This window comes from Lygodium microphyllum, chromosome 1 (genome assembly GCF_053477565.2).
Source record: "Lygodium microphyllum isolate KBCC chromosome 1, Lygodium_microphyllum_v1.1.10, whole genome shotgun sequence".
In the NCBI taxonomy this organism is placed as follows: Eukaryota; Viridiplantae; Streptophyta; class Polypodiopsida; order Schizaeales; family Lygodiaceae; genus Lygodium; species Lygodium microphyllum.
In genome coordinates this window covers 56416284-56560462 of record NC_141135.1, presented here as the reverse complement: position 1 = coordinate 56560462, position 144179 = coordinate 56416284, and positions in this window count along the sequence as shown.

Sequence of the window (144179 nt, the reverse complement as noted above, 5' to 3'; positions counted from 1 at the left end):
ATCATCTTCTTTAGTACAAGCTCTTGACATCAGTAGGCATATATCACTATGATTATCCATAGTCTTTCATTAGTAGCCTTTATTTTTGTAATGAATGAGGTTGGCTCTCCTTTTTCTAGGAGTCAAAGTTGATTGAGTCAAGAAGTACTAGAGGACTCATTAAGCTTACGGCTCTCAAAAGTAATCACACCATGCTCTTGCAACAATGCACCACAAATATCTCGGCCATTGGGATCACACTAAATGGTAAACTCCTTGTAGAAGGCAGGGAATATGAGGATGGGGGTTGAAGTAAGCATTTTCTTCAAATATGTAAAGTTGTGATTAGTAGTAGCCCAAAATAATGATTCATTATTTAATTGATAAGTCAAAGGTACTGCAATGGTGGCATAATGCTTGAAGAAATATCTATAAATAGATGGAGACCAAGGAAACCACATAATGAAGTAGTGGTGGATAATGTGGGCCACTCCTTTACACATTGCATCTTTTTTAGGCTCAGCATGTATGCCATTCTTACTAACAATGTGTCCCACATACTCCACTAATGTTTGCATGAACACAAACTTATGTTCCTTAGCAAAGAGCTGATGCTTCTCAAGATATCAAACACCCTTTTGACATATACCAAGTTCTCCACTTGTGATTTGCTATAAATGAGAATGTCATCACAAAAAATGAGCACAAACTTGAATAGGAAGGGGTGGAGGATTTTAGGCACCAAGCCCAACATCGGCCCTTACACGTAATAAGACTTCAACTTATTGAATTTAACTTTATTTTTAAAGTATACCCCCTACAATTCCGCTAAAAGGACTGTAGAGCCATTCTTTCCTATACATACAATTTTATATGGCCCATCCCATTTGGATTTTAATTTACAAGAAAATAGCTCATGACGAGAATCATAGTACAACACCAATTGATCCTGAAGGGGATGCAATGATAGTGGAGAAGGAGAAGAGAAAGATGCAGGAGAGAAGAGCATACACAATGTAGGTGTTGTCCAATTGAAACTGATAGCCTTGTTGCACTATCATATTATATATGAATAAAGAATGGGCAATCATAGTGTACACGGGAAGACCTAGAAGCCTTTTACCTCAACAACCTCCCACTAAAAGGCCAATGTGGCAGGGGAGTGAAAATAAAGAAAAGAAAAAAAAGATAAGGTGAGGAATCATGACATCTCACCCAACGCAATCAAAAAGCGACATGTGCAAGAAGTGTCGGGAACCTCTGCAAAAGAAGAGTCAAGCATCCCAAAGTCCATGACATCCAGGAGATAAGAGATCCCACAGCTCCATACAATGGAGAAATCCAAGAATGCTTCTCATGAAGAAAGCACAACTCATCATGCATGGCTGTAAAGCATCAGAGTCACACATAGCATGCTTCTCATGAAGCAAGCACAACTCATCATGCATGGCTGTAAAGCATCAGAGTCACACATAGCATCACCGTGGCGCATACAAGACTGCGGACAGTAGTCAAACTCTCTAGAGTCAATCACTGAAAAAGAGCCAACATCTCGAACACTTGTTCAACGGGGTCTCAAGAATACATGTGGCCTCAACGAAGTGGAAGACTGACATATGGCTAGCTGTCCAGCTTGCAAAACTACAAGAAAATGGCTCTCATGAGCCTGCAAGGGGTCTAGCAATTGATCACCAACATCCTGACTATGACTGCTATGTATGCATAGCTACATCATCTGGGTCAATAAGTGCCTCATTTTCAGCATAAACAACTTGCTGTGATGGCACTATAGTTGCTATAAAATCAACCATAAAGCATACTAAATGGTCATCAAGAGGCCTAAGAGGTGTCTGTGTCTCATAGAAGATAGTATGACAGCTGCGTATGACCTATTGGGCATCCAAATCCCATAATTTGTAGGCCTTAAAGTCACTATCTCCATAACCAAGGAGGATACATCTATGTGACATAGGCTCATGTGGCATATGCATAGATGCTTGGCAGCCAAACATCCTCAAGTAATCATAGGAGGGATGCATGCCACTCCATGCCTCATGGGGTGTAATACCATCCAAGGTCAAGCATGGCATCCCATTAACCAAATAGACTACCGTCATTAGGGCCTCAACCCAAAAGCCATAAGACAACCCAACTGTGGTAAGCATAGAAGCAACCTTTGCTTGTAAGGTTAGGCACATGCCATGAGCACCTGTAAGGTTAGGCACATGCCATGAGCAATCTCATAATACTGTGGGCACAAGAAATCAATGCCATACTGTTGAGACAAGAGGTCCAAAAGCTGGGAGGGAGAGCATGACTCTCATAATCCATCTGCAAGCACCTAGGCCTGCTACAAGCAGAATCCATAAACCTTTCAAGCATAACTGTAGCATCCTCAATCTACACCAAGGGAAAAGCCCAAACACAGTGAGTATCATGATAAAAAAAGGTCACAAAGTACAATGCTCCACCAACTGACTGGGAAGGCATAGGTCCATATACTGCACAAAGGACAAGATCTAGAGGAGCATGCATCATATGATTGCCATAAGCCAAGGGGGCTCTACAAGGACCAAGAGTACAATCAGGGCAAGCATCAAGATCTGTAAGTGACATAGGAGGCAACAATGAGTCTAAACGAGACAAGATCTCCATCTCTCTATGGGTGCATATGGCCTAGACAATAATGCCATAACAATGCATGTGGTATCCGGTTAACTGCAACCATAGAATCACCCACACAAGAGACATGCACTAGGTAATGAGAACCAACTCGAGAACCTCTGGCCAAAACCAAGCAACCATGATAGATCTTCCATGACCTATCCTGAAGAGAAAAAAAGTAACCCGCATCATGCAACTGACAGACAAAAATCAAGCTCTTATTGAGCATGGGAACATGTAAAACATCCCTAAGCATAAGAGAACTCCCATTAGGCAAAGCTAGGTATATGTTCCCTATACTAAGAATATCATAAGTCTGCTCAAGGCCCAAATAAATGCATCCATCAAACTCCCTGTAAGTAGAGAACCATGCTCTATGTGGAGTAACATGACAAGATGCTATAGAATCCAATAGCCAATTTGAGGCGTAGGCCATATCACTGAGCAAGAAAGTTGTAGGGAAACTAGATGACAGGAGTACATGCTCAACTGCATCATCATGGATAACAACATGTACCTCATCACTAGTAACAGTGGTAGTGCCTGCTGCATCTCCTGTATCTTTGACTCTCTGCTCATGTTGAGTCTGTCTCTATCTCTGTTGCTCTCTAATCCATCTGAAACATTTTCTTTTAACATGCCCAAGCTTTCCACAATGGAAAAATACAACATCTATAATTGAAGAACTTGTAGAAGACGACAAGGAATCCAAGTCATTATGAATAGGGATATCCATAGCATCCATGGAGCTCAAGGAGTCGAGGGCTCATAAAGAGAATCATCTGCAAGTACATCAGTGGTAGAAGCATGCTACAAAGGCTCATGAAACTTCAACAGACGAGAGGACATAAAGGCATGAACCAAGGATGCAAAAGCTCCCACATGAAGAAGAGTCGTAGCCAACTGCATGACATAACCAACCATAGTACGGTAAAGCATAAGACATCTATCATAAGAGCATATGGTATTCAACCATGAAATCAGCCCATAACCATAATGGCAAACATGACTCTGTAGTACATCAGACCCACATAGTAGCATCCAAGTCAATGCAAGACCAGTAAGTGGCATAAGATCCTACAATGGTCAAGCTCTAGGAGAAGCCCAAGGATCTGTACAACAACATCCAAATAATTGGCTCTGTAAAGTATATGAAAATAGACAAAGTGCATAGCCGGCTAAGCATTAAGAGCAACTGCTCTCTGACCTGTATGGGAAAAAGCAACCCAACTAGCATAGAAGCTAGACAACATAGAAGTAACAAAGCCACAACTACTAAACCCAAGCACTATCAAGAAGTCCACTGATCAAGGAGTAACCCGCAAAAGAACCAAGCATCAATGAGCAATGAAAGCTCAATAACCAATTGCCAAGACAATGAAGCAAGCACTGCTCAAACATGTATCTGCATCCAAGTAAATCCAAGTTCCATAATCGAGGCATTAAGGGACAAATAGCATCCAAACTGCATAAGTGACAAGCTGACAAACTGCTCCATAAAATTCTCAAATGCAAGTCGATTCAAGCCCAAACATCTGCCATACTACAGCCGAACCCAAAATCATCCACATCGGACATCAACCCCATAATGGGTAGCACGGGGCATAAACCTTGTCAAGTGAAATGCCAGTTCCAAAGAAAATGACACTGAACTAAGAATTGAGCTCTACTCTTTGCTCAAGAAGCATTCGGGAGCATAAACATCAAAGTGGCATCATCCAAATACATCAACATATCATCCTGAGTAGTTGGGAGCACCCGTAGACCATAGGCATAACCAAACTAGAGGTAAAATAACATGTCAACCAAGGTAGCATAAATCCCAACCAAAACAAAGTGTCCGCATCCAAATCAAGGCTCAATAGCTCTCAAATAGCATACCCGGGCATAAACCATGATGACCAAGCATAAATACATCTAATAGGACACCCGAATGTCAACAAAGGGCATTATGCATAAGTCGTCCTTGATAAAATCTTACTGCCCAAACAATGTACAATAGTAAATCCCTGCAAAAATTGAGCTATGGAAGCTCAAACCAAGTCCCAAAGCATCTCAAAACATTGGGCAAACATCCCCAAAGCAGTTGGGCATAAAATACAAGCCTCGGGAGCATCACATAAGCTAAGAGCATGACATTTTCTTGTTGTAAATCAACTCAAACCTGTTACATAAAATTTTGTGATTAGAATTTGGTAGATTTGACATCCCCATTGTGTCCGGAGCATGCCAAAACCCCAAGTTAGACTCTTACCTTGCCTAAATCGAGTTTCAGATGCCCGAGATATGAGAAAAAATGGTATTTTTGAGCTAGATTTTGAAACAGGCGCAACAAAACTTGAGCTACTACTATGGGGCCTGTTGGTTATGCTGAGGATAAGGGGGCATACAAGGTGCCCAATGAAGCTAAGGAACACCTGCAAAGAGCCTATGAGGGTTGGGGAGAGGCGGAAGATGAAATCTTACCTCGGGGGGAAAAAGCCATGGATGGCATTGAAGCTCCAAGCTCTAGGTTTTCAATCCAGGAGCCATGGGAAGGTGATGCAGTGGACTATTTATTTTCAACATACTTATTCTCAGATTAGAGCCAAATGTCATCCCAAAAGTGTCATGTTTTCTTTCAGCATAGAAGGTGGGGTAGGTGGGTATTCTGGGGTTGTTATTAGGCACAAAGGTGCCTTGGAAACCACCTCCATATGGGCTGATCTTGAAGGAATGCGGGATTGTCCAGAATCTTGCTGAAAATGTTCATTCTTACGGTACTTCCTTGCATATCTTTCAGCTAGTTCAATTGCTTCAAATAGTGTGGTAGGCTTTTGGGCCATGACATCTGCTAATAGGCTCGGTTCCAACCCATAGATATACTTGTGTAATTTAGCATCATTGCTAATGCTCTCCACATACATGGTCAAGTTCATAAACTGATTTGTATAGCATTGCGACAAATATCATCCACGCCTTTTCAATATAAGACACCCACTATAATAAAAAATCATAGTGCTTACTACTTAATCTTTCTCTTCTCAGACTTTAATAGGGCAACACCAAACTCTAATGTAGATAGATAATGCGTTATAGATGCATACTACAAAGGGATGGAAGTTGTATGGATTTTGAATAGACCTACGATATCACTTCCTTCAACCATAATTTCCTTTGGCTCCCTGAAGTCCAAAAGACATTCCAAAATACTCTACAGCTTTTCAGTTGATTACTCCTAATCTCATTATCAAACTCCTACAAAGTGATTAACCACTTTTCTAAATGGTCAAGTGGTTGCAACTTTTTCATCAACAATCTAAGCCCTTCCACCTTCGTAAAAAATACCACCTTCTCATAAAGAATATAGTGCCTAAATTTCTTTGTCGCAAAAACCATTCCAAGGCACAATTTCTCCATGTAAGTATAGTTGAATTTAGATATCCCCAATTTTCAGCTAGCAAAGGCTATTGGATGATACCATTTCTCTTCCCAAATTTGGGCTAAACAGTAGGTAATACTATGCATTATTGCTGTTGAATATATATATAAGACCTCACTTTTTTTGGGTGCCTTTAGGATTAGCGCTTTTGCTAGTTCTTCCTTCACATCCTCAAAAGATACTTGACAAGCTTCAGTCTAGTTAAATAGACAATTAAAAGATAATAATTTTTTCAATGGCAATGTTATTTCTGCTAGTGCATTGATAAATATCTGATAATGTCCCACTTATAATAGAAATATGTGTACCTCCTTTGGAGTGAAAAATAGGCTCATAGGGATTATAACCTTTATCTTTTCCAGATCAGTCTCACGATACTAGTTAAACTAACCACATGGCTCAATAACAACCCATTGGGCACCCAAAGATGCACTTTCATGGATTAAGAGCAATGTAGAACTATTTGCAATGCTCAAAACATTTCCTTAAGATGATCAGATGTCTTTTCCTTGTAGTGGTTGTCCCTAGATCATCGATAAATACTTTTAACTCCTTTGAAAAAATGCCACTAAAAGTCTTATTAGCTATTGTACATTGCCAAGAACTAGGGGGATTGCATAACCCAAAGACCATCACATGATACACATGTTGAGATGGCAAGCTCAACACATGTGGACATGGATGATGGACCGCCTGGTTAGATGGGTCCACACGTCTACACTTAGTACGTCGGTGGTCATTATGACTCTCACATGGCCACTGACTCATTACTTATTATATTCAGGTTGTTACACCTATTTACAGCTGGCATAGTTATAGTGCCAGTCGACTAGTGTAGTCGGTTATGCATTGTTTGACTTAGTAGGCCACTTTCCTTTTATGTTGTATCTTATCTATACTTTGTGTACATTGTAAAGTGGGTGGAAGAAGAAGAAGAAATCAGCAAGAAAACGTTTTGGCCTCCATCTCTCTTCTTGTCTCTTGAGTGAGCTTCTCCTTGTGCATTCTGTGTGTGTTCGGCGCAGCATCTTGAGCAATCCCCTCCACCACGCGATTCTTGACATGGTATCAGAGCCGCGCCATTGAGAGAGGCTGATTTCGAAGGTTGAAGCAAAGGAGAAGAAGCAAGGTTCGAGCAAGCAAGCTACGGGTAAGAAGCTCTCCCATCCTTTCACTCTTTCTCTTGGATAGTGCCTGTGGAGGCACCGGAAGCAGGGCAGAGCAAAAATCTCAGATTGCAGTGAGATTTGGTGTGCGCGAAGAGCGCTGTATATTCTGCAGATAAGCCCTTTAGGGCTTGCCCGCAGTTATTTAGGGCATTTGAGGCCGTTTCAGGGCCCGTTTTAGAGCCGCAAGGTTGCGGACAGCAGTTTCAGGGTACGCTGTGACTTCAGCTGTATCGATCGAAAGTGGGTGCGCAGGTTACAGATTTCAGATCTGTAAGATCAAAGGTGTTTACCAGTGAGTAAACACAAGGTTTATCTGCAAACTGGTTGCAGATTGCATGTATTGTTGAGCAGACAGTGAAAAAGGCTGTCTGGTGTATTGCTGTGCACTACAGGTCGAGGGTTGCAGAAGATTTGCTTGCTGTTTGGTATTATTCTTGTGATAATGGCAGAGAATAGTGGAAGCCCCATCATTGAGAAGCTCGACAAGAACAACTACCCTTCATGGAAGTTCCGGGTCACGAACTTTCTTATTGGAAAAGGCCTCTACGAGTTCGTTTCAGGTGAAGAAAAGGAGCCGGAGGTGAGTGATCCTCCAACTGCAGAAGAGATAAAGGCACGAAAGGAATGGAATGCAAAAGACAAGAAGGTCATGTATTGGTTGTCTGCAGTAATTGACAATAATATGTTGGGACACATTAGAAATGCAGAGAATGCATATGCAGCTTGGACCATACTTGAAAGTATGTTTTCTGTAAATACAAAGGCACGGAAGATTCAACTCAAGCAAGAGTTGAATACATTAAAGAAAGGGAAGATGTCTATAAATGAGTATGCACTGAAGGTAAGAAGCATTGCAGATGCATTGGCAGCGATTGATGCAATGCCCGATGATGATGATTTGGTGTCGTCTACCTTGGGTGGACTTAATAATGAAAAGGCTTGGAAGTCTTTTGTAACTTCCGTATATGTCAGAAAGCCATTTCCAGATTTTGATGAGTTGGTCTCCCTTATGATCACTGAAGAGATCAACATGCAGAGTGAGACATCTGAAAGAAGCGGTGAACAGGTCCAAGCTTTCTACTCCAGTTCAGGAAGGGGACGTGGCAGGTTCTCTTCAAGAGGCCGTGGTACAGGACGTGGTAGTGACAACCAGCAAAATAGATTGAATCAGCAATTTGGCGATATGCAGGTTTCAGGAGGTCGTGGTAACTTTAGAGGCAGGGGGAGCTTTAGAGGAAGAGGTGGATGGCAGAACAGAGGTTCTAACAACTCTGGTATTGTGTGCCACTACTGTGGCAAAACAGGTCATATTGCAGCCCAATGTTATGCTAAGAGAGATGATATCCGCAGTGGTAAGTTGCAGCAAGGAAACTATGCATCGTCTTCACGACAGAATGAAGACAAAAATGAACGTTTGTTTGTTATGCAGCATATGCTGAATGCTGTTACAGGAAAGGGAACACATGAAGATGTTTGGTATGTTGATTCAGGTGCATCCAATCATATGACCAGCCATGCAGAATGGTTTGGAGAGATGCAGGATTTGCAGAATGCAGGTTATGTGCAGACGGGTGATGACTCATGCCACCCAATTTCACACATTGGAAAAGTTCCCTTGTCCTTGCATGATGGTAAGACAAAGAGTCTTTCAGATGTATTACATGTACCATCTATTACAAAGAACTTGGTGTCAGTCGGTCAAATGGTAGAGCAAGGGCTGCAAGTCAGATTTAATGCAAAGGGCTGCTTTGTAGAAGACTTCAATGACAAGTGCAGGTTGGTAGCAAAGGGAAGTAGAGTTGGACGTATGTTCACTCTAGATGCTGGAATTCCTACTATGAATGCGGCTATGTATGCCAAAGGAAAAGGTGTTGTTGCAGACATTGAAATTTGGCACAAACGCATTGGATATGCAAATGTACAAAGGCTGAAATTAATGCAGTCCAAAGGGTTGGTTACAGGTTTGCCTACATTTAAAGTTGCAGAATTTCAGAAGGTATGTGAAGCATGTCAGTTTGGTAAGCAGGCAAGACAACCCTTTTCACATGACAGAGATGTAAGCAGAAATATCCTTGATGTTGTGCATACAGACATTTGGGGGCCTACACAAAATGTATCTCTTGGAGGCAGTTCATACTTTGTCACATTCATTGATGATTGTTCTAGAAAGCTGTGGGTATATTTTATGAAGGAAAAAAGTGAAGCTTTTGAGCATTTTAGAACTTTCAAGGCTGCAGTTGAAAGAGAAACAGGCTTGAAAGTAAAGTGCCTGAGGTCAGATGGAGGGGGAGAGTACCTCTCAAATGAGTTCAGTGATTTTCTAAGGTCTCATGGGATAAAGAGACAGTTCACATGCAGGTATACCCCACAGCAAAATGGGGTTGCAGAAAGGAAAAACAGGCATATTGCAGAAGTTGCACGTGCCTTGATGGCTGAAAAGAATATGCCTAAGCATTTTTGGTCTGAGGCTGTTCATACTACTGTTTATATTATGAACAGAACTCCCACAGCTGCAGTTCATGGTATGACCCCCGAAGAATGTTTTACAGGTAAGAAGCCTGATGTTTCACACTTGAAAGTGTTTGGCTGCATTGCGTATATTCATGTACCAGATGAGTTGCGGAAGAAACTGGATCCAAAGGCTGAAAAGTGTATCTTTATTGGATACTCTTTAGAGCAAAAAGGGTATCGCTGTTACAACCCTGTCACATGTAAGTTCAGAGTGAGCAGGGATGTCATCTTTGATGAAATGAGCAGTTGGTATGCATCTAGTGGTGATGCATTGGATGTTGATGATGATCATGACACTCATGTGCAGGCTGAAAGGCAAGAATCACGGACTCTTAGTGGACCAGAGACATCATCTGGTAGTCCTTGGTCTGGGAGACTAAGGAGTACCTCTACATCTTCGAGTGCATCTAGTAGCACTACAGGTAAAGACAAAGGAAAGAATAAAGTGTCAGAAGGCATTGATGCAGTTCTTGATGGAGACTCCAGTGGCTCAGAGAGCTTGGATGATGAGCTTGGCATTCCTTCAGTGAGGACTCCAGGTGTGCAGAGAGCACGTGTTAATGCAAAGACTCCATTGAGTGATCCAGTGGTACGCACGTCTAGCAGGGTGAGATAACCTGTTAAAAGATTTGGTTTTGAGGGTTATGCAGCTCACCATTATGCTTATATGGTGAAACTAGTTGAGGATGTTGAGCCCACATGTTTTGAGGAGGCTATTGGTCATGCTCATTGGGATGCAGCAATGGATGAGGAGATGGCTGCATTAGAGGCCAATAAGACTTGGGATCTAGTATCATTGCCAAAGGGAAAGAAAGCTATTGGATGTAAGTGGGTTTATAAGATTAAGCACAATGCAGATGGTTCTATTAGCAGGTACAAAGCTAGGCTGGTTGCAAAAGGCTATGCCCAAACATATGGCATAGATTATGATGAAACCTTCAGTCCAGTTGCTAGGATGGCAACTGTCAGATGTGTGATTGCTTTGGCAGCAACCAAAGGTTGGAGGTTGCAGCAAATGGATGTAAAGAATGCCTTCTTGCATGGTGATTTGCAGGAAGAAGTGTATATGGATCAGCCAGCAGGTTATGAAGATTTAGAGCATCCCACGTATGTGTGCAGGTTGAAGAAGGCACTCTATGGGCTCAAGCAAGCACCTAGAGCATGGTCTGACAAGATCAGAGAGTATCTTGTCAATATTGGCTTTTATGTTTCTGATGCTGATCACTCACTTTACGTGAGAAAGGGAGATGCAGGTTTGGTCATCATAGTCATCTATGTGGATGACTTGATTATTACAGGTGATAGTGATAGTGGAATTGCTGAAGTCAAGGGCTGTTTGAAGATGAAGTTTGAGATGAAGGATTTAGGTGAGCTAAGGTACTTCCTTGGCATTGAGGTGATCAGATGTGATGATGGTATATGGCTGTCCCAAAGACAGTATGGCTTGGATATGTTGTCCAAGTATGGTATGACTGCATGCAAACCACTTTCAGTCCCGTTGGAGCAGAATGTAAAGCTGAGTGCTGATGTTGGGGATGAGATAGAAGACCCTACTATGTTCAGGAGGATAGTGGGGAGTTTGATCTACATGACCATTACAAGGCCAGACTTGAGCTACGCTGTTGGTCTTGTGAGTCAGTTTATGCAAGTACCTAGAAAGCCACATTTGGATGCAGTGAGACGCATATTGAGATATGTGAAGTCCACATTACATTATGGGCTTTTCTATGAGGCAGGTACAGACGTACAGGTGTTTGGATACACAGATGCAGATTGGGCTGGTAGTATGTCTGATAGACGATCTACCAGCGGATACATGTTCTCTCTTGGTAGTGCAGCAGTTGCTTGGAGCAGCAAAAAGCAATCTACAGTTGCTTTGTCGAGTACAGAGGCTGAGTATAGAGGTGCTGCTGTTGCAGCATGTGAGGTAGTATGGCTGCAAAAGTTACTGGCTGATTTGGATGTGCAGGTGGAAGGTCCAGTTGTCATTTATTGTGACAACATGAGCAGTATACAGTTGGCTAGGAACCCTGTGTTCCATGCCAGGACAAAACATATTGAGGTACACTACCACTTTGTGAGAGAGAAGGTACTAGCAGGTGAGATTGACTTGGTGTATGTCAGCACACAGGATCAGATAGCTGATATCTTCACGAAGGCATTGGGTACAGAGAAGCTTCAAAAGTTTCGAAGCTTACTTGGAGTTGCAGAGATACAGTTGAGCTTGAGGGGGAGTGTTGAGATGGCAAGCTCAACACATGTGGACATGGATGATGGACCGCCTGGTTAGATGGGTCCACACGTCTACACTTAGTACGTCGGTGGTCATTATGACTCTCACATGGCCACTGACTCATTACTTATTATATTCAGGTTGTTACACCTATTTACAGCTGGCATAGTTATAGTGCCAGTCGACTAGTGTAGTCGGTTATGCATTGTTTGACTTAGTAGGCCACTTTCCTTTTATGTTGTATCTTATCTATACTTTGTGTACATTGTAAAGTGGGTGGAAGAAGAAGAAGAAATCAGCAAGAAAACGTTTTGGCCTCCATCTCTCTTCTTGTCTCTTGAGTGAGCTTCTCCTTGTGCATTCTGTGTGTGTTCGGCGCAGCATCTTGAGCAATCCCCTCCACCACGCGATTCTTGACAACACAAAGGTACCAAAGACAGTGATAAACATCGTTTTTAGCTTATCTTCCTTTGCAATAACCATTTGATTGTATCGAGTAAAGCAATCCATAAATGAATAGATTTCCCTACCCGCTCATTGATCTAAAATCTGATCAATGAATGGTAACGAATAGTAATCCTTAGCCATCTTCTTATTAAGCTATCTGAAATCTACGGAAAGCAGAATTTGATTATTACTATTATTCTTAATAACAACTAGTGAGCACCACTATGTGTGTTGTATCAAAAATATCAGGCTAGCTTTTCATAGTTTTGTCAATTCCTCGAAAATATCAGGCTAGCTACCTTCCTTTAAGGGAATGTTATGAATGAGTAGGCTCGGAGGAATACCTCTCATCTCATCACAACTCCAAGAAAAGATGTTGCGAAATTCCTGAATCAAGGACACATAGTCATTTCTTTCTTCCAAATTTAGCATTGATCCTAATTTGATTGGTTGTGAATCATTCAATGTATCTAACTCAATTACATCCACCTCTCTTATCCTCTCCTAAAACTCTATTGGCTCATTCAAAGTTATTTGATAGATATCCTTTGTAGTGGACCCCTCATTGGATTCATCAGTCGATGACATCTCATTACTAGTTGTATCCTCTAATGTATCTATCTTTGTAGAGGATAAAGTAACCCTTTCACTTTGAGGAGATTCAGGTTAGGTATCTACTACATGTCTAGCACCTTTGCCAAAGATAAACCAACCAAGGTGTATATCAACCTAACAATTTGCTTGTAAGATCCATGGCCTATCTAGCAATACTTGATAACTAGGTTGCCTTGCGAACCTAATAACCCTAAAGTCTAGAATGCATTCCACATTGGCAACAGTCACGTGGACTTTAGTAATGCACCCTTCAAGTTGTCTTAAATTGTCATCAGCTATTTGGAGAATCGTGGAGGCATATTTTTTAATTTCTAACCCTAGTGTAACGTGCTCGCCTATCGACTATCCAAGCACCTTTTAATGGTCCACCGAGAAACAAATATAAGCATCGCTGCCCGCGGCACTCCCATGGAATGTTCCAGGGTTTGTTGCCTAGGGTTTCCCGAGTCTACCTCGCAATGGAACGTTTGCGGCCGAACCCACTAGGATCGACCTAAAAATCTAGGTTCTAGTTGTCAAGGTCTCATGACAGCATTCTAGCATCGAGTTTTGAACATCCTACTTTATGCAAAGATACCCAATCTGAAGCAGACCCGTGCCACACTTGGTTCAAAGAGAATGGGAAATGAGAGGGATGCGTCGCTCAACCTCTCTGCCCGTAGGGCATAGTCCCATTCCGATCCCCTAAAATGGCATGAATCGGGTTCTAACTTAACAATACCTAAAGTAAACCAGTGATAATTTCTTGTGAGAAGCCTCCTAGTTCTCTGGGACCACCTTGCCGTAGGATGGACCCATCGGGGATTCTGCCCACCCGCTTCCCTTAATAGCTTTAGTTTTCTAATTAGGTCCTACCACATTTATGTGGGACATTTAAAATCAACTTCATTAATTAAGCCTTTTAGGAAACATGTCTTGTTGGTATAATTTATAGAAAACAAAACAAGCAGTCCTTTTGACAAACAAGTTCCTTAACTTATCTTCAAGTTAATCTTTGTCTCCTGCCCAAGCAAGAGAATTATGTATCCCTTTTGTCCAACAGAAGTACATGGTCCAAATCACATGGCACCAAAATTTCCATACTTTATCTAGAATAGGATCTTCCAACGTCCTAGATGTTGGCAATCTATTGTAGTGAAAGTGATGGTGAGAGAAAGAGAGAGATAATGAGAGAATGAGATGGAGAATGAACCACACACTTGTATTGCACACTTGCTTACACACTCATGCATTGGAATAGGTGAGAGTACACACATATATATAATAAAGGTGTGGATATGGTAGGTTCTCTTATCCACATGTTCTAGATCCATCTTATCTAGTTCTCCTAAATATCTAGATATTGTCTTCCTAGATATTCTCTGGTACATGTTCATATGAGTACATTCTAATATTCTAACATTCCCCCTCTCTAGAAAAGGTTAACAATATCTTCTAACATTCTTCCTCCCTCCTCAAAAGAAAATAGGATTTTCTTTTGCAATACAAAGACTTTTTGCCAATCATTTTGGCTACAAGAAAAGTAAGTTTACAATGATGACTATAGCACGAGATCTTGTCCTTGTTGTTGTAGAAGATATACATCAATATTTGCTTGCAATGATTTAAGGGATGTAAGTTGATGATGAAGATCTTTGGGCTTTGGTTGAAGGATACCTTGATGAATAGTTGATCACCATAGGTTGCTTCATGATAGACTTTGGGCTTATCATGTAGATAGATGATGTATTTCAATTGGAGCTTGATAGTTGTGGAGTAAAATAATAGTGAGAGCATGTTTGTAGATGGAAATACGATCCCAATGTCACAAGATACCATAGTAAGATAGAGATTGATAAGGTGCTTGTGACATGATCTTTGGGAAGGTTGTTGATGAATATGGAAGTGTAAAATAGCAGGTTATTGATGAGCAATTTCAAGCATATTGTCTATGAGAGGACTTTTCAAGAGTTGAGTGTCACATCTTCAATAATAGCATACTTAGTGTCAGTGTGCTCTTTTATCCATACAAAGTAGTTTGTGAAAATGTGCAAAGTATTTATTTGTACTTTATCCATTCTTTTTCCCTCCTTTGGAAGGCAAAAATAGTTGGCCAATTTGAGAAAGATATAATTTGTAGATGATGATTTGGGTAAGGCAAGAGATAGAGCATTTCATGATGGTACTGAGAAAAAATTGGAAGAGAGAGTACTTGTGATTGTTGATGAGGTTGTTGCCATGTAACGTAGAATAATGACTGAGATTTGGGTATACGAATAGAGCAAGATGATTCCAAGAGGAAGGTAGGATAGAAAGAAATGATGATTTGATAGATTGGGATTGATGGGGCATACATAAATATAGTGTGGATGGAATGTGATGGTAGGATAACATCATGTGTAGGGATTCAGGATTGCACATTGAGAAATAGTGATGTGAAAATGAGAAACTCAAGGAGATAGGATTTTTGTGTGCACTTGGAAACATTTTGAGAATATCGAATGTGTAGGAGGAAGCCAAGAGTGTGTGCAATTGCATTTATTCAAGAGATAGTGGCACATAGGTGAAGTGGAGTGTGTGTGTGACCATTAGGATATGAGGATATTGAGCCCATAGAGAGAGTGCGAGATAAGGAGCAAGATGTGATCTTGAGATTGAAGCAGAGTTTAGATAAAGACTAGATACTGAGTGAAAAATATAAAGAAATAGGATAGAACATAGAGATGTAAGAGAAGTAGAAGCAATGTACCTGATGAGGGAGTGATCTTGAAGGTTGGTAGAAATATCCAATAAGAATTGATGAGGAATAGTAGTCATATTTGTGTTGTTAACTGAGAGAATGACAAGGTTTTGCCATCTTTTTGCCACTAAAGTACCATAAAAAAGTCTTGAAGAACACAATTCAATAGAGAGGCCATGGACAATGCCTTCTTGGGCCTCAAGATGTTGGGTATGAAGGGCATCCCCTTCTTCAATTGTTGTTCCAACAGAGGTAGAGTCCTCTATTTTAGGATGTAAGAGGAGAGACTCACAGGGTTGACAAATATTGTATTATTGAGAGTGACTGGGAGAGCTAGAACATACTAATATTGATGAGTTGAGAGCATGAGAGCACAACATGCAAGAGTCACAGAGATATGGATGTGAGGTGCCTTCATTTGGTAGAGAAGTGGGGTTTTCCATTAGAGAATTTTCTACATATTCCACTAGTTGATAGGAGAGAGTGAACAATGGACTTAATGAGAATACAAGCAAGGAACATGTATTGCATGATGTTATCTAACAAGGATAAGATAAGAGATAAGATTTGTGGATAAGGATCAATAAAAGTGGAGGACAATGAAAATTAATATAAAGGCTCAAGATAGATAAGGAATCAGTGAAGTATATTTGGATAGCTCAAAGCCTCAAGGATAAGAGGATGAAGTTGGGTGATATTAAGGTTGTGAAATTAATATTTTGAAATATCAAAGGATGCAATTACCATGTAGAGATTGGATGTGGAGCCCGCAACATTGATGGTTTTATGGACCTTGTCACATGCTTGACATTGAAGAATTGATGGAGAGTTTTATCATTGTTGTTAACTAGTCACATTAGTCACTTTTGATGCTGATCCACGACGAGCTACTACATGGACCATGAGTTGGAGCAGCTACCGTGGAGTGGACTGGTGATGTTGTGCAATCAATGTTGATATTGCTGATGATGTAATGGCCTCTGTCTCTGCTCAGTTGAATCTGTGATGGGGTTGAGCCAGAGTTACTCCAGTTTGCGCTGTAGTCTATGTGTTGATGTAGATGTTGAAGCTCACAGAGTTAACTTGAGTTATGAGCTAAATATGCAGGCATGAAGCTCATCTTCTCCACTAGACATGTGTATCCACCAAAGTTGTGAGGTGAGTTGGCATCGATGATATGGAAGAATACAGTATTTCGCCCATGTTAACTAGGACCTTAGCTTTGCTAGAGCATGCTAAGGTGGATGGTGTGGAGTGAGATCACAAATCTGTTGCTTGGAGGGACACAGATGATTGTGCTGTACCCAAGATTTGCCTTGTGGTGCTTCACGTCACACTGGTTCTGGGAGCATTGAGTACTAAGAATTGCACCAGTTCAGATGAGGAGAGTTTGGCTTTTGTGTTGAAGTTGCTGATGAGACTGAGATCTAGGTGAAAGTCATTGGGTTGAAATAAAAAGCATTGATTTTTTTTTGAGGTGGAGCGTAGATTTAGTTATGTTGATTGCTAGATTTGCGCTAGATGGAGAGGCAGCTGGAGCATGTGATGATAGGGTAGCCTTTGATCGTGTTGGGAATTTTGATGAGTTTCTTCTCATCTTTCTTCTTCTTATAGTTATTTTTTTTAAAAATTCTCCTTCTTGAGATAGATGTAGCGAGCCAAAATGTAATAGGTAGGACCTCCACATGTAATGTCAATTGATATTGCACTTACTTTCGAGTGATGAGTTTAGGAGCAACATAAATAACCTTGTATAGAAGATAGAAGCACAGTAGAATCATAAAGAGAACTACGAATGCTCAATAATGACCAAGAAGTTATTGATGCAATAATGATAGCTCCTCAAGAGAACAACACTTTAATAGGCACAATAGATGTGTGTATGATCCAAATTCAAAGTATCAAAATGATAGGAGTGATACTTGCCTTATAATGGAGTGCCAAATGGGGCTAAATGTGGGTTCAAGTCCCGCTTTCACCCAATAGATAGATGTTAGAGATACATTTTCCCAAATAGAGTAGATTTTTCCAAGATAATCAATGGAAGAAATAGTCAACACAAATGATTGTATTACCAGTTCAATAAGATACTCCCATGTTGTTGTAGATATTGGCCTTTGTGAAACTATTCTTAAGGTAGATAATCACCAATGAATATTACCACCTTGTGATTCCAAGATAAATATAACTTGCTATCGTACCCAGTATTGATAAAACTCAATGTGAAACACCTTCTTGCTAATGTAGAAACCTTGTTTTTGCTTAATAGAAATTCCTCCTTGAAGCTCTTAATATAGAAGTAACTTTGTGATGAAGAAAACCTCTCAGTAACCTAATGCAAACTCAATGAGTGAGAAAACCAAGATGTAGACTAGTGCTTGTTTAATGAGAAGCCTATCATGAGTGAACTAAATTAGGCAATGCAACAATTACATGAGGTGAATTCTAAGATACATGCAAAACCTATTAACCTAGGGCTGGCTCTAAGGTTGCATATGATGGAGGATGCTAGGCCATCAGGAGCTTAATGTGCTCTGATACCATGTAGTAAAAGTGATGGTGAGAGAAAGAGAGAGATAATGAGACAATGAGATGGAGAATGAACACACACTTGTATTGCACACTTGCTTACACACTCATGCATTAGAGTAGGTGAGAGTAGACATATATATACAATAAATGTGTGGATATGGTAGGTTCTCTTATCCACATGTTCTAGATCCAGTTTATCTAGTTCTCCTAAATATCTAGATATTGTCTTCCTAGATATTCTCCAGTACATGTTCATATGAGTAGATTCTAATATTCTAACATCTATAGCTCCATTCTAGACTCGATAAGGGGTGTCTAGAGCTCCACTGACCCCGAACGACCTAAGAGTGAGACATAATTTCCGTGGTTGGCCTTTTCACCACTTGACCTTCGGCCCGTGAATCGAGCAGTGCCCTCTCGGGGTAATCCACGGTGCAATCTTGGAGATGATCCACCCAGGAAAAATATCATTCCTTAATTAATCCAATTAAGAATCAAGCATAATCAAGGCAATCATTCCCAATATCATCTTCTAGGAAAACATTCCTTTATTCCCCATGGCTACGTGTCAGCCCTTGCCATGCTTTTACCATCAAACACAAGCACTTGGAATATTTATCCAAATCACAATGCGACAATTAGTTGATTGTTAAAAAAAAAACATTTAGGGTGTTGTTCAATCAACCAACAAAACTAATTGTATTTTTCCCAAACAATACAAGAATAGACGTGATAATAATTCCATCGAATATTCGCTCTCCCCCTTGGGATCAAAGAGCGATTCTATGCAAAATTTACTTAATACTTGTATGCACAATTCCTAATGCTATTCTTTTTATGATTATGCTATTCATAACCCCTGACCGATTTCTCTATCAACGAATAAGTATGCAACTAAGTGCAATTAACTTCCCTTGATACATGCATTTTGCAAACTCCAACTTTTGAATATGTGAGAAGAGGCTTATTCCTTTCCCATGACCTATTCTCATACATCATAGCATGGGCCTAATGTATCTCATGTGAGAATTAAAGCAAGCATCTATAATTTAGAAATATATTACTTAGGACCGGAACCGCAGTTGGATTGACAGTGATGCCTTCGCCCGAAGCCTCATTGCTCGTTGTAGGATTGCCATCCACATGAAAAATTCTTCACTTAGAGGCCATCGTTCGCAAGTAGACTCAAGAGATTCGAGATGGGAGAGTGTAAGAGAAGATGGTTAAGTCGAGATAGAGAGAATTGTGCAACCTCTCAGGGTAACTCTTCTCTCTCTCTCTCACCCTCTCTCTCTCTCTCTCTCTCTCTCTCTCTCTCTCTCTCTCTCTCTCAAACTCTCTCTCACAATCTTTTGGAGGGGTATCCTTCTCTCTATACCTCTCTCGCAGCCTCTCGGGGTCTCCTTATGATCCCTTGTGCCTCCCCATGCCTCATATTTATAATGAATTAGAGAGGAGGGGATGAGATTGAGAACAAGAGTGGAGGGGCTCTTGGAAGAATCAATGATCTCATGCTCAGATCATAAATATGATGGTTGCATTGACTCTAAAAGGGGGGTAAAACTCCTAGACACTTGGTTGGAAAGCTCTCTGTTTACTCCTTTTCTCCGTTCGAAGTGCTATCTATTGCTTGTAGACTGCGATCGTGACGCGCGCGATTTTGCCAATCACTTTTCTGATTTTTTTCTTTTTATAAAATCTCCAAAACTAACTAAAACATCACTTGACTTTTCTTTTAAATGACATCTAATTTTATCTTTGTAGTATAATATCTAAAATATACTAGTTTTTTGCCCAAAAATCTAATGTCTTTGGACCACCCATATTATACACATTAACATTAATGATTAATATGGCTCATAACTCTCGTTCACATTGTAACTTCTGTGAAAAGTGGCTATGGTCTTTGTCAATCCGAGAAAAATATCAGATTTACGACTCTCAATTTTTTAAAATATAGTTTTAATTAAGTAAAAATTATTAGCTATTAACGTTAGTTAGTTTTTACCTTAGTTAGTCTTTAGTTGATAAACTTACTAACTTATCAATTGACTGACTAACTTTTGAACTAACCAACTAATTTTTATTGCGTGGAAATATTACATTCTCCTCCTCTTAGAGAAATCAAGATGTCCTCATCTTGAGAGAAATCGGAGGTATCATTTTGGAACCCATGGGTTATGGGCCCACTACACTCTCGCTGTGCTACTCTGATCACTCATAAGCATGCTTTCTTTTGAAACAACAACCTATTGTATTTGATATATCCGAGTCTGGTAAACTAACTTAAGTTTGGCTATTATTGCTTGATTGGTAGCAGTAGTTCATGAAGTAGAGAAATAATCATCCATTGACTCAATCCATGTCTTCGCCTCTGTTGCAATGTCTATCCCTTCTCCATCAAACTCGGGTGCCTTAATTTGCTTGAGAAGGAATTTATTCTCTTGCATGTCAGCATTCCTAGGTGTAGAAGGTGCCTCACAATCAAGCCATAGCACTTAGATTATGCTCTTTAGGATGTATCTAAGAACCATACATTAATCAATCATGTATCATTACGAAGTTTCGCTTTGATACCAACTGTAATGTGCTCGCCTATCGGTCGTCCAAGCACGTTTTAGTAGTCCATCGAGAAACAAATCTAAGCGTCACCACCCAGCACTCCCATGGAATGTTCCAGGGTTTGTTTGCCTAGGGTTTCCCGAGTCTATCTCGCAACGGAGAACCCACTGGGATCGACCTGAAAATTTGGGTTCTAGTTGTTTAGGTCTCCTGACAGCACTTTAGCGTCGGGTTTTGGACATCCTGCTTTACGTAGAGATACCCAATCCGAAGCAGACCCATGCCACACTTTCTTTTAAAGAGAATGGAAAATGAGAGGGATGCACCGCTCAACCTCTCTACCTGTAGGGCATAGTCCCATTCTAGTACCCTAAAACAGCATGAATCGGGTTCTAACTTAATAATACCTAAAGTGAACCGGCGATAAATACTTGTGAGAAGCCTCCCAGTTCTCTGGGACCACCCTCGGACCCATGCGGGGATTCCACCCACTCGCTTTTCTTAATAGCTTTAGTTCTCTAATTAGATCCTACCATATTTATGTGCGACATTTAAAATCAGCTTCATTAACCAAGCCTTTTAGGAAACATGGTTCGTTCATATAATTTACAGCACAAACACGAAAACAAAACAAGCAATCCTTTTGACAAACAAGTTCCTTAACTTAGCTTCAAGTTAATCTTTGTCTCTTGCCCATTCAAGAGAATTATGTATTCCCTTTGTCCAACAGAAGTACATGGTTCAAATCACATGGCACCAAAATTTCCATCCTTTATCTAGAATAGGATCTTCCAACATCCTAGACATTGGGCTCACGACAGTCTACAGCTCCGTTTCGGACTCGACAAGGGGTGTTCAGAGCTCCACTGACCTCGAGCGGCCTAGGAGTGAGACACACTTTCCGTGGTTGGCCCTTTCACCACTCGACCTTTGGCCCGTGAATCGAGCAGTGCCCTCTCGGGGTAATCCGTGGTGCGATCTTGGAGATGATCCACATGGGAAAAATATCATTCCTTAATTAATCCAATTAAGAATCAGGCATAATCAAGGCAATCAGCCCCAATATCATCTTCTAGGAAAACATTCATTGATTCCCCATGGCTACTTGTCATTACCGACCCTTGCCATGCTTTTACCATCAAACACAAGCACTTGGAATATATACCCAAATCACAATGCAACAATCAGTTGATTGTTAAAAAAAAACATTTAGGGTGTTGTTCAATCAACCAATAAAACTAATTGTATTTTTCCCAAACAATACAAGAATAGATGTGATAATAATTCCATCGAATATTCGCTCTCCCTCTTGGGATCAAAGAGCGATTCTATGCAAAATTTACTTAGTACTTGTATGCACAATTCCTAATGTTATTCTTTTTACGATTATGCTATTCATAACCCATGACCGATTTCTCTATCAATGAATAAGCCATATGCAACTAAGTGCAATTAACTTCCCTTGATACATGCATTTTGCAAACTCCAACTTTTGAATATGTGAGAAGAGGCTTATCCCTTTCCCATGACCTATTCTCGTACATCATAGCATGGGCCTAATGTATCTCATGCGAGAATCAAAGAAAGCATCTATCAATTTAGAAATATATTACTTAGGACCAAAACTGCAGTTTGGATTGACAGTGATGCATTCGCTTGAAGCCTCATTGCTCGTTGTAGGATTGCCATCCGCACGCGAAATTCTTTGCTTAGAGGCCATCCTTCGCAAGAAGACTCAAGAGATTCGAGATGGGAGAGTGTAAGAGAAGATGGTTAAGTCGAGATAGAGAGAATTGTGCAGTCTCTCAGGGTAACTCTTCTCTCTCTCTCTCCCTCTCTCTCTTCAGATGCCCGGCATACTCAGAGGTGGAGAGTGAGGAGCATTTTGTTCTCAGATGCCCGGCATACTCAGAGTTGAGATCTAGATACACATTGAGTAGCTCACTTCAGGGATGTATGACTGATATGGATCAGAGATCATTTGGTCATTTTCTGGGAGAGGCATGGCACATCAGAGAGTAGAGCACACAGCGGGTCCCAGTCAGAGAGGGGCCCACCCAAACGACTATTACACAGTTCTTTCAGACAGACAGAGTGAGAGCTACTGTACCAGTCTCTAGCCAGACCTCCGTGCTCACACTACAGCAGGCTGAGGACCAGCGTACCCGACACCGCACGAGGATCTGTGGGTTTCGGACCCCACAGCCACACTGACAGGAGATCCGGAGGATTCTTGATCTACATCGACAACAGACTGAGATCCGACGACACTCGACACACTGGATCTCAGATCTCCAGTTTGCTCTTTCTCCACCACCGATGTACCACATCCTGCATCCAGGAGGGATCACCTGCTATTAGCGACTTCGACGACTGCTACTACATCCCAGGATAGTATATCTCCCTGCATCTGTTACATATACACATCGCACCACTTTATCACAGCCGACAGTTGTTCCCCTATCATAGCCGACATTTGTTCCCCCTTTGTAGCCATTATCTGGAGTACTAGAGCTATATACGCACATACACATACACGACACTTATCACACTCACAGCACCATATTTTCAGTTTCCAATTTTTAGCTTTTCATTCAGCACTTTTATTTTGTATAGCTGGACCTCATCAGTTGTATCACAGTTTGTCTCATAGGCCAGATTTGGTCTTTAGAAGACGTTAATATAACTTTCTTTCTTTCTTTCTTTCTTTCTCTCTCTTTCTCTCTCTCAAACTCTCTCTCACAATCTTTTGGAGGTGTATCCTTCTCTCTATACCTCTCTCGCAGCCTCTCGGGGTCTCCTTATGATCCCTTGTGCCTCCCCATGCCTCATATTTATAATGAATTAGAGAGGAGGGGATGAGATTGAGAACAAGAGTGGAGGGGCTCTTGGAAGAATCAATGATCTCATGCTCAGATCATAAATATGATGGTTGCATTGGCTCTAAAAGGGGGGTAAAACTCCTAGACACTTGGTTGGAAAGCTCTCTGTTTACTCCTTTTCTCCGTTCAAAGTGCTATCTATTGCTTGTAGACTGCGATCGCGACACGCGCGATTTTGCCAATCACTTTTCTGATTTTTTTCTTTTTATAAAATCTCCAAAACTAGCTAAAACATCACTTGTCTTTTCTTTTAAATGACATCCAATTTTATCTTTGTAGGATAATATCTAAAATATACTAGTTTTTTGCCCAAAAATCTAATGTCTTTGGACCATCCATATTATACACATTAACATTAATGATTAATATGGCTCATAACTCTCATTCACATTGTAACTTCCGTGAAGGGTGGCTACAGTCTTTGTCAATCCGAGAAAAATATCAAATTTACGACTCTCAAAAATTTTAAATATATTTTTAATTAAGTAAAAATTATTAGCTATTAACGTTAGTTAGTTTTTACCTTAGTTAGTCTTTAGTTGATAAACTTACTAACTTATTAATTGACTGACTAACTTTTGAACTAACCAACTAATTTTTATTGTGTGGAAATATTACACCTAGCCTCTCCATCAATTCCAAACTCATAATATTGATGGAGGATCTCATATCCAGAATGGCATGATCCACTAGTATGCCATCAACATATGTTGCTACCCTTGGGCAATGCTTTTCAGGATGCTCAAACCAATCATCTCCTACTCGTGCTATTCCCAAGGGCTCCATGATATACCCAGTGTGAAGAATCTTCTTAAATTCCTTGCTTACTCCTAGTGACATCTTAAGTAACTGCAAGACATTTACATCGGCTTAACTTCGCAAAGGGAACCTACTAAATCAAATTCATGATAGCTACCAAGAGCTCTCTTTTCTTACCAAAGCATCCTCTCCTTTGGTCTTTGAATAGGCTTTGGTGTGATTCTCTCTTGGCTTTTGCCTTCTTCTTTGGCAATTCCTTATCCTTCTTGGGGTCAGTCTTACCATCAATGACTTTTAGTGGTTTGCCTTCCATGGCCAGATTAAGGACTTGCATCTCCTTATCATCTTGCTTATGGTGTCCTTTGATAGGCTTTACCTTGTCTTTTTCATCATCTTTCCCCTTTTGACCTCTTGTAATAACCCGTAGATTAGAAGCTTCTGTGCCATTGATACAAATAGCTTCAATAAGGCTCACTCCATTGCCACTAGGCAGCTCCTCTACAATAGCTTTCCCTTGTTGCAGTATTTGTTTTGGTCCCTTACCTATTGGAGATTATTCCCTTGTACTCGATGATTGGCTGTTTACTTGTTGGAGAGAACTAATCTTTCTCCAACAAGTACTAGCTACATGGTAGGACTTCCTGCATATGTCACATTCAACATTTGGATAATTCCTAGGGAAATGTTGGCCATCACACCACTTACAACAACTGAATCTTGAGGGGGCACCCTCTTTAGGGCGTTGACTCCCTATCAAATTCTGTTGCTTCTTAAGGAAATTGACATCAACAACTATTTGTCTATATTGTTCGGTGATCATGTCAGTATACCTCTTCATCATATCCTTAACTTCGCCAAGAACATTTGAGGCACTTGACTCATAGCCACGATCATCTACCTTTTGTTCCATTGGCCTAACCAGTTGATTGGGAATTGCTGACTCCTTGAAACAACATTAGGATTTATTGTTTGGCCTCCATGGAGCCATCTGACTAGCCATAGGCATGGTCACATTGGGAGGAGCTGGCAACATGGGCACATTTTGAATCGTATTTCCTCTTCCATTAGAAGTACTCATGGGCATCCCTTGATTTCCATTTGTCAATACCAAAGTATTTTCAATACCTAGACTCGGATTCCAGTTTGCCCTAGAGGTATAGGCTACTTGTAATTGCGACTCTACCTCCTAGGCTCATGTAGTAGCCATATCAATGTCAGTAAGAGCAACACTCCTCAATTACACTTGAATATTAAAGTCCATCCCATGAAAAAAATATTGCAAAACTAAGTGATTGGAATAGGAATATAGATTTGCAACTTATGAAATACTTCCTTCAGTTTCTTGGCATAGCCTTGAACATTCACGTGAGGTTCTTGACGTGTTACATTGAGAACACACAGCCAGTATTGAACTCCCCTTTCAAGGGAAAACTCTCTTTGGAAGGCCACAAAAAATACATCAATCGTAGTTATGGTTCTAGCTTTTAGGCTATGATACCATACTATAGGTCATCCTTTCAGAGTTATATTAAAGAACATCATTAAGTGTCCTTCATCTTGGATTTGATAGTTGAACATTAACTTTTTGAATTCATTAATATGAAGTTCCGCATCTTCCTCTGCCAGCCCATTAAAAATGGGTAGAGGAAATTCTAAGGCTAGCAAGTCCAACGTTCCTACTGGGATTGCAATGGGTTGTGCCATAGTAACAATCATATTTACTAAAGGGGTTTGAACGATGCGAACTGTTACTCCACTCAAAGTGGGCTGACTAATTGGAAGAGGGGAAGTACTAAAACTACCTCTTCCTAACAGTATATTTGTGGGGCTAGGGTTACTAAGACCCCTCCCTTGTAGGGATATTAGACCATTACTTTGCGGAGAATGTCTTATAATAATTTCAGCCCACCGTCTAGCCCATTTTTAGCTCTTTCTTACTTTTGAGGCTCAGCTTGAGAGTCTTTTGAATTTCTCTCATAAACTTGTCTCTATCGACTGTGTTTCAAAAATCACCACTTATTAGTGGCTCCCGGTAAATGCAACACTTGTCGTGACCTAAAATGGGCCTGACACTAGCTCTATGGCACTAGCCGGGCCTCTATTATACACCCGAACCACCCCTCATGGCCTTATAGCCAGGAATGTCTAAGGGGTATACCACCCTAACCTCTAATGTGGAACCTTGTGTTTGTATGGATTGTAATCCAATGGATAACCTTTCCCATACTACTATTTAAAGGGAGTCCCTACACATATTAATGTAATACACCACAAAACCACAAACAAAGGGAGTGCCCCTCGACTTATTACCACGGCCCCACTACGGCTCTCCTACACCTCTGTGATTGGCCCCAAGATACGCTGTGAACACATAAAGCACATATGATACATAATCCACTCTTTTAGTCGATCGATCTAGGAGATAATAGATAGTCCTCACTGAATATTTCCCAAAGAACAAACCACTAACCCTACAACTTAGTGAGAGCGGAGTTTTGAGCCCGGGATGTGCCTAAAATTTGCCAAAAAATCCGGAATTTAGGGAAAAAATATTTAACATCGAAGGCGGCAGTTGTTGCAGCTAGGACGATTTTAAGCACCAAGTGAAAGACGGTTTTTAAAAGGCGCCCGAGCGACACTTGTGGATTTTTGATAATTTTTCCGACTGCCATGCGGGATGCTAGGAGCTGCCAGTCAGTGCAAGATGCCGAGATGGAGGCGCAAGATTTTTCAAAGGCTGAAACAGAGCCCGGACGAGGAAGAGGCCAAAAATTGGCCAAGATTTGAAAAGGTGGACAAAATTTAGGACCAAAGGGGGGATGCCCTTTGGGACTTAAACCCACCCCCCTCCCCCTCTCAAATTTTGTGAAGAATTCGTGGACATGGCGTGGAGGAAGATGGCGTGAATAGGGCGGCACAAATTTCGCCCTCCCCCTCATGCAAGTACCCCATGCAACAAAGATTGGGCCTCAACTTCTCCCTCTTGGCTGACTCTATCACCGGTCTTCACGCGAGATATGGCTGTCTGGATAAAGAGATCAGAATCTAGTCTTTCTCTCTCCTCCCTCTCTTTCCCCTCTATGGGCTGTTCATGTGCACCATCTTGAAGGAGGAACCGGGAGGGAGATTGAAAGAAACAGTGATGGAGATTGATGGAGATGCTGAAGATTGAGGTACATCATTGGATTGAGAGCAATGGAGGCTCTGTCTACTGGTTATGTAATCATTCAAGGCGTCTTGGGTTTCGTAAAAACACGGTATGACCATTTTTATGAAGAAAATAAAGGATTTTTTATAGTTTATGATGATAATTATGTTCTTATTGGGTAAAAATTTGTTTGTGTGCTGGTTGCATTATGAGTAATTGCTGTTTATTAGAAAATTTTGATTTTGCAACGATTTACATGCTCTATTTAATTTCTACAAACCCGAAATGCGATTTTTAAGTGGTAAAATGGTAGTTTTTCCGTTTCGGGTGGGTAAAATGTGTTCCCATGGGAGGAAAATGGAAGATAAATTGAATTTAGTATGCTGAAGTGATTGGAATAAGAAAAAATCAGAAAATAGCATATTTTATTGCCAAATAAATCAAGAAAATGGAAAAAATAAGGATAAAAATAGAAATACATCTTACAAAAATAAGGAAAAATATAATGATTGTTTGTGGATGTGTGGTAGTGGAAAAGCATGAGGTTTAGCCTTAGTTTGCCCTATCTCCTTGTCAAAGTTTGTGATTTATTGCTTTTTATACATCAAAACATGACAAGATGAACCTCCACACCTATACAACAAAAGCAATACCTAAATGTAGGGAGTTGGGATATTTGAATGGTGTGATTTGCATGCTAATTGTTGCTGATTTTCTGGTGCATATCATGACATAGAGTTTGTTGTATTTTAATTAAAAGGATAGTAGCACGCGTGTTGTCTCGGTGCTATCCTTGCATCGCTACAACGAGTTAGTGAATGAGCATTGGAAAGCCTGGTTGTGCACAACACGTGTCTCATTGAAAATTATGTTTGAACACTTTAGGATCATTCACTTTGCATGTGCATGTTAACCATGGCATCGAAAAAAAAAAGGTTGGATGCATAGCACCTATTTTCAATGACAATTACCTACACTTGAGTGTGGAAAGGCATCCTAAGCCGTAGGATAGACGTTCGTTTTTTGGGGGATTATTTGGTAAGGACACATGGTATCTCCTGGAGTACTTTAAAAATGAAAGAGTGGAGTTTGTTCGTTTGTTTTATATGTTGAGCAGCACATCAAGGGGCCAATCCCTGCGATGTAGAAGAGCTGCAGTAGGGCCGCGGTAATTCCACCGAGAGGTTGCCTCCCATGTATGTGATTATCATGGCATTTATTGCCAATGTATATGGGTTCTCCCTTTGAGGAGTTTATAGAAAGGGAAACGTTGGACTACAAAGCTATAAACACATAGAATAGGCTTTAGGACAGTTTGTCCTTTGGCAGCAGATAGATGCTCCTGGCCTGCGAGGCCGTGAGGGTGTGTTTGTCTGTCATAAGCATGAGGTCCGGCTAGTGCCATAGCCAGTGCCGGTCCATTTGAGGTCCCAGCAGTGGTGCGTCTGCCGAGAGCTACCAACAAGTGGTGGTTCTTGAATCTAGGGTTTTTAGGGACCAAAAAAGTTAGTTTATGTCCTCTGACAAGGACCGTCAAGCCGAAATACAAAAAGTAGAACGTGCTGAGAGGGCTAGAGGACGGTTGGAGATTGTAAGTCACTATTCCCCTCAAAGGAGTAGCTTGATATGCATAAAAAGCAATGGTCTTAGTAACCCAACTGCTGCACATAGTCCTTTAGGTGCATGAGGAAGCGCAAGTTCTTCCTCTCTTCCACCAAGTCAACCCACTTCAAGTGGGGGTGTGATACCATCGGTCCAAACTCCCATTGTTAATCCGATTGTCGTCATGGCACAACCCATTGCAATTCCTGCAGGGACGTCGGATCTACCAGCTTTAGGATTTCCTTTGCCCATTTTTAATGGGTTAGCTGAAGAAGATGCGGAGTTTCACATTTGTGAATTCCAAAGACTAATGTTTAATTACTGCATCTAAGATGAGGGACATCTTATGATGTTCTTTAACATGACGTTAAAAGGAAGGGCTGTAGTATGATATCATAGCATAGAGACTAGAACCATTACTACAATTGACCAATTTTATGCAGCTTTCTGAGGAGAATATGCTCTTGAAAGAGGTGGCCAATACTGGTTGCGTGTTTTGAATATAACATGCCAAGACCCCCATGAGAATGTGAAAGCCTATGCCAAGAAGCTTAAGGAAGTATTTCGTAAGTTACAAACTTACATTCCTATTCCGCCGGCTGTCCAATTGCAATACTTCTTGCATGGATTGGATTTCAATATTTAGGTGCACTTGATCAGTGTGGCTTTGGCTGATATAGACACCGCCATCACGCGGGCAGAAGGAGTAGAGTCACGATTACAAACGGCCTACTCCTCTCAAATAAATCTTAATGCGGGTCTAGTACCTGGAGGCAATTTACCATTGATAAATGGAAGTTAAGCGATGCCTATGAATAACCCTAATGGGAGAGGAAGCATGGTTCAAAATGTACCTTTGCTGCCAGCTCCTCCCAGTGTGACTATGCCTCTATGGCTAGTTAGTTGGCTCCACCAAATGTTAGAGGCCAAGTTTCGAACCCTAATGTTGTTCCTGTGAGTCAACAACCAATGCCTAATCAAATTGTTAGACCAATGGAACGATGGATAGATGATCAAGGCTATGAGTTGAGTGCCTCTAATGTCCTTGGCGAAGTTAAGGATATAATAAAGCACTACACTGATATGATTTCTAAACAATATCAGCAAATAGCTGTTGACGTCAATTTCCTGAAGAAGCAGTAGAATCTAATAGGGATCGACGCCCTAAAGAGGGTGGACCCTCAAGATTCAGCTGTAAGTGGTGTGGCAGATAACATTTCCCTAGAAACTGTCCAAATGTGAAATGTGATATTTGTGGAAAGTCGGGCCATTTAGCCGCTACCTGTTGGAGTAAGATTAGTTCCCTCCAACAAGGGAGTAAACAGCCAGGTCCAGTTAATCATAGAGCGCAAGGTAATAACCTCCAGCAAAATGATGGACCAAGAAAAATATTCCAAAGGGAAAGACCACTATAGAGGAGTTGCCACAAGGCAATGGAGTCAGCCTTATTGAGGCTGTACGTGTCAAAGGCGCTGAAACCTCTAACCTACGAGCCGTGACAAGAGGCCAAAAGGCTAAAGAGGGTGATAGAGATAATGCAAAACCGATCGAGAAAAACCCTAAGAAAGGGGATAAGGGGACGCAAGTCCTGAATCCTGGCGTGAAAGGTGGACCTCTAAGACTTGTTGACAAAAAAGTCGATCCTAAGAAGGATGAGGAAGTGCCAAGAAAGAAGGCAAGAGCTAAAAAAGAAGCACCAAAGGCGATCCCGAGACCAAAAGAAAGAATGGTTTGGCGAGAAAAGAGAGCTTTGGCTACCTATCATGATTTTGATTTAGCAAGTTCTCTTTGCGAAGTCAAACCAGATGTAAACCTCTTATAGTTGATTAAATTATCTCCAGGAGTACGCAAGGAATTCAAGAAGATCCTGCGTATTGGGTATATTGTAGAACCTTTGGGTATAGCACGAGTAGGGGAAGATTGGTTTGATCATGCTGAAAAGAATTTCCCTAGGGTTCCAGCATACGTGGATGGAATATTAGTGGAGCATGCTATCATAGACACTGGGTCCTCCGTCAATATCATGAGTTCAGAGTTGATGGAGAGGTTGGGTCTAAGATGGCTCCACCCTTCTTAGAATGGCTGATGATAGTCTAAGGCAACTAGAAGGTTGCGTTACTAAAGTCCATGTTACAGTTGCAAGTGTAGAATGCTTCTTGAACTTTAGGGTGATAAGATTTGCGGGACATCCTAGCTATCGAGTCTTGCTAGGTAGGTCTTGGATCTTACGAACAGATTGTCAAGTCGATATACCCGCCGGTCGAGTGGTTCTCGGTAGAGGTGCTAATCGAGTAATAGTCGATGCTTACCCTGAGTCTCCTCAGAGTGAGAGAGCTCCTTTATCCTCTACTGAATTAGAGACAGCAGATGATCCATCTAGTAGTGAGACATCATCCAGCGATGAATCTAAAGATGGGTCCACTACAGAGGATATTTATCAGATAAATCTAAATGAGCCGATAGAGCCGCAAGATAGGATAAGAGATGCGGATGTGATTGAGTTGGACCTTGGCACACAGAATGATTCGCGGCCAATTAAATTAGGTTCCATGCTCAGTTCAGCAGAAAGGGAGGACTATGTGTCCTTGATCCAAGAATTCCGCGATATCTTTGCTTAGAGTTATGATGAGTTGAGAGGCATTCCTCCCAGCCTGGCTGTTCATACTATTCCTGTAAAAGAAGGCAGTCGTCCTGTGCGTCAGAAAGTAAGGCGTATGCCTTTTGAATTAAGAGATGGGCTGTTTAAGGAGTTACAGAAGTTACAGAAGCTGGTTTAATCTTCCTTATACAACACACAAAATGGTGTTCACCCATTGTTATCAGGAAGAAGAAAAACAACCAGATCCGACTATGTGTAGATTTTAGAGAGCTGAATAAGCAGACGGTTAAGGATTACTACCCGTTGCCATTTATTGACCAGATTTTGGATCAATTAGCGGGTAGGGAAATATATTCGTTTATGGATTGCTTTGCAAGATACAACTAGATGGCAATTGCAGAAGAGGACAAGTTGAAAACGACTTTTATTACTGTCTTTGGTACTTTTGCATACCATGTGATGGCCTTTGGATTGTGTAATGCAGCTGGATCATGGCAATGAACAACAGACAAGACCTTTGGCAACATCTCCCCAGATTACTACCCGTTGTCATTTATTGACCAGATTTTGGATCAATTAGCAGGTAGGGAAATATATTCGTTTATGGATTGCTTTGCAGGATACAATCAGATGGCAATTGCAGAAGAGGACAAGTTGAAAACGACTTTTATTACTGTCTTTGATACTTTTGCGTACCATGTGATGGCCTTTGGATTGTGCAATGCACCTGGATCATGGCAATGAACAGCAGACAAGGCCTTTGGCGACATCTCCCCTAATTTTGATTTTTCAATGATTTACATGCTCTATTTAATTCCCGTAAACCCAAAATGCGGTTTTTAAGCGGTAAAATGGTAGTTTTTCTGTTTCGGGTGGGCAAAAGGTGTTCCCATGGGGGAAAAATGGAAGATAAATTGAATGTTAGTATGGTGAAGTGATTGGAATAAGAAAAAGTAAAAAAATAGCATATTTTATTACCAAATAAATCAAGAAAATGAGAAAAATAAGGAAAAAAATAGAAATACGTCTTACAAAAATAAGGAAAAATATAATGATTGTTTGTGGATGTGTGGTAGTGGCAAAGCATGAGGTTTAGCCTCAATTTGCCCTATCTCCTTGTCAAAGTTTGTGATTTATTACTTTTTATACATCAAAACATGACAAAATGAACCTCTACACCTATGCAACAAAAGCAATACCTAAACATAGGGGGTTGGGATGTTTGAATGGTGTGATTTTCATGGTGATTGTTGCTGATTTTTTGGTGCATATCATGACATAGAGTTCGTTGTATTTTAATTAAAAGGATAATAGCACGAGTGTTGTCTCGGTGCTATCCTTACATCGCCGCAATGAGTTAGTGAATGAGCATTGGAAAGCCTGGTTGTGCACAACAAGTGTCTCATTGAAAATTATGTTTGAGCACTTTAGAATCATTCACTTTGCATGTGCATGTTAACCATGGTATCGGAAAAAAAAAGACTGGATGTATAGCACCTGTTTTCAATGACAATGACCCACGCTTGAGTGTGGAAAGGCATCCTAAGCCGTAGGATAGACGTTCATTTTTTGGGGGATTATTTGGTAAGGACACATGGTATCTCTTGGAGTACTTTAAAAATGAAAGAGTGGAGTTTGTTCGTTTGTTTTATATGTTGAGCAGCGCATCAAGGGGCCAATCCCTGCGATGTAGGAGAGTTGCAGTGGGGCTGCGGTGATTCCACTGAGAGGTTGCCTCCCATGCATGTGATTATCGTGGCATTTATTGCCAATGTGTATGGGTTCTCCCTCTGAGGAGTTTATAGAAAGGGAAAAGTTGGACTACAAAGCTATAAACACATAGATTAGGCTTTAGGACAGTTTGTCCTTTGGCAGTAGATAGACGCTCCTGGACCGCGAGGCCGTGAGGGTGTGTTTGTCTGTCATGAGCATGAGGTCCGGCTAGTGCCATAGCCAGTGTCGGCCCATTTGAGATCCCAGCACTTAGGATACCTCACCTCCTTAATGTAGGTCATCATTCATGAAAACAATTGATGTGCATCTAGGATGATACCATGTTGTGTATGCAATGCAATTGCGTATGATTTATAGTGATCAATCAATTTTCTTATTGGCAACCAACATTGTGAAGGTGCAAAAATAGTTCTTTTCATATCTTTACTCTAAACCAAGATTATTGCATTGCTTAGGGCTAGCATCGAGCGTGCTTATGCTACTATCCTCTAAATTTTTAAACCACATGTTTCCTATATGTTATGCATTAGAAAAACATCAGAATTTGGCATATTATTAGCATTTAACACCCCCTTCTCCCTACTGCTTATGATTGTGCATTTGGTGGTAGGTTAAGAGAGTATTTTTAATGCATTTTTCTTCATAAAAGTAATAAAAATCCACTTTAACATGGAGATAGGGTTGAACTGAGGCTAAATCTCATGCCTCAGCATTACCATACATTCACAAACACAAATGTTATTTTTTTCTATTTTTCGAATGTAAAAAATATGTTTTTTCTTTTTTACTATTTACTCTCATTCATGCTCCAGCATCATCCCATGAAAAATCTTTCATCTCAGCCTATCCCCTTCTCTCATAGAATCAAGCATGGAAACACACAATAAGAGGAGGGAGAAGAGAGGAGAGAGAATGACTGAAAATCAACATTTTGATTCCTTGCATGAAAATCTCCGTGGCCATAGTCAAATTGAAGCCCTTGAGGAGTAGATTACAGATGTGCAATCAATCCTTGATAATCTCCAGCATCCAAGAGGCATGAAATCGATAAATTTTGGGATGCAAATATTATTAGAGATGTGCAATCAATCCTTGATAATCTCTAGCATCCAAGAGGTATGAAATTGATAAATTTTGGGGCACAAAAATATTTGCGCCCCATCTCTACCCAGGATTCAGTTTTGTGTGTTTTTCAAGCCTTTAATTAAGGCTTAAGGTTAAACATTTAAAATATTTAGTTCAAATTTTCATATTTACACTATAATCAAAGTGGATTTTTGCATTTTGGAGAGGCAAATGGATTCCGATCCAAGATATGATTGGATAGCGACTCTGTGGCATTGAAATCTATCAATGTGGCCTTCGTCTCGCACTTTCTAGCTCCCGAATCACATAGCTCCTTTATAATGCCAAACCTCGGGTGTTAAATGGGGGGTCAAAGAGACTCCGAATGACAAGTTGAGACTTGCATTGCATTCCTGGCATCAAATTATTTTTAGGAAAACTCCAACTCATTAATCCACAACTCTTTCACTTTGCATGAAAAATTGGTCTTTTACACCTCTTGAGCCACTTTTTTGCTTCAAAAACAGGTCCCAAAATTTAGCTCACAAAAGGCCTACTTTAAAATACCCTTCTCTATGAATTTTGTAAAGATAAAAACACACCTTTTTTCTATTCAATCTATAAATAACCCCTTTACATGGCATTCTTTGTAAATAACAGTTTATATGGGACTATGTGCATTATCTCTATCAAGAGTTATGTTGCATCTGGAACTCTTGAAGTGCATTTTTCTACACCTCAATATCGATTTGTAGTGCAGAAAAGGCATTTAAAAAATTGGTTAGCTAGATTGCATGAATGTAAAAAAATATAAGAAATAATTATGCAAAGAAATAAAATAATTTGCCTCAATTGGGTGTGGGTCTACATCTTTGTATGTAAACCATGCTTTGAGCACATCTAGCATTGATCATTGAGAAGCCAATTGCTCTATCAAAGTGTCTCATGTTATGGAATCCTCTAGTGCCAAGGATTCCAATTAGGCTTTAATTGCCTCCATCTAGGTCCTCAACATATCTATGCCTATGGAAAATCATTGCTCGCTCATTTTGACCACTCTTGCATCCTCCAATTTCTTTTTTGAAAAATTTTTAAGGCATGTCTTGCTATCTCTACTCTCTTATCAACATAATCTATTAATGGTTTTATTTTTATTGCCTCAGCATGATGTAGCATGTGATCCACATGCACTAATTCATTCCGGCACTGGTACACACAACATGACCCCTTGCATATGTGGAGTGGCCACATGCTTCTGTATGAGTCTTTCATCCATGGTGTTAACCACATGTGCATTATTAATCTTCCACTTTAATAGGTGGCTATCAAAGCAACTAGCCTTCCTCAAATTGTTATTGTGTTCCTCCACAAATGCTGCCCATGCAAATGTTATTAATAGAGCTAAATGGGACAATGGTCGCAAGCTAAACTAGATGACATAAGCTCTTGCAAAGGAGATGTTACTCTTCATGTTGCTAGATCGTTTCTAGTAGACATTGTTTTGGAACAATATCATGTCTCAAAACATTTATGGCAAGATGCTAATGCACTTTATTTTGTATGCCTTAGGATGTTTGGTATGCTTGAAGACTAACAACTAGTTAGCTTCAGACATGTTGGTAGAGTCTTTCAGGTTCTTGAGTCTATGCCTTCAACTAAAAGGTCATAAACTTGGTCGAAGTCCTCCTTGGTGTAGTAGAATGTACTTTGTTTTGGGTGTACCTTAGGAGCCCTCCATCTTGCTATGAAGAGAAAAAATATAAGAGTAGCAAATTTAATAAAACTAGTTTTTGAAATTGCAAAGGCGCTAGCCAATATGTAGCATGCACTTATCAATTGGTGAGTCTTTCGACCTATCCTATTCTGCATTTTGCAGGATTACATGATCTCGTTGATGTTCTATCCTGGCTGGATGAATATGGCACTTTTGCTTACGTTTTATGCCTCTTTGAGCTATGTAGCTCAATTCCATCAAATACCACTAATACCTAAGGCCTTGTTTAAAGATCGCTATCATTGGTCTACATGCTGCTCAAAAACGGATTTTTCCTCTTGAATGGTGGCACCCACAATCTCCAAGCCCATGTTCATGTTTAGACATAGGATCCCACGTAGTCACATTTTTCAACTACTCATGCAAGATGTCAATATAGCCTGCTTTGCATGCTTCCAAGCTCTCATGAATCTAACATGTTTATTAGATTCCCATGATGTAATTGTAATATGAAGATTAAATTTTTCCCAAGAAGATATGTGGACTTATCCCAATGAAATAGCCACCTTTCCACTAGTTAACCAATGCTTCTCAAATGTGTTAACAAGTAAAAATACTATAGTAGGTTTGCTTGCTTACACCCCAAAGGGAAAATATTCTTTGCCATGCATGTGGATCTATAATTTTAAGGTTGTAGGTTATGCTGAATCAAAGTATAAGATAAGGTTGGTGAGGCAAAGGCTTTTTAAAAAAAAGGTGTGGACATTGATGAGATCTTTTTATCTATAGTGAGGGTGACTACTCTTTGTACTATGTTTGCCTTGGTGGCTAAGGATGACATGGACCCTGTACAATTGGATGACATGACATCATTTTTACATGATGACCTTCATGATAAAATCTACATGTAATAGGGGTTTTGTGAAATAAGGGAAAGAAAAGCTTAGAATGGTACAATGAGTTTTATGCATTTTTTTAGTCTTGTGGCTACTTATACACTAGAAAGATTAAGAATCATGGGTTAATAACGTTGATCCTTTATGTGGATGATATATTGATAGCTAGAAAAAGATATAAGATTGATGCCTTGAAGAAAAGATTAATGGAGGCATTTGAAATAGAGGATTTAGGAATGTAAATCACATTTGTGGTATGGATACAATTAGGGATAAAGTAGAGAGATTGCTCTATCTATCCCAAAATGACTATGTGAGAAAAGTATTATAGTATTTCAATGTGGAGGGAGGAAGGCAACTAATACTCACTTTCTTACCAAGATCCAATCCTCCAAAAAAGTTTGCACATTATAAGGAGTTGATGAATATTACATGAGGGTACCTCATGTATATTTACCTCACACATTATTTTACTCTTTTACTTCCCCTTGAAAGGCACATTGGTATTTAAGTGGGATGTTGTGTTGTTGGCCACCCATCTCACTAACCCTAACTATATATGTATACACTCATTCATTATTCTTTGAGTGATAAGACAATAAGGTGTTTCTCACAAGAGAGTAATGGGAGGCACCACAAATACAATGTCTTAACTCTCTCTCTCTCTCTCTCTCTCTCTCTCTCTCTCTCTCTCTCTCTCTCTCTATGTGTACTATTCATTCTCCTTGTAGCTCTATTACTATCATCATCAACATAATAAGAAGACTCATCGCAATACACAGTGGTGATATAGGCTAGACATGTAGTGTATATATGTAATGATATAGAAACCCTCATAGACCACTATAAAACTGGCTCAATAGGAGCTTTTGGTTGTCCCACCTATCTATCCTATAAAACATGAGGATGTCCACTTGCTTGTAGGACTCTACCTTAGTATTAGCAAGCTATCCAATCCTAGATTATGTGGAATAGGCCATACATATTGCTCATGTGATGGCTATCTACCCTCCTTGAACACTATCCTATAGATCTCAAGTGTTTTAATGGATTGCATGTGCATCTTATTCTGATTAAAAATGACATTATGGTTGCATATTACCTTCCATAAGTGATAGTACATTTCTCTTGATTCCCCATATCCAAGAAAGATATACTTCTTGGACTTAGGATCTTACTCTGCTTGACCTTAGGTATATGTATAAATGACACAACCAAACATATGCAAATGATCATAAAACTAGCCTCCAACCCAGAAACTATTAGTGCTACTAGCATTAGAAAGCATAGTAGCACACCTTTCTTGACTACTTCTACTCATCTTTTCAGACCTACTATTTTGATTAGGATTTTCAAGAGGTATCAACTCTCTTTTGATACATCAACAACTTTCACAAAAGTTGGTTGATGTATAAGAAGTGTATTCACCACCATTACTACTTCTTAATAATTTAAGAGAGAGAGAGAGAGAGAGAGAGAGAGAGAGAGAGAGAGAGAGAGAGAGAGAGAGAGAGAGAGAGAGAAGAGAGAGAGAGAGAGAGAGAGAGAGAGAGAGAGAGAGAGAGAGAGAGAGAGTAAGTAAGTAAGTAAGTTATATTAACGTCTTCTAAAGACCAAAACTGGCCTATGAGACAAACTGTGATACAACTTATGAGGTCCAACTATCCAAAATAAAAGTGCTGAATGAAAAGCTAAAAACTAGAAACTAAAAATACGGTGCTGTGAGTGTGATAAGTGTCGTGTATGTGTATGTGCGTATGTAGCTTATGAGGTCCAACTATCCAAAATAAAAGTGCTGAATGAAAAGCTAAAAACTAGAAACTGAAAATACGGTGCTGTGAGTGTGATAACTGTCGTGTATGTGTATGTGCGTATGTAGCTCTGGTACTCCAGATAATGGCTACAAAAGGGGAACAAATGTCGGCTGTGATAGGGGAACAACTGTCGGCTGTGATAAAGTGGTGCGATGTGTATATGTAACAGATGCAGGGAGATATACTATCCTGGGATGTAGTAGCAGTCATCGAAGTCGCTAATAGCAGGTGATCCCTCCTGGATGCAGGATGTGGTACATCGGCGGTGGAGAAAGAGAAAACTGGAGATCTGAGATCTAATGTGTCGAGTGTCGTCGGATCTCAGTCTGCTACTATCGATGTAGATCAAGAATCCTCCGGATCTCCTGTCGGTGTGCCTGTGGGGTCCGAAACCCACGGATCCTCGTGCGACGTAGGGTACGCTGGTCCTCAGCCTGCTGTAGTGTGAGCCCGGAGGTCTGGCTGGAGGCTGGTACAGTAGCTCTCACTCTGTCTGTCTGAAAGAACTGTGTAATAGTCGTCTGGGTGGGCCCCTCTCTGACTGGGACCCGCTGTGTGCTCTGCTCTCTGATGTGCCATGCCTCTCCCAGAAAACGGCCAAATGATCTCTGATCCATATCAATCATACATCCTTGAAGTGAGCTGCTCAATGTGTATCTAGATCTCAACTCTGAGTATGCCGGGCATTTGAAAACAAAATGCTCCTCACTCTCCACCTTTGATCTGCAAAGGGGGCATATCCTCTCCTCCCGCGGGATGCCACTGGCTCTGCCACTCTCAATCATAAGCTGATGTGATGATACCTTGAGCTGTCCAATAAGAACTCTCAATCAATGTGGCATATAGATCTGCATATATCTCGGAATCTCTATGAATCCCTGCTCTGATATCCTCAAGAACTGTGTATAATAATGTGCCATCTTCGATGGCAGTGGCTATGCAGGGCTGACCCATGTCCTCTGTATATAAATATGCCATATCTCCTGTCTGATGACTCTGTTCCTCTCAGAGAGAGAGAGGGTGTAAGTGGGAGCCTGAGTATCATATAGAAGAGGTGGGAGTCTATCAATGTCCAGCCCATGTCTGTCAAACCAAGCTCTAGTCTGTGCATACCATGATGTGGTATCCCCCGCTCGAGCCATCTTCTGAGATGCCATATATGCTCTATATGCAATGCGATCTCTGTCCATATCCTGAAATCTGTGTAGGAAGCAGACTGTCTGAAATAATGCCTCGACTAGCATGGGGGGTGTGGCAAGCTCTGCTCGCACAATGTCATGTGGGACTGAGGCCTTGCTGCGAATCAATCTAGATATCATGATCACCTGAGGTATCTCCATCAATGTCTATACATAATCGGCAAGGCCTGGCCCCCATATAGCTGCTCCATACATCAGTGCTGGAGTGACTAGAGTATCAAAGAGCCACCCCTTGGTGCGGAGAGAGAGAGAGAGAGAGAGAGAGAGCTTATAAGAGACTTAGAACTTCCAGCGAATCAATCGACGGCCATATGAGTTTTTTTCTTGGATGAAGTTTGTAGAAACCTTCTTGTGTATCTACCCTTGGATTCTAGAGAACCTTGCTTGTGGTGGGCATGGCCAAAAATGTTGCCATGAAGAAGCAATTTCTGTTGCAGTTGTTTGTGTGCCAACAGAATTGGATACGGTCGGTAGGGGTCCGATTCCAAGAATCGGACACTCGAAGCAACTTGACTTGTCCGATCGGACTTGGACACTTGGACATGCCAGACTTAGACACCCCAAGAATGGGACCTTGGCCATTCGACCCAGTCGGACCTGTGATCTCATCCAATTTTGGAAATCGGATGCATGGACCACACCTGTCTGATTTTTTCAATCGGATATGCTCAAATTAGACCAACCCATCATGCCCAATGGGACATATCCTGTCCAATTTCAAAACTTGGACATCCCAAAATCAATGGACATGAAAATCAGGCCATTGAGAATTAGACACTCTAAATCAGACACCTGTCAAATTGGACGTTTGATTCCTGGAATCGGACAGTGCAGAATCAGACTTTGTAGAATCAGATTAGATTTTGACACATCAAAATTGACAAATCTAGCATGTTCGAGACGACGGAGAGAATTCACCAAAATCCTTACATGCAAATCTAACCCTAGAAATTGTAGCCTAGCAGCCAGGCACAATGCTATCATCTCTCATATTAGCATATTCGATATGCTTAGAGTCGTAGGCTAACCAACAGACCCCATTTGACCCTGATCAAGCTGAAAAACATAACATCAGCCCTAGAGACTAGATAAATTGGTCACTAATTGAGTGTAAAGCCCTATTCAATCGAGAACTTAGACTAGAGTGTGAAAGCTGCACTTATTATCTTGTGTTTGCACCCATATTGTTTTTGACACTTGAAGTGCACTTGGAAAAACTAAAAGCTTGACTTTGCACGATGCATGGAAGACAACACACATACACCAAGTGAGTGCAAGTTGAGGATTATTTGTAAATAATAAGAAACTCACTTAGATTTAACAATTCGAACAAACCCACTAGTAGGAGAAGACCTTGCGGGTGATCGAGAATCCCAAGTATAGGACCAAGCAGGGATGTGACATAGGAGTTAGACACAACAAGGACCGACACCATTTGGAGGAGTGGATCTACCCTACTTGATCACCCTCATCGACACCTTGGTGGAACACAAGGCCGCGGATATGCCAAAGTCAAGCACTAACCACAAATGTGGCGAAGAGCTTGACCTAGGTGGTTTCCTTACGGAAATCCAACAGCAACTAGTCACCAATTACGATTTGGAGTCTCGGATAGACCACCACGGTAGGCCATCTGAGGATATCATAGCAGACCTTGAAGAGGAGAGGAGACTAGCGGGGGAAGCTTTGCAAGGCATAGTGGTCTACAATCAGGAATAGCATGCCAAAAGCTTGCGAGAGAGAACATAAAAATGCACGAGATTTAGTGAGTGCTAGCCCTAGCAAGCAGAAATAGACATGACCTGACACAGAGAGGGAAAGAGCTCTAAAAGGCAATCTCATGTTGAGCGAGCTTCTTATGAAGTGACTGCTAGACAACTCATCAGCAGAGAAGAGCACCGCTGCAATGGCAACCTCGTTGCTTGCAAGATTGGGAGTTAACCAGGGCTCTAAGAGCCAATCGAGAATCACTATCGTGGCTAAGTAGTTAGACAAGTACCAGCCAACTGATGACCCATACAGCTTCATAAAGCAGTTTGAGCAAGTCTGCGAGGCAAACAACCTCATTGATCTTACTTAGTGCTCACAAGCTTTTGGTCTATGCTTAGGAGATAAGGGTAGGACCTAGTACACGAGTTTGAATGCTATTGAGCAAACTAACTTCAACAACCTCAAGAGTCTCTTCATTAAGAGATTCTTTGAGCTTGGGTACTCTGATAACCTTCTAGTGTGGTTGAGAAATGTCAAGAAGAAAGACAAGGAGGACATAAGAGAATATGTCACCCACGTGTGGAGTCTCTTCAAGAGAATCCCGACTAGTGAGCAACCGACCGTAAGAGCGGTCTTCACAGTCTTCATCAGTGGATATGAAGTGAGAAACTCTACAAGGCCTTGGTAGGCAATTCAAGCTTGTAGCAAGATACATTAGCTAGGGTCCTTTGATGAGGTGATTAGAGTGGATGACCAACTCAAAGAGAGAAGCTCCAAGAGCTTTGACCCAAGAGGAGACTAATGCTAGAAACTCTGAGAGAGCTTCAACGTCAAATGAGAAATTAGGCCCAAGTACTCAGGATAAAGGAAAGGGCACGGACACAAGTCAGGATCTAGCAGAGATGAAGATGGAGCTAGCCAAATTACAAGAAATGATGAGATGACCAGCACGCTGTCGGAGGGGTTTTTGTCGAAAGGTCTAATCCACCGGGGATCAAAAGTAGAAGGAAGTCGAGATAGGAGATGGAAGAGAAGATAGAGAATACCCAAGTGGTAAACACGACAAAAAAAAATCACAATCAATTGAATCAATATGTATTGAAAGAACTTGGAATCTTTGCACTACTCAGAAGCAATCTCTAGGCATTAGTTCTCCTGGAGCTCCTTCGTAGACCAAAAACGTGGAACATAAAAATCAACTCTTTCTCTGCTACCCGGAACCCAAATTTGATGGCTCCGAAAGGGGGGTAAAACTTCAGGACACCTGCTCATAGATCTCCCAGATCACTCCTTCTTCTTTCAGTTCAATTTGCAGTTTTCAACTTGTTTACAGCGATCGCGACGTGCGTGATTTCGTCAATCTGTCCTTATTGTGAAAATCCCCTAATTGGCTGAAAAAGCAACTAGATTTTTGCATGCCATCCTAATCTAGAAGCTTTTTTAACTTTTTCAAATTTTTACAATAAATAATATCAAATATAGGCTAAAATTATCCAAAAACTAGTATTTTTGGATAATCCATGCAACTCACACTAGTACTAATGGCTTAGATCACATTGATTGTCTAGATCAATAAAGAAGTCGGATGATGATGCATTCCATACTTTTTCACATAGTGTCCTCATAACACCACGACATCCACTCCCTCTAAACTTGCACATCCTCTGGTATGTGCCAAAATCCTAGTTGTCACCAGATTCTGAGTCCTCCTCATCCTCTGCAACCATATCCTTTACTTCTTCATCTCCCATATCTTCGTGGCTAGCCCCTGTATCATGGCCACTATTTTCTTCCAATTCTAGCAACTCATAGGCAGTAGATTCCTGCCTTTTGAATAATTTGATTCTTTTCCCTGCTACCGAAAGCTTGATGGCTGTCCCATCCAGCTCATTTAAGGCATAAGTAGCATTATCAAACACCTGTCTTACCACATAGGGTCCAAACCATCTTTTGGAAAGTTTATGCATGGCACTATGCTGGTTATCTAAACTGCTATCATAAACCAATACCCAATCCCCATCTTGTATGGTTCTTGGTCTCAATCTATGTCTTTTGTCAAACCATTCCTTATTCTATATCCTTGCTGCCCTTAACTTTGCAATTGTTGCCTCTATGTCTTCTGACTTTCTTTCCAACTGTCTAATGCGTAAGGCCAACAACTCCTCTCGATTCAAATCCTCCTCCCAAGGTAACACACTCCATGTGATAGTCATCTCTTCTATCGACATGATAGGTTTTTGACCATACATCAATTCTGCATGCATATATCCTGTAATAGCACTATGAGTTGTTCTGTTAGCCCACAAAGCATAAGGGAGCAATTGTGGCCACTCTTTTATCTTCTCTCCACATGCTTTTGCCAATGCCTTCACAATAGGTGGATGACCTCTTTCACTTTTGCCATTTCCTTCAGGGTTATAGGCTGAAGTTAAAGCAAGATTTATCCCCAACCATGCAAAGGAATCATGAGCTTCATCTGCATCCAACTCACCCCTATCTACTGCAATTTTTCCCACATAGCCATATTGACAAAAGATCTCTTCTAAGAGAAAAGTACATACGGCATTTGTCGTCTTAGTACGTAGATCTCTTCCTTCCACTTGATTAGTCAAGTCTTCACGAGCAAGCACAAGATACCTCATTTGGCCAAAGACCTGTAGGCATTGTGACCAAATCCACCACCCACTTAAAATGAAGAGACAATGGATATGTGGGTTGCAATCCATCCCGATGTCTCATAGTTGAATACATTTGATATGTCATACATGTTTCCACAAAGTGAGCAACATCCTTATACATACCCTGCCACCAATATCTTTCTTTGATTTTTGTAAAAGTACCCCAAACACCTCTATGACTAGCCCAAATGCTTTCATGAAATTCTTGCATTACTTTTACTTGTGAAGCTCTATCACCCAAAACTCACAATGGCATACCTTGTTTCTTTTTAGCATGTTTCCATAAGTATCCATCTTTTAAGAAAAATCCATAGGCTTTCCTCTTGATCTTCTTAAACTCCTCATCTGACCATTCATCTCTCTTTGTTAATGTACTGAGATATTGACAAATTCTCAACCACTCTCCTGCATATTTGTCTTCCAGAAACACTTCTACACAAGATGCAAAACATATAAAGTGTCTTCTCTTTGTTTTCCAAGCTTCTGTTAATGCTATAACAACACCTTGCATTGCTAAATTGACTCTTACAACATCATTTTCAGCCATAAGAAAGTAATCTTCTTCCTCCTTATCCATCATCCCATCTTCATTCTCATAGAGTGCTCGAGATAACATGTCTACCACTAGGTTATCTCTTCCTGCAATATGCTGAAATTCAGGGTTCAAAGATTTGGTGTATACAATCCACCGGAGCATAGCAATGTCTCGGGTAGCACAACTAGTAATCATACCCAATACTAGCAAACAATCAGTCTCAATGACTACATGAGCACCCATAAAATACTCCTTATCACATTTAAGGGATGTCACAATTTCCCATAATTCTCTTTTAACCTGTGGATATCTTCTCTGTCGTTCAGTCAATACTTTAGCACCAAAGAGAATTGCATATCTTTGTCCTTCCTTATCATCTTGCCCAATTGCCCATCCAATCCCGATTGGGCTTGTATCAACAGTAATAATGATAGGCTTTCCATGTGAATAGTTAGTCTTTCTCAACGTAGGAGCAGATTTTAAGAGTTGCTTCAATTTCTTCATTGCTTTCTGATGCTTCCTTTCCCAATGAAAATTTTGACCTTTCCTTAGAAGCTGATAAAGAACATTGGCTACATGTGCAAAGTGAGAAATCCATATCAAATAGAACACACATGCACCCAAGAATCTACGCACCTCTGATACATTCGTGCATACATCTCGCATTCTATCAATCCCATATATTTTTGTTGGTGATGGCCTTCGCCCATAAGGCCCACATATATGTCCAACAATCAAAACCTCTTCAACTCCAAAGACAGACTTTTGTCTAGAAAGGGTTAAATGCACCTCTTCTAGATGTGTCAAAATCCTCTCACAATCCACAATATGATCTGCAACAAACTGTCTGCATCCATGTGCATCCATCTCTTCATTCTTTTCATCCACTGCACACCCTTTGATTGGAATATCATCCAAGAAGGGCATAGTCAATTGTGGTATAAAATCCATGAGTACCCTATTCATAGCATTTGTCATATGTGCCACTGAGTTTGTTGCACCCTATGGGAGAGTACACATCCGTACTAACCCCAAAGGAGTCTTCATGGTTGTGACATCCATACTTTCAATTGCAAGCTGAAACTTATCATAACCCGAGTAAAGATCACCCAAAGAATAGATTGCTCTGCTTGCAAAAGTCTCTGCAAATTCATCAACCACAGGACCTGCACCCACATTTCTTATGGTCACTTTATTGACTGGTTGCATGTCTTGAATAAATCTCAAAGCCCCATTCTTTTTGGGCACAGTAAACCAATGATTTGAGTATGGGACTGAAGAAGGCTCTAAGATCTTCATGTGAATCTTTTCGTTTAGTACATCCATTAGCTTTGGCAAGTAAGCTTTAGGCACTGGAATAGGCCTCAAGTTCCATGGTACATGTGGCACAGTAAATATGACCATAGGAGAGACAACATTTGGATCCACACAACCTATTTCACTTGGTTGAAATGCAAATGCATTCCCATGTCTAGCCAACATCTGCTTCTCTCAACAGGCAAAAGAAACCCTTCTGCATCAATTTTCAATTCCTGTAATGTTTCAGATGTAAATTGATGACCTATATCTTTAGGATCCCGTAAGCTTGGCTGCCTTAACACTTTTTCATACATACCCTCACTCTCTGGTGGAAGTGGCAAAGCAATTGGTTTCACCTTTTTGTCAACTGTCTTATACTTTGTCTCCACAAGTGCTTCAGCCCATTGTAATCCTTCCTGCTAAGCAAACAATGCTATAAGATCATACATATCCAAAGAACATACTGACAACACTCTGTTTTCAGCCTCATTTTCTGCATGTATAGTTGTTGAAATTTTATTCAACCCATAAAAGATGTCTGAAATGCCATCATTTTCAGCTCTAACAGCCCCAATGATCTCAGTTTCTTAATAGCCCATTTCATAGATATGCGTTCAGCCCTACACATAGCTTCCACAAGCTTAAACCAACATGAACTGTTTGTTGTAAACTGAGAATTACCAATAGTAAATACATGCTTCATTTCATCAAGAAGCGAGTACACCCTTTGAACAACAATACTGTAGCCCCGCATTACAGCAGTGCTTAATGAAAATCCAGGTCTTTGAATTCCCTTGCATTTGGAACCAAAGGAGACTCTCAAAGCGTATCACGATTTCTAGGATGATTAACACAAACAATAAGAAATTTGACTGCTTTTCTCCCATCCTTGCTTCTAACTCTTGCATAAGCAGATCCATCATCAAGCATCTTTGTTTCCATACGCACACTTGTAATATAGGGCTGTCCCAAAATCACTGCATATGAGGAATTATCTTGCACAAAGAAGTGTTGCTCTTCTTGTACATCACCAATCATCACTTTTACATTAGGACATGCAGCATAGAGCTCCCCTGATGAATTATTTGTAGCCCTCATTCGCCAAACATGATCAATGTCTACACGCATGCACCATTTTCATACAATCCATGCTCAATGACATTTATCTCAGACCCATGGTCAAGTAAAGTAACACAAGGAGTTTCGCGCTCCCCTATTTTCACTACCATTTCAGTGGTAGCTCTAGCCCAATGATTTCTTGTGCAATGACTTTGAGGAATAAATCCTAGAGTCTCTTCTCCATTTTGTTGCATTTTCCTTACTCCACCATGCATATTGCTACAAGACAATGCATTTTCAGCCACTTTCTTCTCTTTTCCACATGCTGTCCACATAGATTAGTAGCATCCTGCATAGATAATCTAGTAATTACTTCATGCTCATATTCAGCCCAAATACCCAACAAACCAGTTTCCTCTTTGAATTGCAGCAATCCACTAGTGGTATCACCAATAAACTGACGATTCCTTTAAATTATGTCAATGATCTCATCATGAAATTCTTGCTTGGCAATGCCAAGCACCTCTCCCAAGGTAAATTCCACAAGACTGTTTAAGATCCGTTCTTCAAGAACCTTCTTAAGATCTGTGGCTGTCTCAATGTCAGATTGCAACTTATATCGTGACTGCTTGTCCTTCTTTTTGTCCTCTTATCTTCATCTTTTATTCGTTTTTCTTCCACAAGTACATCCGTGTTTTGTACCTTTGCTAAATATGCATACACTGAATATGCATCTACCAGTGATTCCCAACCAGTTATGCCACGAATGTCTTGCCCTGCATGAGACATTTCACTATCAGTGACCTTTCTCTTTTTAGCTACATGTAAAGAATGTGTCCATATTTCAGCCTTTGGACCAACCAGCACTTGGCCATGCATTCTATCCAACTGTAGACCAAAAGTAGAAGCATGTATTGCCGCATAAGCATTTCGAATAGCCAAGTCTTCCAATAACTTTTGCATACCTCCCTTTCCAAAATTCAAAGCAAGAGGCAATCCCATTTCTTGTGCATGGATCTTGCCATCTTTCCAAAAGATAAGCTGTCGTGCCAAGGCCTCTTGATAGGCAGCACAATCCTTTCTCTCATGTACAAACTGTCACACCACATACATCTTTTTCCAGGCTTAGGGGCTGCTGCCCGTCCCCTTTCCTCTTGTCCTTTTTCATCCAATTTTGCAACCTTCAATTGAAGATCTCACATCCCTTTGACCAATTCATCTAAGATATCTTCCCTAACAGAAGGAACAATAGCAGGTAGATCCATAGGGTTAGCCACGGAAGTGGGTGGCTTACTAGATACTTCAACTGTCTTACCCATAATAGTGGGCAAGCTAGAGACATGCAATCTTTCTCTTCTTCTATGCTTCTTCACAAGCATAGTAACAGCTTCCTTGACATGTCTCCACTCTGTTTTCAAATCTGTCTCTGTAGTCCGATCCTCCAGCAAATCATCAAGCTTCTCTTGAAGCTCGGGATCAGCTGCCTGTAGAAACAATTCAATTTTCTGACTTGCAAGAGCTTGCTGTTCTGCAAGATCCAACTGCTCAAATCTACTTTCAAATTCTATTAACAATTCTATAGCCACAAGACCCTTATTGGGTTATATAACCCACTCCTGAAAAGTCTTGCGCATAATCAAATTGGTGTCCTCAATGTAAAATTCTTCCCTGAGTGTCTTCTTGAAGGCTACCCAGTCTACATCCTGCAAGTATAATTCAGTAATCCGTGCTTTCAATTCATGAACAGTAACACGTACAAAATACCGGCTCCATGGAGATTGAGCCACTCCAAAGAATTCCATCTTTTGAGCAAAGGTATGTACATATGCAGATACATTCTTGCCATTGAATAACTTCACCTCACGCTTAACTGCTTGCAAAGCATTCATCACAACACTTTCTGTTTGAGCTGAAGCTTGCATCACCTGTTGTTGTTGTTGTACCTACATAAGCATATTCATATTTTGCACCAACTGTTGCAAAACATCATTGGAGATTGTATCTGAAGATTCTCCCATCTTGTCTTTCCTTCTCTGTGACGACTTTTCACATTGGGTTCACCAATGTCGGAGGGGTTTTTGTCGAAAGGTCGAATCCACCGGGGATCATAAGTAGAAGGAAGTAGAGATAGGAGATGGAAGAGAAGATGGAGAATACCCAAGTGGTAAACATGACAAAAACAAATCACAATGAATTGAATCAATATGTATTGAAAGAACCTGGAATCTTTGCACTACTCAAAAGCAATCTCCAGGCATTAGTTCTCTTGGAGCTCCTTCGTAGACCAAAAATGTGGAATAGAAAAATTAGCTCTTTCTCTACTGCTCGAAACCCAAATTTGATGGCTCTGTTGGCTCTGAAAGGGGGGTAAAACCCTAGGACACTTGGTCATGGATCTCCCAGATCAATCCTTCTTTCAGTTCAATTTGCAGTTTTCAACATGTTTATAGTGATCGCAACGCGCGCGATTTTGTCAATCTGTCCTTCTTGTGAAAATCCCCTAATTGGCTGAAAAAGCAACTAGCTTTTTGCATGCCATCCTAATCTAGAAGCTTTTTTAACCGTTTCGAATTTTTACAGTAAATAATATCAAATATAGGCTAAAATTATCCAAAAATCTAGTATTTTTGGATAATCCATGCAACTCACACTAGTACTAATGGCTTAGACCACATTGACTCTCTAGATCAATAAAAAAGTTGGATGATGATGCATTCCATACTTTTTCACACTATGTCCTCATAACATTACGACAACGCCCTCATATCCAATGCATGTATTGTGGCAAAAACCACTTGCCGATTGAGTGTCAAGACTTGAGGTCCCAACCTTGCGCTAATTGCGGTAGGTTCGGTCATGATGTCATGCATTGCAAATTACTGAGGAGACTCTTATATTCACAACCATACGGACAAGCTTACCTAAGGAATAGGCCATCAAAATTTTTTGAGAGGGGAGCCCCATTGGTTCTCCAAACATCTAATGATGCCAAACCGGCCATTCCTAGGATGGAGATAAACCCCCACAGGCATATCTAGACCACATGGACCCTACATGACCCATCCAAACACCGATGAGCGATGCTCCAGTCCACTATGTGGAGGAGCTGAATGACGAAGAGCCTTACGTGCACCCCTATGTATCATATGATGAAGAGGGAAATGTAATCCTTATGGATTACCAACCTGTATCGGTGATGGCATTGGGTATGGGTAGAGGCAGAGGCTTAGGGGGGCAGACCCAAGAACCAATTTCTTATTGGAATTGCAATCACCCAAGACACATCTCCTCATGCTGCGTGAATGGGAGCAGGCTAATTGAGAAAAGGCTGATCTTAGATACCTAGAGTGTGGAATCACTCACCTGTTTGCCAAATTCCCTAGACGGAAGACACCCTCCAATAGGACAAATGAACCATTTGTACCATTGGGGCTATTTGGAGTGATCTGTACCATTGGGGACAAATGCATGTAGTCTTACCGGTCCTAGCTCTAGGAGACACCACAAGAAAGGGAATTGTAGACACAGGAGCAGGAGTTAGTGTGTTGAGCCACATAGTACTCGAGGACTTGGGTAACCCACCTATTGAGAATCCTAGGTTCAATGTCACCCTAGCCAATGGAATGAAAGTGCGGCCATTTGGATTGTTAAAGAACTCGCCATTGAAGATTGCAGAATCCAATTCTCTGTTGACTTTATAGTCATGAAGGGAGTGTACTATGACATCCTATTAGGCTGGCCCTAGATGTGCAATGCACGGGCCTTAGAAGACTAGGGTAACAATCTAATCTTCTCAGGTAATTGAATGGAGGAAGTGAAAGTAGAGATGGATATATGGGAGACCACACCAGTCGACCTAGATACCATCTTTGTCAAGAATCGCGTGGTGTACTTGAGCTGCTGCGCCAAACACACATTGTATACACAAGAGGAAGTTCACTAAAGAACACAAGAAGAGAGATGTAGACCAAAACATTTTCTTGCTGATTTCTTCTTTTTCTTTTTACTCACAATAAAATGTACACAAAGTATAGATAAGATACAACATAAAGAAAAGTGGCCTTCTAAGTCAAACAATGCATAATAGACTACACTAATCGACTGGCGCTACATCTTTGCCAGTTGTAGGTAGGTGTAATAAACTAAATATAATAAGTGATAAGTGAGTGGCCATGTGAGTATCATAATGACCACCAATGTGCTAAGTGTAGACGTGCGGACCCATCTAGCCAAGTGGTCCATTATCAATGTCCACACGTGTTGAGCTTGTCATCTCAACACTCCCCCTCAAGCTCAACTCTATCTCTACAACTCCAAGTAAGATTCTAAACTTCCAAAGCTTCTTTGCACCCAATGCCTTTGTGAAAATTTCAGTTATATGATCCTCTGTACTGACATATAGTAAGTCAATCTCTCTTGCAAGTACCTTCACTCTCACAAAGTGGTAGTGCACCTCAATGTGTTTTGTCTTAGCATGGAACACTGGATTCCTAGCTAGTTGTATGCTGCTCATGTTGTCACAATGAATGACAACTAGATCATCTCCCTGCACATCCAAATTACCTAATAACTTTTGCAACCATACCACCTCACATGCTGCCATGATGGCACCTCTATACTCAGCTTCTGTACTCGATAAAGTAATTGTAGGTTGCTTTTTGCTACTCCATGTAACTGCTACACTACTAAGGAAAAATATGAATCCACTAGTAGATCTTTTGTTTAACATGCTACCAGCCCAATATATATCTGTGTATCTCCAAAGACCTGCACATCCTTACTTACCTCATAAAAAAGTCCATAATGTAAAGTGGACTTCACAAACCTCAATATATGTCTAACTGAATCTAAAGGAGGCTTTCTAGGCATCTTCATAAATTGATTGACAAGGCCAACAACATAGCTCAAGTATGTGGCCTTGTGATAGTCATGTAAATCAAACTCTCTACTATCCGCCTAAACATAGTAGGGTCTTCTATCTCATCCCCAATGTCAACACTCAACTTTACATTTTGCTCCAATGGTATTGAAAGAGGCTTACATGCTATCATACCATACTTGGATAACATATCCAAGCCATAGTGTCTTTGGGATAGCCATATACCATCATCACATTTGATCACCTCAATACCAAGAAAGTATCTCAGCTCACCCAAATCCTTCATCTCAAATTTCTTCTTCAAAAAGTCCTTAACTTCAACAATCCCATTCTCTGTCGCCTATGATAATCAAGTCATCCACATAGATGACTATGATGACCAAACCTGCATCTCCCCTTCTCACATAAGGTGAGTGATTAGCATCAAAAATACAAAATCCAATATTGACAAGATGCTCTCCAATCTTGTCAGACCATACTCTAGGTGCTTGCTTCAGCCCATAGAGTACCTTGTTTAACTTGCACACATATGTGGGATGCTCTAATCCTTATAACTTGCTAGCTGCTCCATATACACTTCTTCTTGCAATTCACCATGAAAGAAGGCATTATTAACATCCATTTGTTGCAAACTCCAACCTTTGGCTACTGCTAAGGCAATCACATATCTAATAGTTTCCATCCTAGCAACTAGACTGAATCTCTCTTCATAATCTATGCCATATGTTTGAGCATAGCCTTTTGCAACTAGCCTAGCCTTATACCTGCAAATGGAACCATCTGCATTATTCTTGACTTTATAAATCCACTTACAGCCAATAGCTTTCTTACCCTTAGGCAAGGGTACTAAATCCCAAGTCTTATTGGCTTCTAATGCAACCATCTCCTCATCCATTGCTACATCCCAATGAGCATGACCAATAGCAAGTGGCTCAACATCCTCAACCACCTTTACCATATAAGCATAATGGTGAGTTGCATAACCTTGAAAACAAAATCTTTTAATAGGGTATCTGACCTTGCTAGACTTGTATACCACTGGATCACTCAATGGAGCGTTTACATTACTATGTGCTCTCTGTACACATGGTGTCCTGACTAAAGGAATACCAAGCTCATAATCCAAACTCTTTGAACCACTAGAATCTCCATCAAATCCCAAATGACTAGTAGATACATCATTACCACCCAACACTTTCTTATTTCCTTTGTCTTTGCCTGCAACACTTATAGATCCTCTTGAAGATGTGGGGCTACTCCTTAGTCTCCCAGACCACGGGCTCACTGTAGGTCTAGTACCAGACAATGTTTCTAGTCCATTAAGACTCCGTGTTTCTTGTTTTTCTTTCTGCACATAGCTATCATGATCATTATCATCCTAACAGGTGCATACCAACTACTCATCTCATTAAAAATAACATCCTTTCTCACTCTGAACTCACTTGTGACAAGGTTATCCTTTTTTCTCTAAAGAGTATCCAATAAAAATACATTTTTCAGCCTTTGGATCAAGCTTCATTCGAAACTCATCTGGTACCTGAATGCATGCAACATAGCCAAATACCTTCAAATGTGATGCATTGGGATTCTTGCCTATAAAGCATTCTTTGAGGGTCATCCCATGAAACTGCAATTATGGGAATTTTGTTCATAATATAGACATCAGTATATAAACAGCTTCAGAAAAAAATATTTTGGCATATTCGTTTCATCCACAATGCCCGTACAACTTCTGCAATATGCCTATTTTTTCTTTTTGCAACCCCATTTTAATGTGGAGTATACCTACAAGTAAATTGTCTCTTTATCTCTTTATCCCATGAGTCCTCAAGAAGCCACTAAACTTATTAGAGAGGTACTCTCCCCCTCCATCTGATCTCAAGCACTTAACTTTCAAGCCTGTTTTTGTTTCAACAGCTGCCTTGAAAGATTTGAAGTGCTCAAATACATCACTCTTTTCCTTTATGAAATATACCCATACCTTCATTGAACAGTCTCAATAAAGGTGACCAATTATTTGCTACCACCAAGAGTTACAATTTGTGTAGGCCCCCAAACATCTGTAGCACTACATCAAGTATATTTATGCTCACTTTTCTATCATGCGAGAAGGGATGTCTCACTTGCTTACCAAATTGGCATGCTTCATAGACTTTATGAAATTTTACAACTCTAAATGAAGGCAACCCTGTGACCAATCCTTTGGATTACATTAATTTCAGCATTTGCACATTTGCATGTTCAATATGTTTATGCCATATTTCAATGTCTACAACCACTCCTTTTCCTTTAGCATACATAGTAGCATCCATTGCAGGAATTCTCACATCTAAAGTGAACATGTGACCAACTCTACTTCCTTTTGCGACTAACTTGCACTTATCATTAAATTCTTCTACAAAACAACCTTTTGCACTGAATCAAAATTGCAACCCTTGCTCTACCATTTGGCCAACAGACACTAGATTCTTTGTGATTGATGGCACATGCAATACATATGTTGGACTCTTTTTTTGGCCTTCATGCAAGGACAAGGGAACCTTTCCAATCATGTGTGAAATTGGGTGGTATGAATCATCACCCATTTGCACATAACTTGGATTTTGTAAGTCTTGCATCTCTCCAAACCATTCAACATGACTGGTCATATGATTATATGCACCTAAATCGACATACCATACATCATCATGTGTCCCCTTTCTTGTAATTGCATTCATCATATGCTGCATAACAAACAAACGCTCATTTTTGTCTTCATTTTGTTGTGAAGATGATGTATCATTTTCTTGCTACATTTTACCATTGTGAATATCATCATTCTTAGCATAACAATGAGCTATAATATGACATGTTTTGCCACAATAATGGCAAATAATAGAAAAATTTCTAGAACCTCTATTTTGTCACCCACCTCTTTCTCTTGAGCTCTCCTTGTCTCTAAAGTTTCCTTGGCCTCCTAAAACCTGCATTTCACCATATTTCAGATTTAAGCTGTTTTGTTGGTTATCCCTAGTATGTCCCATACCACGGCCTCTCAAAGAGGAGTCCCCTTCCTGAACTTGAGTAAAATTCTTGGACTTGTTCACCATTTTTTTCAGATGAGTCACCCTGCATATTGATCTCTTCAGTAATCATGAGAGAGACCAGCTCATCAAAATCTAGAAATGGCTTTTGTATGTATATTGAAGTAACAAATGATTTCCATGCCTTATCATTATTAAGGCCACTCAAAGTGAATGAAACCAAATCATCATCATCAAGCATTGCATCAATCACTGCTAAAGCATATGCAATGCTCCTCACCTTCAAAACATACTCATTGATAGACATTTTTCCTTTCTTCAAGGTATTCAACTCTTGCTTGAGTCGAATCTTTGTGCCTTTGTATTCATTGAAAACATGTTCTCAAAAATTGTCCAAGCTGCATGTGAAGTTTATGTGTTCCTAATATATCCCAACATAGTATTATTAATGACTGCAGATAGCCTGTACATCACCCTTTTGTCTTTTGCATTTCATTCTTTCCATGCCTTTAATTGATTTGCAGTTGGAGGGATACCTAGCTCTAGCTCGTTTTCTTCACCTGAAACAAACTCATAAAGACCCTTTCCCAATGAGAAAGTTTGTCACACGGAACTTCCATGAAGCGTAGTTGTTCTTGTCAAGCTTCTCAATAATGGAATTTCCACTGTTCTCTACCATTATCACAAAAAAGGATACAACATAGCAAGCTAGTCTTTTACAACCTTTCACAACAAGTGCACAGCAATACACCAAGCAACCTTTTTCACTGATTGGTCAATAGTACATGTAATCTGCAACCTATTTGTAGATAAACCTTATGTTTGCTTCCTGGAAAATACCTAAAAAATTACAGATTTGAAATCTATAACATCTGCATTCACTTTCGGTGGTCAATACAACCGAAATCATAGTATACCCTGAAACTGATGTCTGTAACCTTGTGGCTCTAAAACGGGGCCTGAAACGGCCTCAAATGCCCAAATAAACTATGGGAGAGGCCTAAAGGGTCAATTTGCAAAATATATAGTGCTCAGATTGCACACCAAATCTCACAACAATTTGAGATTTTCACTCTACCCTGCTTTCGGTGTCTCCATAGGAACTATCCAAGAGAAAGAGTGGAAGAATGGAAGAGCTTACCTATTGCTTGCTTTCTCAAACCTTGCTTCTTTTCCTTCACTTCAGCCTTCAAAATCAACCTCTCTCAATGGCGCCACTTTGATACCATGTTAAGAATCATGTGGTGGGGGAACTTGCTTAAGCTGTTGTGCCAAACACACACTGTATACACAAGAGGAATTTCACTCAAGAACGGAAGAAGAGAGATGGAGGCCAAAACGTTTCTTGCTGATTTCTTCTTCTCCTTTTTTACTCACAATATAATGTACACAAAATATAGATAAGATACAACATAAAGGAAAGTTGCATTCTAAGTCAAACAGTGCATAACAGACTAAATCAATTGACCGGGTGCTATATCTTTGCTAGTTGTAGGTAGATGTAGCAAACTAAATATAATAAGTGATAAGTTAGTGGCCATGGGAGTATCATAATGACCACCAACATGTTAAGTGTAGATGTAAAGACCCATCTAGCCAAGTGGTCCATCATCAATGTCCGCATGTGTTGAGATTGCCATCTCAACAATCTCCACCATCTTGAAGGGTGGCGTGTAGATTAGGAAATCTTATGGGCCATTGACCAAATATATCCCTTGTCCCAAAGATGAGCGAGATTGGATGCACGTGCTTGCCACGATAGATCTACTACTCTCAGATAGGGAGAAGTACAAGCAAGGTCCTAAGATAGCTAATAAGCCCAGAAACACACTCTCAGTGCCAATCTGCATGATGGCCAAAAGCTCAAATGGATGATCCAATGCCGTCGAACTCCACATCCTAAGTAATAAGTGAGAAACCCTAGAGATCCTAGAATATTTGACAAACAAGCTAGCTGGTAATCTAGCCACTACTAACTGTTGAGATATTTGCAATTAGACCTATTGTAGCCTCTTTGTATGAGGCAGTTCTGGGCTTAAGACATGCAGGTAGACTGAATCCCATATGCACAAAAATGGGAAATTACTACCATCCAACAACTATAAAGCATTGTACTTGACTACCACTTTTTATATGGAATGAATACAATGTCATTATGCTTTGTACTTTCAATTAAGTGTCTTGTCTTTGTCAATCCTACACAAAATTGTGTTTATAAGTCAAAACTTCCACCTTGGAACCTAATTCACTTGTGTAATAGTTTGTCTCTACTTGTCTATGTCATCATGAGTTTGGTCTTCATCTTCCATTTGCCATAGCTTTTGCCATGCTCTAGATCCGCACCTTTTGACATGGTATCAGAGCCCAGTCGAGCATGGCACTAATTTTTTAGATCTCTTTCACTATCATGTAGCTTGGCTTGAGCTCAATCCCTAGGTTAGGACCTCATCTCCCACTTTTTCTCCTCACTTTACCTACTTGGCAGCCATAGCCAAGTAGCTTGGAGCTTTCATATCTCTCTCCACAGTTAATTATTTTTTATACCTTCTTCTAGGCATATCTTTTGTGACTCAAGGTGCCTCTCTTTGTTATGTTACAATAGGACATTGCTCATCGCATAGCTTAGCATTGTCAACTCTTACAACTTCTGCCCTGTGTGTGTCTGCCATAGCTAGATCCTACAAGCTTTGAGGAGCTAGATCTTGTAATAGAGGGCATAACTCTTCATGCTTTCTTCTACATAACTGTTCTTCTACTCAAGGCGCTTCAGTGTGGCACAAAAATCAACCTGATTAATGTAGAATAAGCCTAGCATTGTGACTGTATCAGAATCAGGGGCATTTTCGTTACAATAGTAGGTCATACAATAACACCATCATTTTGAGATGAATTTCATGCTATAGCCCTAGGGATTTTCAAGGTCATGACCTAAGCTTCCTCCCCATGAAATTTTATGGCAAATGGTTGAGTATAGGAGCTACTACAATCATTTTATCAGGCCCCTGTCAAGCCCTAACAGAAGGAAGCCATAGCCATTTCACATCAAGATTTTCTCTCACTTCATTTTCTCTCTTCTAACACTCAAACCAACCTACTACCACTTTGATTCATTGACTCACTCAGTGAAAAATATCAATGAGAAGACATTTTTGAAGTATTTGGAAGACTTGGAATATTCAATGAAATATCATCATCAAGCTCCTCTTACATCTCACTCTTCTCACTCCATTGGAAGGTTTTGCCACTCTGATCTGAGCTCCCAACTCAATTTAAAGCAAGGATTCAAGTGTTTTACCAAAAATATTTGTTCGTGAAGTAGAAGTATAGGATCAAAATGAGCAAGCTGGACTACATCGACAAGAATACCTACAATAAATTGAAGATCCATGTGAAAATAAATGTTGAAAACTGCAAGGGCCTCACGGTTGTTGATCCTATTTTTTACTACTATTTTAGCATTGTATTGCCTAGCCCAAATTTCTTTATTATAAGCTTGTAAACTCCTCATGTAGACTTGTACTACAACCTTTGTACACTTTGTGAGACCCCTGTTACAGCCTTTAGATGACCATCATGTTTTTGGTACCCACAGTTAGCCTTTCGTGCGACAGTCCCTGGTGTTTTGCCATGTTTATGGCGTGCCCACCCTTTGCATGTGCTACTTTCACTAAAGCCTCTACACACTTTGTACTTTTTGGTTGTGATTGAGGACATGCAAGTAGATTGAATCCCATATGCACAGAAAGGGAAAATTACTACCATCCAACAACTATAACGCATTGCATTTGACTATCACTTTTTATATGGAATGAATACAATGTCATGATGATTTTTACTTTCAACTAAGTGTCTTGTCTTTGTCAATCCTACACAAAATTGTGTTTATGAGTCCAAGCTGCCATCTTAGAACCCAATTCACTTGTTTAATAGTTTGTCTCTACTTGTCTATGTCATCATGAGTTTGGTCTTCATCTTCCATTCGCCATAGCTTTTTCCATGCTCTAGATTTGCGTCTTTTGACACTAACCTCAAACCTCTCCAATATCTCTTGGATGAACCTAAGTGGCAATGGACCAAAGTGCATAACTTAAACTTAATGTACAATTGGGCCTTCACCGTGATGAGAAGGAAAAGCCCTATCAAGACATAGGAGACGATGAGCTATCGGAGGAGGACGATTCTAGCAAAGAATACAAGGACTGCTATTCCTTCAGTGATGGAAGTGAAGGCTGAAGAGCAAAGGAAACCACAAGACTTGCCAAAGTGATTTACTAAGTTTAAGAAAGGTGATATGGTAGTGATTTACTAAGTCAAGGAGGTTAATCTAGCTAAGGAAGGGGAGACACCCCAACCTGTCTTTATTGCCGACCAAGGAAGAGGAGGCAAGTCTCATTGCTTTCTTGCGAGAGTACATGGACGTCTTTTCTTGGTCCCTCAATAAGCTGAAAGGGGTAGATTTGAGTGTCATAACTCATAATATCCCCATGACCCCTGATGCAATGCTGGTCAAGCAATGACCATACCCTATGAATCCCAAGCATACTCATGCTGTCTTCATGACTCATAATATGCCCATGACCCCTAATGCAATGTTGGTCAAGCAACGACCATACCCTATGAATCCCAAGCATACTCATGCTGTCTTCAAGGAAGAAATTGACAAGATACTAAGGGCATGATTCATTTACAAGATTCAGCACTCGGACTAGGTCTCATCCATAGTGATCGTATTAAAGAAGAATGGAAAGATCAGAGTGTGTGTCAACTACAAAAAGGTAAACACTACTACCAAGAGGGACAATTATCCATTGCCATACACTGAATACATGCTCAAGAGAGTAGCAGGAAAAGAGGGCTACATGTTTCTAGACGGCTTCTCAGGATACTATCAGGTGCAAGTGCACCCACCATGATGATAGGGCACAAGACCGTGCCTTTGCCACCATTGAGCGGGGTGTCTTCGCCTACATAGTCATACCATTTGGGTTGACTAATGCACATGCTACTTTTCAGAGGCTCATGTGTGCAATATTCAAGGACATGGTTAGGAAAGAGTTAGAGGTCTTCATTGATGACTTGTATGTTCACTCCAACCTGGAAGGAACACTTTGACAAACTCTGAGCAGTCTTAGAACAATGCAGACTATATCATCTCTCATTGAACCCCTTAAAGTGCCAGTTTTGTATAAAGCACGGATGCATCCTAGGGCATGTGGTGTCCAAGAACGTCATTGCAACCCACTTTTCAAAATTCAGGGTTATTTTTGATCTTACACCCCCAATCGATTAAAAAGGAGTTCAGTGCTGCCTCTGCCATACAGGGTACTATTGACAGTTTGTGCTAAACTATGCATTGATTGCTAGACCTTGTATAAGCTACTAATAATATTCAAATGGACCCAAGAATGCTAGCATGCATATGAGGAATTGAAGAAGGCTCTAACCATGCACCAACCTTAAGGCCCCCAGATTGAAACATAACCTTTCATGTTCATATTGATGCTTTGAAATTTGCAGTGGGAGCTGTGTTGTGCTAGCATGGTGGCCACAATCTAGACTATATCCAGTGAGCTTTGCAGTAGACAAATCATGGATATAGAAATGAATTAATCCACAACCGAATGAGAGGGGTTATCCATAGTGTTTTGCGTAAAGATATTTTGGCATTATCTTTTGGCTATGCCCTTTGTATTCTTTGTTGACTATCAAGCCTTGATGTATCTAGTAATAAACAAACCCTGTGCTATAGGACGCATAGCTCGATGGTTACTTCTGCTTCTCGAATTTGACTTCTCCATCATCATATGCAAGAGAAAGCAACACTATATGGCTGATCATATGTTTCGCATACCCTTAAGAGAAGCCGTTGGATAGAGCATTGGAGACGAATTGCTAGACCCACATCTATTCACCCTATCTAGCGAAAGAGGTCTGTTTAGAGCCGACTTGATGCCATACTGGTTAGACAACATAGTCTAAGTTTTTGAGCATGGATTACTTGACCAACCCATAGGAAAGGCCCGATTTTGACCTCAGCACAAGAAGAAAGTGAAAAAGCGTAAGTCAATACCTAAAAGAGGTGGCCTAGGAGAAAATTAGACATAATGGAAGAGGCAGGATGGAGAACGACTAAAAGTGTAGGGGCGCTCTCAAAAATCAAGTCAAAGGAAAAAGTACATTTTTAAATGCAAGTTGTCCTTAAAACTGTCGTAAAAGAGCACCCTCATGTGCAAATCATAAAAGGTAGATGGGCATAGGTAAGAGAGAAGGAAAATAGAAGGTAGATAGAAGGAAATGGAAAAAGGACCTTGCCATAATGGCTGGTCATGGAAAAAAGGGATTACCACCCAAAAGGGATTTAGGGTTATGTATAAAAGCCAAAAAGTGAATGGAAGGCTCATCCTTTAGTGTGTGGTAAAAGTGGACTCTTCTTCTTCTCTCATTCTCTTCTCTTTGCTTGCTTGTGTGCTTGAGGGAGGGAGTGTGAGTGAGTGAGGGAGTGAGTGTGTGCAGGTGAGGGATCTTGGGAGTGAAGCTCTCCATCATTTCCTCTCTTCTTCTTCTATTCTCTTCTCTTCTCTAGTATCGTGTGTGGCTATGGAGGATGGAGCTTGGAGGAGGAGGATTGAGGATGCTTGAGCTTGCATCACAAATCATGGAGCTACCACAATTCTTGAGGGAGGAGGCAACTCATTTGGGCATCAAGGTAAGCTCACTACACCTCGGTAGCATCGAAGGTGCGTTGACTAAGTGAGAGATATCCATAGGTACTCACTTGAAACACTTGAAGAAACAAGCGGTTCATGGGTCTTGGCAGTTGAATGTGAGCTCCCTCTACATTTTGGTTACATTATCAAGACCAACAAATTCAAGCTTGAGTGCTTGCGCACCTCAAATCAAGCATCAAAGTAAGGGTTTCATTCGCAAACTAGAGATTAAGTTAGATAGGAGGTTTTGGGTTTTTAATCTGTGCTACAAGTAAGTATTTTTGGTTTTTGATGATTAGTTGAGTGGAACAAAACATTTTAGTACTTTGCTTTTGATTTTTGTTGAATTTGGAGTAGGTTAGGATATCGAGAAATCGAAGTGGAAAGCTTAAGGTTTGTTCCAGTAAAACAGGTCCAAACATGGCATAAACAAGGAAAAAAAGGGAAAAATGAGTACTTAGATGTGTTGGAATCACAAGGGGAGTGAACAAGAAGATTAGGGTTGTGCCCAAAAAGGGATTAAGACCTAGGGAGGCAAGGAAAAGCCTCATTTGCAATCTTAGCTTTGTGAGAGAGAGAGAGAGAGAGAGAGAGAGAGAGAGAGAGAGAGAGAGAGAGAGAGAGAGAGCTTGGAGGCCACAAACTTACGTCGGATCAATCGGAGTGTGTCAAAGTCTTTTGCAAGATTCAGGTATATGATGTTATACCCACATTTGATTTTTGGAAAGTCTTGCCCAACAATCATAGCTTGAACTTGTAGATTTTGATCAAATCGTAGTTGAGAATGCGCATTTCAACTATCGGAATTGGATGGGTTTCGATTCCATGGAATCGAACGCTCGGACCAAATACATTGTTTGATTTTGAAAATCAGGCCCTGCTACATCACCACTCAGACCACCTCATCCTATCTAAATTTGAGAATCAAATAGGTGAGAATCAGATCCACTCTCTGGCCGATCTGTTCGATCCCAAAAATTGGACACATCCAAATCAGATCAATCACCTTGGCCGATCGGACACACCCGTCCGATTTTGACAATTGAACATACTTAAATCGGATATAATTAAATTGGACCACATACCAAATCGAATCACTGGTAAATCGGATGTCCAATTTTCAGATATGGACCCTGCACAATCAGACACACATTGATAGAAAAAGTTGAAAATTTTACACATTCCAAACAACGTAGAGCGCAACCTGCACCAGGAGAATTCACCAAATGCCTTAGAGATAGTTTCAGATCTAGAAATCGTAGCTAAATAGCCAGGAACAATGCTAATGCACTTAGCATTAAATTCGACACACTTAAAGTTGTAGGGTGACCAATAGACCCCAAATTGACCGTGAACAAACTGAATGACATAGTGCACACCCTAGCAAGTAGCAAGAAAGGCTAGGAACCAAGATTAGAGCCCGATTAGGAAACGAGCACAAGCGAGAGTGCAGAAGCTGAATAGACATCTTGTCTTAGCACTCATACTATTTTCCAGTACTTGAAGTACACTTAAGAAAAGGTGAAAGCTTAATTGCTCATAGTGAATGGAAAAGAGTACTCGCATGCACGCACGCGCGCGCGCGCGCACACACACACACACACACACACACACACAGTGGCTATAATTTGAAAATTTCTTTAATTAACAAGAAACTCACTTAGACGTAATAACTTGAAGGAACCCACTAGTAGGAGAAGACCCGAAGACATAGTTGGGTGATTGAAACCCCAAGAATAGGACCAAGCTGAAAACATAATAGAGAAGCTAGGCGTAGTAGGGGCAGTCTCCATCGGACAAGTGAATCTACCCAACCTAATCAATCTCATTGACAATCTGGTGGAGCACGAGACCACAGATATGGTAGAGACTAGCTCAGATGGTAGAGCAACGAGGTGCTTAATCTAGGAGGTTTCCTAGAGAAGATTTAGCAAATGGTGAACGAATATGACACTCAAACTCGGCTAGACCACCATGGCAGACCTGTGGAGGCTGTCATAGTAGATCTTTAAGAGAAAAGAAAGCTAGCATGCAAGGCTTTGGAAGGCATAATGGCTTATAATTTGGATCAATAAACTAGAAGCTTATGCCAGAACATGGAAATGCGAGAGATCTAGTGAGCGCTAACCCTAACAAGCAGAAATCGGATAGGAGCCGACACAGAGAGAGAGCTAGAAGGAGACCTCACACTTAGCGAGCTTCTGATGAAGCGATTGCTAGATAACATGATAGTAGAGCAGAGTGATGCGGCACTAGCAACATCGCTACTTATAGGACTAGTAGTTAACCAAGGATCCAAGAGCCAATAAAAAATCCCCATTGTCGTGAAACAGGTGAGTCGAATGACAACCTGTACAGATTCATGGAGCGATTTGAGCAGGTTTGTGAGGCCAACAGCCTCACCGACCTCACTCAACACTTGTAAGCATTTGGTCTATGCTTAGGGGATAAGGGAAGGATTTGGTACACAAGTGTAGATGCTACTGAGCGAGCCAACTTCAATAGCCTTAAAAATCTCTTCATTAAGAGATTCTCCGAGCGAGAAAAATCCAATAACTTGCTAGTGCGAATGATAAATATCAAACAGAGGGATAAGGAAGATATCTGAGATTATGTGACCCATGTGAGAAGTCTCTTCAAGAGAATCCCAATTGGTGAGCGACCAATCGAAAGAGCAGTGTTTTCCATAGTATTCATTAATGGAATACAAAGCAAAGAGCTCTATAAAGCCTCGGTAAGCAACTCAAGCTTACAGCAAGATGCTCTTGGCTAGGTTATTTGAAGAGGCCATTAGAGTGGACGACTAGCTCAAGGAGAGAAGCTCCAAGAGCTTAAATTGAGAGGAGACTACAACTAGGAATTCCAAGAGAGTTTCTATGACAAGAAAAAGATCATCCCTAAGTACTCAGGATAAAGGAAAGGGCACTGACTCAAGCCAAGAGCTAGTAGAGATGAACATGGAGCTAGCTAGATTACAAGAGATGATGAGATGACCAACATGCCCTCACGTCCAATACGTGTATTGTGGCAGAAACCACATGTAGCTAAGTGTCAGGACCTTTAGTCCTGACCTTGTGCTAATTGGTAGGTTCAGCCATGATGCCAGGCATTGTAGACAGCTGAAGAGACTCCCATACTCACATCCATACAATCAACCTTACCTAGCAAATAGGCTGCCAAACTTCTTTGGAAGGGGAGCCCCATTGGCTCTCCCAGCATGCAATGACGCCAAGCCAGATATTTCTAGGATGGAGATAAATCCTACAGGCATATGTAGACCACCTGGACCCTATGTGACCCATCCAATCCACTACTACATGGAGGAGTTGAATGACGAAGAGCCTTATGTGCACCCTTACATCTCATATGACAAAGAGAGAAATGTAGTCCTTATAGACTACTGACCAATACCAGTGATGGCATTAGGTAAAGGAAGAGGTAGAGGCATAGGAGGGTAGAACCAAGAGCCAATCATGTGCACGACTGGCCGTCTCTTCGCACTGCCCTGAAAGGGAGCAAGTAAATCGAGACTAGGGTGATCTAAGATGCTCTGAATGTGTAATCACACATCTCTTTGTTGATTGCCCTAGATGATGAGAGCTATTCTCTAATTCGAAAAATGAGCCATCATCCCCATTGGGGTTATTCAGTGTCGAGACCCTTGATAGAAAGGCCACGCCTATCCCATTGCATGTTACGACCTATGCACATGCAAAGTATGCTAGCATATTATTGCCAAGGCCTAGCAACTTAGACGCAACCTCAATCAAAAAGAAAAGCTACACAAGAAGAAAGAAGAAACCGGATGCAAAGGTCACGCTGAAAACGAAGAGTGCCACAATGCTACGTGCTGGAAAGAAAGTGATAGATACAACAGAAAAAACATCAACTCTAAGGAAGGACAGCTGAGAAGGGAAGTGCGAAGGTCGGGGAGTACCCCAACCCAAAGTGCCAACTCGAAGCCATTGAAAAAGTGAAGGAGTGGGTGAAAGAAGCCCAAGAATACTTAAAAGATGCCAAGCCTATATTGGAAGATGAGATTGATGATCCCTCAACCATAAGCATGCCAGTGTCGCCTCCTCCACAACCAAAATTGAGAGATGCGACTACACCACAAGCAGTGCCGCTTAGACAAAGCCTAAATATAGACCAGCGAATAGATCAATGCCATTGGCCAGGAAATGAGAGGATAGGAGAGTGCCAAGCAGCTAGCAACCGCCTCAATGCTCTAGTGACCACCCTAGTGACTCTAAGCCTAGGAGATCTGCTTAGGTAGCATTTGCCGTTGTGGCCAGAGCTGAAACAATGGGTTGAAGGGTCAATGGAGTAAGTTGACACTAACTTGCATGAGAATGACACATAAATGCAAATACCGAGTCTAACACTACATTTAGTGCCAAAATCCTTACATGTCAATGCTTTTTAGGAGGGCAATGAAATGCACACTAATGTCTTGCCAGTCTTAGCTCTAGGCGATACCATAAGGAAAGGAATTGTAGACACGAGAGCAAGAGTCAATGTGCTAAGCCATGTAGTACTCCAAGACTTGGGGTCATCCATCGGCCAAGATGGCCAGGTTTAACCTCACATTGACTAACGGGATGAAAGTGAAGCCATTTGATCTATTAAAAAATTGACATGTAAAAATCGTAGGAGTCCAATTCGTGGTTGAGTTTATAGTCATGAAGAGAGTGGACTATGACATCCTGCTAGGCCGACCTTGGATGCGCAATGCGAGAGTCATAGAAGACTAGGGCAATGATCTAATCTTCATGGGAAATCAAACAGAAGCTGTAAGAGTGGAGATGGACACCTAGAAGACCACACCAGTCAACCTAGATGCCATATCCACTATGTTGAAGGGTGACGGTCAGAATAGAAAATCTTATGGGCCATTGACTAGGTATATCCCTTGTCCTGAGGATGAGGAGGACTGGATGCATGCCCTTGCTGCAATCAACTTGCCATTCTTGGACAACAAAGAATGCGAGCAGGCTGCTAAGGTATTTAGCAAGACTAAGAAGAGTCCTCATTGCCAATCTACATGATGGCTAGGAGCACGTATAGAAGACCCAATCCTATCATATTCCAAGTACCAAATAACAAGCAAGGGCTCCATGAGATCTTAAAGCACCTGACCGACAAGTTAGTTGGTAACCCATCAACAACCCATGCCATGTATACAAACTCTTATTAGAGTCCAAGATTATGAGAAGCAAGATTTCAAATGCTCACAATTGACAACAGTTTCAGCCTGTTTCACTCTGAGTTGCATCCATGCTGCCTACACACATTTCTATTGGGTCTTAATGAATTCTTCTACACCTCTTGGAAGTCTCTTTATAAAGAAGTCTTTAGGGAAGACTTCAGTGACCTTCCTCACCACTATTTTAAACTTCACAGCCTTAGCTTTAGTGTGCCTTTGCCTGTGAGCATTGTTGTGTCCATACCCTTTGGAGAAGGATATTACTGCACTGTTGTACTGATTTCAATTGTAAGTGGGATCTAACTTGGGCTATGAAGTTTCTTTCCATATCTAGCTCACTGCACTCGAAGATCTCTTGGAAAAACCTAAGTGGTGATGGACCAAAGTGCACGACTTAAACTTGACATACAATTGGGCCTTAGTCACCGACGAGAAAGACGAGAAATATCAAGACTTAGGAGACGGCGAGTAGTCAGGATGAAGATAGCTCTAACCATGAATATTATGACTACTGTTCCTTTAGTTGATGAGAGTGAAGGGAAAATTGATATGATAGAATATAACACTGAGGGACAGGTGATAGAGAAAATACGAGCAGAAAATGCCTTTAGAATCGAAAGAGAAGTCATGTACATGGATTCCAATCACACCTGGTTGGAGTACATAGGTGCAATAGACTTTGAGCAAGCAAACCTAGCCCAACCAAGTACCATGCCATTGCTTAGGGCGGATTCCCCATTGGAGCTACAACCACTAGGAAAGATTCCCTCTTCTAGTGAAGATAGAGAGTTCGATTCCAAATCAAAAGTAAGCTTAGATAGCGATCACGAAGTATCTCAACTTTCTAAGGCTAGACACACCAAAGGGGACTTACCCGTCCACCTCAGGCGCCAAAGGTGAAAAGACGAAACAACCTAAGGATGGGTAGGGAAAGGAGAAAAGAACACTAAGTTCAAGAATGGCGATAGGGTAGTGATCTTGCTGGGTGCCAAACGCCAGGGGCAAGCAAGCAAACCAATAGAAGGACCCACCAACTTAGGTCAAGGAGGTAAATTTAGCTAAGGAGGAGGAGATGTGCCGACCTATCTTTATAGCTGATGACTTGACCAAGAAAGAGGAAACAAGTCTCATTTCTCTCTTGTGAGAGTATATAGACATCTTTGCTTGGTCCTTAAAGGAGCTCAAAAGGGTAGATTTGAGTGTAGTGACTCACAATATATCCATGACACCCGACGCAATGCCGGTCAAGCATCGACCGTATCCCATGAATCCAAAGCATGCTTATGTTATCAAGGAAGAAATTGACTTAGCTAATGAGAGTACGATTCATCTATGAGATTGAGCACATGGACTAGGTTTCACCCAAAATTATCGTACTAAAGAGGAACATGAAGATCAGAGTATGCATCAACTATACAAAGGTAAATGATGCTACAAAGAGAGATAATTATCCATTGTCGTACACTGAGCACATGCTCGAGAGAGTGGATGGTAAAGAGGCCTAAATTTTCCTTGATGGCTTCTCAGGGTACAATCAAGTGCAAGTGCACCCTGACGATAGGCATAAGACCACCTTTGCCACTGAGTGGGAAGTCCTTGCCTACATAGTCATGCCCTTTAGGTTGACTAACACACCAACTACCTTCCAGAGGTTCATGTGTGCTATATTCAAGGATATGCTTAGGAAGGAGTTAGAGGTTTTCGTTGACAATCTGTGTGTTTACTCTACTTGGAAGGAACACTTAGGCAAACTCTGAGTTGTCTTTGAATGGTGTCAATTATATCGTCTCTTGTTGAACCTTTTAAAGTGCAAGTTCTAGGTGAAGCATAGATGCATCCTAGGGCACGTGGTGTCAAAGAATGGAATTGCCACACTGACTTCTCAAAAGTTAAGATTATTGTCGATCTTCCATCACCATTTGATTACAAGGGAGTTTAGTGCTTCCTAGGCCATATAGGGTATTATCGGTGGTTTGTGTCCACACATTGATTGCCAGACCTCTACACAAGTTGTTGATTATATTTGAGTAGACCAAGGAATGCCAACGTGCATATGAGGAGTTGAAAAAGGCTCTAACCACTGCACCAATTCTATGAGCCCTAGAATGGATAATCACTTTTAATGTTCACATTGACACTTCTAAATTTGATGTAGGAGTTGTGTTGTGCTAGTGCTTGGTGAACACAACTTAGACTATCCTATGAGCTTTGTTATAGCAGACAACTCACATATACGGAAATGAATTATTTGACAACACAGAGAGAGGGTTTAGCCATGTTGTTTACTGTAAAGAAGTTTATGTATTATCTTTTGGCTATGCCCTTTACCTTCTTTGTTGACCATCAAGCCTTGCTTTACCTTGTTAATAAACCGTGCCCTACAGGACACACAGCTTTTGCTTTTAGAATTCCACTTCTCCATGGCTGTATGTAAAGGAAAGTAGCATTATATGGTTGACCATATGTCTTGCATCCCCATGAGAGAAGTTTCTAGACAAGGCATTGCAGATGAAATACTTGATGCCCATCTATTCAGGTTATCCAGCTCGAAAGATATTTTTTTTGAGCTGATTTGATGCCTTATTGGGCAGATGACATAGTTCAAGTGCTTGAGCATGGACTGCCTAAATGAACAATATAAAAATCCCGACTTAGGCCACTCATTCTTAAAGTCCAACCTTATCAATTGATAGCAGGCCAACTCTATTGGCTAGGGCAAGATGGATTGCTGTGCTGATGTGTGTGCAAGCATGAAATGCACGATGCACTTGTAGAGGCACACAACGGAATAGCAGGAGGGCATTTCAACGGAGGCACAAAAGACTGCAAGGTGCTGTAGTTGTTGAGATGTTTGCAATCACACCTACTTCACTCTCTTTGTAAGGAGCAGTGAGGGCTCAGTATTAGAATCCCATATGCACAGTAGGAGAAGTGCTACCATCCAGTTTTTTATAAAGCATTGTACTTGCTCTCTTTTCTAATGCAATGTCATAGTACTTTTTTCCTTCAGTAAAGTCTCTATGTCATTTCTAGTCAATACACAAGATTGTGTTTATGAGTCCAAGCTTCTATCTTGGAACCTAATTTACTTATGTAACAGTCAATCATGTCAGTGTCTTCATGAACTCACTCTTTCTCTTCGAACCTCCATAGCTTTTGCATCTTCCATGCTCTAGATCCTGCATATTTAACATGATATCAGAGCACAACTGAGCATGGCTTAGCTCTCCTTTGCTCTCTCTCAGCTCATTTTAACCTCTAGTCAACTCAGTTCCAGCCCATGACTTCATCTCTCAACTCTCCCTTCACTTGAGCTCCCATGGTAGCCATAGCCAACAACAACCTATCAGCTTGAAGCTCCTGTATCTCACTCCACATACTAAATCTCTCTCAGCTTCCTTTTTGTAAAAGTGTTCCCTAGCTTACAAATCTTCCATGTATCACATCAATCCATGATATTTGGCTATCTGGAGCTCAAGATTGTCACTTCTATCAGTTGTTGTTATAACTTCAATCTGTGGCCTATAGGACATACCCTTCATGGAGTACTTGGATCTCTCTCCAGAGGCAATATCTTTACAAGATTCCTTCTATAGATATATTTCTAACTTCAAGTGATCCCTCTTGTAGCCCTAAAACCTGACATTGCTCATCATCCAGTCCAGCATTATCAAATTTCATCATTACTGTCTGAAATTGCACTTGCTTGCATTTGTTTACTTTGCACATGATGACTCTGCATCGCTCTAAATGATGATCATAGGGATTTTATAGAGCACAAAGATAGATTCATTTCCATGAAAAAGGTTTTCAAAATGATCTACTATAGCTCCTACAATCAGTGAAAAACCAGGCCTAGATCAAAAACCTAATCTAGGAAGCCATAGCCAACAAACTTCACTAAATCTCAAAAATCTCATTATTTTCTCTCTCCTGCCACCTGAAGCAACCCACTACCACTCAAAAATCCTCATGAGGTCTATACCGGTAATAAACCATCCATCTTGCACTTTAGAACTTTTGAATGTGAATTTTATTCACATGTTCTAAAGGATAAGAGGAACAAGTTAGAGCCAAAAGGCACCAAATGTATATCCTTGGATTATAGTGATGAGAAAAAGTCTTACAAATTGTATGACCAAGAGGCAAAGAATATCATAGCAAACCATGATGTGATGTTCAAGGAGCAACCATATCCAATGGAGGAGAATACAAGTTCTTTTGCTTTATCATCATATAAAGAAGTGGTCCACTATGGATCAATCCCAAGACCTATGTCTACCCTAAAGAAGAAGGAAGCATTGTCTTTTAATGATGATGAGAAAGCTCACCAATATGTAATCATGCCACTAGAAAAGCCATTGGCACATTGGGTGAAGTAGCTTTATGATCACAGTAATCCTATGCCTACAACTATTGGGGAATAGACAAATGTAATAAGAAGATCTGAGAGAGTAGAGGAGCAAAGGAAGCCTTATGATCACATAGTCAATATGGCCTTCATGGACGAGAATATTATGAGAGAAGTAAAGAAGCCAGTAGACTTGAAAGAAGCACTTACTACTTTAGCGTGGAGGGCAACTATGTATGACAACATAATGAAGAATGACACTTGGGAGCTAGTGGATTGGCCAAAAAAGAGAAAGACTATTGGCACCAAGTGGTTCTAGAAGGTAAAGTACAAGGCTGGTGGTAGCTTAAAAAGGTATAAATCTAGATTAGTTGCATAAGGATTTTCACAGGTTAAAGGATTTTATTTTTAAGAATCATTTTCTCCAACTACTAAAATGACTACTATTCACATAGAACTTGCTATGGCCACTTGCAAGAAGTGGCTGACTTACCAAATGGATGTTAAATGAGTGTTCTTGAATGGTGAGCTCAAGGAGGATTTATATGTGGCTTGGCCATTGAGTTTTGAGGACATGATCCATTATGAGAACTAAGTTTGTAAGCGAAAAAAGAAATTACATGTCTAAAACAAGCCCCTAGAGCATGGTAGCAATGGATAGATAAATTCTTTTTAGGCCTAAATTTAAAAGTTGTCTCAAAGGCTAACTTGTATGTCTAGAGGGATAGTAATGAAAAGTCTATAGTGATTTTGTCCTATATGTGAAAGACCTTATTATTATAGGTGAATATGAAGATATGATTCATTAGACTCCGAAATCTTTGAGCCGTGAGTTTGAAGTGGCAAAATTGAGCTTGTTGCACTATTGTTTACGGATTGAAGTCTGCTAGCAAAGTCTTTATCTCTTAGAATAAGTCTTGAAAGCATTTGATATGACCGAGTATAAGGAGATAGCTACACCTATGGAGGTCAATGTAAAGCGGGAAGGCACTTGAACTTTGTAACTGTACAATGCTTCAAAATGAGACATTTCAATACTCAAGTGATTCCATGTATTTTGTATATAATGGCAACAAAAGTATCATAAATAGACCTCTAGCCATTTATTGACCCTTTCAGTTTGGTCATTCGTTTGTGGATGATAAATGGTGCTAAAAGTGAAAATAGTCCCCATAGAAGAGAACAAAATATGCTAAAAGTTGCCCATAAATTTAGTACCATGGTCAGACACAATCTTCATTGGCATCCCATGAAGTTTGAAAACACTTTCCATAAACTGATCAACCACTTGCTAGTTTGTTGTAAATTGAACCTTTGTTGGGATGAAATGGAATGATTTAGTCAACTAGTCTACAACTACATAAACACTATTGCCCCAATGCTTCATTGTAGGCAATCCTATAATAAAATCCATGCTAATGTCGGTCAATTTCCCATGAGGAATAGGTAGTGGCTGAAGCAATCCACCAGGGTAGGAGTGTAGAATCCTTGTTTTGTTAATATGGAAGACATCTCATGGCATAATATTTAACATCTCTCCAAATTTATTTCCAATAAAAGCTCTAACGGACATTATCAAACCATGGTTGGCCCACTAATAAGGTGAAAAGTTCATCTCTTATAAAATACAATCTTTGAAATATAAATGAGAAGTCAAATAGACGTTCATGATACCAAAGAAGACCATTATGCCACTTATAATTTGGATACTCTTTTCCTCTGCCTTCTTGAAATTCCTTCATCATTTTGGATGCTTGCTTATCAAGCAAGTACGCTTCTTGAATGTCATGAATCAAATCTTTATGCACGATGAAAATAGTGGAAATAGAACACGCGCACATTCTTGACAAAACATCCACTATCACATTTTCTTTTCTAGCCATATATGATATCTCCATTGACTTGGCATTGATTTCCTTTCATAATTTCTTCATGGAGATTAGCTCTATGTATTTGTGGTCTATGACCTTCAATTCTATTATTACCCTTTCCAATAAGAATATATTTTATTTTGTTCCAAATCCAAAGTAAATTTTCCAAGAGTTCTTAGCCAATTACCGCCAATAATAATAATAATTGGTCCCATTTCCAAAGTGATCAAATCCATTCTTATTATGCAAGTAGGAGACAGTTAAATAGAAATATATGGACACACTTCTTTACTAGACTCATAAGCACCATTTGCAACTTGTGTTCGCAAGGATGATTCTATATCAATGGGTAGAAACTTTAGTCCACTCAAGGAGTTGGTGTCCATGGGATCATAAAATTCCTCATTGGTGACATCCTCTTGTTCATGCATTTCTTCCACCATTGGATAAGCATCAACATGTAGTAAATTTTTCTCTTATTCTTCTTCTTATTCAACTTCCATATCTTGAGTAATCACCATATTAATTTTGAAATTTTTGGCTTTACACTTCAACTTCTGATCTTGGGACCACTTCTCTCAACATTTAAAGCACAATCCTTTGCGTGCATTTTCCTAACGTTGTAATGAGGAAGAAAGTTGCCATTGGAACTATTTTTGGTAAATTTTGGAGAACTAATCTTTGAAAATTTTCCCTTTGCCTAAACCATATTTTTGAAATCCTATCCCTATTTCAAAGCATAATTTTTACCCTGTTTAGAAGCCTAAATAGTAGGAAAGGTTGACACTTTGCTGTAATTACTATTATGATTGCTAAAACCCTTGTTTTCTTACTTGAAACCCTCTCTTGGTTGGTTGAAAGCTTGTCCATATATTGTAGGTTGATTGAAGGAATTACTCTTCAAACTTCTTTGCTGAAAATTCACTACATCTCTCTTGTATTTTTTAGAATGTTTTTTAGCAAAGTGAATTGCTTCAAGTAAAGTTTTGGTTGTTGAGCTCCCACCTCCGATGACAAGGTGGGGTCAAGACCAAAGATATACTTATTCAGATTTGCAAAATCTAAAATGTCCTTAATATATAGAGAGAGATTCAAATAGATATTTGAATAGTCTCTAATGGATATCCGTCTTTAGGCCCATGCATACCATCGTCTTTGAAGTCTTTCCTTTTCTAAAGGGAAAATAAAACCATCAAGTGTGGCTTGCTTAAACTCTTCCCATGTAGAAAAGTGTTGGCTAACCTTGCACATATATCGCCACAAAGTATGAGTGTAGACTTCAAGGTGAAGATCCGCAAAACAAATTTTTGCTTCATCACTTCAAGGATAGAGAGTGAAATACATCTCAAGTTTGTTTATCCACTCCTCCCACTCCAAAGGTGAATAATTTTTCCCCTTGAAGTTGGTGATATTGAACTTTTTCTTTGTACTCCTTCTCATTGTAAGATGTTTGCAAATTGTTATTTGCCTGTCCATAAACACATAGTTGGTCCTACAATGGAGAAAAAATTCATACGAGTACAATGCCGTGAGATTGAGAGCCTAGAATCTATGGGCTAGTTATCACTCTGAAGTTGAAAGTGGATTTTTTAATCTTTCTCTATGAGTAGGAATCCAATGTAAATATTATTAATTAATAATAAAAACATTTTAAAAGGACTATCTTCATTTTTTGTATTGTACTTAATGAAGACATGAAAAAAATCCAATGTGAAGGAATAATTAAGGAAGCTACTTTAAATATCAAACAATATATTAGCATACTTTTTTTTGAAAAAACTAGAGAAAATCCATGTTCAATTTGGAAGTGAACAATCATCTTTTGTGATGGAAAACGATTGATGTGGCTAGGTGATTCTATTAGAGCAAGAGAAATTATGAACCTTGGGAAAAATTAGTGTATAGCAATTATAAATTTATTAGAAATACAAAAAGGTATTAATAAATATAGTCACAAAGATTAATGATAATCTAATACAAAAGACATGCATGACCTATCACCAGTAACCTATAGAGCTAGATCTTAGTGTAACCTTACTCTAAGGAAAGAAATATGTTATACAATGATGTAGACCTTTGTTTCTCAAAACTTCCAATTTAGTCCAAATTGTTGGACTCAATATCAAGGATGGGGAATGACATCCACATATTTCTCCATCTATATCGATTTAATAGATGATATTGAGCATGATTTATGGAAGTTGCATTGGACCAAAGGACTTCACCTGCCTTGACTTTATATGTCCCAGCATCAAATCTTTTCAAGACATAGACATTTCTAGGACCAGCAAGGTCCCCAAATGCTTGGTACATCTGCTCTTCACTACATCTCCACAAAGTCCAATTGTCATTCATGGGGAGTGCAAACACCTGAGAAACAACAATTGTAGTTAACTCTATGCAGCTTGCAATCATATGCTGCCTTTGCCTCAACACATCCAATTGTGTTGACACATGACCATTCGCTACCCATCGAGACCATAATAGACATGAGAACGCATATAGGCCAATACTTTGTAGCCAACCACTATGAACCTCGTCCTCAAGATCAAGCACTAATTTAGAGTCAATAAAGGGAGTACTCACAGCATTGGGACTCAACAGCTACGACACCTGCTTCAGTGTTGATTCGTCATCCTTAAGTCACATAAGTCGTTCATCATCAGACATGTCATACTCCTCCCCCTCCTCTTCTTTCGGTCGAGCACGCTTTGGTAACTTCAGCTTCCATGTAGATCTTTGACATGTGTGAGTCATCTTTGAGTGACCCTTCATTTGTGCCAATTGTCATGTCAGATTCATGCAATTGTGACCCTTCACACATGCAACCCTCAAAAATTGAGTCCTTTGCCCCAATGGGAAAAACTAAATTAATAAGTGAATAATAAGGTTGCACTAGCCTTTTCAACTTGAAACCATTAACTATAGGTTTCAAGACATTGCCCTGCAAAATCTTTAGCAGAAATATACATTGCCCAAGATCTTCATGAATGATAAATGATCCACCATACCAAAGCTTTAGTTTAACTGGGAATTTTCCCAGTCAAGAATTGTAAACAAAAACCCACACCCCTTTTTCAAAAAATTTCTATTTAAAGTGTCTATTCACCTAGGCCTGTCTCCTTTGATGTACCTAGGCCTATCTCCTTTGATGTGTGATTCCTGACACATAGGCAGCTAACACCTTGTATTTCTCCAACTTCAAGAGTTGTTCCATCCGATGCTGCACTAACTATTCACCTAAGCTTGTCTCCTTTGATGTGTGATTCTTGACACATAGGCAGCTAACACTTTGTATTCTTGACACATAGGCAGTGAGTCACTGCCGGTAAGCTCTCTATCTCTATTCCCCATTCCAATTCCATGCACTTCATGAAAAGCCCAAATTTTTGATTCCTGAAATGCATCTCATGCTAGTTGTTTAATTAATAAATGTCTGCCATGTATATTCCGGGTGAGGAAAAGCCCGATGCCAAGTGAGGTGGCAAGACAAAAGAGGGCTGACCCCCCCTTGCCATCAAAGACCCTAAAGGGGTGCACAACCTGGCCCGGGGGGAACTTTGCCCACCTCCGGGTGATCGGGAGCCCAAAAATTATTGCAGGTGCAGGTACATTTGATGGAATAGCCCGAACCCTGATCACTTGAGCTTACAAACCCCTACATGCATTGGTAATGTCATAAACCACTTGGTAATGTATGGTGGATGCAATGTAAGAAGGGCAGGGTATATAGTTGTGGAATTGGTCTCAGCAATGAGCTATGGATGCAAAGGATGTATGACTTTATGGGGCATTGAGAGCCACCATTGAGGCCCTGGATGTCTGGGATAAGGCCCTCACCATTGGGATAAAGTATGCTCCTTGAGGGAATGTTTGCAGGATATTGCAGGCAGCAGTCCTACACAATTAGCCCTCAAAAACTGATTATAGCAAAGCCTTCTCATGTGATTAAGCATGAGCTCTATAGCTTGATTGGAAGAGCCATCTTCCTCTTCGATTTGAGCTAAAAATCTCCCCATTCCTCCCTACGGTTTGGGAGATACACTCAGCTTTGTGCCCAAAGGTACTGTGGGATAGGCAATAGTCCTACACAATCAGCCCACAAAAAGTGATTACAACAAAGCCCTGATCATTTATTGTCGGAGATATGTTTACATAGCCTCGTAGAGGGATCGAGGGCTTTCATTTGAATAAGAAAATTTGGCAATCGGAGTTCCCTAGCTCAAGTTATCGTCATTTCTATAACAAGGGGTTTGGTGGACTGCACTTGGGATTGCAGGCCACAAGGGTAAAGTAAAGGCCCAGAAGGAATTTCAGCGTGAAATAAGGGACTCTCGTGCCTCAATGAACGATCCTAGCTCAGCCCAGGGGGATCGTGAAGACTTTTTTGAAGAAGGTGCCCCCGAGATAGATCGCTTATCTCTGTTCAACCAAACCCTATGCCAACATGAGACCCGTCATGCTAAACGACATCAAGAGATGGAGCAATGCCACAGGGAGATGGAAACCCGCCAAGATCATCGTCATTCCAAGATGATGGCCAAGATGGACTTACTCATAGAGCGCATGGGCGCCCTCATCCCCGCCATTTCCCCCCCCTTGGATCGACCCAAGGAGTATGTCCCTCCCCATGAGGCTAACCGCCCTCCCCCCTTGGAGACCGGGTGCAGTCCACAAGGTCTTGGTGGTACCCATGGCATTCCCCATAGCACTTATGAGACGGGTGAGCCCTCCACTCGACATGATGAGCCCCTCCTTCCCTCCCCCGTTACGAATCCTTCCAGCCCATCATAGGCACCCCAACTCCCCCGTAACAGAAGCTAATTGCACACTCAAGGGAATGGCTCCAATGCAAATCTTGGGCAGCATGGAATGCATGGAGTGCATGGGCAGCATACATATGGAAATGGGCAGTATGCATATAGCAATGGGCAGCATGCATATGGAAATGGGAAGCATGTATATGGTGATGGGAAGCATGGACATTTTGGACAGCAAGGTCCTAATGGGCAATTTGGTCCTCATGTAATGCATGGGCAGCATGGCCCCCATGGGAATTTTGGACAGCAAGGCATGTATGGGCAGCATGTAGCACATGGCATTCATGGGCAGCCAGGCCCAAATGAGCTGCGTGACAAGATTGTGTTTACAAAATTCAATGGGCAATCCTCATCCCCAGCTGAACTAGAGGAATGGACCTCTAAATTGGAAGCCTATTTTCTCATCTACCCCCATACCGATGAAGCAAAGATCATTTTTGCCTTCCTTCACTTAGAAGGTTTTGCCCACACATGGTGGAGATTTGTTCAACGAGAAAACTAGCAGTTTCGTGATTGGGAAGAGTTATGCATATGATCCAAGTTTTTGTCTCCCCGGTGGAAAAATAACGCTTGGCTAGGCAATGGTATCAGTTTGATCAACGAAATCTCACTGTGAGGGAGTACACCAACCAGTTTATGAACCTATCCATGTATGTTGAGACAGTTAGTGATGAGGCCAAATTGCATAAATACATTTATGGGCTGGATGCGCATCTCTCAGCTGATGTAATAAAATTGGCTGAACGCTATGGTTGAAAGTACCGCTGCAATGAGAGTACACAGCCCATTGCAAGACAGCAAAGATACCCTATTAGACAACCCCCATATGCTAATAATTATCGTAGCAACAATGTAGGGAATGGCAGCCCCAAAATCCCTACTTACCCCACTTTTAATGCTGAAAGGAAATATGGCAGTTTTGGGACAAACCACCCTCCAAAAGTGACCCAAAGTATGCTGAAAATAAGGCCAGGAATGGCTTCGGTCCCAACGGTCAAAATTTCATTCCTCCTGAAGTTGTCAAGGATAGAAAAGCCAAAGGCTTGTGTTTTAAATGCGGGGATAAGTACACGACTGATCATGCATCCAAATGCCCCTTTAAGAACGCCATTGTCAAGTTTAATAGCATGTACGTGCTGGAAGATAGTGACAAGCTGGAAGAGGACATGCATGACAGCTCTCAAATAATAAAACTTGCTGAAAATACTGAATATGAGGAGGAGTTTTATGACTCACCGGATGGGTTCCCTTTTGACCCCGGTGGCTGCCCCATTGATAACATGCTTGGGAATGACCCTTGGCACCCCTCATTCACCGCTATATCAGCCTGCTCAATCTCCATGGATGCATGGACCGGCTCTAGGAGTCCGAACACCTTACGGGTGCATGGTAACATTGATGGCAAGAGTATATACATCCTCATAGATAGTGGCAGCACACACAACTTTGTAAATAAATCAACTCTTGGCCATTTGACATGTGTTTCCACTGAATTACAGCAACCTCTTCGGGTTCAAGTGGCCAATGGAAATGAGGAAGTGAGCTCCTATATATGCACACAAGTGTCTCTTATGCTGGCTGAAAATTACATAGCAAAGGTGGACTTGATTATCCTTGATATGGGCCCCGTGGATGTTGTATTGGGATGTGATTGGCTTCAACAGTTGGGAAAAATCTCTATGGACTTCTCTCAGCTATATATGGAGTTTGTAATGCATGGGCAGCTTGTACACTTGGAGGGAATAAAAGAAAATGCAGATTTTCAGCTTATAACAGCAAGACAACTCAAAAAGGAATTCAAGAAACGCTCCCAAATCTTTGTCTTGCATTTGCATAAGGATAATGAGGACCACCACACCTTGGGGAAGCAAAATGCAGCACTAAAAACACTTTTGGCTGAATATGAGGACCTATTTCAGCCCCCCACTACCCTTCCCCCTCAAAGATTGGTGGACCACCCGATTGACTTGGAGCCCCATGCCAAGTCCATCAATAAGCCCCCATATAGACTCTCTAAATGTGAGAGAGAGGAAGTAGCAAAGCAAGTCAAGGAGCTCACTGAGATGGGATTCATAGAGCCTAGCTCTTCCCCTTATGCCTCCCCGGTTCTATTGGTTAAGAAAAAGGACGGATCTTTCCGGTTGTGCACTGACTACCGTGATCTCAATAAGATCACCGTCAAAAATAGATACCCCATCCCTCGAATTGATGACTTGCTTGATGAACTCAAGGGAGCACGCTACTTCACTAAGATTGATTTGTGATCCGGTTACCACCAAATCAGAATGAGGGTGGGTGATGAAGTCAAAACAACCTTTTGGACTGACCGTGGCTTGTACCATTTCCTTGTCATGCCATTTGGGCTCACAAATGCACCCGCCACATTTCAGAGCTTAATGAAGAAGATATTGTAGCCATGGCTTTTCTAGTTTGTGTTGGTATTCTTTGATGATATACTCATTTACAGCAAGTCAATGCATGAGCACTTGAAGCATGTCAGGAAGATTTTTGATGTACTGAGAGAGCACGCCTCTTTGCCAAAGAAAGCAAGTGTGTCTTTATGCAAACAGAGGTTGAGTACTTAGGACACATCGTTAGTGAAAAAGGCATCCAAGCTGATCCTAAAAAAGTGCAATGTGTCCGGGAGTGGCCCACCCCCACTACCACTACCTCCTTGCGTGGTTTTCTTGGTCTCTCCTCCTTTTATAGGAGATTTATTCGCCATTATGTCACAATTGCAGCCCCATTAACAGACAAGCTGAAAAAAGAGGCTTTCCTATGGGATGAATTGGCTGCCTGCAGTTTTCAACTGAAAGACTTGCTCACTTCAGCCCCCATCCTCGTATGCCCCGACTTTTCAAAGGATTTTACCATCCAGTGTGATGCTAGTGGACAGGGTATTGGTGCAGTTTTGCTGTGGAAACACAGGGTAATAGCATTTCAGAGCCAAAAATTGGATGATGAAGAGAGAGAGTTGCATGTCTATGATTAGGAGATGTTGGCAGTCATTCATGCTATCAAAAAGTGGCATCACTACTTGTATGGCAGCAGATTTAAGGTGAAAAGTGACCACCGTGTACTCAAATATTTCTTGACTCAGCCCAACCTCACTCCCAAACAACGTAGATGGGTGGCGACACTACAAAACTATGACTTTGAGATTACCCACACCCGTGGTAAGGACAATGTAGTGGCTTATGCACTCTCTCGCATGTGGGCATGCAAGGTTTCATCCATCACTGAACTCCACCATGATTGGATTGAAGAGCTCCAAGAGGCATACTTGCTTGATGCTGAATTCAGCCCTCTTTTCCAGAAATTACAGCAAGGTGTGATGGATGACAATTCCCAATATCAGCTCCATAATGGCCTCATTTGGATCCATGGCTGTATTGTGATTCCCCATGCCTCTCCCTTCGCCCAAAGGATCCTTGAAGAGATGCATTCTTCACCGATTGCTAGCCACTTAGGGATCTTCAAAACATATGATCGAGTTTCATAAAGCTTCCATTGGAAAGGCCTATGGCGGGATGTAAAAGACTTTGTGTCTAGATGTATGCCTTGCCAACAAAATAAAGATAGCTCTCTTAAACCGGGTGGCTTGTTGCAGCCTTTACCTATTCCCGAAGGAAAATGGACCCACATTACCATGGATTTCATCATTGGTTTACCCACAACCAAGAAGGTTTGGGATAGCATATATGTGGTAGTTGACCGACTCACTAAAGCAGCCCATTTCATCCCCACAAAATCCCAGTTTACAGCATCCCAAGTTGCCACTTAGTTTATGGAGCATGTTTTTAAGTTGCATGGCTTGCCCCAAGTCATAGTACATGACTGGGACACCAAATTTATGAGTCAGTTTTGGCAGACCATTTTCAGCTCCATGGGGACCAAATTGGCTCCGTCCACAGCTTATCATCCCCAAACAAATGGGCAGACCGAATGAGTCAATAAGTGGCTTAAAACTTATTTGCGACATTTTTGTCATGATGTGTAGAATTCTTGGGACGTATGGCTGCACTTGGCTGAATTTTCTTACAACAACTCCACTCATTCAAGCATTGGAGTCTCTCCCTTCGAAGCATTGTATGGTTATCGGGTGCCCCTTCCTACCGTGATCTTCAATGAAAAGCTCAACCCCTTGGGAAAAGAAGAGTTGGACCGCATGCAAGCTCTACTTCAATAATGTAAGGTAAACCTCAAAAGGGCTCAAGAGCACATGAAGCTCCATGCTGATGCAAAAAGAAGACCCCTTGACTTTCAAGAGGGTGAAATGGTACTCCTCAAGGTCCTCAAGTCCCGTTATGCCACGCTAAAGGATGGCTCTTGCAACAAGTTGGCACACCGTAACTATGGGCCCTACAAGATCATTAAGAAGGTCGGGGACTTGGCTTACCGTCTCCAACTCCTTCCCACCACTAAGATCCATGATGTCTTCCACGTGAGCCAATTGAAACCTTTCATGGGCACTCCCAAAGATCATGTAGAGGAGCTCCCACCCATAGATGAGGAGGGCCTTATTCAGTACATTCCGGAAGCGGTCATTGGGCAACGTTAAAAGCAACTCCGCACCCGTTCCATACATGAATACCTGATCAAATCACGAGGCCTACCAATAGAGGAAGCCTCTTGGTGCCTAGCATCTATATTGGATGAATTTCCACACCTCAAGGAGGCTGTGTTGGCTGGCACTTCACCATGACCCCTGTTTTGGGTTGCAGTTTGCATCTGGACAGCCACCTGTTTTGTACCAGATTTGGTCCTAGTCCATTCTCAACCCCATCCTTCATACATGGGCTGAAAGTACACCTCGAGGGCTCCGTGCCGACACCTTATTTGCCCCGATCAGAGTTCCCTAGTGGAAGTTATGGCTATTTTTCTCCAGCCATACCACTTGGGACTGCACACTAGAAATTTCTGGACAGCTCTTTATTTTGTACCAGTTTTGGTCCTGACCTGATTGCAGCCCCGCCTCACCCACGTGGGCTGAAATTACATCTCATGGGCTCCATAATGACACCTCAATTGTCCCATTCGGAGTTTCCCACACAAAGTTATGGCTGATTTCCTACAGCACACCCTTACAGTCCATGACTACATCCCTTGTTTTTTAGGACAAAAGCTTTATGAGACGAGATGGTTTGTAATGAACTGGGATCACGGGAATATGGCATGGGAACATACCAGTCACACTGACAGTATATAAGGTGTAAAAGGGTATTTTGAGGCATCACAGAAATTATCAAGAAACTCTCTTTTCACCTTCTCAAGCTTCCATGACTTCCTCTTCTTCTTCCTCTCTCCCTCTTTCTCTCTCTTCTTCTTGCCTTTCTCTCTCCTCTCCCTCTTCTTCTGCAGTCTTTCTCTCTCTCTTTCCCCTTAGTTAGGACACTTAGGTCTCCTTCATTACAATATTGTAGAAGCAACTATTCATGCTGCATTCCACAAGAAGGGCCCAAATTGTCAATATTCGATAATATAGACACCAACTAGTCACCAAGGTAAATCATTTAAAGTTTTGATTGATTGTGGATGTACACACTCATTTATTTTACCCAAGTGTGCTAAGAAGTTAGGAATAGATATAGAAAATGCATCCAAACTCCTTGTGGAATTAACAAATGGAAAGGAAGTACTTTCTACACAACAAACGACCAAGGTAGAGTTTAACCTAGGAGAAAACCTTTTAAGTATGAGGTTCAGAGGAATGAGATTAGGAGCTTATACATGTTTACTAGGAATGGATTGGTTGATTTCCAATTATTCTCATATCCATTGTCGAAAAGGTCAAGTCACATTTTAGGATTTGGACAATGAAATAGCAACTACACAAAAGGTGAAACAAGTAAACCTAAAGTTCAATTAGCAAAATATTCTTGAATTATGAAAGGCTTGAATAAAGGATTACATGTTTAGTTGATCAAGGTTAACTAGGTAAATCAAGATGGCCAGACAAAAGAAGAACCATCCTGATTAAAAGAATACGCCGACGTATTTCTTGAAGAGCTAAGTGAGTTATAAGAAGTCGATCATGAGATCAAACTTGTTCCAGGAGCCACTCCGATTTCAAAAAGACCTTACAAAATGTCTATTTCTGAAGCCATCAAACTAAAAGAGCAACTCAAACAATTGCTAGAACAAGGATATATTCGGCCAAGTAGTTCACGATGGGGAGCCCTAGTATTATTCCAAAAGAAGAAAGATGGAACTCTCTCGACTACTGAGGGCTAAACCAGGTAACAATGAAGAATAAGTACCCAATCACGAGGATAGACAAGCTTCTTGATCCTCTACAAGGAGCAAGGATCTTTTCTAAGATCAATCTTCGGTCAGGATGTTATCAGATTAGAATCAAGGATGAAGATATTCCTAAAACTACCTTCAACATAAGATACAGCCATTTTGAATTCATCGTGATGTCATTTGGGCTAACAAATGCCCTAGCTACCTTCAATAGGTTAATGCATGACATTTTCATACCTCATCTCAATGATTTTGTTCTTATATTCTTTGATGATGTCCTAACTTATTCTAAGGAGGAAGAAGATCATGAACCACATCTTTGCATTGTCCTAGAGACAATGAGAATATACAAGTTGTATGCCAAGAAGAAGTGTGCCTTCTTCAAAATGAAGATTGAGTACTTGGGATTCATAGTGTTTGTTGAAGGTATATTAGTAGATCCTACCAAGCTCAAAGAAGTTCAAGATTGGCCACCCTCAACCACTATGGTATAGGATATTCATCCAAAAATATGCCCAAATTGCAGCAGCTCTTACAGGCCTACTCAAAAAGCAAGTTGCCATTATCTCAATCCAATTGAACAATCTAGCTTTGAGCAACTAAGCATAGTTTGATAGCTGCTCCTATCTTAAGGCTACCTGACTTAAGCAAGGAATTTGAAGTTGTCACAGATGCCAACTCTCTTGCATTAGAATACGTACTAATGTAGGAAGGTCATCCTGTAGCTTACTCTTCAAGAAAATTGAAAGCCCATGAAAAGGGATATGCTACTCATACATGACCTAGAGTTGTTAGCTGTGATTCACGCTGTTAAATTATGGAGACATTACTAGCTAGGAAACAAGTTTTCCTTAGTCATAGATCATAAAAGCCTTAAGTGGATTTTTCCTTAGCCTGATCTTAATATAAGGCAACGACGATGGATCAAAATTTTGCATGAGTATGATTTTGAAATTGAGTTCAGACATGGTAAAGAAAATGTAGTAGCAGATGCTCTTAGTCGTAAAGCCTTCCTTAATGCTCTTATTCAATAAAGAACCATCTAGGGCAGAAACTCTGGCTACAATTGTATCAATGCCAACTAATCCTATCATCGAGTTGACTAAGGATGAAGTAAATAAGGACCCAGACTATCAACAATTTTTTTGGGAAGTTTAGAATAAAGAATAAGATCCCAAACTCAAGACTAAGTATCAAGAATTCTCCATAGATGAAGACGAAGGACTTGTTTATTTCAAAATGAGACTATACATTCCAACTTCAAGTCAAACTCTCAAGAGAGAAGGATACTTTGGGAAGCATATGACTCTTTTTTTTCAGGATAGCCAAGGTATTCAAAAACTCTTAATGTTATCAAGAAAAGCTATTACTGGCAAAGACTCAAGGGTGATGTACTTAAGTATGTCACTGAATGTCTAAATTCCCAAAGGATAAAATTTGAATGTGTCAATTACCAGGAAAACTCCAGCCACTTGACATTCCCAAGATGAAATGGGAGTTTATTAGCATGGACTTTGTAGTTGGGTTACCTTCTATGCAAGGATGATATAACTCAATAAATGGTAAAAGTAGACATGCTAACAAAGGTCACTCATCTTATTCCAACAAAAACCAAATACAAAGCTTCAGATATCACAAGAATTTTTGTAAAATAGATTTTAAGGTTGCATGGGTTACCTAAAAGGATCATCAATGATCGTGATTCTCTTTTCACGTCACATTTTTGGAGGAGTTTGTTTGAAGCCTGGAACCCAACTTTGTTTCAGCACTACTTATCATCCACAAACTGATGGGTACAAGATGAGTTAATCAAGTGATTGAGGATATTCTACATGCATATTGTAGCAAGGAACCTAAAAAGTGGATTCAATATCTATCCTTAATGGAATTTTCTTATATGCCTCCTATTATCGAAGTATTTAGATGACTCCATTTTAGGCACTATATGGTCAAGATTACTGTATGCCACTTAATTTTTTGGATCCTACTCTAAGGGTAGAAGCTTCGAGAAAAATATTAGAAGAAATGGATGATCAAATCAAGATTATCAAACAAGATATTCAAGCTGCCAAGGACTGACAAAATGTAATGTGTCTACCTAATGGCTATCCAAGCACATTTTAGTGGTCTATTGAGAAATGAATATAAGCATCAATCCTCGGCACTCCCATGGAATGTTACGGGGTTTGTTTCCTAGGGTTTCCTGAGTTTGCCTCACAATGAAGTGTTCACTATCGAACCCACTAGGATCGACCACCACCTTACCATAGGACAGACCCCTCGGGGTTCTACCCACACCTGCTTCCCTTGATAGCTTTAGTTTTCTAATTAGGTTCTACCACAATTATGTGTGACATTTAAATTCATCTTCATTAATTAAGCCTTTAGGGAACAATGTTCATTATTATGTATCCCTTCTGTCCAACAGAAGTCCTTGGTCCAAATCACATGACACCATAATTTCCATCCATTATTTAGAATAGGATCTTTCAATACCCTAGACATGTCTACAACTTCGTTTCGGACTAGGTAAGGGGTGTCCAGAGCTCCACTAACCCCACGCGACCTAGGAGCAAGACACAAATTTCGTGGTTGGCCTTTTCACCACTCAACCTTCGACTCGTGAATCGAGCAGTGTCCTCTGGAGTTAAAACACGGAGTGACCTTGGAGATGATCCACCCGCGCAAAATATCCTTCCTTAATTAATCCAATTAAAAATCAACACAATCAAGGCAATTAGCCTAATATCATCTTCCAAGAAAATATTCCTTTATTCCCCATGGCAATTTGTCATCTATGACCCATACTATGTATTTACCATCAAACACAAGCGCTTGGAATAATCATCCAAACCACATCCTGACAATCAGTTTAATGCAAAAGTAGTTAGGACATTATTTGATCCATCAACAAAAAACAATGGTGTTCTTTTCCAAATATTGCAAGAATAGTCGCGATAACCTTTCCATCGCGTACTTGCTCTCCCCCTTGGGATCAAAGAGTGATTCTATGTAAAAATTACTTAACACACCCTTCTTTCGACTAAGGTTTTAAACACTGTACAAGACATAAGTTCTATTAATCACTTATATTGATCGATAACCCAACCTTCTTCCAAAAAAGTACAAAAGCATCGGTCTTTCCTTCGAGTTAGGGTTTCCTAGTCCCTAGAGCTCTCCACTTGCCTTTGAATATTGGGATTGTAGTTCGTACCTAGCCCAAACTTGGAATTGGATTAATAAACATAGTCCCTATTGGATGGATCTGAAGGCATCTTAGTTCTAATCCTTATGATCGTTATTTGTATTAACTTCGCACTTAAAGTATCGAGATTGGATTTCCTTTAGGATAGATTACTTATCATGTGATCTGTCAAGCGTGCAAGCTCAACGTACTTTCACTATGGTAAAATACTTATCTATTATTTTCCAGAAAACGAGAGTCAACAATACCTTGGAGTCTTATATGTTATTTATGCTATGTACGAATTTACTGCATAGCCACTAGTTGTAATTTGCTTCTCTTGATGCAAGCACTTTGCAAACTCACCTTTCGAATGTTTGTGATGAATTTATCATTTTTAATAAACCATTCTTGTGTGGATCTAATGCACCTTATACGAGAATCAAAGCAAACATTCGTCAATCTAGAAATACGTTACTTATGATTGGTATCGCAATCCAATTGGCAGTGATGCCCTTTCCTGAGGCTTCATTGCTCATCATGGGGTTGCCATCTATGCATGACATTTTTCGCTTGGGGGACCATTCTTCATCTTCATCTCCCTTAGGCGCAAGTCACACAAGACTTCTGCACCTTGTACTTGATTAGTGGGGCTAATTGGGGAGCGTAATGAGCTTGTGATTGAAGGATAAACTTGCAGAAATGGGGTATGGGTTCATGGCAACGGGGAGAGAAGGAACGTGTGTGGACATCCTCTAAGGAGGGGAAGGGGAGAACCTTCACGGAGTCTTTCTCCCTCTCCCTCTCCCTCTCTTTCTCTCTCTCTCCCTCTCTGTCTCCCTCTTCTTCTTCTTCTTCTTGTTCTTATTCTCACCTCTCTTTCTTCTTCCTCTTCCTCTTCTTCTTCTCCTTCTTTTCTCTCTTCTCACCTCTCTTCTTCTTTTTCTTCTTCTTCTCTCTCTTCTTACCTCTCTTCCTTCCTCCTCCTCTTATTCTTATTCTTCTTCCTCTCTCTCTCTCTCCCTCTCTCTTTCTCTCCTTCTCTCTCTCTCTCTCTCTCTCTCTCTCTCTCTCTCTCTCTCTCTCTCTCTCTCTCTCTCTCTCTCTCTCTCTCTCTCTCTCTCTCTCTCTCTCTCTCTCTCTCTCTCTCTCTCTGTGTGCAGCAAAGGGAGCAAAAGGTGGTATCCTTTCTTTTTTTCTTCTACACAAAGGGGGGGAGGGGGGAAGGGTAGCACACGTGTGCACCTCCCTGTCAATTTTATCACCACCTCCTGGTGATCATCATCATCTACCTACTCACCCTCTTCATCTACAGTCTCTGCCGAATCATCAACGACTTCCTCCCCTCCCTCATCAATGTCATCATTGTAGTGCTGCTACGTGCACACTATGTAAAAAAATCTAGAGTGTGGCTTCCTTTTAGATTTAGAGAGCCAATGCTATTTTAGACATTAGTGTTAGTGTCCATGGTTCAAAAATATTAGATTTTAGTCAATTTTTAATATTCTAGATATTATCTCTTGTAAAAAAATCTACAAAACTATAGACAACTTCTAAATTAGGATGATATGTAAAAGAAAGCATGTAGATTTTAGCTAATTTTAGAGGATTTTATGTAAAAAGAGAGATTAGCAAAATCGCACAACACGCGATCATTGTTTTCAAGCAATGAATAGCACTCCGAAAGTGGAGATGAAGAAGGAGTGATCTGGCAGGATTCTGGCCAGGTGTCCTAGTATTTAACCCCCCTTTCGGAGCCATTGGAAGGATAAGATTGGTGATCAGAGCAGCATAGATAAAGGTATTATTTTGTATATGTTTTTGTCTATTAGAGTTATATTTTCTCATAATGTTGAAAGAAATGGACAGGCTTCATCTCTGTTAGTATTCTTCTATATTTTCTAATTCTTTTTTGAAGTATTCTTCTACATCTTCAATCTCTTCGAACCCCTTCTCTTTTGTCTACTCCTCTCCTTGAATCCACCTTTACCCTACTGTCACTTATCTTCAAGAACTTGGCTTGAAACCTTCAACCCTTCTCTTATCTCTACTATCTCTGGAGTCTAAGCTCTTGAACCCCCCATACATTCTTCTCTTGCCAAACCCCTGTGGTGACCTTCAACCCTGCGCACTGTGACATCCTCATGCTTCTTCCCATCATCACATTCTTTCTCCCTATCGACGTCATCACCACTCCCTCTTCCTGTCAGTCATGACAGGGGAGGGAGATTTAAAAAGAAAAATTTTAATGATTTTCAATTATTAAGGGAGGGGGAGTTCTTATGGCCGCAGTAGAAAGTTACACAAAAGGCGTATGTTGACTTGAAAAGGCAAGAATGAATCTTCAAAGAAGGAGACATGGTCTTAGTCTGTGTCCATCCAAAGAAGAGTTCTTAGGGGAATTTCATGTTAGCTTATTGAAAGCATATGTAGCTAACCCTAACCATATCCTTGATCATCTAGCCAAGGAGTCCTTGAGCTACAACTTGACAAAGTAATTAATGTAAGGGAAAAAATTTGAGGAATATCACCCATTGAGAATACATTGTCCAATGGAAGGCACTACAAGATATAGGCCTTATACTGACGTTAAAAGCGATGAAAATGTAAATAACAAAATTTACCCCCCTCATCGCAAAAAGCGTCGTTATTGGCGACGCCATAGAACACTAGGATCAGCGTCGGTATTAGCGTTGTTATTTGCATTGATTTGCGACATTGATACCGACGCCAATAATGACGCTGATATCGACGCTCTGCAATGCTAATAACGATGCGTGCAGTAAATTTGTGACACTAATAGTGATAGTAACAGGGAAAAAAAATTGTGGCAGGGAAGCTTTTCATTTGGGCTATACAAAACAGTTTATGCACTATGTACAAAGCTCGTGTAAACAAAAACAAAGTATACTGAAATTATAACACTGATACATGAAATAAATAATGATCGCATAATGAAAGCGACCGGTACAATCATGACAAGATATCACTACTATATAGAAAATGTCTATACAGATCAGGTGACCAAAAAAGAAAGGTGTGTGAGCTCCAGGGATCCAAGGGCGAGCTACATATCCTCGCTATCCAAAAGCTTGTCCTGCCGCAAAGGAGAATCGAACAGACTTTGCAAAAAAAGAAACAACAACATATCAGTCCACCATACAATAATGCATTCAAATTAAACATGGTAACTACGGACAAGAAAGATGAGTGACTTACAGGGCCATTGCATCTATACAATCGGTCGATCAATGCAGTGAGACCGTGCCTCTTTGTATATCGAGTCTTAAGGCCGGTCGGATCGCAATTTGTAATGGAGTGCTGCAAAGAAAACAAAATACTAACTGTTAGAAACATGATTGTCAGTACAAATGATATTGCAAAAAAATAAGCAAGCAAAACAAAAGACAAACTTACAAAGTCCTCCAGATATGTCCTGTGGCTGCCACTGCCAAGATGATGGACCACTCCGGCCTCTAGTCATGCCCTCGCCGCCTCGCGTTGCTGACTCTAATGTCCTGGAGAATCTGTAGCCTCCTCCCTTAGTCAGTGCTAGTCATCCACATCTAGCCACTCGGGCTTTGTAGCCCCACTCTTGAGTGCCTTGCATGCGTCTGATCGTCTGTGTGACATATATGCACGCATGCAGTCCATCATCTAGCCCTTGCCATGATACCATAGTCCATTGTGGAGCGCATTTTGTCAATACGCTCCATGTAAAAATGCCATCCGCACGACCATGTTGCACTATACATTTTGTATTGTACATTGAAACACTCAAATTAGTTATCGCATATAAAATATAGATACGACAAATCCTAAACATGTCATCACCTTTGGACTACATCTCCTCGAGAATTCCCACTCCTCCATTGAGACCTCTTCCCCTTTGTGGGACATTGCGATCAAAGCTCCATGCAACCATCTCATTGACATGAACCATGGCATCTCCTCCATGCCCTCGGGATATTGAATCGGTCAATGACATGTATAATGTAGAAATTCAGATCGCGCTTCCTCTCGATCTTGCCTAGCGATCTGGTACTTGGTAAGCTACGTCTCCATAGAGGCATGGTGCAACATACAAAAGTGATTCACCTTCTCCTCCATTGCAGCATCCATTCTTTTTTCTACCCCATTTCCAACCACCACATCTCCGATCAGTCTATCATCGTCCTTCAGCAACCATAGCATTTTGTTGTCTAGATCCACTGTTAGTAGCCGTTGTGAAATATGCACTAGCACCTCTCAGACACCAACCAACCTTCAGCCACGCTACCTTCTGGCCGAGTTCGTTGTCGCACAAAGCCTTTCAAGGTTTTCATGAAGCGCTCCAAGAAGAAAATCCATCGCGTATGGACAGGTCCAGCAATCTCCACTTCATCTACAAGATGCACAAGAAGGTGGATTTGTATCGTGAGCATGCTGGTAGGTAGGTATTTCTCAAAGAGATAGACTGTCTCCACTGCTCCCCACTTCGCAGATTCAATAGAGGACGTATTAATCTCCTTCTGTGAGATCCATTGCACCAAATTCGACAACTTGTAAATGGCCCCGCGTATTTCTGGAGTAAGACATCCTACGATCGCGATCGGTAGTATAAATTGCCACCAATGAAAAAGCATTATGAACAATGGCTACACTCCAAATAGCAAAATGCACATGCCAATTACAATCCATTCGTAGTACAAACCTGACATATCTTATGCCAGTCATGGGATTTTAGCCTTGATAATTGGTCGTCTTTAGAAAATGCAAACCTTAGAGAATGCATTATACCCGTCGGAGTGCGGATAGACTTGACTGCTTGCTTCACAATGAGCTCTTCTTTAGTGGACAAAACCCAAAGAGAGCGCAAGGTAGCTGCATGCGACCATCAGTACTCGACTGCGGCCAAAGCGCCTCCATCTTGCCTATGTCCTTCAAATCCATTCGTGCCCCTATATTGTCTCTCTTTCCAACAAGTGGTTGACCTGTAAGTGGGTCCAATATGGCAACTCGTAGAAAACTGAGAACTGCTGCATTCCATTTGGATGTGATTCCCCGTGGACCATTTTCAGCTCGTACTAGCTTGCGGCATTCATACGTGTTGGAGTTCGTCCAAGAAAACCTTCCTTGAGTTCATAACCCTTTAGCAAGAAAGTGGCATGTCCTTGATATATCATCTTCTTCATGGTTCGTGACCTTCGGGAGTCTAATTGTAGCTCGCACAATGGACATGCATGATAACCTGAGGTAACCAGACATGTTCCAACACCATGACCTAGTGAATACAAGCTTGAACGAGATAAAATATAGATATTACCAACGAGAACAGAAGCTTATTTACCTGAGCACTCTCCGAATCCTGGAAAGTCATGCATCGTCCACATGAGAATGGCTCGAATATTGGCGGACCTTCGATCATTGTGCTTGCTCATATCTTGCACGGTGATCCCCTCCTCCCACAAAATCTTAAGCTCATCGACTAATGGACGAAGATACACGTCCATATTTTTGAATTTGTAGCGGCCGGGGACGAGTAAGCTAAGGATGAGATGTCCTTTCTTCATAGAAAGCCATGGAGGGATATTGTAGTTGACAAGGATGAGAGAGAGTGTGTGTGTCGTGCTCACTCCCATGCAAATCATAATATTAATTAATTGAGGCATCATTAGCATGAGTTTCTAGCTTGGTAAAAGGGAAAAATGCTTGCAACAACAAAAGAGTATGCACCAATGAGAAAAGACTCATTTGAGTAAAATAGATTATGAGAGTGGCAAAAAAATCAAGGTGGTGTAAAAAGTAAAAATTGAATGGATAAGATCATTCTTGTAGTATGCAAACTTGAGATCATTCTTCTCCTTCTTGCTTCTACTTTATCTTTTTGTGCTATACCTTGAGAGTGACGTACTTGCAGGATGAAGCTTCTTCCTTTCCATGTGCTTTTTTGTTCTTTCTCTTCTCAGGTGAAAGGTAGATTTGAGGAGAGACCAGGTTTCTTCTCTTCTTTTTTGCATGTTCTCTTGGAGATTGAGCACTTCCAAATCAAATTGGGTGCTATGGAGTTGAGGAGGTAGATCGAGAACCCTCATATGGATTGTGGTTCTATCATTAAGATTCCTCTTTGCAGTGTCAAGAAGAAGGTAAGGTGGTGAGCTTACTTTACCCTTGTCAATTTTTTTATTCTTTCTTTCATGGGGTTTGAGTGAAGCATAGATAGATCGATCTGAGCAAGATAGATATGCTGACTATATGAGAAGTAGATATTTCTTATTGGACTAAGCTACTAAAACAATTGGAATTTCATCAAGCCTAGCATCAAGTTTGTGAAAGCTCTTTGGTTCCATTGTTAGGACAAATGAAATCTAGCAACTAGGCATACATTGTCTACTCCGAGTGTTAGAATAGAAGTTTTTACTCTGAAACATCATAATAATTAGCTTAGGATGAGTGAGTGAGAGGAAATTGATTCATGGTGCTTGTATTGGGTTTTGATTTAGTGCTTGTAGGTATTCAACAATATTTAGGTAAATAGGAATGCAATAAGGTTTAAATAATTAAAAAACCAAAAATAACTAGGTCTTTAATACTCATATGAAGAAAATAGGGGGATTAATAAAAAGAAAGGGGGTTTCAGAAGCAAGGGATTTATGAGAATTAGTGGTTTGTCATGTTGCAATTTTTTTTGCATTTTCTTTTGCTTTTGCTTTTGCTTTTTTGTTTTTGTACTTTTTGCAAGACTAGTTAGATATATTGGAGTTAAAAGAGCAAAGTGAGACAAGAGAAGGGACACCATAGTTCAAAATTGCATGTTGTGGAGGAGAGAAAAGGATATTAAATGATAAATTGATTGTGATAAGGAGTATACTCTACCTCATCCGTAGTAAAAGCTTGCAGGTATGACTACCTTCTATGCTTGTTAGATCCATGGAATTCACTAAAAAGATCAAAATTATTTATCATGATGAATGGTAGAAATATTAAAAGGATATGTTACAAGTAATCATTACTATTTTAAAAGGATGGGTTAGTTATTGAGATTGACAAAGAAAACCCAATTGTGGTTCACGTTCACATTTTGATAAAACTCTTTATTCATTCCTAGGTAATAAGGAATTTTGAGCTATTGGTACCTCCCCCAAGATCACCTATTGGGCTCTTGAGTTCCACCTATGAGCATTTGATGAGCACCTAGGATGGATGGTGGTCCAATATGGAACGTTCTCTCCTCTAGCAACACGTAACTAGAGGAGCTCTAGTTTGGAGATAGTTAACTATGTAGTTGGTCTTAAAATGGAGGAGAAATCCATTCTAGTGTGATGTGGCAAGCATTGAAAGCTTAAGAATTTATGGGCTAGATATTACTCTTCTAGAAAGAGGGCAGACTTTGTACTTGACTTTATGAGTTGAAAATAAATACAGAAACTTTTTGGTAAAAGATTACCTTCTCTATATTCCAATTGTGCTTTAGTGTGAACATTACCTTCTCTATATTCAGTCAAAGGCATGTGGACCAATTTTCAAAACAAGGCCTATAAGGCCATCTATTCAAAACAACAGCCTTTTGACCATTTTTAAAACAAGGCCTAGTTAAATGCCATTCAGCCAAAGTCACCAACAAAGGCCTATAAGGCCTTTAGACTATAAGGCCTTTGGCCTGCTTTTGCTCCATCTTTCAGCAGGTATTCCAAGAGCTTCATTGACATTGCATTCAGCCTCAAAAGAGATCTTGACTTACAACTTTCATTGCAATCCCATTTCAGTCCACCACAATCCCATGGTACATTATTCCTGCCATGGATTTTTTCTAAATTAGGATTGAAAGAGTCACCCTAGTTAATGACCAAAGAATGTCCATGGATTTGGTATCATGGATTTGATGGTTAAAGATTTTCACATAATTTTGATTTAAAGACTTCACAAAGTTTCAACCCAACTAGTAGCTATGGAAATTAATTAATGGGTTTTATCATGCTCTTAGCCCTAACCAACATAATGGACAAAGATCCCAAGAAAATAGTAAACATAGGTTTACTTAAAGAGATACGTAAGCACTAATATCCTTTACTCGAGGTGGGACCTTACATGAATAACCTATACCTCTTGAATGCTATAATTACATGAACAACCTATACCACTTAAATACTACAATTATTAGTAAACCCAAAAGTATAAATATCCTATCTTAAATAATATAATGAGACATTATTTATATATATGATGATTAATAAAATATATGCTATGTGTCCTATGGTAGACGTTTCATTTCTTAACGTAATAATCCTTCTTACATGCATGCAAATGGTAAGTGTGTATGGAAATGATGCCAGGAGGCATATTACACGGTGGATTCCGTGCCAGCTGGATTTCTGAGGTTTTACGGTGGATTCCGTAAACTTTTATTACCAGGGCTCATACACAAAGTGGATTCTTTGTGCGAGAAGTCGATGGGGATGCCTATCCTTTTCGGGCATTTTGTTAATTTAGTGTGTACATGGGTGATTCCATAGTGGGTGATTCCACAAAATACATATTTAAATTAATAAACGTTTATGAGTTGAGAGTGTGCACTCGTGATAAATTAAGGTTAGGATTAATTTCCAACCAATTTATTTATTTATGTAGTTGAAGACTGCTAGGTATTCACTTTTGTTGGTTTAATTGTATTATTTTACTAACAATTGTGAATGCTTCAGTTGATGTGTAGAGATAGCAACAGTGGCGGTGGAAAGCATTGGAGGATAGTGTGTATTCGAGTTATTGTCAATATTTTGATGGGCGCATACCTTAGGCATGGCGCCTATATTTTGTCACACCTATTTATCAAGGCGTTTGATATTTATTTATTATTTTTGTATGCGCATGGGTGTACGATTTAGATATTTGTATTTGGACATTGTATTGGGTATGCCTAACTTCTTGGGCACCCGCCCATTAGCTTTATTTTTATTTGGCACAAAAGCAAACTCAAAAGCCAAAAGTGTGCTATTTTGTAATTTGGGCTATTATTTGAGCTTGAAGATGGTTAATACATAAAATACATGCTTTGTGAAGCGCTCACACAAGGCATGGGGGGAGATTACATCCAATTGGTTTCTTGTTCATGTCGTACAAGCTTTCTACATTGATTTGTGTGTAAAAAGTAAAGTTCTTTTGTTCTTGGGGACCTTCTGACACTCACTACGCGCGCTTACGGCATCCGATCTATGCATTAGTGGTATCAGAGCGAAGCTGAGATTGAGAGCTTCCAATCGCTTACCATCTTGCGCAAAGGCGGAGCTCCTGGAACGATCGAGCTCTACAGTCAATTTCATCGCGAACGGTCGATACGGGTGACTTGCTGGCAGTCAAGAACCCTATCTGCAGCCTCTGATCGCGAAGGACCGGCCTGAGGAGGCAGAGGACCACGTATACATCTCCTTCTTCAAGTCGTTTTTCAACAGAGAGAAGAATAAGCTTCTTCCATATCCAAAAGCTTTAAAGCTTTAAGTCAAAGCTTAGAAAGCTTAGTATTAAGCTTTAAGAAGCTTCAAACATAAAATTCGTTATCGGATGGCAAGAGTGGGTTCTGAACGGCGTTGAATCCGTCGTCAATATACTGACGTACTCAAAACAAAAATTCGTTTAGCTTTAGTTACTAAAGCTACTAAGCTTCCTAGTCTCAAAAGTCTACTAAGCTTAATCATTCAAGTTCTACAAGTTCTATTACTTCTACAAGTCCTGCAAGTCCACAGAAGTCAACACAGAATTATCCAACTATTCCCATAAAGATTATTCCTACACAGAAGCACAAAGTTCGTTTATTGCCCTATGGAAGACCTTGTTCCTATTTGCAGACTTGCTGAACCAGTTTCAGCAAACGCAGAAGTTCATACGCAGGTCATACGAAGATTATATGCAACTTCTACGAAGACAACAAATCCTGCAATTGCAAAAGAGGAAGATTATAAAAGCCAAACAAAAATTTATAAGCCTTGTATACCCGACTTTGAGCTATGCTCATCCCGCTAATCAGATTTTGAGAGTGTGAGGTCTTTTGGATTTTTACAGGATGACGGAACAAAATATGGACGATTTAATGGCTGAAGGTGATTTACCCGAACCAACAATGGAACAAAAGTTGGATTTGATTATGATGCAGCTTGATGAAGAACGAAGAGCCCAACAAGCTTTGCAAGCTCAATTGGCCAATTTGCAACGATCTACTACCGACAAAGATGGACCGCAACCCGAAGATCTTACACGACGTACCATCGATGCGACGCTCGAAGCTCAATTCATCTGCAAAGAAACAAAGATAAGTAAAAGAAACTTCAAATTTCGTACTTTCAATGGATCTCAAGATGAAAAGACTGTACTTGCATTTATTAGTCAGTTTGATGATTACTTTCATGAAGAGACATATGCTGAGAAAAACAAAATTAAATGTGTCACTAATCATTTAGTCGATCGAGCATCTCTATGGTGGACTGTGGTTCGCAAGAGCATTGATTGTCCCACTACTTGGGAGAGTTTCCAAAAGAAATTTTGCAGAATTTCCTTCCTCCTCAATTCCATGAAAAAGTCATAAAGCAATGGGATCTTTATCAACAAAGAGATCATGAACCTATTTCCCAATACACTGAACGTTTTTGGAATGCCCTACTGCAATTACACGTGCTCGAAGATGTACCTGAAGCGACTCACAAACGCAAGTTTATGTCCGGATTACTTGGACATTACTATGCTGAAGTCAATATGTTCAAGCCAACAACCCTTGAAGATGCAATTTCTTTGGCTCATGACACTGAAGACAAGATTCGAGGAAGAGACAAGCGTCCACAACAATTTCAAACAAATGGTAACTATGGTTCCAAGTAATTCAATTCAAATTTTAGAAGATACAATCAAACTCGTTTTCTTCCATCTTCCTTCCGTAAGTCTTGGACACGACCACCTGCTTTGCCATCAAATACTAATCCAAACCCTAAGCCATCCTCACAGCCGAATCCCAATATTCCTAGACTTCCTGCCATTACCAATAATGTATCTAAAGCCAAACCTATAGTTTGTTACAAATGCCATCAACCTGGACATCTAGCAGCCAATTTTCAATCGAAAAAGCCACCTGTCCATATTAATTATATTGAAGCAATGGAAGATGAAGAACATGAGGAAATGCCTAACTTTACGAAAGATGATGACGACATTGCCACTACTTCAGATACTTTGCCAGGTATGCCAACTCCACATTCTTTGTTGACAATGAAATGTTTAGTGCATGGTAAAGAAAAGATTATTTTGCATGATGATGGTAGCACACGTGATTTTATTTCTACAAAGTTAGTGAAAGAATTGAAATTACAAACTGTTTCTACACATTATCGCATTAAAGCAGCATTCCTAGGCACAAGATATAATGGAACACAAGAGGTGCATAACTTAGAAATTAAAATTGGTGAATACACTGAAGAAGAAATTTCCTAGTTGTACCTTTGCAGTCTAATGATATTATCCTAGGTATGCCTTGGCGTCATCAGTATAATCCTGACATAGATTATTCCACGCATTCAATTAAAATTTATTTTCAAGGAAAACAAATCACATTGCATGGTATGCATGCTTCTAATAAATTTCCATTGCTTACTCATACTCAAGCTAAACGTGTATTACGTAAAAGTAGCAAATCTTATATAATTTGGGTGAATGAACTTCAAGCTAAAGAAAAACATATGCATTCTAGGCATAAACAATTTCTTGCTCAATTTAAAGATTGTTTTGCTGATGATTTACTACCTGGACTACCACCTTCACAACCTAAAGATCACAAAATAGATTTAATTCCTGGTACACAACCACTATGTAAAGCACCATATAGGCATAACCAAATTGAACAGAAAGAAATTCAAAATCAAGTAGAGGAATTGCTTAACAGAGGATTAATTAGACCTAGTAGTTTTCCATTTGGCACGCCTGTTTTATTAGTAAAGAAGAATAATAATACTTATCGCATCTACATTGATTATCGTGCCCTGAATAAAATCATTGTTAAGAATAGATATCCAATTCCTAGGGTAGATGATCTTATGGATAAACTACAAGGTTCTGCCATATTCAATAAGATAGATCTTAAATCTGGTTATCATCAAGTGAGATTGGATAAATCTGATATATTCAAAACTATATTTAGAACACAATTTGGACACTATGAATTTTAGTGATGCCTTTTGGTCTAACTAATGCACTTGCTACATTTAGTCGCATGATGAATCGCATATTTTTGAAATATCAGCATTGTGTTATAGTATTCTTTGATGATATATCAGTATTCAGTAAAAATGAGAATGAGCATTATGAACATCTATCTTTAGTTTTCAAGTTGTTGAAAGATAATCAATTGTATGCTAATCCAGAAAAGAGTGAATTCTTTCAAATAGAAATTGAATATCTAGGTCATATTGTTTCATCAGAAGGTATTAAGGTTGACCCTAAAAAGATAGAAGCAATTTTAAATTGGCCTATACCCAAAAATGTGCATGAGTTACGTTCTTTTCTAGGTCTTGCTAGTTTTTACAGAAAGTTTGTGCAAAATTTTTCATTACTTGCATTACCTTTGACTAAACTTTTAAAGAATGGTATTGTTTATAATTGGACTGACAATCAACAAAAATCTTTTGATTTATTGAAACATTCATTAACCCATGCTCATGTATTACAACTACTTGATTTCAATAGACCATTCTTTTTAGTAGTTACTGATGCTAGCGGATCTGGAATAGGAGCTATTCTTATGCAAATCATCCCATAGCCTATTCTAGCTGTAAACTAAAACCATCTGAACTTAAATATTCTACTTATGATAAAGAATTGCTAGCTGTAGTACAAGCCTTACGTCAATGGAAACATTACTTAATGGGTTCTGAATTTATGATCAAAACTGACCAACAAAGCATTAGACATCTCCTTAGTCAACCTCAAATATCTGACCGACATATTAAATGGGCAGCTTTCATTCAAAATTTTCATCCCCTTATACAATATCAACTAGGAAAAGAGAATGTTGTAGTCGATGCTTTAAGTAGAAGACCGACAATTCATAATATTTCTGTGATATCATTTGATTCCCTTATCTCTATGAAAGATACTTATCATCAGGATATTACTTTTCAATTTGATTGGAATAAATTAGTTGCAAATAATTGGATTCCTATTGATTCACTGTCTTACAATAATGGATTCATGTTTTATGAAAAGAGATTATGTGTTACAGTTTCATTTAGATATTTTGTTTTGCATGAGATTCATTGTCCTCCATATCAAGGTCGTAGAGGTATTATATCTACTTTGCGTACATTGACTGAAGATTTTTATTGGCCACATATGGACACTGATGTATCTAACTTTGTATCTGAATGTTTAGTTTGTCAACGAGTTAAAAGACACCATGGTAAACAATATGGTTTACTAATGCCATTATCTATTCCATCACGACCATGGGAACAGATTTCTATGGACTTTATTACTGGTTTACCTAACACTAAAGCTAATCATGATATGATTTGGACTATTGTAGACAGGTTTAGCAAACAAGCATATTTCATTCCATGCAAGAAAACTTTAACTGCATTTCAAGCAGCTCAATTGTTTTTGAAAACTGTGTTTACTAATCATGGTTTACCAAAAGTTATTATTTCTGATCATGATTCTAGATTTTGTAATAATTTTTGGATTACTTTGTTTGCTAACTTAGGAACAAAGATTGATTTTTCATCTGCATTTCATCCTGAAACTAACGGTCAAACAGAAGCTACTAACAATACTATTTTAGATCTTTTACGTGCTTACACTATTTCAAAACCACACACATGGGATACACATTTACATTTACTTCAGTTTGCATATAACAATACACCACACACAACTACAAAGAAAGCACCATTTGAAGTTATTTATGGTTATAGATTGTCTACACCTATTGCATCATTATTAAATAAAATTCAGACTGCTGATGATATTGCTAACATGCACGCTACTATTTTTGATGAAGTTAAAGATATGATTGCCAAAGCCCAGCAATCATATACAAAGCAAACAAATAAGAAAAGACAGGCCATGAATTTCAAAGTTGATGACTATGTTTGGTTACGAATAGAGAAATGTAGATTACAAACTGTAGATAAACATCCAGTTGTGAAATTAGCACCTAGATTCTATGGACCATTTAAGATCATACACAAAATCAATGACAATGCATTTAAACTAGAACTCCCACAAAATTGGAAAATTCACAACACCTTCCATATCAGTTTATTACGACCCTTTAGAGGCCAATTACATATACACCCTGTCTATGAAAACCCACCTTTACTAGATGAAGAGACTGAAATCCTTGAGCCTGAAGCTATTATAGATACTGACTTTATGACCACTAGAACTGGCCATAGATATTCTAGATATTTGGTCAAGTTTAAAAACCATCCTGTTGAAGAGTCCCAATGGATGCACGCTAGAGACTTAAATGCTTTCCCCACTCCATTAGCTCCACATTGGGCTAATAGCAATTGAGGACAATTGCTATTCCACCCCGGGGGTATGATGCCAAGAGGCATACTACACGGTGGATTCCGTGAGGTTTTATAGTGGATTCCGTAAACTTTTATTACCAGGGCTCATACACAAAGTGGATTCTTTGTGCGAGAAGTCGATGGGGATGTCTATCCTTTTCGGGCGTTTTGTTAATTTAGTGCGTGCATGGGTGATTCCATAGCGGGTGATTCCGCAAAATACATATTTAAATGAATAAACGTTTATGAGTTTAGAGTGCGCACTCGTGATAAATTAAGGTTAGGATTGATTTCTAACCAATTAATTTATTTATGTAGCTGAAGATTGCTAGGTATTCACTTTTTTCAGTTTAACTATATTATTTTACTAACAATTGTGAATGCTTCAGTTGATGTGTAGAGATAGCAACAGTGGCGGTGGAAAGCATTGGAGGATAGTGTGTATTCGAGTTATTGTCAATATTTTGATGGGTGCATACCTTAGGCATGGCACCTATATTTTGATGCGCCTATTTATCAAGGCGTTTGATATTTATTTATTATTTTTGTATGCGCATGGGCACATGATTTAGATATTTATATTTGGATATTGCATTGGGTATGCCTGACTTCTTAGGTGCCCGCCCATTAGCTTTATTTTTATTTGGCACAAAAGCAAACTCAAAAGCCAAAAGCGTGCTATTTTGTAACTTGGGCTATTATTTGAGCTTGAAGATGGTTAATACATAAAATACATGCTCTGTGGAGCGCTCACACAGGGCATGGGGGGAGATTGCACCCAATTGGTTACTTGTTCATGTCGTACAAGCTTTCTACATTGATTTGTGTGCAAAAAGTAGAGTTCTTTTGTTCTTGGGGACTTTCTGACGCTCACTACGCGCGCTTACGGCATCCGATCTGTGCACCAAGAAAACATATGAATATATAGCAAGCCTATGTCTTAATAGATATGCCTCAAGTGAGACTATTTACAACTTTAAATCATGAAATATCTTACTTTCCTAAGGTCAAGATAATTGTATGAAATTCATTTATTACTTGAGTCCCTTTTTATATATTTATTAAAACATGTGCAACCCTTGTAGCTAATACTTTCTTAACTAGTTTTTACATACATGAGTTTTAAGTATGCTCCTATGAATTATTTTCTAGCTATATGATTAAAATGCATTCCTCAAATCTATGTAGTTTCCTTACTTATATACGAAATACTACTTGTACACTTATAAAAATAAAATATCCATTTGGGGAGTTTGAGTTATTATTATCATTGGCCATATTTGTGTTCATCCCTACATTAAGGAATGTTGATCCAACCCTCTACATTAGACTATCTAGCTTCACTCGATGGAGTGATAACATTGATGCACTTTTAAGAAGGCATCATCAATGGAGAGTAGGGAAAAGGAGTGGAGTAAGATAAGAAAATGGTTTCTTCACTCTCAATAATTTTATCCTCAATATTCAAATGTTGCTCAATAATGCCTTCACTTCTTCACTCTCAATAATTTTATCCTCAATATTCAAATGTTGCTCAATAATGCCTTCACTTCTTCACTCTCAATAATTTTATCCTCAATATTCAAATGTTGCTCCCTGTCTATCATAGCTTTGTCATCGTCTAACTCTCTTCCTAAACTCAGTACAATCTAAGTCTTATTTATAGTTGAGGAGGAAGGGGAGGAGATGAACTACCTATGTCATCAGTATTTTAATGTGTCAAATGGTAGCATAAGAAGGGTTAGATTGTTTCGTGGGATTACTGATGTGTCATTAACTATGAGTTTCTAAGATTTTGATTTATTACAAAAATCCCAACATTCTTAGAATATCTAGATTTTTTTAAAGGAGGATAATATATTGGAAAATGCATAATTTGTTTCCTAATTTTGTATTGAGGAGGAGAGTTGTTGAAACTTTCCAATTAAAAATTGGAAGATGCTTGATGTGTCAAGCAAGGGAGATGAAAGGCACAAAATATATTTAGGATTTCTGATAAATCCAAAAAGAAATTTGGAGACACACCATGAAGAGGGAGAAGGAGGGAGGGGGGATGAAAATAACCCTCTCACTCCCCTTGATATATCTTTTATTTTATAAATATGGGGGGATATTCCTTATCACGAGGAGGAGAGAGGGTACTCTCTTTCTCTCTCCCTCTCTTTCTTCTTTCTCACTCCTATCATTTTTCCTCTCCTCTCTCTCTCTCTCTCTCTCTCTCTCTCTCTCTCTCTCTCTCTCTCTCTCTCATTATATGAACTTTTATAGAAAAAAATTGTAAAAAGGAGGGGGAAAAATAGAGTGTCGACTTGATGGAGGTATTTTTTAATATACTAAAAAAATGTTTTTATAAATCCTTTTTGGCGCGAGGGGTTCCACTATCAAGCTACCTCCCCCCTCCTTTGAAAAAATCTTAAATAAATTATTAATTTTTTTGAGGGTGCCATCATGGTCGTTGCTTACGCTGCCTCCCCTCCCCCTTTCCTTATCCATTAAGGAGTATTTTAAAATAAAATCATTATTTGGGGGGGTACTCTATAGCGGCCTATTTGGTTGCCCCCCTCCCTTATTTCTTCTTACTAACCTCCCTTTTCTTGGTTAAAGAAATTATCAAGGCCATTGTCACACGTGGGAGTTTTGGGTAGGGCAGTTTACATGATATGACCAAAATTTTCATTGGAAATGTAAGTCAAGAGAGGGGAGCTTTGTGATACATACATCAGAATTGTTTTTGCACGCATATGCAATGAGAATCGAGAATTATTTAAAAATTTGGGTCCATCACACCCCCTTCCTAACGTGTCCTCTTTCTCTCATTTTTTAGAAAATATCCTAAAGATATTGTGTACTCTTTCTCCCCTAATTGATACTTAGACTTTTGGAAATATGGAATCTAGATTTTTTCTCCTCTTCTTGCCACACACTGATACCTTAGAAATCTTGTGACGACATAAGCTAGGATTCCCACACCCTTTCCCTCAACTAGAAAATGAAGACTCATTAAGAGTAGATAGTAAGAGAGGCAAGTGATGAAAAAATGATGTAAAAAAAAGATGAGTGATAAGAAATGATTTTTAAAAATAAATATATAAATGTTTAAGAGAGAGTAAGAAGTCAAATACCAAGTACTTGAAGCACTTTTTCCTAAGTCGTAAACCCGTTGCCTCATCCTACCTACTTCCTTTTTCTTCTTCCATCATGCTGCCTCACAAAACGGTCAATATGTCTAATAAGGCAAGGTCATCCAATGTGGTGGGTCCATCTTCAATGACATGCAATGGAGGGGAAAGTACAGCTAATGATGCTATCAATTCTAACATGCAAAATCAGGGTCTATTGAATTCATACTTAGAAGTATTCTATAAAATAAAACAACATGGTTATACCCATACAATGACTAAACATCATAAGGCCTAAAGAGTATGCACTTATTATTGAACTCACATGCTAGGCAGAGTAGATGAAAATTCAAGATTATTTGCCCATGGTAAAACACACAATTTTTTATTTATAAATAATATCATCTAATAAAATCTAAATCCCACTTCAAACCTTTCTAACCTCCTAATTATATTGTTTGAATAGACAATAATGTAGTCATATTTTCATTTCCTTCTTGCAAAGATATATGTGCTTGATGTGACTTAAACTTTTAAATTTTAAGTCTTTCTTATCTTAGGAAAATCTAAGAAAATCACAAAAAATCAAAATCATGTTTCTTTTCATCCTTTAAAAAATTAACTATTGATGAGCTATTTTATAATTTTTACATAATATAAACTTATATAAAATAACAATAGTAAATAAGTTCCAAAAATTCTCAAAAAATTTAAAGAGATTCTCCATAGTATGCTAAATTTAAAGAGATTCTCCATATTTTTAAAGGTTTATTTATACTTAGTCTTACATATTTTTTTCTTTTTTTTCCAATTTTTAAAAATTTTGAATGAAGTATAAAAATCATGTGACATATAAATATTTTTAAGTAGATTTTTATGTAAATATTAAAAATATTGAACATGCATAATTAAAAAAATTTATTGATAATAATCGATAAATAAGTGCCCCACTTACTTGGAATTTGCATATTTGTAGTCATGTCTTTGTAGGTTCACCTCTATAGTACAATAATGGAAATCATTCTATCATTACTCAAGTCAATAGTTGCTTTTCTCTTTTGATCATTTTTAATTCTTTGCACTTTGATTATTTCAATTTAGATATGCATATAAACTAGCCTTACTTTTGTTTAATTTAACCTTTTTTTTTAAGGTTAAATTATTCTTAATGGTTTTTTCTTCTATGCCAACTGAAAATGTGGACTACCATGGTTAGAGAGCATGTTGATTTAGTCATGCTTGATCAGGAAGAGACAAGTCATAATCTAAATGAGGCAAAGGATAATAATCTGATGGAAATGATGGTGAGTTAGGGCAACAATGGTGATAGAAGAGATAAAGAATAGCTATGATAGTAGGAGGATGAGAGATAGTAATCAAATGCGAGAAATGAATTCTTTTTCTTCATCAAATGTTGGCACCTTATATCTTCTTCTTGATTATGGCATTGATCATCAAGGGCATGCACACATTGCTAACAATCATGGTGGATTCTCCCTCTCCCTCTGCCTCTCCCTCTCCCTCTCCCTCCCTCTCTCTCTCTCTCTCTCTCTCTCTCTCTCTCTCTCTCTCTCTCTCTCTATATATATATATATATATATATATATATATATATATATATATATATATATATATATATATATATATATATATATATATATATATATATGATTCATTGTGTCCCCCCTTGGAAAAGTTACTATATGTATATCCTCTACATCACGTGCGTTCAAGGTCTATTTATAAATATCATTATCTATGAATTTTTCTTAAATAAAAAAATAGTATTTTCTATTCAATCTATAAATAACCCTTTTATATTACACCCTTTTGTCTGTAAAAAATGTATAAAAATGGTATTTCAAAAATACCTTATTTTGAACCCATGTGATGCACACATATATTCATGAGTAACTTACCCGAGGTGCCCCCTCTCTTCTTGGCACCTTCGCTCATCACGTGGATGAGACAACCTTTTCCATTACTTTTTTTTCTTGTTTTTTAAAGCTTTTATTTCATTTCATGTCTAGCTTCAAAACCATTCGAATGTAAAAGAGTGGGAATAGACGGGTGGGACTCGGGTTAGCATGGGAATATCATGTTATACTAGTGGGGTATATAAGGTATTGAGAGACCCAATTAGGGCATTAATTTATCAATAATCAAGTCTCTTTTACCCTTCCTTCCAGCTTTCATGGCTTCCCTTTTCCTTCTCTCTCTTTTCCTATCTTTCTCTCTCCTCTGCTAGTATTTCTCTCTCCTCTCTACGGTCTCTCCCTTCTCTCCTCTCTCTTAGGTCTCCTTCATCACATTTGGTATCACATCTTAGGTATTTGGTCCCTTCTTCTTTCTCTTTCCTTATATGCAGTTATATTTTACAAAAAAAAAACTAGTCAAATAGTTACAATAGAAGGGACAGGAGCTGTAAGAAGCAGTGATGGAGTACCACATGGTGTTGGTAGCCTTTCTTGGAGATCTCATAGAGATATGGCCAAGTTGGAGGCACTCAAGTCAAATTTAGTAGCTCATCACAAATTTTGAGGTAAAATTTTAGAGATTCCTGGTGGAGTTAGAGAAGAGTAAAACTACTACTACTTTTCAAGAAAGACCTTCTTTCTCTTCTTCCCTCAAGCTTGCTTGAGGCTACCATGTCTCTCTTTTGATTATATCTCTCATTCCTTGCTCCAAACTATCTCCAACATCTTGAGTTAAAGCTCCCTTGTGCTTTGCTCTATCACTCAAGCACCCTCTTGAGGTGGATCAGTTCAACTATATGGGAGACATCTTCAAGGAGATTTGTGGTAGCTCCATGCAAATATAATGGTTGTTGTGTGAGAGTCCCATGGTGAAAATATGTTGGAAGAGAGGGAGAGAGACAGAGTGGAGTGAAAGATGAACCTCACCTTATTGTTGTTCTTCTTCCATTATTGTCACTGACTACAATGACTTATTGAAAGTCACACACATGTACAACTGTATCCATCTAATGTCGGTCTTACACACATAAAGATAGATTGACTGAAGAGTAGCGGGAGCTTGATATTCTAACACTGCCCCTCAAGCTCAAACCATCTGATAAACTCCAAGTAGTTGTCTAAAGTATATGAACTTTTCTTTACCAAGAGACTTGGTAAATATATCTGCTACTTAGTCTTCAATCTTCACATGAATCAAGTCAATCTGTCTTGTAAGAACCGTTTCTCTTATGAAATGGTAGTAAACCTCAATATGTTTGGACCTAGCATGGTAGACATGATTGCTAGCCAACATAACACTGCTGAGGTTATCACAATGCAATCTCGCTCTGCTTTCCTATTGTATTCCCAAGTCTTTTAGTAGTTTCATCAACCAAACTGCTTCGCAAGCCGCTAAGGCAACTCCTCTATACTCAGCTTTTGTACTAAACAATGCAACAGTAGGTTGTTTCTTACTTTGCCAACTAATCATACTGCTGCCCAATCCAAATGCATAACCATTGGTTGACCTCCTATCATAGGCACAACCAGCCCAATCAGCATCAGTCAACCATGTCAAGTCAAGAGATTTCCATATGCATAAAACAACCCATAATCTATAGTACCCTTTACATATCTCATGATCCTCTTGACTGCATCTAAATGTGGTTTGCGAGGCTTTTGCATGAGCTGACTAATCAGCCCCACTGCATAACATAAGTCAAGTTGGGTAATAGTCAAGTGTATCAAGCTGCCCACCATCTGTCGATACATGATCACATTCTCTATGTCATTCCCAACATCAATCTGTAGCTTGACATTCTGATCAAGAGGTGTCTCCATAGGCTTGCATTCAACCATACCATACTTCTGTAACATGTCATGAGCATACTGCTTCTGTAGCAGCCATATACCTTGAGGCGTAGAGACTACCTCAATCCCAAGAAAATTATTTAGTTCATACTGCTGCCCAATCCAAATGCATAACCATTGGTTGACCTCCTGTCATAGGCACAACTAGCCCAATCAGCATCAGTCAACCATGTCAAGTCAAGAGATTTTCCATATGCATAAAACAACCCATAATCTATAGTACCCTTTACATATCTCATGATCCTCCTGATTGCATCTAAATGTGGTTTGCGAGGCTTCTGCATGAACTGACTAATCATCCCCACTGCATAACATAAGTCAAGTTGGGTAATAGTCAAGTGTATCAAGCTGCCCACCATCTGTGGATACATGGTCACATTCTCTATGTCATTCCCAACATCAATCTGTAGCTTGACATTCTGATCAAGAGGTGTCTCCATAGGCTTGCATTCAACCATACCATACTTCTGTAACATGTCATGAGCATATTGCTTCTATAGTAGCCATATACCTTGAGGCATAGAGACTACTATTGAGATATCGAGCTCCACTCGTGATATACCAGGGTGACCGTTGTGCATTTATGTCACCGATGTGTCAGTTGCAGATGCGGTTGGTACACCGCCCATGAATAATAGCTACATGATAGCTATCCTTATCTACTCTAGTTCGTGGCTCAGTTAGTATGCCACCTTAGTTAGTTGAGTTTGGTTTGAGACCCATATATAGGGTTCTTCTATTTCTTTGTACTTGAGTTCTTTTTGGCTTACACAACTAAGAAGAGGAAAATTGTTTTCAGCCTCCACCTTTGTGTGTATTCCCCCATTGTGCAAGCAAGAAAGCTACAAGTGAGACTCCTTCCTTCTCTCCCACAATCTTGACAACTACCTCAATCCCAAGAAAATTATTTAGTTCACCAAGGTCTTTGATTTTGAATTCATCCTGTAAACATGATTTAATTTTAGCAATGCCCTCTTCATAAGCTCCAGTGATGATAAGATTATCTACATAAACCACTAAAAACACATATCCATGATCTGTCCTCTTCGTGAACAAATTGTGATTTGCATCACCCAATCTAAATCCATGTTGCTGTAAATAACTATTGATCCAAGCATTCCATGCTCTAGGTGCCTATTTCAATCCATAGAAAGCCTTTTTCAGTTTACATACATGTGTAGGAAAGTTCGGGTGAACATAGCCTTCAGGCTGCTCCATATATACTTCCTCAACCAAATCACCGTTCAAGTAAGCATTCTTGATGTCCATTTGCCATAATTTTTAGCCTTTGCATGTTGCCAAAGCAATGACAGTTCTCATTGTTTCCATTTTAGCCACCGGACTGAAAGTCTCTTCATAGTCAAGGCCATACTGTTGTGCATACCCTTTTGCAACCAGCCTAGCCTTATAGCGTTCTAACGAACCATTTGACTTGCACTTAACCTTGTACACCCATTTGCAGTCAATGGGGACTTTGCCTTCAGGAAACTCAACCAATTCCCATGTCTCATTTTCAACCAGGGCTGCATACTCCTCATCCATGGCAACACACCAGTTATCATCTGTAACTGCATCATCAAACTTTGTACGTTCTTTGTAACCTGTCAAACTAGCCATATATGCATAATGGCGGGCTGAATAACTAGTGTATGTAAACTTATCAACTAGTTTTCTTACTCTCTCGGATTTGTGTAATTGTGGCTCACTCTAAGCTTGCCTCTCATGAGGCTGTATATAACAACTCTACCTTGCTCTAGGTGTCATAATAGACGGAACACCCAACTCACTATCCAAATTGTTGTTGTTAGATGACTCATAACCTATTTTAAGTGGACCTGTCACATCCTCAAGCATCTTTTTTTTCCCTTGGCAGTAGCCATTTGACATCAAGACATCAAATCTGAAGAAAACATCATCAAAGGAGATTGTGCTTACAATTTATTTTTTTGCAGAAGCTATATCTTGCTATAGAAATGGTTTTTGGAGAAATGGCCCTACCACCTTGACCATTTTGACGTGGTCTACAAGTTTGCAGCAGAGTTTTTTTTCAAATTTCTCACAGATTTTGAGATATTTAGCACAGACCTATGCAGAATGATTGTTTACTGTAGTAAACAACAGGTGATTCCAGGACACTAGTGGCTTTCATCCTAACAATGTATGTTCTCTTATTATCATGCAAGCATGATATTGGAGAGTTAAATGCTTAGTTTTGGAGCTTATTTGTAGGCTGGAAATAGTGAACTGGTTGCTGTCCTGAATTTGGAAACAATGTACCTACAGGGTTGACATATCTGTGATGCTTATTTGCCATTGACAAATGCTTGGATCATACCACTTGAGTGGAAGATGCTTTTTAGGATATTGTGAGTGCTAAAAGTCCAAATTTTGGACTGATTTGTTATTGGTTATACCAGGGTATTGACTGGTTATTGTCTGCAAGAAGGATACCTATCATCTTCACTTGACATACATGCAATATATTCTAACCAGTTGGATATGTATAAACTCCTGCATAGAGTGGAAACTGAATGAGATGTTTTGGGGCTGTTTTGAGTTCTGAATACTCTTATTTTAACATAGAAAATAATGCTGGTTATAGCAGTGGGCTGGTTGTATTTGGTACTACTACTTGCATATAGTACAAACATTGATACTTGTATGGACATAGTTTGTTGCTGGGATGTTTTGCCACTACCATAGAATGTTTTGAACTGATTTGAGCTTGGTTTATGCTTAGTTGATTGTGTTTTTTCATTGTTGGAATACAGTTTACAACAACCAAGTTGTCTTGAAAACTATCATGAATTGCAGGAAACTGTCCTGAATAGCAAGAAGTTGTACCTGAACTGTAGGAAAAGGAGTCAGATACTTAAAAGTTGTATACATCACTAAATACCTAATTTGCAACTATGGAAAATGCTTAAGGCACTAACAATATCACTCAAATTGTGGGAGAAAAAATGTACAATAAAAATTTTAATTTATGGAAGTTGCATATGAAGAATTTTTTGGTTGGCAGAGGTTATCGGGACTTATGTACAGGTGATGAGATTGAACCTGAAATGCATAAAAGGAATCTGACAAATGATCAGAAAAGGGCTCATAAGCTATGGACTGAGAGAGCATGCAAGGTGTTACATTGGTTTTCCTTATGTATATTAGATTCTATGGTTATACAGATTATTGAATGCAATTCTTCAAAGGGACATACTCATGAAGAATTATGGAAATGTAACACATGCAAGAAAGATTTAGCTGAAGCAACAATTCAATAACATGTCTAGGAATGGTAGAAGCATTCATGCCTACACTACAGAGATCAAGAACATAGCGGATCAGCTTGCCACCATTAGATCTTCAGTTTCTGAGGATGATATGATTGCACTGACATTGAATGGACTTGGCAAAGAGTATAAAGCATTTGATACGTCTATTTCTGTGAGAGCTGAATCCCATGATTGGGATGAGATGATTGTTTTGCTACTACATAAGGAAGTTGAGCTTGGGTAAATATAGGTTCTAGTATGTCTCAATGTAGAGATATTGTTCTTTACTCTAGCCAATGTGGCAGAGGCGGCAGAGGCTGTGGCTCTTTTCGAGGTCAAGGAGACACTTGAAATAGTTATGGACAACATCCAAAAAAGTCCTGGCATGGTACAAATACACAGGGCTAGCATGGATCTGGCGCCTTTACAAGAAGGGGGAGATCACCCCATGGTAGAGGTGGTGGATCTGGTTCATGGCAGTCAAATGATCAGACAAATAGAGATAAGGACTGTCATTATGGCAGATATGGACATATTGCAAATGATTGTTACAAGAAGGAGGGAGATATGAAGGCAAAGGGCAAACAACATGGGCACTATGCATCTTCTAGTAGTGCTCATGATGAGCAAGTTGACAGATTGTTTACCATGCAACATGTGCCTAAGAATGCATCAAGGCAGAATAGAGATGAGAGATGGTACATTGATTCATGGGCTTCAAATCATATGACACCCCATGGCGAATGGTTTGATGAGATCATGCAGGTTCACATGGTTATGTGTGTACTGGGGATGACACCCAACATGGCATTTAGCACACAGGAATTGTTTCGTTGTTGATGCCTGATGGCAAGAAAAAGAGCTTGCATGATGTACTACATGTACGTACAATAACCAAGAAACTTTTGTCAGTGGGCAGATGGCAGAACAAAATCTGCAAGTGAGATTTAATAGAGATGGATGCTTTGTTGAAGAATATGGTAATGGCTGCAAATTGATTGCTAGAGGCCGAAGAGATGGCATAATGTTTACTCTTGATGCGTCAATTCATGAATTGAAAGCAGCCATGTTTGCACATGATGATGGTGCTATACGGGATGTTGAGATATGGCATAAGCGGATTGGCCATGTGAATGTACAAAAGCTAAAATCTATACAGCAGAAGGAGATTGTGTTCGGACTGCCTAAGTTCAAGTATCATGACTTTGGACATGTATGTGATGCATGTCAGTTTGGAAAGCAAGCACGGTTTCCATTTATGAGACATGTACATAATAGCTCACGACCCTTGCAGTTGGTATATTCAAATGTATGGGATCCGTCTCATAATGCTTCGTTTGGTGGTGCTCTGATACCGTGTTGGAAGAGAGGGAGAGAGACTGAGTGGAGCGAAAGATAAGCCTCAGCTCATTGTTGTTCTTCTTCCATTATTCTTTCATCATACTAATTGAAAGAGACTTATACACGTTGGTATGACTAACCAAGACTAATTGTGGTTAAGTCACTAACTACACCGACTTATTGAATGTCACACACATGTCGGTCACACACATAAAGATAGACTGACTAAAGAGTAGCATGAGCTTGATATTCTAAAAAAAGAGAGACTGTTTTGGGAAGGGTTTGTTGTTTTTTGTAGGTAGCCACTGGAGGCCATCCTATAGCTCGACTCTTCAAGGAGGCATGCTTTTTCTTGCTACTATAGCTAATGAGGGTCCTATAGATGCAGTCTGTTGGCAAACCCTTGATGGGTTAATGATTATGAGACCATGCATGTTGTGCCAAATAAACTACTGGATGAATAGGAAAGTGGTGATGCATGTAATACCATTGAACCTGTTCCGGTAAATATTGAGTCGAGCATTTTTGACATTTACAGATGAGCTAATTGACAAGCTACCCAACATATTTAGCCCCATGTAGTTCCCGCACGGGATGAGGCAAGAGGTCAAAGCACAAGTGTAGTTGATTGCACACCTTGTAGGTCATTGCTCGAGCATAAATGTGATGTAGGAGGGATGATTTTAGTTTGGGGCCCTACCACCGGAGGAAGAACCACTAAAGACGTCCCAGGCCGATGGCTTGAGTCTAAATATTGATCCAACGCCAAGGCATTGCCAAGCTAACATGCAAGCCTATATAGAACTATGAACATGATCAAGGTGCAAGATCTGTTCACCGGTGCTAGCATTGTCATAATCTCATAATGAAGAACCAACAACAGGCTTGGATCAAGAGGATGATCCCCCTATGAAGCACCCGGGAACCCTTCTAGCAATTGTCACCAGAAAATTACCATCCAACATGTTCTGCTTCCCATCAACAGGGAGAAATGTGAAGGCACAAGATCCAATTAGCAAAGATATGAATGGCACAAGCAAACATGTTTACTAGCTTACTACTAGTGGAAATGGGGAGCCAAGAAGCTCTTGCCTAAGAAAAGGATCTTGATTGTCCATCATCATGAATTTTCCCCTTATTACTGCCAGATCCTCCATCACTCTCTCTTCTGCTAGGGCAGTGAGGGATGGGCCATTTGATTCACATGGATGCATAGATGGAGACCAACATCGGCTGTTGTTCTTGCATTTACAACAATGGGTCCTAATCTTGTAGGACGACAGAAAGTGAAGAAATGTATTGAAGTTATTTTGGTGCAAATTTGTTGTTAGACAAATAGATCTAAGCTTTGAATAATCTACAAAAACATGCTTTTCAAGAGGAATCAAACCTCTCACAACAACTTGCTTTCTTCCAATTGCTCCTAGTTGAACAAAGTATGCTGGTAGCTTATGAGCTTGTATGTGCATTGAAGTCTTTAAGGACCTCTTGTCCCAATTTGTGGAGGAATAGACAGGTGCTAAAGTAGAAGGCAGGCTCTGCATCTTGAGGGTAGCCCTAGCATCTAAGTTCTAAAGTCATGTTTGGGGGATTATTGTGCTTGATGTGAGATTTGGGAGATTTGATCTCTTCTCTCTTTGAGAGATTTTCTACTTATGCCTTGTCTCTTGGTTCTAAAGCAATGGCAGAAAAAGATCTGATCTCATGTCCTACTCTATTGCAACTAGGCTATGCAAGACTATAAAAAGCATGTGTAGTGTTAATAGCACAATAGTGAGTAGTAGAATCTACATTTATGGCACCAACTATGGCCGTGATAGTTGGAGTTGTTGTTTTATTAGCAAGTGAATCTTGCAAAATTGGGTTATTGTTGCATAGTGTACTAGAGATACTACACCCAAGCTGAAAGCCTAGGGTGAACCACTCCTATTGGAGCACTTGAATGCTGAACTATGAGTATTGGACTTGTTGTGCTATTATTTTCATTCTCTACACCTAGCAAGAATTGTGGAAAAAGAATTTGCATACATTGCAACAAGCTGTCATGTAGTACTTGAGGGATTAATTCAATAGGCTTTCATGCATTAAAGGTACGAATAAGAAGCAAGAACACACATGCATTGAAGCACGTTGTTATGAGTATTTGAGAGGTCCATGAGGTGGTGATCAGTAGTGAGCACCTACTAAATAAAGTTAGTCATGGCCCCTAGTTCCAGTTCCCTTTCTCACTCTTGGCATCCTCAAATGAATGCATTGCATGCTACTCTACAGCGATAAGAAGCTCTCCGAGCTAGGAGACATCATTATGAACAATGGAGTACTCGATATCATCAGCCACTTGATCATTACTATGAGCAGCATGTGCATCGTTATGAGCAACATGATGCTTCTCACAAACGATGCCATGATGAGAGCATCTCACTGCTACAGCTTCATGAGCAGGTGCCCCATCAATCCAAGGCCCTTAACATTGAATTCCTAGTACTAACCTCGAATGTGGGGCTCATGAACATGCAATGCCTAGGGGTTGATGCAATGAATGCAGTAGTGATTGCTTCCTCATCTGCTCTAGTTCTACATGGCACAGTGGTTTCCAATGAGTTTATGGACAAGTCAATACATGCTACTGTATGGGTCAGTAAGGATCTTGTGCCACCATTAATGCTTGAAGATGACACCATGAATTACTTCTATAATATAGTGGATGCATTGGATCACAATTATCCTTTTGACCCCGATGGTAGTATGGTGACCACGAGGGGTTCACTCATAGTACTTGCGTGCAAGGACTTCTAAAAAAACCTCTATTTATGAAGCTTGTAAGACTAATATATCCCCCTATTTAAGCTTATAAGATATATACATTTATGACTTTTTATGTATCCCCTTTCTTAAATGTAAGTCTTCATAGAACATATACTAACTTTCTTTTTAAAAGTTGGAATTATCCTTGCATCGAAGGTAACCCAACAACAAAGTCCATGCTAATAAATTCCCATTTCATTTGGGGAATGTCAAGAGGTTGCATCTTCCTAGGCATCTTGACATGCTCTGCCCTAATGCGTTGGCAAGACAAACATTTCGTGACATATTTGAGTACATCTCCCTTAAGCCTTTCCCAATGGTAGCTCTTCTTGACCGTGTTGAGGGTTTTGACATATCCAGGATGGCTTGAAAAGGGGGAGTCGTGTGCTTCCCAAAGTATTCTCTGTTTGAGTTTCTTGCTTGAGGGTATGCATAATCTTGTCCTAAAATAGACAAGTCCCTCATTGATAGAGAATTCTTGATACTTGACCTTAAGTTTGGGGTTTTGATCCTTTTCCAAAATCTCATTTATCATCTTCAGATATTATGGGTCATGGCTAGCTTCCTCCTTAGCTAATTCAAGGATAGGGTTGCTAGCATTCACACCATAGTTGCCAACGATTCCATCATTGAGGGTTCCTCCATGATTAGAGAGTTGAGGAACGCCTTGCGACTTAAGGCATCAGCGGGATCACGTTCTCTTTATTGGGTCGATACCTGCTAATCTCAAAGTCATATTCTTGCAGAACCTCAATCCAATGGCGTTGCCTCATATTGATGTCAGTTTGTGTGAAGATCCATTTGAGGGTCTTATGGTCCGTGACCAAAGAGAACTTGTTACCAAGCAAGTAATGTTGCCAAAGTTTGAGAGTATGAATAATTACTAGCAGCTCCACATCATGGGTGACATAATTCCTTTCATGGGTTTTTAGATTCCTCGAGGAATATAGGCTATAGGATGATATTCTTACATTGATGTGACCTATCATTGGAAAGCACTTGAAAAATGGAATCCATTGAGCTGGAGAGCACTCAATTTGGAGTTATAGGGTTCAAGTTATGGCAAATCCAAAGATTTGACCACATGTCCCAAACTTATGGGAAATTTCCATATTCTCCAAGATGGTGTTTTAAGTGAAAATGCATCATTATTCCTATCATTACATTTTGGTTTTCTTACCTACTCTATTTTTCCAGTTGGAGATAGCTAATGATAAGAACTTGAGGGAAGGGGACAAAGGATCAACGAGTGGTAGTGCTTCTAATTACAGTGCTCTTAGACATTACTTATCTAAAATTTAAATATGTTTTCCTTATAATTTGCAGTAATTACTTAAAGGAGAAAGATTGGCTTATAATATGTATAAGAGCTCTTAGTGGACTTCTTGGCTATTCATAGGTACAATTTAATACCAATAAAATCACGCTTTTACAAGCCATTATGATTTTTGGGTATAGTCCTGGCTACTTTGTCTTTAGAGCTATATAATTTTTAGTATAGAAAAATTCTATGCTATAAAATCATTCATCTATTTTGTTATCTTTTTCATCTTTGGAGTTATCATTTGAAAAACATCGCAAGAGCACTACTTTTTATAACTCTTTCACAAAGTTTTATACTCTAAAAGAATGCATATGTATGTATGCACGCACTCACACACACACACACACACACCCCTTGGTAATGTGACTTGTTCATGCCTTAGCTATTATATGTTGCCAAGGGCCTGTGCTCTTCCATAAAATAAGGCCCATGAATATGAAGGATGTGTTTCATAGTTTTAAAAAATAAATACTAAGTATATATCATATTTATGGATTATAATGTAGAAAATTATATCTTACCAAATAAAAGGTGATGCCATTTTTTTTCCATATCTCTTTGATTACTTGAACAAGATTTTTAGTTGAATGTTTATACTCTTCTATATAATTATGTGTTTTTTTTATTGTCTAAGAACTTTTAGGAAAATTTCAAGGTGCCTCCAAGGTATTAGCCACATTTTTCATAATCTCAAACAATTCTTTCCAAAATTTCCACATTGCATTAACCTATTTTTCTCTATGATTTCCTAAAAATCATATGGCTTTTGGACCTTCCATATAGACATTTGCTAAGACATCTCTTATTTTTCCTAATACTATTTGATTTTTTCTCAAAACAAGTGAAATTGATCCCCATGATAACATTATTTGATAGTAATGCCTCACATTTATCAATGCATTGATCCAAAAAAAAAAGGATTAATTGCATATGCACAATCAAGATGCAACTTGAGATGCTTATTTTAATCTCTACATGCAAAGCATAAATGTAAACAATGGTCTTTATTTTCACATGTGACCAAACCTATAGATTCTCTCATCGAGAATCTTCTTGTTGGCCACAAACTAGTCCAATCATTGGACTCCATACTTTTCATCCAAGAGATGCAATTATATTTTGTGTTGGCTCTATTGCATAAACTAAGAAAACATTTGACTGTCTTTAAATCAGCATTCATCTACCATTTTACATTAGCATTCATCTACCATTTTACATTGCAACTTCCAATTCCACCAACAACCTATTATTTTGAGACTGAAGGATATTAGGAATGCTTATCCGGCACAATAACCACTAGGATTTTATGATTATCAATTGTGGTACTTGAGTTGCACCAATCCATCAAATCTCCATCTTGAACTAAATTTTATGCTTCGATTATTCTTCCATGGCATTGGTGCACTCAAGTGTCTTGTTCATGATGCAAATGCTAACTCTTTCCATCTTCCATCCTTTTGAAATTTATGCTTCATGCAACTTCAAGAATGCCATCAATATAATCTTTATTCTATTGGTATCCATCCAAATAGTGTTAAAAATGTTGAACATACACCTCAAAGACACTTGGAAATTATTGATTCATAGAAGGCATATCAATTAAAGCTATAAGGGATCTAGAGAAACCAAATGCCCTTATTCTCTTACATCTAATGTTTTTGAACCATAGTCCAAAGAGAACATGCTAATCTTCATGCTTGATACCCATAGTATCACATATCTCCACTATTTCATCTAATTAATTGTGCCCTTTAAGTCTTTTACCAACTCTTTTAATATTGGACCTCTCAAATCTACACTCCACTACAAGATACAGGCCTCATACCGATGTTCAAAGTGACGAAAATGTTCATTAAAAAAATTTGCCCCCATCATCGCAAAAAACATTGGTATTAGCAACGCCATAGAACCATCACTATAATCATCACTATAAGCATCACAAATGCTTATAGCGATGCCTATAGCGATGATTACACGGAAAAAACACTTGTGGTAGGGCAGCAAGATGCCCTACCACAAATAGCACTATGTGCTTTATTTGGGCCATACAAAATAGTTACATTAAAGTGTACATTGCTCGTCAAAATGAAGGCAAATTGTACTTGAATCCATAAGACTGATACATAAAATAAATACAAGATCACGTAATGAAAGAGATGATAGAATCATGGCAAGATACAAAGGATGATAATAACATAGTGCATAGAAAATTCCTACATAAATCACATGACCAAAAAAGAAGAGGATGTGCACTCCATGAATCCAAGGGTGAGCTATGGACCCTCGCCATCTGAAAGCTCGTCTTGCCGCAAAGGAACATTGAATGGACTTTGCAAAAAAAGAAACAACTACACATCAGTCCACCATACAATAATGCATTTTAATTCAAATTAGTAACTACGGACAAGAAAGATGAGTGACTTACTGGACTACCGTGTCCATACAATCGGTCGATCAATGCAGTGCGACCGTGTCTCTCTGCATATCGGATCTCTAGACCGGTGGGATCACGATTTGTAATGGAGTGCTGCAAAGAAAAAAAAATACAACTGTTAGAAACACGATTGTCAGTACAAGGGATATTGCAAAAAAATAAGCAAGCAGAACAAAAGAAAAACTTACAAAGTCCTCCAGATAAGTCCTGTGGCCGCCACTCCCAAGATGATGGACCACTCCTGCCTCTAGTCGTGCCCTTGCCGCCTCATGCTATTGTCTCCAATGTCCTAGAGAATTTGTAGCCTCCTCCTTAAGTCAGCACTAGTCATCTGCATCTAGCCACTCGGGCTTTGAGGCCCCAATCTTAAGTGCCTTGCATGCGCCCGATCGTCTGTGTGACATGTATGCACGCATGTACTCTATCATCCAACTAGTGAAAAACCTATATGATGTGGTGGGTACTGAAAACTCCTCATGCAAGGATGCTACTATGTAGTCCTTGCTCCCCTCTAGCATGTTCATTCAATGATCCAAGACCTTGTGCCAAAAAACTTGTTGGCATAACTCTCTCATATGAGCAATCACCCTCCTCCCCTTATCATTCATAATAACGGCTCCTGTCCTATGATCTACAAGGTATCCATATCCCTCTCTAGGGTATGCCTAATATGTGTTCTCTCCCACATGTGACCACACTCCTAGGCATATCCAGGAGACCTATGTACATCTAGTGTACCATCTGAGCAAAATCTGGTGGAATGACTGGAGTAGATGTCCCCATATGTGTGACAAATCCCATAGGTGATGCAACTCCAGAACAATGAGACTGGACATTGTGTCAGTACCTCCATAACAACCACTTGAGCTACGCTCTCTCGAACTTGAACTAGAGTGAGGAGTAGCATTTGTATCTAAGAAGATGGCTTGATAGTGTCCAAGACAGCTCCTAGTCCACCATATCTCTAAATCAAGCCGTTTAATTTGGAGACATACATGTGAAGATCTCCTACAGCTCCTCATCACTCATCCCTCAACTCATCATGCGGATCCAAATATCCACAAAGGTCACCTGCACACAGTGATATTAGCATAATCAATATAAATCAAGCAAAGCATGGTGATATAAATCTTTAAAAAATGATCTTACTTAAAACACATAACTTATGTACCCTTATAAGAGCTTCATCAACGAATTGAGTAGGTGGATGCTCCAAGTATGAAGTACCCTATGGTCCCATGTCAATCTCCTGACACAACTCTACATACATTGGGAGGTCGATAGATAGGTCACCACAAAATGATGAGTCTACCTCATTCTCAAAGAATTCTTGGATTGTTGTATTCTCATCATTATTACTTAATTCTGGCTCCTCTACATGTTCCAAGCTTTCGGCAGCCTCCACCCCTTGTAATATCGACCATTTTCAATTAGAGATCATTGATCACATGATCAATGTTCTCTGATTAAAACTCGTCGAAGCATCGTACGTGTTCTATAGAAAATTGACGTTTTTGTCTAATTGCCAGCTTACATTGAGAGCAGTGACATGGGACACGCTGATTTAAACATTTTTCAGTTGTACAGCATTAGAATTAACATTAGGAAAAAAATGAACTCACAAATGGGTCCTTAAAAATAATATAGTTTAAGATGTTGGCCTTTTGGATTGTCTAATAGGAAGGCTAGATGTTGACGTCCATGGAGGGTGAATCTTCTCTCTCCAAATTTTGAGTTTTCTATTAAAAAAAGGGGTAGTGGGGGATTAAAAAAAGGGAGAATGAATAGTACACAAAATTTGAGTTTCTCTCACCTCGTATTTTCCCCCTTTTTTTGGAGAATTTTCAATTTCAGTTTTTTTTCCCTTTCACAAAATCAGTTTGACCCAAAAGTTGAGCAACATATCACTTTCCCTCTCTTCTCTAAACTCGTGAATTTTTGTCTCCATTGAAGCTCCCTGTTGAGAGTAATTAGGGTTTTGAGCGTTCTACTTACCTCTGCACTTTCTTCTCCACGCAGCTCCAGATTTTGGGCAAAACATATGTGCCCATCTCTCTTTGCATTTTTTCTTGTTTGCTATTTTTTCAATAGGGTTTTATGTCGTTTCTTACTGTTATTGTTGTTTTATTGCAGAGGTTGTTTGGGGCAAGAGACAGAGGTGCTCATCTCTGTCTCCTTTCTTTCCCCCCTCTCTCTATGTGTTGTTTCTCTTTTATGTTGTGTTTTCAATAGAATTTGATGTTGGTTCTAATTGTTGTTTTCTTGCAGAGTTTATTTGGAGCAAGAGGCAAATGTGTTAATCTCTCTCTCTATTTGGTTTTTTTTTACTGATATGTTTTCAATACAACATAATGTTAGTTCTAACCCTTGTTGTTGTTTTATTACAGAGATAATTTTGGGTGACATTGCATAAGTGCTTATCTCTCTCTTCCTCTCTCTTTCTCTCTCTATGTTTCCTCTTTTCTACTGTTTTTTCAGTATACCTTCATGTAAATACTAATTGTTGTCTTTTGAAGAGATCAATTTGGGAAAGATTGGATAGATGCTCATTTCTTTCTCTCTCCCACATACTCACACACACTCTCTTTCTTCCTCTCTGCATTATCCCTTTTCTACTATCTTTACAATAGGGTTTGATGCTAGTTCTAACTTAAGGGTCAATTGTTGTTGCATCACTTAACACACGGTAGAGCAGAGATTTTGTAGCTCAATTTACAGGTAAATCTACCATATTTTGTGGTGCCAAAATTTATTCATTTAATTAGTGACTATTATGTTTGATGGGATTGATGTTTTCTTATGTCCATGATTTGCAATGGGTTTTGATTAGCAATGATTCAATCTTATCTTTAGCAGATCAGCTTAAAGGTAAATTGGCCCTATTTTGTATTGCTTCTATTCATGCAGTTATCTAGATATTTTTTGCTAAAAGGGATTCATGCAAGTATTTTTGTTCAAAGGGATTCATGCAGGTGTTTTTTTGTACATGTAGGTATTGTACAAGGTTTAGTTAAAGCATATAATTCTCGATCAACTATTTTGATGTGGTGAGTGATTCCTTTGTGTTGGATGATATGGATCTGCTGGAAGCTGATGGTTCAAAAATCCTTTACTTTATTGGTCTTATGTGTCCATTTGGATCTCCATGCTAATTGGCAATGATCCATGAAACTCTTGTATCATATCATCCATATAACACACAATGTGTTGAGTCTTAGAATATCTCAGGTGTCAATCCAATGTGCCTATCAAGATTTGCATGCCATGTGGCTACTATCCTTGTAGCAACTACTCTATAATATCCACATTTCATACAATGTATTGAGTCAAATCAGACTCCTCTTCATTATAATAAAATTTATTTTGGAAAAATTCTCTGAGTATTCTTGTGGTATTCTTTTCATTATATTTCATGTAAATGATATGATTAAAGTGATGCCTTGAAATTAAATCTATACTTTGTGTTGATGTATATATCCACATGCATTTCGATATCGATGTTTATGTTTGTTTACAAAAGTGTAAACATCTCTTAATGCCATGTTGATTTGTATGGCATATTGGTGATTATTGGACAGACTTAAAATGCTCATTATTTAGGGGTTAATACATACTTATTTACATCTAATGCATAGGTTATAATGCCTGAGAGAAGAACAAGCATTCTCTCGATAGAAGTACGTAACAAAAAAGATGAACAAGGGAATTGGATCATTGATACGTATCATTGCTCGTCTTGGGTACATATGCATCCAAGTATGAAGGGAGCTTTTAGGGTAAAAGCATCTGCAATTGTAGATGTATCAAAGCACTCGAAGGGTAAAATTTTAGCTCTCAAACAAAGGAATGTTGATTCTCACCTTGTAACAGAGGCGTTTGTACAACATGTATTCATGTAAAAACAAATACATATTGCATCCATTGTGCCCTTTCAACGAAACATTCCAAACAATAAGTATTTGCAACTAATTGAGAATGAGAAATTTCATGATACCTATGTAACAACTTGTCTCGTATTTACAGAAGTATACCCTTAGGATTGCTGCGAGTGGCAAAATGTTGAGAGTTTCATTGGTTCTTTTAAGTGTTACCACCTCGAAATTGGTAGATTGCTCTTTGAGGGACGTACAGCTAAGCAACTCACAGAGGATCTTGTTTTTTTCTATGACTCCAAGTACATATTGCCCAAGGGGAGTCGAGAATATGGAACCCTTGAGTCTATGCACATATCGAATCTCAATAGCATAGAATGGCCATTGTGTAGTAGCGACATTTTGCACGTGTAGCACAAAAATTTAAGCATACATATTGATTTCTATGAAGCCAAGCACCGGCTCAAAGAATGTACATCTAAGCTCGTTCGTACCAATTGCAATTTCTGCACACATGTTCAAGGAATGTAAGGGTTTGAGACGTACCAAAAGCATGTACATCATAAAAAATACATCAGAGGATTATGTAACAAGGATATGTAACAAGGATTCTAGGTAAAACTTGGACATAAAAAATAACTCATAGTCCTGACACAGTGGAGTGTCAAGTCACAACAAGGGACATGGCTATCAGGTAAATTTTTTCTCTCTTAGTTAACTATTATATCTTTGGGATGAATCGGCTAACTTTCCTTTCCAATTACAGGTACTTTGTCGCACGACAGACTTTATGCCTAGTATTCAAGTATCGTAGATGGAGAGGATGCTCAAGGGTAAATGGTTGTGCCTTGATCAAGACATGCGTGAAAGTGTAGCTATGGATGTTACTGTCATTTGTGAGGGCCGTGAGCCCTAAGTGTTGCAAATGGAGGATGATTGGCCCTTGAGTATAATACACCAAGAAATTACAAAGTTAATGCATAATCCACCTGCTAGCTTCTATTTTAAACTAGATGGTAGGAAAATTCGAAGCCGAGCCGAGGATACTATTACCAGTAGAAAGTGTATGGCTCCACATATTTTAGAATTTTTAGTCTCCCTAAAAATCCAAACACCACAAGTTGTAATATCCAACACCTATAAATTTTTGGATTTTTTTGGTCAATAGAATATTGTCGCATACAAGCTTGCAATATTTAAAAATTATGGTATTTATGCAAAAATCATACACTTGTTATACACTTTCCACATGATGGAACCTAAAATTGTCCGACACTGGCTAAGGCAAAAGCCGAACCTCATGCGCTCAACAGACAACCCCACCACATGGCCTCGCGGGCCAGGATCGTTTATCGAGGAATACGCTAACCTAAACACTAATCACTACGCGTTTATAGTCTGCAATCCAACGAAGGTTTCCTTTCCCGTCTCCTCAGAGGGAGATTATACATATATCGGCAATAAATGCAACATATCACAGACAGAAGGGCACCCCATCGGCTGATTATCGCGGCCCTACAGTAGTTCTCCTATATCTTGGGGATTGGCCCCTCGATGCGCTGCTTCCATATACAGACACATTCGAAACAAACTCCCGTCTTGGTACCAATATATTTGTCATTCTAGGAATGCACTGATCCTCACTTATCCGTCCCCTTGGACCTACCATCTAGACCTACAGTCGGGTTGCTCACTCTCTCTACGTGGGTCAAGTCCTAAAGAAACCAAGTGCTATGCATCCAAGAGCTTGTAATTGATACCATTTAACAATGCTTGATGCAAATGTGTATATGATTAAGTGCTTAAACAATTGAAAAAATAGCCTCGTGCATTGTGCAAATCCATTCTTTTCATGTTTCCCTACACTAACGCGTAATTGCTGCGATGAGAGAAGACACCGACCCTTATACTCGTGTTGTACTTCCCTTTATTTAACTAAACGTCATCCTATATGGCTAATGTAGCAAATTCATCAGATTTTATATTATATTTTAGGACTCAAACTTCCCTCCTTTCCTACCGTTTAAGGTTTTTCCTCCTTGCATAGGCAAAGGGGTGATTTCATGTGTATTTCGCACCAAATAAGTAGTAAATACTCACAAAAACATATAAATGGGGATAACTTGAGGCAAACGCTCATGCTTTATCTTCATTATACACTCATAGACACATCCATAATTTTCCTCGTCTGTTTTCAATTTTTTTCCTTTTAAAAAGTAATTTTCTCAATTTCTTCCTATTTTTTCTTATTTATTATTAATAAAAATGGAAGAAAATGAGCATTATTTCAGAGCTATGGCTCTTGATTCTTTGAATAGCAAATATGTAGATTTTATTGGTGTTTTGTTTCATGCTTTTTCGATTTTAAGCCCAAAAAACCCTATTTTTCCTCTAAAAACCATGCTTTTCGGGTTTTTCCCATTTATTTCCCACACTTTAAGTGTATGTTTTCTGAGTTTTTTTATTATGAAAACAAGAAACCAGCAGCAAACAACATGTCCATCGATTTTCAGCCCATAAGAACATTGTTAACCCCATCAAATGCGGAAAAAGAGCCATTTTCTTTGTAAAAATGCCATTACCGTGTATTTTTTTATTATTTCGGGTTTTGAAATTTGTTGCGGGTCTATAAACTAGGCCCTTCTTGATGCTCAGCCCGCCTCCACGCTGCCATCTTCAGCCCACCTTTGGTTTGGAAGTGATCTGGTACAGCACTGCGGACAAGCATTCACCAACCGGGCTTCATTCTTCTTCACACGCAGGAACTGCCCCTTGCAGCAGGAGAGAGAGGGAGGAGAGAGAAAGAATGAAATCTGATCTCCACAATCGGGCAGCCACTTGACACGCGGTTTTTGGAGCGATGGGGAGAGAAGATCAAGTGCATCTCAAGCATCCAGTTGGTTGGAGGGGTTGCTTACAACCCCCATAGCCCATCCATCAAGCATGAAGAAGTATGGCGCCTTCTTTCTGATCATCCCATGAAAATCGGTGTCCCTCCCCACCCTCCACCCCCCCACAAATTCATTTTTTTGGTTGGGGTTCCCAAAGGGAGCCCCCAAGGGTCATAACTTTTGGGACTTCTCAAGTCCATTCCCACCATTCCCACTTGCCTTTGGTTCTTGGCCTCCGGGACATCCTATCTCCTGCATCCGGTACCCAATTCGCAGTCCGAAAAATCCTAGGAATCCATCTTGAAGTCCTCCACTACCAGGCATCTCCCAGGGTCCTATCTGACATGCTAAAAAATTATGAAAATTCATCAACTATCATCAAGTGGGTCTTTTAAGCCTTTTCTAGGCATTGCTGCTTAAAATCGTACTGATTACCACTGCTTCCTTCGACGAAGTCTATTTTTCCCTGAAATTCAAAATTTTTGGCTATTTTTAAGCACTTCTTAGTATAAAAAATCATCTGCCATTGGCGACCACGGGATAGGGTGACTCAGCCCATCGAATCCCACGAACAAATCTGCACATAAACACAATCATAAAGAGCATCATGCTAATACAAAATAGATACACAACAAAACACATCACAACTCTCACCCTACCCCCTTATCAAAACCAAGGAATGAAATCCACGAGGAGTAGGCCTAGCATAATCTGATAGAAAGCCAAAAGCTAGTCACTAACCAACTGCTTCAACACAACCAAGCTAATAAGAACCATCAAAGAGGTCATCCTCACTGGTGGTCTGAACTACCTACCTAACTAAGGACAAGTCAATTAGGAGCTCTTACTAGGTGAGGACTCCTATAGCATGATCAAAAAATATTATCTTTTACCACATTGGGTCTTTAGCCTCTTATTTTCCATACTCAAGCATGTAAAAAGGAGGGACCTGAGCATAGTGACCCAAGGAGAACAAGGCATCGGCCTTAGGTCCTATCTCAGTACCCAAGAACCTACCAAGCCCGCGCAAGGCGACACTTAATCCTTGTCTGACACTCACTTTTATTTTCGCTCCAACCTTCCTTTATTCCTATGGTCAGCTAGATGCCACCCCTAGGAAGACAAGGCATTGGCCCTGGGTCTGACTCACCAGGCCTTCGCAAGGCGATAAACAACAACTCAAGGATTTTTCTTTCTTTCCATTTCTATTTTTATAGGGGTTAGAACCCCTTTTTACACACCTCCGTATATTCATATATTATATTTCAGATATTTAGGGTTTTTTCTCTTTCCGTCATTATTCTAGTAGGCTTCTCTAACTGCCTCACAACTAACAGGAACTCCTAGAACGGCCGCCTAGCAGGTTAGCAGAACAGGGTCACTAGAATTCCCATCTAAAATAGGTCTTACAATGCCTGACAATGCCTTGCAGGAGGCAATGACTACTCAGACCTCCCCCAGATATACAGATCCTAATCCTGGGACTTCATGCCTTGAGTGCCGGTCCCCACCAAACAAAAGAAAGTAACCCTTACACGCACATATATCATTAATTGCTTAAGGGAAAAGACTTGGAAAGGGGACGAAACCACCAGGAATGGCCACAAGAAGCTCCTTCACAGCAAAGGCTCCCTCCACCAGCTTCATTAACCTGTATGATGCAATCACTACAACAAAAAACCATTAACTATACCTGCACCAAACAGACAAATGGCCCTCTTGGCCTAAAGAAATACCACATTTCACTGTGAACTAGCTGGCCCTCTTGGCCTAAAGAAAGCAGACATTACCAACTTTAAAGCAGTTGGCCCTCCTAGCCTAAGGAAATAGATCATTAAAACCTGAAAACAACTGGCCCTCTTGGCCTAAAGAAATCAAGCAAACCTGCTCATATAGATCCCTCCTTGGAAGAAGGCAGATATACAAACACACGCTTCACTCCAAGGGGAAAGATAGGGCACTCAGCCCTAAACTAAATGCATCAAGTTATGACCCATACCTCCTGCATATACAGCAAGAGGCATACGCATAACATGTCTTCGACTCAACCTATGGGTCCAACATAATAGTGGTAGATGGGTCTCGGCTACTCTTCTCATTACCCATATCAATGATCGTCTGCCATATAATGTGTGGTCTGATAACATTCCCCACAAGCGACCAGGTCCCGTCTGATTATCAATAACAACATTCAGACTAGGACCACAGTTGAAAAAGAGGTTCTCCTCATAAGAAGAATTGGCTAATGAATCCGCAAACTGATTCCAATTATGTGGAATAAGTTGAAGAGATATGCTCTCAAATTCATCAAGTAAGGTTATAGCAGTTCGATGATACATACGAAGGATAGGATTCCGAATTGTATATGTCCCATTAAGTTGATTTAAGATCAACTGGAAATCCCCTTTTACTAACAACCGCCTAATGCCACCTTTCTTGGAAATATTCAATCCCATAATCAGGGTTTTATACTCAGCCATGTTGTTAGTGCATCCCACCCTCAGATAAGCACTTAATTTCATTGTAACTCTACTTCCGGGATCTCAGATAACTACTCCAACACTCCCTTTTCTATTAGCCCCCTGGACGCTCCATCAAAGTATAACGTGTACGTCCACAATGGGTTTATACAGCCAGCCATCAAGAACTCCCCTATTCATAATTATGATAATCAAAATTCAATATATTTAGAGGATGAACTGACGGCTCCATCCCACCTTCATTAAACTCAACAGGAATGCTTGTCAAGATTTGTAAATAGTGATAGCAGAAAACTTTAATCTCCCACACAAAGGTATCGTCTTCTTGCTCAACCACTTTGTATCCCTTGCTCCACCAGATAAGCCTCCCTTGATGATACCTTTGCTCTAGATATGGGTGCTCCAAATAAGGGATTAACCACCCCATCGACTAGTTTAAGCTCTCCTGCAGGTCTCAAATCAGCCCCATCATGGACTTGCAATGCATTTAGTGCATTAGCATATTTAAAAATAATAAGGTTTAATCTTATTAAGATTAACCTTATTCTTAAATTCCACTCCTTGTAGATCAGCTAATAAAACTATGGACTTATTTTTACCTATCCGAACTATCTTGTAAGGGCCATCCCATCTAGGTTCCAGCTTTCCTGGAAATAGCTCCCTACGCACATCGTTATACAGAACTAATTGCCCTTTTTTAAAGGTATAATTCTTCACCTTCAGATCATGCAACCACTTCATCCGACGTTTAGCTACCTCCTGGTGCAACAAACTCTGCAATTTGAGCTTGTCCAAGTGGGCTATAGTTGTAAACCGCTCAAATAAGGCATCTTCATTACCCAAAGAATGATTGATTGTGAATCTTATGGTCGGCAACTCAATTTCTAAGGGCAAGACACACTTCTCCCCATAAATGGTGCGCAGATCGGACGCAGGTAGCTCCCGTAGTGAATTCCCAAAGGTCCTCAAGAACAAAGCACTCTACTTTTTAGCACAAAAATCAATGTGAAAGCAAGCACGACATGAGACAAGAGACAAATTGGGTTGAATCTCCCCCATGCCTTGTGTGAGCGCTTCACAAAGCATGTATTTAATATATATTTTCAATCTTTTTGCTCAAAAATAGCCCAATTACAAAAATATACAAGCTTTTAGCTTTTGAGTTTGCTTTCTACCAAAAATAGGAAAATAAAGCTAATGGACGGTGCCCAAAGAGTCTGGCACGCCCAATCTCAATGTCCAAATAAAAATAACATATCCAGGCGCATAAGCGCATACAAAATAATAATAAATAGTCGATGTCTCTATAGACATAATCAAAATATAGGCGTGGCGCCTATCAAAATATATCCAAAGGTCGGAAACCCGCTAGACTCCAATGCTTTCCTCCGCCACTCCTGCTATCTCTACACATCAACTGAAGCATTCACAATCGTTAGTAAAATAACACAATTAAACCGACAAAAGTGAATACCTAGCAGTCTTCAGCTACATAAATAAATCAACTGGTTAGAAATAAATCCTAACCTTAATTTATTACGAGTGCGCACTCTAAACTCATAAACGTTTATTAATTTAATATGCATTTTGCGGAATCACCCGCTATGGAATCACCCATGTACACACTAAATTAATGAAACGCCCGAAAAGGACAGGCGTCCCCATCAACTTCTCGCACAAAGAATCCTCTTTGCGTATGAGCCCCGGTCATCTAAGTTTACGGAATCCACCGTAAAACCTCACGGAATCCACCGTGGAATATGCCTCCTGGCATCATACCCCCGGGGTGGGATAGCAATTGACCTCAATTGCTATTAGCTCAATGTGGAGCTAACAGAGTGGGGAAAGCATTTAGGTCTCTAGCGTGCATCCATTGTGCTTCTTCTACAGGATGGTTCTTAAATTTCACGAGATATCTAGAGTACCTTCGGCCAGTTCTAGTGGTCATGTAATCAGTGTCTATGATGGCTTCTGGTTCAAGGATTTCAGTCTCTTCTTCTAGTAAAGGTGGGTTTTCATAGACAGGGTGGATAGGTAATTGTCCTCTAAATGGTCTCAACAAACTAATATGAAAGGTATTATGAATTTTCCAATGAGATGGCAGTTCTAACTTGAATGCATTGTCATTAATCTTATGAATGATTCTAAATGGTCCGTAGAATCTAGGGGCTAATTTGACAACTGGATGTCTATCTACACTTTGCAGTCTACGCTTCTCTATTCTAAGCCAAACATAATCATCAACTTTGAAATTCATGGCTTGTCTTTTCTTGTTGGCTTGTTTGGTATATGATTGTTGGGCTTTAGCAATCATATCCTTGACCTCATCAAAAATAGTGTTATGCATAACAGCAATATCATCGGCACTTTGTATTCTATTAGACAAAGATGCAACAGGTGTAGATAATCTATGTCCATAAATAACTTCAAAAGGTGCTTTCTTTGTAGATGTGTGAGGTGTATTATTATATGCAAACTGTAATAAATGTAAATGAGTATCCCATGTTTGAGGTTTAGAGATAGTGTATGCACGTAAAAGATCTAGAATAGTGCTATTTGTGGCTTCTGTTTGTCCATTTGTTTCTGGATGAAATGCAGATGAGAAATCAATCTTTGTGCCTAGATTTGCAAACAGTGTAATCCAGAAATTATTACAAAATCTAGAATCTCTATCTGAAATAATCACTTTCGGCAATCCATGGTTAGTAAAAATAGTTTTCAAAAATAACTGTGCTGCTTGTGATGCTGTTAAAGTTTTCTTACATGCAATGAAATATGCTTGCTTACTAAATCTATCTACAATTGTCCAAATCATGTCATGGTTAGATTTAGTATTTGGTAAGCCAGTAATGAAATCCATAGATATATGTTCCCAAGGTTTAGATGGAATAGATAAAGGCATTAATAACCCATACTGTTTACCATGATGTCTTTTTATTCTTTGACAAATCAAACATTCAGATACAAAATTAGACACATCTGCATCCATATGCGCCCAATAAAAATCTTCAGTTAACATGCGTAATGTAGAAATGATACCTCTATGACCTTGATATGGGGGACAATGAATTTCATTTAAAACAAAAGATCGGAATGGAATAGTAACACACAGTCTCTTTTCAAAGAACATGAATCCATCATTATATGATAATGAATCAACAGGAATGAAATTATTTTGAACTAATTTTTGCCAATCAGAATGAAAAGTAATATCCTGGTGATATGTGTCTTTCATAGCAATCAAAGAATCAAAAGATATGATAGAGATGTTATGAATTGCAGGTCTTCTACTCAATGCATCGGCAACTACATTTTCTTTTCCAGGTTGGTATTGAATGATAGGATGGAAACTTTGAATGAATGAAGCCCATTTGATATGGCGTTCAGAAATTTGGGGTTGGCTAAGTAGATGTCTAATGCTTTGCTGGTCGGTCTTTATCATGAATTCTGAACCCATTAAATAATGCTTCCATTGTTTCAATGCTTGAACAACTGCTAAGAGTTCCTTGTCATAAGTGGAATATTTAAGCTCAGAGGGTTTCAGCTTAGAACTAGAATATGCTATTGGATGATTATCTTGCATTAACACAGCTCCTATTCCTGATCCGCTAGCATCGGTCACAACTAAAAAGAATGGTCTGTTAAAGTCAGGCAATTGTAGAACAGGGGCATTGGTCAATGCACGTTTAAGTAAATCAAAGGATTTCTGCTGGTTTTCAGTCCATTGATAAACAATGCCTTTCTTAAGAAGTTTGGTCAGTGGTAAAGCAAGTAATGAGAAATTACGTACAAACTTCCTATAGAAACTAGCAAGACCAAGGAATGAACGTAATTCATGTACATTTTTAGGAATAGGCCAATGCAATATTGCGTCAATTTTCTTAGGATCAACTTTTATTCCTTCTTCTGATACAATATGACCTAGATATTCTATTTCTGTCTTAAAGAATTCACTCTTGTCAGGATTTGCAAACAATTGATTTTCTTTCAGTAATTGAAAAACTAATGATAAATGCTCATAATGCTCTTTTTCACTTTGACTGAATACTAAAATATCATCAAAGAAAACAATCACACAATATTGATATTTTAGAAAAATACGGTTCATCATTCTACTGAAAGTGGCAGGTGCATTAGTTAATCCGAATGGCATAACTAAGAATTCGTAATGGCCAAACTGTGTTCTGAATGCAGTCTTAAATATGTCGGATCTATCTAACCTCACCTGATGATATCCAGATTTAAGGTCAATTTTACTAAATATAGAAGATCCTTGCAGTTTGTCCATAAGGTCATCAACTCTAGGTATAGGATACCTATTCTTTACAGTGATCTTGTTTAATGCTCGGTAGTCAATACACATCCGATAAGTATTATTCTTTTTCTTGACTAAGAGCACAGGTGCACCGAATGGAGAACTGCTAGGTCGAATTAAACCTCTATTTAGTAATTCTTCTACTTGAGTCTGGATTTCTTTTTGCTCTATTTGATTGTGCCTATATGGGGCTTTGCAAGGTGGTTGTGTGCCAGGTATTAGGTCAATTTTATGGTCTTCTGGACGTGATGGAGGTAAACCTGGTGGTAGGTCTTCTGCAAAACAATCCTTAAAATATGCAAGAAATTCCTTATGCCTAGGGTGCATATGAGTTTCTTTTGCGTGCAATTCATTCACCCAAATGAGATATGATTTAGTGTTCTTGCGTAGTGCACGTTTTGCTTGAGTATGCGAAAGCAGTGGAAACATATGAGATGCATGCATACCAAATAATGTAATAGATTTTCCTTGAAAATTTATATTCATTGTGTGTGTGGAATAATCTATATTGGGATTATGTTGGTGTCTCCATGGCATTCCTAGAATAATGTCGCTAGACTGTAATGGGACAACTAAGAAATTTCTTCTTTCAATATATGGACCAATTTGAATTTCTAAATCTTGAACTTCTTGTGTGCCATTGTACCTAGTGCCTAAAAATGCAGCTTTTATGCGATAATGCGTAGGTACTGTATGCAATTTTAATTCCTTTACCAATTTTGCTGAAATAAAATCATGCGTACTACCGTCATCATGCAATACAGTTCTTTCTTTTCCATGCACCATACATTTCATAGTCAACAATGAATGTAAAGTAGGCATACCTGGTAAAGTGTCGGAAGTAGTAGTAGGATCATCTTCTTCTTCAGTGAAGTCCGGCATATCCTCATGCTCGTCTTCGTCCATAGCTCCAAGGTAGTTGATATGTGCTGATGGCTTCTTTGAATGACAATTTGCTGCGAGATGGCCTGGCTAGTGACACTTGTAGCATACGATGGGCTTGGCTTTGGTCACATTATTTGCAATGGCTGGGAGTCTGGGTATATTTGGATTTGCTTGTTGGATAGGCTTAGGATTTGGATTGATAGTGGATGGTAATGCAGGTGGTTTAGGCCAATTCTTGCGGAAAGATGGTGATGAAAAACGACCTGGATTAAACCTTCTGAAATTGGAATTGAATTGTTTAGATCCATAATTACCGTTTGCTTGGAATGGCTGTGGTCGTCGATCTCTTCCACGTAACTTATCTTCAGTATCGTGAGCTAAGGAGATGGCATCTTCAAGGGTAGCAGGCTTGAACATATTCACCTCAGCGTAGTAATGTCCAAGAAGTCCAGACATATACTTCCGCTTATGGGTCGTCTCTGGTACATCTTCAAGCATGCGTAGCTGTAGGAGTGCATTCCAGAAACGCTCTGTATACTGTGAAATAGGCTCACGGTCGCGTTGTTGCAGTAAATCCCATTGCTTGATTGCCTTCTCATGAAATTGCGGTGGAAGAAAATTTTGCATAAATTTCTTCTTGAAATCTTCCCATGTAGCAGGACATTCTATGCTCTTGCGGACGACAGTCCACCAAAGTGAAGCTCTATCTATCAGATGATTAGTAACACACTTGATTTTATCTTTCTCAGGATAAGTTTCCTCATGGAAATAGTCATCAAACTGGCTAATGAATGATAAAACAGTCTTTCCCTCTCTTATGCCATTGAAAGTGCGAAACTTGAAACTTCGTTTACTTATCTTGGATTCCTTGCGAATGGTTTGTGCTTCAAGAGTGGCGTCGATGGTACGGCGTATCAAATCTTCAGCTTGGGGTTCTTCTTTATCAGTGGACGCTCCTTGTAGCTTTGTCAATTGCGCTTGCAAGGCTTGCCTAGCTCTTCGCTCTTCGTCTAATTGCAACATAATAAGATCCAGCTTTTGTTCCATGGTAGGCTCGGGTAGGTCGTCTTCAGCCATAGGATCATCCATAAGTGGGGTAGTCATCCTGTAAAACTCAACAAACCTTTCTCACTCAAAATCAGTTAGCGGGATGAGCGTAGCTCAAATTTGGGGTTACAAGGCTATGTATTTTTGGGTATTTTCTTCTTCAATTTTCAGAAATTCTGAAATATTTCTGTCTCTGTTTGCTGAAAGTACTTCAACGAAGTTGCAGATAGGTAAAACAGCTTGCTGCGAACAACTTTCCAGTTCTGAGTTTTTGCAAACGAACAAGTCTTCTAGGAGTTTCAAGCGTTAGTCAGTTCTGATTTAGTCTGACTTGCAGAGTTGCAGACTTAACAGACTTGCAGGGTTGTGAACTTGCTGAACTTAGCTGACTTGCAGGACTTGCAGTACTTGATTAGTGTCGACTTGCGAAACTTGACTTCTGATGCGCAGGACCCGGAGTTTGCAGACTTGTCAGATCTGTGTGACTTGTGTAGCTTGTGACTTAGTTTGATTATGGAACTTATGGCTTACTAAGCCCAATGTGAATTTGAGGTATCGCGGCATGTTGACGTCGCGTTTGAACTGGGCGAGAACATACTGACGCCGCCCGAGATGAAATTTGTGAAGCTAAGCTTTATTAAAGCTTAACTAAGCTTTATAACTTTTGATTTTTAAGCTTTTAGGCTTGTAGTAATGAAACTTAGCTCTGATTTTTGACGACTTGAAGAAGGAGATGTATGCGTGGTCCTCCGCCGACAGAGAGTGGTCCTTCGCGATCTGAGAGTGGAAACAGGGGTTCTTGATCGCCAGAAGTCTGCCTGTATCGACGGTTCGCGACGAGATTGACTGTAGAGGCCGTTTGCTCCTGGAGCTCCGCCTTCGCCCGAGATTGGTAGCGATTGGAAGCCCTTGATCTCTGCTCCACTCTGATACCACTGGTGCGCAGATCGGACGCAGGTAGCTCCCGTAGTGAATTCCCAAAGGTCCTCAAGAACAAAGCACTCTACTTTTTAGCACAAAAATCAATGTGAAAGCAAGCACGACATGAGACAAGAGACAAATTGGGTTGAATCTCCCCCATGCCTTGTGTGAGCGCTTCACAAAGCATGTATTTAATATATATTTTCAATCTTTTTGCTCAAAAATAGCCCAATTACAAAAATATACAAGCTTTTAGCTTTTGAGTTTGCTTTCTACCAAAAATAGGAAAATAAAGCTAATGGACGGTGCCCAAAGAGTCTGGCACGCCCAATCTCAATGTCCAAATAAAAATAACATATCCAGGCGCATAAGCGCATACAAAATAATAATAAATAGTCGATGTCTCTATAGACATAATCAAAATATAGGCGTGGCGCCTATCAAAATATATCCAAAGGTCGGAAACCCGCTAGACTCCAATGCTTTCCTCCGCCACTCCTGCTATCTCTACACATCAACTGAAGCATTCACAATCGTTAGTAAAATAACACAATTAAACCGACAAAAGTGAATACCTAGCAGTCTTCAGCTACATAAATAAATCAACTGGTTAGAAATAAATCCTAACCTTAATTTATTACGAGTGCGCACTCTAAACTCATAAACGTTTATTAATTTAATATGCATTTTGCGGAATCACCCGCTATGGAATCACCCATGTACACACTAAATTAATGAAACGCCCGAAAAGGACAGGCGTCCCCATCAACTTCTCGCACAAAGAATCCTCTTTGCGTATGAGCCCCGGTCATCTAAGTTTACGGAATCCACCGTAAAACCTCACGGAATCCACCGTGGAATATGCCTCCTGGCATCAATAAATTAATTTGAATGGGGTGTGGCCAATGGCTCGTTTAAACGTTGTATTATACGCCCAAACTGCCACATATAATTTTGTATCCCAGTCCCGTTTCTTTTCAGAGACTATCTTAGATAGGATACCCACAAGCTGCTTATTGGTATTTTCAACCTGTCCATTGGCTTTCAAATTATAGGCAATCGTCTTGTTGTGCTTAATGCTCCATGCTTCAGTCAGGCTTCTAATTACCTTATTCAAAAAGTGATTTCCACGGTCTGATACTATTTCCTTTGGGGGACCAAAACGGCAGATGATCTACTCAAGTAGCAAACTAGCAGTCTCTTTTGCATCGTCCTGCCTCGTCGCCCATGCTTCTGACCACTTTGTAAAGTAATCAGTTGCTACTATAATGTATCTTTTTTGAGTAGTAGACGACAGGGTAATAGGTCCCACAAAATTGATGCCCCACTTCTCAAATGGAAGGATAGCCATAATAGGCATAAGTGGATGCTTCCTATTCTCTCGACTGTCATGTCTTTGACATGTATCACATCTCTTAACATAGTCAAATGAACCCTAGAAGATGGACAACCACCAATAACCAGCTCATAAAGCCTTCTGTGCCGCCAACCCAGAAAAGTGCCCTCCACAAGTGGAGTCATGGCACTCTTCCAAAATAAAGGGAACCTCGTTAGACATCACACATCGGCAATAGATATCATCAACACCTTGCCGATATAATGTTGTGATCAAGGAAAATTTCAGTGCCTGCTATTTAATCTTCCTCTTCTCGGGTTTTGATAGAGTAGCCCGAGTCTCTCCCGTAGAAAGATAGTGCATTATAGTAGCGTACCAGGAGGGAATAGACGTTGTATCAATCTTAAATAATGTTTTCATGTCACTTCCTTTAGCCACAACCTCTTTTGACTCTCTAAAATCCACAAGACACTCGACAATGCCCTAAAGCTTCGGCGAATTGCTCTTAATCTTATAATCAAACTCCTACAAAGTGATTAATCACTTTGCTAAACGATTAGGCAACTGTAACTTATTCAACAACAATCGAAGCCCTTGCGCCTTCGTATAAAAACCCACTCTCTCATAAAGAATGTAGTGCATGAACTTCTTGGTCGCAAATATCATCGCAAGGCACAACTTCTCCATATAGGTATAGTTAATTTCCGATATGCCCAACTTTCGACTAGCAAAAGCTATCGGATGGTACCACTTTCCTCCCAAATTTGGGCCAAAAAACAGTTGATACTATACATAGTTGCTGCTGAAAATATATAGAACATTTCACCCCTTTAGGTTCTTTTAAAATAGGTGCTTTGGCAAGCCTTGCTTTACATAGTCAAAAGATACTTTGCAAGCATCACTCCATGAAAACTATCAATTAAAGGACAATAGGTTCGTCAATGGCAATGTTCTTTTTGCCAAGGCATTGATAAACCTCTGATAATACCCTATCGATGACAAAAAGCTATGCACTTCCTTTGGAGTACGTGGTGGACTCATGGCAACTATGACCTTGATCTTTTCAAGATCAGTCGCAATCCCTACGAAACTGACCACATGGCCTAACAAGAGCCCATAAGGGACTTCAAAGATGCACTTTCGTGGTTGAGAGCTATGTAGAATTGTCTGCAACGCTTAAAACACTTCTGTAAGATAATTAATTGTCTATCCCTTACGGTGGCTACCCCCAAATCGTCAATGACTACTTTCAATTCCTCGAGGGAAATGTCACCAAGGCTCTTGTCGGCTGTTCTCTACCACAAACCTGGTGCATTACATAACCCAAATGCCATCACATGGTACGCAAAGGTACCGAAGACAGTAATAAACATCGTTTTTAGCTTGTCTTACTCAGCAATCGCCATTTGGTTATACCCTGCAAAGCAATCCATAAACGAATAGATTTTCCTACCCGCCGCTAGTTGATCCAAAATTTGGTTAATAAACGAAAACGGGTAGTAATCTTTAACAGTTTGCTTATTCAACTCTCTAAAATCTACGCAAAGCCGAATCTGATTAGTTTTCTTCTTCCTGATCACAACTAGTGAGCACCATTCAGTATGCTGAACAGGGAAGATCAAACCCACTTTTCGCAACTTCTGTAGTTTCTCGAACAACCCATCCCTTAATTCAAAAGGCATATGCCTTGCTTTCTGACGTACAGGGTGGGCACCTTCCTTTACAGGAATAGTATGCATAGCTAGACTGGGAGGAATACTCCTAAGTTTGTCATAACTCCAAGAAAAAATGTCACAAAACTTCTGAATCAGGGACACATAGTCCTCTCTCTCTTCCCAACTGAGCATAGAACCCAATTTGATTGGCCGCGAATCATTAGGCGTACCAAGGTCTAGCTCAATAACATCCGCGTCTCTTATTCGATCATGAGGGTCTATCGGCTCATTCAAGGTTATCTGATAAATATCCTCTGTAGTGGACCCTTCCTTAGGATCCATCACTCGATGATGTCTCACTATTAGATGGATCATCTAGTGTTTCTAGTTCAGTGGGGGATAAAGGAGCTCTCTCACTCTGAAGAGACTCAGGGTAAGCATCTACTATTACACGATAGTCACCTCGACCTAGAATTACTCGACCAATGAGTATATCGACTTGACAATCTGTTCATAAAATCTAGGGCCTTCCTAGCAAAACTCGATAGCTAGGATGTCCTACAAACCTTATCACCCTAAAGTCTAGATAGCATTCCATGTTTGCAATAGTAACGTAGACTTTAGTGATGCAACCTTCTGGTTGTCTTAGACTATCATCCGCCATCCTAAGAAGTGTGGAGCCATCTTTTTGAATTTCGAGACCTAGCCGCTCCATCAAGTCTAAACTTATGAAACTAACGAAGGATCCAGTGTCCACGATAGCACCCTCCACTAATATTCCATCCACATATGCATTTATGTCACCGACTTGTCAGTTGCAGATGCGGTTGGTACACCGCCCATGAATAATAGCTACATGACAGCTATCCTGATCTACTCTAGTTCGTGGCTCAGTTAGTATGCCACCTTAGTTAGTTGAGTTTGGTTTAAGACCCATATATAGGGTTCTTCTATTTCTTGGTACTTGAGTTCTTTTTGGCTTACATAACTAAGAAGAGGAAAACTGTTTTTCAGCCTCCACCCTTGTGTGTATTCCCCCATTGTGCAAGCAAGAAAGCTTCAAGTGAGACTCCTTCCTTCTCTCCCAAAATTTTGACATGGTATCAGAGCCTTGTTCGTGGTAAGGAGCTCAAGAAAGCAAGCCAAGCTCGCGGTGTTCTGGTAAGAGGAGCAGTGTTGCTTTCATTTTCTGTTTTGGGAGCAGATCTCTGCAGGTAGCACAACCGAAAATTGCAAGAGTGCATTGTCTCAGGTTGAGACGCCCTTCGCGGTGAAGCAAGAGGGCAATATATGCTACGGGTAAAGGCTTTAGCCCTTGGTGACCTTGTTTTTTTGATTTGAGGCCATTTCGGGGCCTGTTTTGGAGGCGGAAGTTTTCTGCACACACTCAAGAAAAGGCCTAGTTTTATGCTGTGCAGCCACTGTTCTACAGGTCGGTGAAAAGTTACTGTAGAAATTGCATCGTATGCCTGTGTGCAGAGACATTGGGTGTTACAGAATCATCCTTGGTTCCTGTTTATGCAAAATCGTCACTAGGAAGTGACTGTGTGGTCAAATACCACTTTCGCCAGTTTTACAGATTTACCCTTGTGAGGGTGAAGCTGTGTTTTTTGCAATGAAAGAATTTTTTGCAGTGTTCTGTAATGGCATCTGATTCTCTTTCACAGATTGTTACTGAAAATCTTGACAAGAACAACTTCCAAGCATGGAAGTTTAGAATGACGAATTTCCTTATGGGAAAAGGATATTGGGAATTTGTTGCAGGAAATGAAGAAGAACCAGTTCTTCCTGATGTTCCCAATCAACAACAAATGCAGGCATTTAAAGCATGGCATGAGAGAGCCAGGAAAGTTATGTACTGGCTATCTATCAGCATTTCAGACTCTATGATTGTGCATATTCAAGATGCAAGTACGCCAAAGGAGGCATGGGATACTTTGTCAAAAATGTATAGCACAAATACGCAAGCCAGGAAAATGCAACTCAAGCAAGAGTTGCATAATGTGCAAAGAGAAAATATGAGCATCAATGACTACCACATGAAGGTGAAGAAGATTGCAGATGCACTTGCTTCCATTGGGTCGCCAGTGGAAGATGATGATTTAGTTTCTGTGACCTTGAATGGTCTAGGAAAGGATTATGCACAGTTCTGAACATCCATTTCCGTCCGTGAAAGATTTCCTGATTTTGAGGAGTTGATTGCTCTTCTAATTTTTGAGGAGCAGAGAAATGGTGGTGCATCTTCTTCAGGAGGAACTTCAAAAGAAGCTGTCTTCTACTCAAATGCTGGAAGAGGTAGAGGCAGAGGTAGAGGAGGCCGATTTGGAGGCCGTGATAGAAATCAGAATATGCAGCAAACTCAAGAAAACCAGTCCTATGGAGGAGGATGTGGTAACTCTAGAGGCAGGGGGAGCCAAAGAGGTCGTGGTGGATGGCAAAGAGGCCAAAATGCAAGCAGTAATGTTGAATGCTACTACTGTGTTAAAATGGGTCATATGGCTAAAGACTGCTATAAAAAGCAGAATGACATCATGAATGGAAAATTGCAACAAGGAAATTATGCATCTTCTAGTAGACAGGGTGATGACAAAAATGAGCATTTGTTTATGGTGCAGCACATGAACAATTCTGTGACAAGTGCAGAAGAAAGCAACGATGTATGGTATGTTGACTCATGTGCATCAAACCACATGACAGGTCATGCAGAATGGATGGAGGATGCAAGGAAAATGAAAAAACCAGGATTTGTGGAGACTGGTGATGATACTGCACATCCTATTATGCAGATTGGAAAAATTCCTCTGTCTATGCAAGATGGGAAAAAGAAATACCTGTCAGATGTATTTCATGTCCCGAATATCACCAAGAATCTGGTTTCTGTTGGTCAAATGGTTGAGCAGGGCTTGCAAGTCACATTTAATCCTCATGGATGCTTTGTTGAGGATATGAAAAATCAAATCAAAACATCTTTAACATAGTCATGAACATTGAAAAATGGAGAGCTTTACTAGTAGAAGGATCTTGTGATTAAGTATTTCCATCTGCCCATAAATCTATGTATTGCATTTCTTTTAATCCTAATTTGTTAGCTTTGCCCTTCCCCAACAATGCTTGATGATTTAGAATTCTCCAAGATGAATACGCTTGATTTATATTAATAGCAAGCTTATACTTACATGTATCTGTAGTTTTTAAAGAGGAACTTTGACACATAATAAAGTAAAATCTACACTATTGGAATATCATAGAGGAGGGCAAAAAAGAGGAAAAGAGAGAATGATATATATCAAAATAACCATGGAGGAAGAAATGAGGATGATTTTAGTGGGAAAATATAAGCAATGCATAATTTAACAATTTCTTTAAAAAAATAATAAAACCAAAAAGTAACCCTTGATATGAGTTAAGGAATATAGCCATTTAATGCATTTGATCTATTGAATGAGCCAAAAGGAGAAGGTGGTAAGGGAGCAGCAAGAGGCTTACAAATTGCTAGGCAAAGAGAAGGAGCAACACCAAGAAAACAAGAAGTAGTCCTAGAGACTCTTAGAGGAAACACAAGAAATATACAAATAAAAAGATACCCTAGAAGAACAAAGTAACCAAATACAAAGTTTGAAGAAAAAAATGGAAGCATAAAGCATCCTCAACAAGCAAGCGGTAGTGCTATAAGTATCTTGGCTCAAGAATAAGCCAAAAACACCCTATTAAAAGTAAAAGTCCAAACAACATGGTAGTCACACAAGAGTAGTTCAAATAGGCTTTCAAAACACTTCACAGAATTTCCTACACGAGAGCACAAAAGCAATGAAGGATAAGGTAAAGTGAATACACCAAGAAGAATAGATTTTCTTTGCAAGCTTGCCTTAAACTTGACAAAATATCTAGAAAAACTACAAGGGATTAGTCCTATAGACGTCCCTCATCCTAACACATTTCTTCAACTTTAAAAAAACCTTACAGTAGGCACATTTACAGTCCTTTCATGATAACAAGCCCTTCAAAAGACATGCATCCAAAATCACATTTATTTCACATTGTATAAATATGCTTTTATGTGCCTTATAAATGCTCTTTTTGGTAATTTTCACAATCATATTCATGCAATTATAAATGTGCAACACAAGGGAAAACCCCCCAAGGAGCTACTAGTAGTCTTTCCTTGGTTTTCTTTTACCCTTCCTTATATGCACATTGCATATTGTTTATATGAGCTTAACTCACATTGTATTAAAATATGGACATAATATCATTGCCTAATGTAACAAAATATTGAAGGATTTAAAAAATGGATAAAATTA